A 106,143-nucleotide genomic window follows, 5' to 3' on the forward strand; every position below is an offset into this window, starting at 1 on the left:
GCATAGGAATCTTAATAACATGAAGTTGTCACACCTTTATCAAAGTCCAGCTACTTACCCTCTTTTCACTCCATATGGCTGTTAAAATTAAGAATAGTAGAGAGGTTACTGTACTGAAAACCATTCTGCCATCTTCTGCTTCTGTACCATCAATGACCTTTTAACATTCCTATGGACTTCCACAGTATTTATACTACAATTGTACTCTTTTTTGTTCAATTATAGCAGGAAAATTCTATTTTATGTTGTGTTTTTATAAAGATATTAATAAAATATTTAATAAGTATTAAAGCATTTTAAGATTATGATTGCATTCTGAACACAAATTTTTTGGTAGATACATCAGGCAGAGTTCTTGTACAGGATGCCAAGACAGGACCACATCCTAACAGTCACCATTCTGCTTAAAAAACATTCATGAAATAAGTAAAATAATGTAATAAATGATCATGCTTCTTGAAAGTGTAACAAGGGTCCTGTGCCAATGTTCATATTGCTTTTGTATAACAAAGAATTCTATTTGTGTGACTGAGGAATGTGTATGTTAAAACGTAGTGTGAAGGCGGTCCCCAGACCAGGTGTTCTTGAGAAGAATGTGAGACAGATTCAAAGGCAACAGCAACTGCATCAAAAAGCAAGATGAGAGCAGCCTGACAACTCTCAATAGAACAAAACAGCAGCACTGTAGCACTTTAAAGAGTAACAAAATGATTTATTTGGTGATGAGCTTTCGTGGGACAGACCCACTCCATCAGATCAATACCATTTCCAATACAGACTGACATCTGTAAGTACAGAGGTACAAAACACTTGCAATAAAGAGTGACAAATCAAGTACATAGGACTGAAGGAGGGGGGGTGAGGGTGGGGCGTGTCAAGTGTCTTACCTGAGCAAATTACAAGCATCAAAGGAAGGGAAGCAGTCCTTGCAATGCGTGAGGTAATTCTTGTCTTTGTTCATATTTGACTATGTGTCAAATATGACTATGAACTCCTTCACAGATTGCTCTGTGCAATCAGTTTTTAAAATCTCTTTGTTGTAAGACTCAAATTCTCAGGCCTTTAACTGAATGGCCCACTCCACTGAAGTGTTCACTGACCAGCTTGTGTGTATTGAGATTCCTAATGTCTGCTCTGTGTCCATTCATTCTTTGGTGAGGAGCTTGTCTGGTTTGTCCACTGTACATAGTGGCAGAGCATTGCTGGTGCATAATGGCATATATAACATTGGTCAAGGTATACGAGAATGAGACCTTGATCTCGTAACTAATATGGTTAGGTCCAGTGATGGTATCCCCAGAATACATATGTGGATAAAGTTGGCAGCGTGGTTTGTTGCAAGGAAAAGTTCCAGAATTAGTATTCCTGTGGTGTAGCCTGTGATTGCCAGTGAGAATCTCTCTTAGGTTCAGAGGCTGTCTATAGGAGAGGGCAGGCCTATCACCTAGGGCCTTCCAGAGTGTAGCATCATGCTCCAGAATAGACTGTAGGTTTTTAATGATGCATTGCAGGGGTTTGAGCTGGGGGCTACAGGTAATGACAAGTGGTGTTTTGTTATAGATCTTCTTGGGCCTGTCGTAAAGTAGCTGGTTTCTGGATATTCATCGGGCCCTGTCAACCTGTTTTTTTACTTCTCCCGTTGGGTAATTAAGTTTTATGAATGGTTGGTAGAGGTCTTGAAGTTTTCAGTCTCTGTCAGTAGGATCAGACCAGATGTAATTGTATCTAAGGGCTTGACTATAAACCAGTGTATCGTGTGGTGTGTGTGCTGAATGGAAGCTGAAAGCATGTAGTTAAGTGTAGCAGTCTGGGGGCTTCTGGTAGAGTGGTATTGATGTGGCCATCAGTGATTTGTACTGTGGCATCCAGGAAGTGGATCTCTCGTGTGGAATAGTCAAGACCGAGATTGAGGGTAGTGTGCAGGTTGTTAAAATCTCTGTGGAATTCTTCCAATCTCTTTACTGTGGGTCCAAATGATAAAGATATCATCGCTGTAACAAGTAAAGGAGGAGTACTAGGGGATGAGCACTCAGGAATCGTTCTAATTCAGCCATAAAAACGTTAGCACACTGTGGGGCCATGTGGATGGATGCCCATAGCAGTGCCACTAATCTGGGAGGTATAAATTGTGCCCAAATTGGAAAGAAATATATATGAGAACAAAGTTAGATAGGTCAGCCACAAGATTTACTGTAGTTACATCAGGGATAGTGTTCCTGATAGCTTGTAGTCCATCTTAAAATGGAATATTGGTGTAAAGTATCTCTACCTCCACGGTGGCAAGGATGGAAGTGTCAGGAAAGTTTCCAACATTTTGTAATTTCCTCAGGAAGTCACTGGTATCTTGGAGATAGCTAGTAATGCTGGGGAAGTAGGATTTGAGGAGGGAGTCCAGATAGCTAGATAGTCCAGTAGTAAAGGGGCCAGTACCTGAAATGATAGGGTGTCCTGGGTTTCCAAGTTTGTGGATTTTAGGCAGTAAATAGAATAATCCAGGTAGGGGCTCTGATGGTGTGTCTGAGTGAATTTGGTCCTGAGTAGAAGCAGGGAATTCCTTAAGTAGATGGTGTAGTTTATTTTAGAATGCTAACGTGGGATTTGAGGGAAGAGATCTGTAAAAATGTGGTGTTAGAGAGTTGTCTAGCTGCCTCCTGTTCATAGGCTGACTTATTCATGATGATGACAGCACTGTCTCAGCTGGCCTGATCATAACATCAGAGTTATTTTTGAGACTCTGGACAGCATAGCGTTCAGTACAGTTGGGATTGTGTTTCATTTGGTGTTGTTTGCATATAATTTCACTCTGCAGACGATTGTGGAGCATTGTATCTAGAAATCTAGACTATCACTACAACCGTCAGCAGGAGTCCACACAGAGTTGTTCTTTTGGTAGGAGTAGGGGGGATCGTGCATGAGACAAACCAGGCAAATTCTTCACCAAAAAAAGGAATGGACACAGAACAGACATCAGGAATCTCAATACACAAGTCAGGAAACACTTCAATGGAGTGGGCCATTCTATTAGAGACCTGAGAATTTGCATCTTACAACAAAGACGCTTTAAAAACAGATTGCAAAGAGCAATTTGTGAAGTGGAGTTCCTATTCAAATTCGACACTAACACTTGGCATGAACGAAGACAATTACTGTACTGCTTCCTTTCCTTTGATGCTCAATTATTTCAGGTAAAACACTTAACATATCCCACCCTCCACCCCTTCCTTCAGTTCTATGTACTTGATTTGTCAGTTATTACAATTTTTTTGGACCTCTGTACTTAAGGAGATGTCAGTCTGTACTGGTAATGCTATTGGTCTGATAAAGTGGGTCTGTCTCACAAAAGCTCATCTCCAAATAAATAATTTTGCTAGTCTTTAAAGTGCTACATTCCTGTTTTGTTTTGTTTTGTTAGAATACAGACTAACACAGGTACCTCTCTGTTACTATTCAACTCTGAATAGAGGCAGACAACTACGAACTGGGACAAGATAGCTATACTCAAACAATAAAGGATGAAAATAAGCCCTGGTGAAACAGCTATTGATTATATCACAATGGTGCAAAACTCACTACTCCCAGTGAAGGAAAACTGTTATAAAAAGAGCCTACTTTTCCAGATTTTGGCTTTGTTTTCCTACTGACTGGATCTTCAATTTGAATTGACAAAACCCAGTTTCTTCCCTTGTAGCCTGTTTGCCCACCAGGCTAAGGTGAGCAACAGAAAGGAGGTGTGTGGGTGTGGGCATGCGCATATGCTACAGGCTGAACCTCTCTCATGTGACACCCTTGGGACCTGACCAGTACCAGACAAGAAAATTTTCAGGATAAATGGGAGGTCAACATTTTCTAGCGCATTACCAACACTTCCACTGCTTACTGCACTCTTAGAAGACAGTTAGGAGTAAATTACAGGTAAACAACAGCACAGAATACTGAGAGCCAGGACTAGTGGCTGTAAACAAACTTTATGAGACCAAGGGAAATTGGCCACACCTATGATAAGTGGTCATCTGCCTAACTAAAATCATACCATTTATGGAGTTTGCCAGACAAGAGAGTTCCAGATTAGAAAGGTTCAATCTGTACTGCTTTTGAACTGTATTCTTCATAAAGGCAGCATATTTCTTTCAAACCACCCCCCACCTCCCGTAAAGATCCTGTGTGATTCTTTCAAGCTTCAGATAGTGGAAACTAAACTCAGCATCTGTCATCCACTTCCTTTCATCACATGACCCTTCACCGATTACTCAGTCTCACCCTCATCTAATTCTACACAGCTTCACCCACCCTCAGCAGAGCCTGACATGTCCTTCATTATCTGTCATGAAGTATTAGTTTTATTACAACTAAGTGGTGCCCAAACTTTACCTGTCACCTGCACACACCCAAACTATGTTAACTGCACAGTGGACTCAACCAGAGGCACTTGGAATAGATCTGGGGATCAGGGATGAGCTACGACTAGAACTGGTGGGATGCGTAGAATGCAATTGCTTCTTGGGGTAGAGCAGGGGTGTGGTACTCCCTCAGTGTGGGGGTGATCACACCCCACAGTACCCTACCCCCAAAAAAGGGAACTGCTGCTCTAAGTGATCTGTTGTTCCTCCCACTTCACTTAGGCTATGTCTGGATGGCAGGCTTCCGTTGGGAGCCCAGAGAGCTCCAGCCACAAGTCTGCTACTCTGGGAGCCTTCTGCCAACATCTCAGTCATCTTTGTTCCAAGAAGAAGGAGAAATGGGTCAGTAGAAGGAGTTTTCCTGACATTTGGCTCTGTGTAGAAATGAAACATGGAGATGGTGTGTGGGTGTGTGTGTGCGCGTGCACATTTTTGAACAAAACTTTGGCCAGGGCATAGGAGCTAACTGTTTGGTTTTTCATCAGCTCTGCTTTGCGATGGGGATAATGAACAGAAAATTGTCTTTGGTTGTCAAAAGAATTGCATGGAACTTAGCTTCTTTGAATAACAATCAAACTCTGGTTTACTATTTCCCTTTTAATACTTGCTTACGCCTGTTATCAAGTTTCATTTATAATTCTTTTCTAACAGTTGTCCTATGCCCGGTTACAAATGAAGCTCAGCAATAATACTGATGCCCACTTTGGTGGTTGAAAAGTGCCTGAGATGGTTGTCCAAGACATGTATTGAATTTTGATTCAAAGCTCAGAGCAATTTTCAAAAGTGGTAAAACTGGGTAGGCATGCATGAGTGGAATAATAGAAGAGATTGACAATATGCAATCAACAGCTATATTGGGCTCTTGGGCCTTGCTGTTACTTCACGCTTCTCAAGCAGTAGCTTGATTAATATTGAAGCTCTCAGTCCAGCTGGTGGATGGATACTACACCTAGCCAATGAAGCGCATAACGTGCTTTCCTGTATGTGTTCTACTTAATTTCTTGATCTCAGCTACTCCCCTTCTCTCCCCACGCCCTGGCCCTTTTTTTTTTTTTTACGGGGAGCAGGCTTTTTTACATTTCCCGGGGTAAGAATCCATTTCCTATCATGAAATAGCTTGGCCCTACTTTATATGAGAATAGCAGGGTACTTTGTAGTGAAAGTATTGCAATACAAACTCAGGCTTCACAAAAGGGGAAGCTAAAATCCTGTAAAATTGTTTGTTAACTTTATTACCTTTTCGGATCACAAAAAAGCAGAAGTGATTGAAGACCAAATGCATATTCACTACTAACACAAGTCAGTTTTAAAGCACAAGGCACAAATGGCTTAAATTTTGAAAACTTAAAGGCAACAATGGGTTCAAAGGAAGATGGGATACATTTTCTTTGAATTCTGGCAGAGTGCGCCAAGAGCTAGAACAAGGTGCAGAAATCAGGATTTCTGTGGATTTTTCAAAAAGCCTTCGGGCTGACTTTCACTGTGGGGGTTGGCACATTTATTTGATGTTCTATGTATGTATGTATGTATTTATAAATATGAGGTAATATTTAAGCGTAGTACATTAAGTCAGTAAAGAATATTTGTTCACAAGTAAATCCTTACTCCTTCTGAAAAGAATCCCTCTGACCTTAACCAGAATGCCCTCATTTTGTCCGAAGCTGATGACTATGTCTAGATTGTTCCATTTACCTCTCTCAAAGAGGAATTAAAAGGAAAATATGAAGACTAGCACATGAGCCAGCAAACAGCAGCACAGGAGCCAGAAAACATCGAGAAAACAGAAGGGTTTGAGAGGAGGCCTGTTCGAAAGGAGGGAGACAAGCCCTTGTTCCTTAAGGACAAACAGCAAGTTCTTGAGAGTCAGTTTGCATGGTGGTTTGCCTTCTGTTTTTCAGTTTGCAGAGGCTGGCAGGGTGCTGTGGCTGTGAGAAAAGCAGTACCTTTGATCACAGCAGAGCCCTGATTGGAAGCCTGTAAAAGCAGTCAAGCAGCCACCCAGCAGCAGAAGCCCCAGAGAGGCAATCAGAGCAGAAAACAGGTTTGGGAGAGAAAGTATGTGTTCTTCTGAGCTTGAGGGCTTTTCTTTCTCTGACAGCAGCTTAGTTTTCACACCTAAAACCAGCAGGCAACAGTGACAGTGATCCAAGGAACAGAAGAAACAGTGAAGATGACTAGACATGGAAGCTATGGGACTACATCATCCTGGAGCTGGCCCCGAGAAGAGCCCAAAAACATCACTTGTATGAAATGCCAAACTGCTAGACAAGATCAAAGGTTTGGATATGCACACGGAAACCAGAGTTGAGTTTCAAAAGGAGATTCAAGCAGATGATATAAGGAATAGGAACATGGTTTTTACAAGATCTGAGCTCTGCACGCTAACCCATTTTCTGTATAAAAGAAATGCACTAGGTCTAATCTATCTAAATTTCAGTAAGGCATCCCATACAGCTCCACATGGCAAATTTCAAGTTAAATTGGACAACACAGGGATTATGAGAGAACTAAAAAGGTGGACAATGAACTATCTTAAGAGGAAACTAAAATTGGTGATACTGAAAGGGAAACTTGCAGCATTCTTGAGAATCCATCTTAGAACCAATCCATTTAACATTTTAGTTCATGATCTTGGCACAGAAAGTGGGGAAAGCTACAATAATCTGTCCTCTGCCCAACTGGGTGGAGGGCCAGAGTCTCATACAAGCCACTCTGGACAACCCTGAAAACTGTAGTAATAAAAATGGGATGAGATTTAATAGTGCAAAGTTAGGGACCAACAACAAGAATTTCTGCTATAAATTGAGGATCTGCCAGTTGCAGATGAAAGAAGAAAGAGACCTGGTTGCATGAATTGATCACAGGGTAACTACGAACCACCAATGCAATTCAGCTATGGAAAAGACTAGTGCAATCCTAGGATGAGGCACTTCCCATAGAGACAGAGAAGGTATTTCCAGAAGAAACAGGAAGGTTTTCTTGTCATTAAAGGAGGCATTGGTGAAACCTCATCTGGAGTACGGCATGCCATTCTTGTCTTTCCTGTTTAAGATGAATTCAGAAGGTACACAGGAGGATTACCAGGATGATCAGAGGAAGGGAAACTCTCTTATAAGAAGCCATGTTTAGCCTAACCAAAAGCTGAGTGGAGACAGAATTGCTTTCTGTAAATACATAGATATAAACTAAGGATAAATTACTAGAGAGGGAGAGAGGTTACTTAGATGCCAGTGTGGACACAATATCTAATGGGTATAAACTGGCCATCGACAAGTTCAAGCTTAGAAACTATAATCTAATTTCAAGTCTCAGAGTAAGTGATATTCAAAAGTAGCCTTCCAAAGTGAGTAAAAAAGCTTAACAGAAAAACTGGCTTCAGGACTGATCTTAATACATTTATATAGGGGATTTTTGGATGGGACTACCAACAATGGCATATTGCCCATTTGCAACAGCAAGTAGCAAAAGTCACCAGTGTCCAGAGATGGGACACCAGACCGGGAGGGCTCTGAGTTTCTACAGAGAATTCTTTCCCAGGTGTCTGGCTGGTGGCTCTTATATACATGCTCAGGTCAAACTGATTGTTATATGTGGGATTGTGAAAGCATGTTCCCCGTGGATTAAATAGAGACCATTGTGGGGGATTGCCTTCTTTTGCAGCATTAGGCATGGTTTACTTGATTATTTAAACTACACTAAATGACAAATTTCCTGTAACTTGAAGTCTTTAAATCATTATTGGAGGACTTCAGTAACTCTGCCAGAGGTTGTGGGTCCATTACAGAAGTAGGTGGGTGAGGATCTGCAGCCTGCAAAGTGCAGGTCAGACTAAATGAGCATAATAATCTCTTTGGCCTTAAAGCATAGAAGTATGAGATTTTAGTGCATTTCTCCACCACAAAAGCAGCTCTATGAAGGGAAATTTGAGGGTTACATGTTATCTCATCCATTTCTCAATCAAGTGTGCTCAATTTACAGGTAAAAAGCTGTTGAACTAGCAGCACTGCAAACTCCACATGGAATGCAGGTGTCACACTCTTGTTACCTTCCATGACATTATCAGTAGCAAAAAAAATTTGCGGGCCAATTATCGACTTGCTCAGACATGTGCAACTTACACATGCAAACTCATGGCCTGGCGCATGTAGTTACTGCCAAATGAAACTTCCAGGGCTAGAAAGCATAATTAAAAAACAACAGTCTTTGCTCTCTGCATCCCACCCCCATCCTTCTAAAAAGAAAAATCTGCAACTCAGACATGGATCAAATGAACAAAGCACCTGCTGCCCTTAGGGACTGACTGGACAGAAAAAGCAATCACTAAACTACTTATGTAACAGGTGACTTTTTAAACTCTCCCTCCTGCAGCAGAGTGCAGGATCAGAATTATCCCACCAAAACATATTAGCATAAAAACTAGTCAAGCTCTTGCCCGTAAGGGAAAGCAGAACTTGCTGTCCCTGGGAAGTGTTGCCATCTTCTCATGAAACACCACAGAGCTCTTGGCAGACAGGTCCCTTGCACAGAGCAATGTTCTACTGAAATAATCTAGTTAATATTTGCTCATCATCTTCATAGTCAGAGACACACTAGTGAAGTGTTGCAGGAAGTTTTTATTAGGCCACTCAACACTTTGAAGGGATGGGTAACTCATTGTTCAGGCATCCATCACATTGCCGGCAATGAGATGGGCCACATCAACAAATGCTAACGTTATGCAACTGTTGTTCCTAGGTCAATGACATTTAAAGTAGAAAAATCTTTCCTACACAGTGTTAATAAAATTGCACTTGGTTTTGTTAAAAACATCAATATCATTGTAACTTTTTCAAATATTTCCTTTTTGGTATCTTAACTCATTTCCTAATTTCCTTCAATTATTGGGGCTTCTTGCTCAAAAATCTCCGCTCCTTCCAAGCTGGCTGTGCAGTGTTCATCTATTAGCCATAATTTCCAAGAAAATAGAAAGGATATTTCTAAAATTATGCATCACCATCATCTTCTACTCTCCACCAAACAGGCATTTTGACCTGTGGAAGTTAATTGTAACACTGAATTCACAGTCCCTCAGTTTTAGACCTTAGTTTGACAAATTAAATATCTGAAAGAAGTTACAGAAGGTGCTGAAACACATTGAAAATCACTTAAAAATTTAAACTTGCAGCAACATTGTAAATTCAAACATTTTCCAAAGGTTTACCAATGTCCTCATAGACCTCTTCCACAGTAAACTGTGTGAGGCCCTCATTCAAATACAGTGTCCAGTTCCAAAGATGAAGATCGAAAGAGATCAGCAGATGCACCTGATCCACTGGGCAGCCTATAAGAAATGAGTTCCAAGAATGTGCTTCTTCACTCCATTTTGGATCTTTCGAAGTGTGTGATCATTCTTTCCTGCAAGATTAAAAAAAAAAAAAAGAGATAACTGAATTTTTTTTCTGTGTTTACACCACTCAGAACTAAGAGTCCACTCTTCAGAAATTTACAAATACCCTTGCAGAACAGCGGATGATATAACAGAATAATCAAAATATAAAGCATGCTCAAATGCTGACAGGATATAAAATTTGTCCAGCCAGCGATCTAATTGCAAATCTGTGGAAAAAGATAAACAGAAATTGAACAGCAGTGTGTTTAAGGCAGACCTTGGCAACATGTTAATTCTGCATGTGTGAAAAGACATCATGTACCCATTAGAGAATTTTGCATGCTGATCAGAGAGAGAAGCGCATTGATATAATGACATGTGTTTCCCCAATTAACAGGAGGTTTGGGCTCTCAATCAAGCCTTAAAATCTGGAACTCCACTAATACAGTAACTCACCTTAATGTTACAGATATGTTTCTGAAAAGTGCTACTTAAAGCAAAACGAGTTTAAACAAATCCAAATGTCCCCAGAAGAATTATTGTAAACAGGGAGGAGTAGGTTCCAAGGAATTCTTTTTTCAGCAGACTGAATACAGTACAAGTTTTAAACAACTTAATACTGTACACACAGCACCAGAGATTATGAATTTTGGTTGAGGGCATGGAGTCAGAATCGGAATTATTTTCCAGGGAATACCTTGCTGCCAAATAATTAACTACCACTCAGCTGAGCCCTGTAGGGTTTGCATGTTAATGTAGCCTCAGGCTCTACAAGCCAGCACGGAGGAAATCTAATAGACCCAATTTGTGGAGATGAGGTTAGGAGGGAGAAAGAGAGAAGATCCCAACATCGGAACCCTTCCTTCCCTTCTCCCCTCACTTGCACAGCAAGCAGAGGGGTCCCCAGAGCAGCTCCAAGACAAAGAACAAGGGAGCAGGCTAGCAGCGGAGGGAGGAGCAGCAGAACTGCAGCTGGCCGCTTCCCAGCTGCATACAGTACTTTACAGGGAACTTAGTGAGCTGACGGGCGTTGGAGGGACCTACCAGTCCACCCTGGTTCCAAGCCCCCATGAGGGCAGTCTAATTTTCCAAAAAAATCCCGCAAGTAGCTGACAAAGCAGGAGACCAAATGAGGTTATAAAGGCGCATTGCACAAATTTAAATGAGCATGTGCTCTAACAGATAAGTAACACAAGAATGAAACAACATTAACCCAGGACACTGTTAAGTGAGGAGTCACTGTACAACAAAAAGCCGAAAAAAAATATGGGCAGAAAACAAGGGAAAAAAACTACCCATCAAATAAGTTGCAGCAATGCTACAGTAATACACACACCCCTCTGGTAAGCCCTCCTAAACACAAACACTTCTTACCTTGTCATTCCAGATAGAGGAGAAAGCACGTTTGTCAAGAATTTCATCAACCCATGAACATTCGCAGCATTATTTAGGGGACTGATTTTATTTTAATTCATTGAGGCACAGAATTCACATATTAACTTTCTAGTTCCCCAAAAGCAAACATGCAAGTGAAGGTACCAGCTAGAATAGCAGTGCACAAAACAGGTCCAGTCACATCCCCTACCTCTTAATGGAATCCATCTGAGCCCACCCTCCATTACTGCTCAGTCAAGGCTTGCTCAGCCCAGGAGCTTGGGGTGAAAATGGTGGAAGAGGTGGGACTAGAGGCACAGCTGGGCTTGGGGCAAAGAGGGAATCATAGCAGAGTGCAGCTGGAAGCATTGTGCTCCCTCCCCATGGGGGCTGGATGAAGCCCACTTCACATACCCCCCCAAAGTGTTTCTCCCACAATGTGGGGACTTCTGTTCTAGAAACAGCTAATTTATGAAATGGCATCTGCAGAGTTGGAAACTGAGCTGTTTTGCTACAACATACATTGCTAGATTTGCACATGTGGAAGGAGATGAGGAATGTGCAATTTTCCATTGAGCAAACATGCGTGGCACTACTGCATGATGGGAGTGCCTAGTGCAACAAATCATTTGTTTCATGATAAACTCCAATTCTTGGAAGTCTTTTGGCTGAACACTGGTTTACACTGTTCATATTCAAGGCAAATTATTGTGTTTCATCAAATTATAACATCAGAGCTTTCTCCTCTCTCCTTCCCTGTGTTTTATAGGAACAGAGAGCTCAGTTCTAATAGGCCAAGTCAACCTCTAATGAAAAAACATGACTCCCTTGGCATGTCATAAGACTTCAATTTGTGCCCAAGGCTTGTTTACTGACCTCATCTGAATCCAAAAGGGCTGGAAGAGCTCTGTAGCAAAACAAACAAAAATGGTTACAGGACCCTGTGCTCTAAATGACTGAAACACAGTCCATTTTAACATTTTTTTTTTTTTTTTTTTTGACAGAGACTGGGTTGACTGAAAAGAGGACCAATCTTCTGGTGAAATTAGAGAACTGTAAGAAGACAGAGAAAAAATTAGGAGAGGACAGAAAAGGGATGGGATAAGAGAGATAAGTATTATTATCAAATAATAAGATCAGTTTCATAGTCCAGCTCTGAAATTCCCATCATCACTTGAAATTAACCAGAAAAAAACAAGTTGCAAAAACTCTCACGTAAAATGCAGGTGTATTTTACTGCCTCTTATTTACTTCACATGGTATACTCTATCTTGACTTTTATCGCTTTTTAGGACTCTCCTTTGTTTTTTGGAATAAAAATCCTCATTCTATAGGCAAATAAGGACAAATTTTCACAGGATACACCTGTTTTCCTCAGTGTGCTACTCAGAAAAACTGCACTTAGTAACCTAACGTATATAAACTGAACCGTATTTTTGTTATAGAGTTGTGTATTTAAATCCAGGACCTGAGCCTCCCACCAATCACATAAGCTTTAACAATAAATTTAGGCATACAGCACAAGTTTTTAATATGTAAAAATCAGCATTAAGGCAGAAAGGATACTGGTTGTGTATAGTAGGCGACCACACTCCCACCATCACAAGTATCACTAAATTAACAGCTGCTAAACAGAAGACTAATAATATTCACAATTTGTTTTTTTCCCTGAAATATATAATCACTAGTACATTTAGAGTACGTGATCAAGAGAAACTGGTACGGTTAACTTTTCCATAATACACAAAAAAAAAAAAAATCACACAGACTGCTCACAATGACTTCAGCTCATTATTCATCATCAGGCGGTGATACAGGAACAAGTTTATATCACACAAATTTCACTACTCGTTGTCAGTATCACAGATTTTTTTTTCCATCTAAAGGGCCCGGTCCTGTATCTTTTAAAGGTCTTGGTCCTTTAGCTAAAAGGACTCAAAATTTATCTATGTGTAAGAATGCCAACAAAATAAGTACTGAATGCTTAAAACCAAATAAGTCACCAAAATACTGAACAAGAGACTTACTTATTCCATTAGCCTCACTTGTGTTACTGTTGATTTTCCACTCAATGTCAAATTCTCATAAAGGACTATTTGCACCTACCGCTATTCACCGCAGTAGATGTTTAAAGAGTTCCCAGTGTACATTTCAGCAGATTTATTTACATTTAAGGGTATCTTCACCTCAGCAGCAAGAAAAGAGCAAACACCAAAATTTAAAGGAGGTGCACTTGTGGATTTTATCAAATCTATTAAGAGCAACAAGTAATACACATGGCTAAAAATTTATGCCACGTATGCCATGTAGACATATCCTGAATGTCAGAGGCCAACTTCAGAATGGATTCATTACTTGCCCAGACCTAACCAGCAAAACAACTGCTGACTACAACTGTATTTCTGGTGCTTCGGATTCCAATGCCACTACTCTGACTTGTCACAGTACAGATACTCACACATCAGTCACTGAAGAAGGAACATTCTCTTCTACCCATTTCAGATCATCTTCCTGCTAGAAGCACAAGAAAAAAACATAAAAACCAAAAATGACGAGATTCTCTGACGTGGTTTGCAAATTAATACTTTTCCTTTAGCCTACCTGAAAAGGTCAATATTAACCACAACACATGTTCACACCAGACATTCAAAATTGCTATTTTTAGAATAAGGAACCAAGCTCAGAGGATAAGGAAAGTCCCAGCAGATTTTTTTAAACAGCTGTTTTTCAGCAATTATAAGCCAGTGCCTACTTGGCCAAGAACAAACTTAAAATGTTACAATAATTTATAAAACATTGTGTTAAAAAACACAAATATACTTCATAATGTTGCAGCTAAAAGACTGAAGAAGTACATACTACATTAGTGTAATCGTCCTAGTTTTTGTTGAGACTCTTAGCATTTTTATAGCACTAGCAGGATTGTTGATTTGCAATACATACTACCACTTAGTATGTCTAAGCAATGAACATATTTCTAACTTTATTTTTTTTTTTTTTAGCAAAAAATAGGCAGTATATATATTCAGGATTATCTGTGAATTAAAAACATCTTTGCCACTGACTCATGAATTTGTGGCGCTCTTTCCTATTGGCCAAAGCAGAACAGCGATCTCTGGGGACATCAGGGGGTTCAACTATTTATTGTATATTTAAAATATAAAATGAGCTCCACTTTAAAGGCCTTTGAGAAACAACTTCGGAATTCATTTTCTACCTACTCATGAATAAATCCTGAGTTTTACAGTACCACAGAGACACATGTAGAAAACGCAAGCCTCTTAAATGCACTCAAAAAATATGCATGCACCTTAGGTGGTCATGCGTCTTATGGAAAAGCATTCAGGATTTGAAGATGGAGGGCGAGTAGCACAAACTCCCTTACAATCCCTTCAGCTTCCATGTCTTGAAGTAATCTCAAAACCTGAGAGACTACTTGCACAAAAGCTGTAATAGCCAATTTCAGGGAACTTTGTAGAATACGAAATGGTTCTATCTCTAGTCCATTGTGTGCAAGTCCTGAAAGCACATACTAAAGTCTGATTGACCAGAAACCTACGACTCAAAATCTGTTCACAAGCAACATGAACAACATGTTTTAACCCAAATCACTCACTTCTTGGAAAGGCCAAGACATATGTAGAGTATACAGACAGACACTGTATACATATGTACAGTAATCTCTCAAAGTACGCGAGGGTTGTGTTCCATGCAACCCTTGCGTACCTTGAATTATGAGCAAGTAGGAAGGGGGATTACGAGGATAGGTTGTAGCCTTGGGAGGGGGCAGGGGGGTTAAGCCTGGGGTGGGTTAGGGCAGCAGGGGTGGTGAGAGGGTGCAGTTGAGATGGGAGCTGCAGGGGGTTGGGGTGGGGGTTGAGCCCAGCCAGGGGGTCAGAGCTGGGGCTGCGGGGGTGGTGGGTAAGGGGGTTGGAGCTGCAGCCCTGTGGGCCAGGGGTTGGGAGCCCCGGGCGCAGGTTGACGCCAGAGCACCACGTGCTGGGGAGTGTGAGCTGGGGGGCGTTGAGGGGGTTGAACGGGGTGAACTGGGGCAGGGAAGTTAGCTAGGGGTGGGGTGCGGGGTAGAGCCTCATGCACCTGCAGTAGCTGACAGCTAGAGCCTCAAGCGCAAGGGAGTGGTTGAGCCAGCTGGGAAGGATTGAACAGGGGGTGGGGGTGTGCATCGGGGCAGGGGTGGGTTGAGCTGGCAGGGCAGATAGAGCCCCTGCACACGCTGGCAGTAGCTGACAGCCAGAGCCCAAGTGTGGGGGAGGAAGGGGTGAGCTGGGACCATGAGAGGGAGGGATTGAGCCAGGTGGGGGGGGCTTGAACGGGGGGTGCACCAGGGCAGGGTGGTTGAGTGGAGGAGGGGGTTGGAGCCCCAAGCATGGGTTGAAGTTGGAACCCCATGCATGGGGGTAAGGGTGGGATGAGCTGGGGCTGCAGAGGCGTTGAGCCAGGACGGGGAGGGATTGAACAGGGGTGCACCTGAGCAGGATGCTTGAGCAGGGGGCAGGCTGGAGCCCCCACATGTGCTGAGCCAGCCACATGCGGGGGTGATCTGGGGCCACATGGGGGTTGGGGGGTTCAGTCTTGGTCCGTGGGGATTAGGGCCAGGGGGCTGGAGATCAAGGCCCAGGTGCGTGTGGGGGCGTTGGGGCACAGGGGTTGGAGCTGGGTCTGTGGGGAAGCCCCACACGTGCAGCTGGAGCCCCCTGCTGGGGAAAGTGAGCCAGGGTGCACAGGGGGATGAGCTGGGGGCGGGGATTAACGCAGGTGAACTGGCATGGCTGGGAAGCTGGGGGAAGGGGCTCTTAGCCTGCCTAGCTGCCTGCAGTTGTGGGAAGCTAGACAGGCTGAGAGCCCAGCAGCTTTGCATTGTGTGAACACGAAGCTGTGTAAAGCGAGGGTTACTGTATGAATTGGGGGGTCAGCTGTGTAACAGCAAGGTCGTGTACTTTGGGTTCGTATAATCTGAGACCTTACTGTATACATACAGATTTTTTCCTGTTACAGAGATCCTATTAAAGCAACAGCCAACTGCATGATCTAACATGACCTTTAATTAGCAACAGGGTTATGGTGCGAAGGGCATACTCACAGCTTTGTTTGCTTTCACATTTCCATTTGGTTCTTGTTTTGTACTTCTCATTTTCATTCCCTCTGCAAAGGAGGGAGAGGATGAAAAAACAGGAAAAATAACTATGTAAGCCATGGATGGCATATCTATAGGAACACTCCACTGCAGCCAAAGGTCATTATTTAGGATAAAGGGCACACTACCCATTTAAAAGGAGAGCACCTTTTCTGGTGCTGAAAGATACTGGTAACTTCTCAGGGGAAATGGGGAGATGATGTATTTTTAACAAATACTAAGGGTTGTTCGGCATGGTGTGACAATGCATATCACATTAGCACGCTCCCCAAATAATATGCATTGCTCCACTGTGTTGGCAAGCCCAAAGTGAAGTTCAGTCAACAGCTGTAACTCTTCAGAGGAAAACAGTCTTTCTTCCATCTACTTTATGCATGATCCAGGTCACCATTCCCATAGAGCCCAGCTTCCGCCACCTTTTTTCTGTGTCTGACATTACGGAATGAGGACTGGAGCATTCATGACCTGAATCATAATTTTAAACCCATCTCAACGTCCAACAGCAGCACCTGAAAATCCCCACCATCTGAAGCCTAATTGCCCACATGAACTCTGTTGTTACTCTCAGTTCAGTTCTTAGTGGACAAAATTACACAAGTGCCCCTATTGGCAGTTTCATCTGAGCAGTCAAAAATAGAATGGGATATGTAGAGATGGAACCTAGTGAACATCTAGAGGTGGTGTTCTTCTAAAGCTAAGGTTACGTCAAGTAGCAGCGTGAAAAAGTTTACACATCTGGTGACAGTGCTGCTGTAACTGTTCTTGATTTTATAGCCAACACAAGAAGATCTCAATCTCCAAAGCTGTTAATTCAGCACTAAATATTCCTTCTTTGCCGGCCCCCAGAACCAAGAAAGGAAGTTAAAAAAAAATCAGAAAGATTCTATCCTTACCTGTAGAGACAGTTACAAAATTAAAAATGCAAGTTAGCCTAAGTTTGGTGGAGAAAAGAATAGTATTTACTTTCTGGTCTGTGGCCAGTAAGGCAGGGGCTCCAATAAGCAAGTAAAGAAGGCCATAAGAATAATAAATAGCATGACCTGTATGGTTCAAAAAAGTAATAAATAAAATCAAGAGCTAAAGGAAAAACTGTCTCAAGAGAAACAAAACACAAGCCTTCCCATTGTTCTGCTGGGGAGTGAAGAGAGAGGTAAGGAGACAAAGGAAAGCCGTGAAGCACAGAAAACAGTAAGGAGAAACTGCCCCAAACTGAACTTTTCCTCAAGCTTTTAAGTTGGCTGAAGGGTATAAAGAAAGCTACCAATCTGAAGTTGCCTTGTCAGACCCCTATCTGATTGTGCTGGAGCACACTAGGATAAGACCATTTTCTTGGGTCTGGACTATTTGTAAGTATACTGATCTCATGCTTATGAATACTTGGTTACTGTGTTGGGTGTAGTGGCTGCTTATTTTTAGGCTGTTAAGTATGTTTAGAACAATATACCACTTGGCCTTTGGATGCTGAGAAATTTAGGGTTAAATTACAGTAGAACCCCGAGATATGCAAACTCAACTGAGTGGTCGGTAGCTTGTGTTAGGCTGCCCACCACTCAGGGGAGCCAGGAAACTGGCCAGCACAGGTCAGTTTCCTGACTCCTGCACATGGGGACAGCCCAGAGCCAGGTGCCAGTTCCCCACCACTCACAGGAGCAGGGAAACTGACCAGTGCTGCTGTACTGCTTAGTTTCCCGTCTTCTGTGAGTGCCAGGCAGCCCAGAGCCAGGCTCTCAGCTGCCTGCCACTCACAGAAGACAGGAAATTGACCAGCTCCCCTGAGTTACCCGAAATTTGACTTATGCAGGGTTGCACAAGAGCACAACCGCCACGTAAGTCATGGGTCTACCATTACGTCCAGTGGTCTCCCATAGTAATATTAATAATTCCAACATTACCAAAGCTTTCCTTTAACATTGGCTCTTTCTGTTCATCCTCATCTTCCTCTGACAATGGTGAAAAAGCAAACCTTTGGAGAAGAGGAAAGGAATGAAAGCACTATGAGACAGATGCACGAAGTCAAAATATCAGAGGTAAAGATGACCTAAGAGATTTATTATCTTGACATTTTTATCATGACTATTCTGGACAGCTCATTTTAATTGTAAGTTAGATTCTTGATCAACCACAGGCTGAGGTAATTCCAATACTCACCCCACTCCCCTGTTTTAAAAATAAATGTCCCCAAGAAGACCCTATAAGTCTACAAACGCTGCTTCCACTTTCTAAGGCCAGGAGATATACAAACTATATTTCTTTCTCAAATCACATGCATACATGCATGTGTGCCTGGATGGTTCACAGTGCCTGCAGAAAAGTCACACCAAGTAACCATGTGGTAACACCAGGACTGCTGGAAATGCTCCCATTGGATAAGCTTGATTTAAGAAGTCAAGATGACTAAGAAAGGTAGGATGCATTGAACCTTTGGTTGTTGGCAGACGGCCTCCACAGAACCATGATGACAAAAAGGATCATTGAGAACAACAGCCGCCAGATAGCATCATCTACCCACAGCTCCTGCCAGTCCTGTCAAAAAAAGTAATTTAAATAAAACATGCTAGAAACTGAGAGAATCCATGCACTTTTCTTTTAAGGGGAGGGGGCGTCTTATGAACTAAAAACTCCTGTGACAAGGAGCAATTCTGTAGTTCAGTACTAAATGACTTTCCTGAGGGTATACATTTTCCAAGTATTAAGATTTCACCGTATGCTCCTCTGCATGAAGGGAACACCATAGGAAGAATATTTTCCAGATTCCCCAGCCTTACTGCTTCTACCTCCAAATCCAGGTTTTAGCAAAGGAAGTGGTACTCATGGAAACCACTTTTATACAAGAGGCAAACTCACCAACTGACAATCCACCAGCCTGAATTTCATGGTGGTCCAGATGATAAATACAATAGATGCTGAGAGAAAAAAAATAAAAAGGAACACTTCGTGAAAACCAGTAACAGATATAGCCTTGTTAGTCTGTACCCTAACAGAAAAAAAAAAAAAAAAAAAAAAAGCATTCTTGTAGCATTTAAAAGACTAAGAAAATAATTTATTAGGTGATAAGCTTTCGTGGGGCAGACCCACTTTTTCAGATCTGGAGATAGTACAGTCTTAAATGCTACAAGAATGCTTTTTGGTTTCAGTAAAAACAGTAAGTTGGTGGGGGGCGAGAACACATGAAACCTAGTACCTTTTAGTTTTTTCTCTTACTAGACTAATTAAGATTTAAATAATCACTCCACTGGATCTTAAAAAGCAAAAGCCTTTTTAAACCACCACCACCACCACCACCAATTTTACTGTAGCTTTTCCTGACAGATTGCTTTCTTCCATTAGCAAAGGGATAATGGGATTTGTAGGAGTCATCTCACATCTGTTCTCAGCCACTGAAATTAAGAGCAGAATTTGACGTGTTGTTCTTCCCTCAAGGCATGCTTTCAACATGTGTCCAAGACATGGCAGTGAATTATTCGCCCAGGCCCAGCCCCCTACTTCCCTATGGGACTATATGTTGAAACTACTATAAGTAGTTTTCTTATAGCTGAATCTAGAAAATGTGACAATTTTACACTTTTGAACTCTAAAGCTCTCTGCAAGCAACAGTGAAGAGTGATCATCTCAAGCAGGCATACTTGCCATCACTTGGCACACAATACAATGCAGGACAGACTGGTGTCTTACACAACCACCACCCTTCCACCTTATGAAAAATTCCTCGGAAACAAATCATTCTACAGTATCAGCAGGACCTAGTTTATGAAGATTTCATTCCAGACTTTCAGAGTGAACTGCATGTAACTCAATTCATCAGCCTTCAGAAAAAGTTAAGTGAACCTGCTCAGAAACTGACCTTATGACAAGTCAAGACAGAGGCATAGAACACTATAGCTACATCTACACTAGAGAGTTTTCTCAACAAAACTCGTGGAGTATCCACACTAAAAATGCCTTCTTGTTGACAGAACTCGGCACTTCTGTTGACAGCCTTCTGCCTCTCCCCGACAAGGCAGAAGGCCTTTCTCAATAGAATCAGTTGACAAAAAAGCCATGTAGATGCTCCAGGGGGGCCTCTGTTGACAGACAGGGCTTTTGAGTCACTGGGCTGTTCTGCCAAGAGCACGGCTAGGCAGTCTGCCTGCTCTCTGTTGACAGAGAGATCTGCTTTTGTGTATGTGGCCATGCTCTGTCGACGGAAGTTTTGTTGGAAGTTCCAACAGTAACGTCTGTTGACGGATCACTGTATTGTAGACATAGCCTATATGAAAAAAATATATATACCTCTAGTTAAAGGTCTTAGCTAAATATCAATCCTCTACCTCCCATTCTCATGTTACTTTCCTTTATCCGGGGAACAGATTACAATACTGGCATTCAAAGACATTAGGCCTCCTTATGATCAGATTAGAAGTACAAATAACCAAACCTTGCACCCACAATTCCTGGAATTTAAATCTTATTATCCACCCCAAAGGCAAGTTTTCATGCAGAAGCTATACGTTCCCCCATAGTGGGCTTTAGACAATGGGTAATTTTTTTTCCACTTGTTTTATTTTAGACTGGCTTAGTTTCACATGCTGCCAAGAATAGCAAATAAACTTGTCTATTTAATAGGTACAATTTGTAAAACAAGTTTCAAAACACCTCTGTACCTTAAGGAAGTTGAGTCAAAAGCAACTTGCTCACTGCCTGGATAGGCTTTTTGGTCAAGGAAGTCAAAAATGGTGAGTCCGATACCATTATTAGTTATGTCCTTGATTTTTATTTAATGGCAACGGATAGAAACTTTACATTCAAGTTTCATATCCCCAAACAGCCTGCCCTCACCTTTCTAAAATAAGCAGACCTTTCCCTCCCCCAGGAGGAGGATGACAATGTTCAAGTGTCAAAGATTAAGCTCTCGGTATGGTGGAGCTATAAACACATTTTAATATCTCTGAACCAGTACAAAGTGGTACTGCAGTTTTGGAGCAAGTTATTACCTATCTCAGCAGCAGAGTTCAGCATAGGATGCAGCTGCTAGCAAAGCATGAAGATGTCTGGGGAAAGGAGGAAGGAGGAAAGGGGATCATAATGAAAGAAAATTCATAAAAACTATTAATTTTATGCAGAAAAAAAGCTAGTTTAAAGCTGCTGTGTTTTGGGCAGTCAGAAGCATTCAGCATAAGCCCACCACTATGCATGACTGACTGTTTAAGAGCAATCACTAATGCCAATCCCTCCTGGCTGTATTTACAGAAAGACCAATAAACCAATAAACCCAAAGAAGAGGCATAGCAAATTAAACCAGTCCTGTAATACCTAAAAAGTGCACTATTTGGTGAGGAACAGAATCCACAGCTCACCTGCTACTGCCAAGATAAGAGTGTTGGTGAAGTGTCGGTACAGAGAGAGTTTCACAATGTTCCTCCGAAGTTTTAGCAGCTTCATGGTTTGAGTCAGGCTGATAAATATGTATGGCAAGTCAAGGAAAGCACACTTAAGAATCAAGTTATTCATAACAAGTAGGATACAGCATCTGTACAAATCTCAATCAACACTGTCTCACGCCATACAAGCATAGCACCCTGCAATCCTGACCAACAGCTGCACAACCTAGGTTACTCAGCCCTCCCAACAGCAGTAGAAAGTCGTCTACCATGTTCCTGACCAGTGATTTATTATGACAGGTTTCCCCAACCCATCCTTTTGTATCCTCCAGCCTCACCCAGGCCTAATTCTTTCATATTTCCATATATGTATGCTATCATGAGGCAAAATTTCAGAATTACACTCCTGAAGCACGTAGCAGATCAGACTTGAAGGAAAACTTCACATGCTTTTTGACAAGAGGAGAACAGTTATAAACGCTTGTTCAGATTATACAGGTTGAACCTCTATAATCTGGCACCCTTGGGACCTGACTTGTGCCGAAGGAGAAAATTTGCCAGACCATAGGAGATCAATATTGTCTAGCAGTATGTCCAACACTGTCACTGCCTACTGGGTTCTTCGAAGACATTTAGGTGTTAATTACACCTAAACAACAACAGGACAGAACATTTTACAGCCAGGACCAGTGCTGTAAACAAACTTTACAGGACCTCAGGAGACTTGGCCACACCCATAATAAGTGGCCATCTGGCTAACTAAAATCATATCAGATTACAGATGTTACACGCTCAGCTTGTTCCAGATTAGACAGGTTCAACTGGTATATAAGTGGACAATTCTTTTCCTTCTTGCTTGCAATTTGAATTGTACAATAAACCAAATGTGTTTACACAAAAGATGAACATAATTTTAAGAGGAATAAGGGGGTTGGTCTGGCCCAGAAAGACAAGTGAACTTTTTGGCATGTCCTAATTTTTCCATGGTTGGCGATTTTGAGAGCTTATACTAAACCGAGCCAAGTCCTAAAACAAAAAGGTTGCTCAGCACAGCTAAGACAAAAATGGCAAACATGGGCGAGGAGGCAGCAAAGAGGTTTATGCAATTCAAAAAATTGCTTAAAAAGTTATTTTGATTTTTTTGTCTCCAAACTACTTCGAGATCTGCAAACTCCAAGAAGAAATTTTAGAAAACTTTATTTTGGCAACACCGTTTACAACAAAAACAACCAAAAGCATTCCCAAACACAGTACGGTCAGGAAAAAGCTGCTGTTCTAACTGCTGGTTCTCTAACCTCAGATTCACATCAATAATCAAAGCACATGACACAGAAGCTACAGTTTCCCTATGATAAGGGCTAGGACCTTCTCTAAAACCGGTTTGCACACCTCTATTGGGCAATTTACATTTTGTTACACAAAATACAGAAGAGAACGTACCTGAACCATTAAGGTCACATGGGCTATGGTAGCTGCTCAACAAAGACTCATTCAATACAGCAAACATGTTAGTTGCGGAAAAAGACTCCCTGAAGACCAAACTCCCCAGAAAAACCACAGCACCAAAAAAATACTGAAGAAGGATATCCACCAGCAGAGGGCAGTATCTAGGAAAGCCAGGGGTATAAAAGCCAAGGAGGCAAGATCATTCTGTGCCTAGAGATAAAGAGAAAGACACAGTGAGAACAAGATGGACGGAAAAGCAAAAGCACACACCAAAAAAAAAACCATCAAGTGTTCAGTCCCAGGTCAGCATTTTATCACCAGAGAACATAAATACAGAACTGGAAAGTATGAAGCCCCAAGCTTTGCTACTGAAGCAAAGGGTTTGAATTATTGTTCACCACATTGGACAGAGTATTTTGCAGCAGATTTAAAAGCAGACAATTGCACACAGTTCTGATCCCCACAATCAACTGATATGAGAAGAAATAAGCTTCGAGAGTCAGGTATGTAACTCTTGAAAAACGGCACCCTAATGAGCAGATTGTTTGTTGTTGCAGAGCAGCACCATCAAGGCTTTCTTCCAGAAAGCTGTTACAGAACTCTGCAGGTAGGCCCAGCTTAAGTACTAATTTAAACAATGGTATAAATTTTTGGGACTCACTAAGCGATAGCATACACAAAGTGATCAACGGTCCTCTTGCATATGCAGAAATTCATGCTAGATGCTGTTTTGTTAAGAAATTCACTTGTATTGGTATTTATACCAGACACTCAGCATTTCCTAGAAACAGTCATATTATGCAACTTCTGAAAGGATATCCACAAAATAATACAGGCATCAATTGCTGATAGGCCCAAGTTTGCCATCAGAGCCATAATGCCATTGAAAAACTGAAAGGGTACCAAATAAGAAACAAAAGTCAACATAAGCTGTTGCAAGAATTCACTCAAGTTTGGAACAAAACTAAACCAAAAAAAAGATGTCTTATAGGTAAATTTTGTAATGAAATTATCAGTCAGTCCCACAGGGGGCACTGCTGCTTTTGTCCTTCTGAAATTGAGTTCTAGTGACTTCAAAAATGAACACAGTAAAAGCTTTAAAAACTAAATAGTCTTCACTGGCCTATTAAAGTATGCATCTTCAAAAATATAACGGGAGCACCCATTTCTATTTGTCAGAATGTTCTCCCCCACCCCACCAACAAAAAGTCCTATGAAACCTCCCTTGACTAGGCACAAATTCAAGAATTTGTCAATTCAGAACCAAAGGAATAATTAAAAATTAACTGGGTTTATTTTAAAGACACCCAAATGATTATCCATTGCAGAGAATTAAGTTTTCGGGAGCAGAGATGTCAAGAAATTGGTAAAATAACCAGAAAAAATAAAGCCTGTTCAACTTCCTCTTCCTCCCTCACCCTCTGCCCCACCTCCATCCCACCCTTCCAAGTCACTGGGAATTTCATTCTTCAAGTTTCTCAATTATAGCACAGCCAAAGGAAGGATTCTTCACTTCATTACAGTATATATAATGACAGGTAAGACCAACAACTGCTACATCTGTGACACACATGAAAAGACAACTGAGTGTCTACTGACCCCTGTGACTCTAAGGACACCTTCCATGCCAGAAAATAATAAATAAAGTACTCCGGCAGTAACTACTTTGTGAAGAGTGACTCCAAGACGAGGCCTGCAGAAAAATACAACAAAGTAAGTGGGGGGGTAAGGGGGAAAAAGCTAGAAACTACAGTTCTACAGTTTAAGAGAAGGCAAAAGACACGTGATGCAAGATCTCTAGCCACAAGCTAGAAGATCTAGAAATGTATTTTGTTATTGTGCTCTAGGCTCAGGGTGTCATGTTAGGCGTAGTCCAAGCTTAGATTTACAGGTGTGATTTTAAAAGTATGAACACAATAAAAGATTCACACACTAGCCACATCTACACAGCATTCCCCTTCTAGAAGGGGAATGCAAATGAGCGAGATCGAAAATGCAGATGAAGTGTGGATTTACATATCTCATGCCTCATTTACATATTCTTGTGCAATCGTGCTTCCAGAAGCAAGAAAAGCCATGTAGACAAGGTTCCTTTGGGGGGGGGGGGGGGGAAAACCATTTTCCAAAGAACCCTTCTTCCTGAAGTGAATGCGGAAGAGGATTCTTTCAAAAACTCCCACCCGCTACCCACCCCGCTGAAGGAGCCCATCTACACAGCTGTTTTTGCTTCCAAAAAAAGTCTCTTATGGAAGCAGGATTGCACAATAATGTGCAAATGAGGCATGAGATGTGTAAATCCATGTTTCATCTGCATTCCCCTTCCATAAGGGGAGTGCTGTGTAGACACAGCCACTATGTTTAAAGGCAAAAACAACTTTAAGACCCATACTTAATTTCAGACATAGAAAAGGTTTGTCTTACACTTTCTGGGAATTTATAACATATAAAAGTTGTCTTCTCTAGCTGGAACATTGGAAAATAGTTTGAGAATCTCATGCAAGAGAATGGATTAATCTCAGAATAGTCTAAGAAACATCCCCAAAAATCTAGCTTCACGTTTCCCTTTTTGGCTTCCTTTATTCCTGGTTCTATCATTTTCTCAAATAGTTTTCTTCCTTTGTAGAGAATAACTCCATATCAAGCTTTGTCCCTCATGTTCTTTCCCCATTAACATTATATCTGTTAGTGCCTTTGGTCCTTCCTCATAAGACTTTTCCTTGAACCCTTTTGCATTTGTCGCACCTCTCTAGTTTTTCCCATATCTCTCTTAAAAGATCAGAACCAGAATTGAATACACCTGATGCAGCCACACCAGGATTCAAGCAGTACCCAGATTTCTGCATGCTTCATTGGACATTACACCCCAGCTAATGCAAACTAGTGTTAAGAATAGAATTAGCTTTTGCCCCCATGATAACTCATGCCGAGTCATTTTAATTAGTACTTCTACTTCCCAAGTCCCCTCTTTCTCCCCCTCATTCATCGCCATGCTCTTTCCATCTCAAGAATATTCAGGAAATGCACTACTTGTTTTAGTTTCATGACTATCCACATTTAAAGGGTTCAAATAGTCATACTTCTACCTTTCCCTTAACCCACTCACTTGCGGATATTCTCCCTCTCCTGGATATAGAGCACTTTGTACTCACTTATAATCATCGCATACTAGCACCTGATCATAGAATCACAGAAGAGTAGGACTGGAAGGGACCTCGAGAGGCCATCGAGTCCAGCCCCCTGCCCTCATGGCAGGACCAAGCACTTTCTAGACCATCCCTGAAAGCCACCTATCTAACCTCTTCTTAAATAGCTCCAGTGATGGAGATTCTACCACCTCCCTTGGCAATTCGTTCCAGTGTTTGATCACCCTGACAGTTAGGAACTTTTTCCTAATGTCCTACCTGAACCTCCCCTGCTGCAATTTAAGTCCATTGCCTCTTGTTCTAGCCTCTGAGGCAAGAAAGAACAAGTTCCCTCCCTCTGCCTTATGACAACCTTTTAGATACCTGAAAACTGCTATCATGTCCCCCCTCAATCTTCTCTTTTCCAAACTAAACAAGCCCAATTCTTTCAGCCTTAACATGCACCAGATTACATCACAGAAAGTGAAAATGGTAATGAAATCCATTAGTATTGTGATCAGCTGCTTTTTCCCCAGATCTGGTTAACTTTTTAACACTTTCAAGAAACGTTTATAGTAAAAGCCCTTTTATCCAGTACTTCAACTGAAAGGCTCAATAAAATCAGCATTTCTGACCCACACAGGAAGTCCAGTTTATAGTGCAGTTGGTGCAGGGCTGGCTGGGGCTACAGGGTGTACTCTAGGAAGGTACCTGCAAAGACCTTGGGGTACATAGATGGTGAATGGGGAGGCGCACACCTCCAGCAGCCCTCACATTGGCTCCCTGTGTCTGCTGTGGATGACAGAAGCATGGCCAGGAGGCTCTGCAGGCCTGCTACCTCTATCCCCATCCTTTCCACCCACCCAGCCACCCCGGCCCCAGCACCAATTCTGCTGGTCCCATCCATTGGCCAGAATCCATGGCTAACAGGAGCTGTGGAGGGCAGCACCTGCAAATGGAGGCAGCATGCCTGCTGCAAGCCTAAGCCTGGCTGTCACTCCCCAGGAGCATCAGGGACAGAGAGCTGTCAGAGGTGTGTGCCTGCCCTGCTTCTGGCACCCCATGCCCTCCCACACCCCAACTCCAGCCTGCTCCCAGAGCCTGTGCCCTGCAATCACCAACCACACCCTGCACCCACCAGACCTGCAGTCCAAACCCCTCCTTCTTAGTTAACCAGCATTTTTAAGTAACCGGCATCCTTCTCTCCTGTCCCTCCCTGCACCCTCCCTGCACCCGCCCCCCACCCCCACCCCCCACCCCCCGCCATACCGGATAAAAGCACTTTTAGTGTAATTATGCTCATATGCCTTTCAAAATTTTATCTTTAGATAGATTAGCAATTAGACATCCTGTCAGGAGGAAGCTAATCTATTTGAAAAGAGTGCTCAACTACAGAAGGAGATATTTGCTTTGTATCTCTTTAAACTTATCTTTCCATTCTCGCTTCTTTCCAAGTTTTTTTAGCTTAAAAGTTTTCCTTTTTTATTTAACATTTTACTTTGTGTTGTCTCACTGCTGCATCCATTTTCCAAGTCTGCTAATAACTTTCAAATATCATCGTACTACCTTAGAGAAACATGCTAACTCTGTATAGTACAAGATGAGATTGCTACTCACTTGACTATCCCGTACCCCAGGCTAACGATGATGACCAAAGTTCGAGCCAGGGAACGTTTCACTGCAGAAAGCAACTCGGCAAGTATCAAAGCACCTTGGACTGCCAAGAACAAAGTGCAAGAAACTTGGTTACTAAACATGTAGCTGGGTTCTGAGTAAGTAATGCAAGTAATAGCAACTCTACAGTGGTCAAGCTTTTCCAAGAAATGCAGGCAAATGAAAATTTTTCATCTTATCATCTACTGGAGAGCTGAGTATTTCATTCAGCACCAAAGGCATTAATGAGAAATGTTTTTTCTCAGAAAGTGTCTGTACGTATATGGTCTACATAAAAACAGATTAGACAAAAAAATCTACCTTTAAGTATCTCCTAGCAGAGAGATGAACTAAAGGCTGATATTCCAGCCTCATACTTTAGCACAGGGGACGGACAGACAGACGGCTAGATGGACGGACACACAAAATCTGGCTAATATTTAATGTTCTTCAGTCATGCCAAAATCACTATGGTAATGCCCTTCCCCATTTCTTCTTACAGCCACCTTGGATTAGGGATGTAAAATCCCATTTAATTAATTATGGATTAAAATGTTAAGTCTAACCAGTTAACCAATTGAACACTGAGGCCAGAGTCTTTCCCCACCCCAGCCAGGCTGGGGGGCTTGAGCAGTCCTGCAGGGGCACTCCACCAGTTAACCATAACTGATAAACCTCCTCCATTTACGGTGAGACTTAGCAGTTAACCATTAACATCCCTACGTTAGATATAGTCCTTAAGCATTTCCTGGCGATTAATAGCATCCCAAGCAGCCAACCAACCAGATTGTCTGTGTTGTGGATCAGGACAGCTGCACGTAAAATTCTTTAAGACCATGCTGTAGGTTCACTTAGTCAGATCCTTGTTTAATATTGTGTTGCGAAGCCCTGTGCTAGCGCATCCTGCTTACAGCCCAACACACTCCCATCAGCTTCAGCTGCAATTCAGTAGTGAGTGGGTACAGTAATTAAATTTTAATTGATGCCAGCCTGAGCCAGTTTGTAATTAGCTATCGAGAGAGGTAAATGGTCACACTTCTCAATGCAAGTCCTCGGGCAGGAAGAAGTATACTTTGACCATCCATGACACACGTTTGTCCAACGTGTTCTTAAAAACCTCCAATGAGAGGGATCACACAAACTCTCTAGGTAGCCAGCTCCAGTGCTTAGCCATCCTTACTGTTAGAAAGATTTACCTAAAGGCTACGTCTACACTTGCATTCCTTTTCCAAAAGAGGAATGCAAATGAGGGAAATCAAAAATGCAAATGAGACACTCATTTACTTATCTCTTTTCAGAAGAGATTCCTTCAAAAGAAAAGTAGTGTAGATAGGGATCTTTCGAAAATACACCCCATCTTAGAAAGAGCCCTTCTTATTTTGTTTCAGGAAGAAGAGTTCTTTCAAAGATCGGGTTTATTTTCGAAAGAGCCCTGTCTACAGTGCTTTTATTTTTTTCTTTGGAAGAATCTCTTCTGAAAACAGATTATGCAAATGAAGCATGAGATATATAAAAGTCTTTCAAAAGAGGAATGCAAGTGTAGACATAGCCAAACAGACGTAACACATACAACATTGAAAAAAAAAACACACACCAAGCAGTTCTGTAGCACCTTAAAAGACTGACAAGTTTATTTATTAAGTAATGAACTTTTCTTGGTAAGACCCACTTGTTAGTCTTTAAAATGTTAAAAGGACAGCTCTTTTTTGCTTCAGATTAACACATCTACCTCTCTGACACTACTTACATGTACTACATGGAATTTAAGTCTCAAAGAACATCAAAGCACTTTTTTCTAAATGGATTAAATTCTCCCCATGAAGTCATATATTCTTTATGGATGGGACAAAGATGACTTCAATTTACTAACTTTGCAGAGGTCAACAAGAAGGCCTATGGTGCAGCTAGGAGCAGAACCCAAGAATGCCAATTTATTCCTTGTTTGGTGGTGCCCACTAATCAAATAGTTCCTGCATACACATTGCCTAATTGAGTATCTGTTAGAATGAGTCGTTATCACCTTGCCCTGCCCATGACATTGGGTCTGACTATCCTGCAATCAGATGGGTGACTGCAGAACACACAGAGCTAGTTCAGACAGAAAGCACAGCAGCACACACAAGTCGATCAAATACATATTGAGGGTCCTGTAATAGCTTGTACATCCTTTAATGCCACAGATTTATGGCTAGGATTATTCAACTGGCTAAAATCAAAGCTACCTCAGGAGGTTGACATATGCCACAGTCTCAATTCTGACTGTATTTGCACTGCACTCATCATTCTAAGTGGTCTTTGTTACGTACCAGATTCCCCCTTGTAGCGGATGTTCTGAAATTCTGCATAGAAAACTGCTTTCTCCAGCATTCCCAGGAAGATCACTGCACCAATCCAGAACTGGATCCTCAGAAGGTCTCGCCAATAACAGGCTGACCACGCAAGCCATAGAACTCCAAAGAATACATACACGATACACATCACCATAAAAAACTATGATATCAGGAGGGAAACAATGAAGGGATTAATAGAATGGTTAGAGACAGTACAAGGATTTAATATAAATATACTGTATTGGTAAAGCACAGAAACTTTTGAAGTGTCTATACCCAACTACTGTGAAAAGTCTTAATAAAAAAAAGTTCATTTTACATTTCTTTCCTAGGTTCTGTAACAGTCTGGAAGCCTGGTACAAATTCCTCCCTGCCAACAGATGTGATTACTAGAAAACATCAACCCTCTCCCCGAGGTTAGGAAAGAGACTTGCTTTTCATTGCAAACCTGTTTGATCATTTCACGTTACACTTTTCTTGACCAAATCAGACGTCATTCAAAAGAAGTGAGTAAGACACAGGACTTAGAAAAAGATCCAGAAATCAATCACACAAGAATGTTCAGACTAAAACTGTCATAGTTTGTGTAAGAGACTTAAGGCATCACAGTCTTTCAAACATGAACTACATAGAAGCAAAGTTGACACGTGGGGGCGGGGAGGGGGAAAAAAAAAAGCCAACCCAAAAAACAAAACAGATTTTTGTAAATCATTCAGTGAATTGGAAACATCACAACCACACACCAGATCATGGTGATCTTCCAGTAAGTCACCAAAACTCAATATGCAAAAAAGATGAGGGCTTATAAAGAATATAAAACAAATGACCATTCAATACGAATCCACTGCGTGGCCAGAACAAGGAAATGGGACAGCATGGGAACCAACTGCAGTCTCTTCTTGCAATGAACTGGTTTTTAAATTAGGCCACTGTGAGGCTAATTGCAGAACCTCAATTCACTTCCTGATCTGAACAGGACTTTCTTCCTTATGTACCTCCACGTCCAAGTTACTCATACAATTCCAACAGCATGACCTAACCACACCAACTTCAGTCAAGGTCCTCCATCACAGGTCTCCTCTAGACTTAAAGGTCCTTTTCTAGGATCTCTCATATAAATGAGCCTTAGCAAAAATATGCTGGCTGCTTTCCACTTCTGCAGAAAGTGATATGTGCAAGATCTCAGTCACAACCAGAAACTACTGTTCCCCCGTCCCTCCGAGTAGCTAAGATCACTGCCATCAGACTAGAGATGTTCCTTTTTGTCAGTCTTTTCTCAAAGCCTCGATACATGGGATGAACATTTCGTGCAAGTCCCTCTATGTCTCTAGCCAGCAGGAAACCACGTCATCACCTCCTGAAAAGAAACGACTGAGAAAGGAGTTCTCTAAAAGCTCAGTTACTGTCACAGTCTGGTAGCAGTGACGAACTATAGGTGGTAGCTAGTACGTAAGAACAGAGAAAAGCAAGGACACACAAATGAGCATTATTGGGTAAAAATCAACAGTGAGTTCACCCAGAGGAGCATGTACTGAAAGCTGCAAGTCATGACTGTACTAATCATACTGTTGGCCTCCAGCATCACTAGTCTACAGTGGCTCTGTTAAATCACTCAGACAAGAAGAAAAATACTGGAGTATGCCAATTCCTGAACTTCACGTAGCAGGGAAAATGCATGTAAGATAATATTTATTCATTCTGAAACACTAAGTCACTGTGGTTTTCCATGTTACTCTGCGGGCAAACTAAAGACAGTTTTACTTACAATCATGAGAGGATAGTCTGCAAGAGAGAGGTACTCGTAAGGCCCCTTCAGTTCCACAGTCACTGTCAAAACACAATCCAGCTGGTTTGAATACAAACCAAAAGCAGGGAACTAGATTAACCACCTAATTCTGACATCAGCCCAAACAGAGATATTCTAAAACCTTATGTAGTGCCGTACCAATTTGTACCTCAAATCACAAAAAAGATTAAAATAAATTACATAGTTGCATTTGAATTGTTGTGCCCCATTAAACATAGTAGTCTTCATTAGTGAAAAGTAAATTATATTAAATCTGTGCTACAAAGAAACTGTGCAGACTAAAGTACGGTCAAGACTACATTTAAGTTGTAAATTTAAATTTAAATTTTTACTTTCCTTATTTTTTCCTAATTGCCTACGCATTTTAAAATAAATGTCATGCCAGCAACATTGTAGGTATACCAGAGAATTTAGCATTTCCTCAAGGCTGCGTCTACACTAGCCCAAAACTTCGAAATGACCATGTTGAAGATTACTAATGATGCGCTGAAATACATATTCAGCGCCTCATTAGCACGCGGGTGGCCGTGGCACTTGGAAATTGCCGCGGCTCATCCAGACAGGGGTCCATAGGAATAAGGGGATTTCGAAGTTCCAGGGGTCCTTTCAAAAAGGACCCCCGTCTGGATGAGCCGCGGCAATTTCCAAGTGCCGCGGCCGCCCACATGCTAATGAGGCATTGAATATGTATTTCAGCGCATCATTAGTAATCTTCGATATGGCCACTGAAGTTTTGGGCTAGTGCAGACGTAGCCCAAAGGTTTACGTATGGTTCCAAGTCTCTGCTAGAGGCAGCTGCACACTGTTAAATTTTAATCTTGCAATGCTCTACATCAGTGGTCACCAACCCATCAACCGGTAGATCCTAGAGCCTCTGCCAGTTGATCGAGACCCTCAGCTAGGCTGCCTCTGCTTGGCCCTCAGCTGCTCCCAGAAGCAACCAGCCTGCTGAGCGCTGGCAGTTTCTGCAGCCCCTGGTGAGGTGAGGGTAGTGAGGCAACTCTATGAAGCCCTGCCCCCCCAGTACTGTCCAAACAGCTTCCATTGTCTGAGAACCGGCCAGTGGGAGCAGCACTCGCCAGCACAAGGCAGCAGTGCTGTCCATGCAGACCTCCTCTTCTCCCCCACCGCCTGCCCCCCATCGTCATGGCCATATACACATACCTGCTGGTGGCTAACTGAGTGCATTTCCAGGAGTGGTGTGGGGCCAGAGAGGCAGCTTGCCTGAGTCCTGCTGTGTGCCACCTGTGGTAAGCACCTCCTTACTGCAACCTGTACCCGCTACACAGAGTTCCCTCTAACAGAGTGCCCACAGTTAGCAGCAGGTGTGTCTACTGGTGGTGTACATAGTATTTATTCTGCCCACAGATGGAAAAAGTTCAGCAGCTGGCAGGCACTCAAGTTTCTCCTGGGCAGCCACCCAAGCACTAGGGCTTACAGGAAACACCGTCCCTACAGCCCATGCTCGCCCTGAGTTGGCACCCAAACTCCCTTGCAGAGCCTCTGCCACAGCTCCCTGCTCCAGCCAGATGAAAGTGAGTGAGGATGGGGAAGCAAGGAGAGGGGTGGAGCGAACAGGGCTTTGGGGAAGGGACAATGTTGGGTTCCCTTTAAATTCAAAATTGATCTCAAGAGTAAAAAGGTTGGAGACCACTGCTCTATACCATTTGAGGCCTGGCTACTTAAGAGTCTTACTACAACAGAAATAAATTGGTCCGATGCTCCTGCAACATCCCTATGTGACATGACAATACTCATAACTGAATTATTGAGAGCTAGATAGATAGCTTCCTCCTGATACCATGCGTGGCTCATCTATTGCCTTAGGCTGAGGGGAGCTGTGGTGAAGAATGCAATTCTGTGTGAGAGAGAAGAATGACGTATTTAAACTGATACTGAACTGCACAGTTTATATTCCATAAAAGCACCTACAGAACATCTGATAAATCATTCAATAAGTCAAAAATAAGAGAACAGAAGACTATGTACAGCTTACTTGTAAACAGTGTCTTTTCTGGATCAGAGGAAGGTGCTGTTATCTCCCTCCTTTTCATGTTTGTACTAGACTCCTTTGAGGTTGAAGTTCCAATTTGCACAATAAAGATATATGGCCCATCTTTCTGGGTTCGGATCACAGCATTCCTTGCCTTTAAAAAAAAAAAAAAGGGTAAAAGCGTCCAGATGTACAGGAAAACTAGAGCGCAAAACCATATCAAGTGCCCCAAAACGAGCATCTTCCAGTAAGACACTTCTAAAGATTTTAAGCTGGCACAATGTTCAGAGGTGGATTATATCCACAATGTTATCCCCCAAAGCCCTTATGCTGGGAAATATATTAATAATTTTCATTTAATCTCTGACCTCATCTCATAGGTGTACAACAGGAAGACCAGGTTCCTAAAAATTGTGGTTTATCTGCAATGCACTAAAAATGAGCAGACAAACTATCACAAAGGCTGTATCCACATGAGAGAGTTGTCAACAGAAGGGGCCATCTCCCAACATAACTCAGGGTGCATGTGCACACAAAGCATTCTGTCAACAGTCTCGACGGAACTCTGCATTTGCCTCAACAGTGTTAGCCCTCAAAAATTTGAGGCATAACACGCTGTCCACAGAGCACTGTGACAGCAGAGCAGCACATACACTTCTGTCAACAGAGAAGGCTTCCGGTTGCCAGTCAGCCCTGTTTGCGGAACTGCCATTCCCCTTTCTGTCACCAGAGGGCGGTGCAGTCTGGCAGGGCTCCGTTGACAGAGTATGTTGTGTGTAGTCGTTATCTGTTGACAGAGGTTCTATCGAGATTTCTGCCTCAACAGATGCTTCTACTGTACACCTAGCCAAAGCGGTTAGAGAACTGGCCCTGTAAACCCAGGGTTGAGAGTTCAGTCCTTGAGGGGGCCTTTCAATGCTCTGGGGCAGGTCAGATTTTAAAAAAGCCTATCAGGGAAGGCAAGAGGTCCTGCTGTGAGTGTAGGGGACTGGACTTTATGACCGCTCGAAGTCCCTTTCAGTTCCAGGACATATCTATAGCTGCATGTTTAAAAGCTATAGTGGTATCAGGAAAGAAAGACTCTTTTCGGGGTTCAGCTCTCCTGATACTAATGCATTCACCCAAACTACTTTACTACTCACTTTCTGAAACCAACAGCAGAACTATACACAGTTCTGTGGCATGGACAGTAGAAATTCAAATTTTATAACATGAAACAAAGGTTATGAGGATGAAGAAAAACTGCCTTATTGATCATTTGCTACAGAAATCACTGTTGGCTGCAGGACATCCCTCATACTCACAATTCAGATCTGCCAATAAGTCAGACATTGGATAAGACAAAATCACGATGAAAAAAAAAAAAAACAGTTAAGGGTGATACAGCTTAAATACCAACATAAGTGCATTAAAAGTTTAAAACTTTTTTCTATTTAATTGTATTTCTGACAACAAAAGTCTGAGCGAAGTATGAAGACAATGTTTAGATGACAATATGAATTATATGAAGAATGTGGATCACCTACACCTATTCCCAAGTTATTGACTTCCCATGCAATAATTATACTATGACAAAGCTAAAACATATTCAGCATTCATAAAATTCAGTGTAGCAAAACAGTGCTACCATTTATAAACTAAGAGAATTTGTGCAAATATATATATGAGAGAGAGAGAGAGAGAACTACTATACTCCACACATCTTATACCCAAAATTCTCAGATACTTACAGTTTTCTCTGCTGCCATTGTGTTGTTTGTTGCATTCTCCTTTTCTTTTAAGTTCTTAAAGACACAAAAAGCAACAAATCAATCAAGATTCCAAAAGATTCCCTGGCATCACCATCAGACCCACTTAAAAAAATTATGCACAGCAAAGGAAAGTAATTACCTCTTGTTTTTCATCCGACAGGCGTTCAAGTGGAATATACTCTTTATAGAAAATCTTTGAGATTAAAAAAAAGTATGAGTGTGTTTACAATAAATTGTATCAGTTTGCTTCTGCTGTTAAACTGAATTACAAGAAAGCACATTATGAAATATAGCAGAGGGTTAACTTACTGGGAGAATCCCCATTCTCTTTTCCTTAACCCAAACTCTTTGCACAGCAGAGAGAAGGTCTTGTGCTCACACTAGATCTTTTAAGAAGACAGAGGTTTTAAATATAACAGATTCAATTTTTTTTAGTAATTGTCCCACAAGTTTAATTTGGAGTGTAAATAAGTTAACTTCCATAATATAGCATGCCTCACTCTAAGAGGCACTTCTCTGTTAGAGGTAACACAAACAAAAAACTTGGATATGAACAGTTTTGTTTCTTTATACAACAGAGCAGGGGTAGACAATAAAAATGTGGCAGCCCACCAAAGATAGTCCCTGATGGGTCACAGCTGCTATATTTACATGCACCTCTGCAGATGTGATCACAGCTCTTATTTGCTGCAAATGGTGATTTGCAGCCAATGGGAGAGTGACACGAAATGGCATAAACCAGGACACTGCTTCCTGCCATTCTCATCGTCTGTGAACAGTGAGCCACAGCTAATGACAGCTGCAAACCGCCTAATATCTGCAACTCCACATGGAAGTATAGAGGTGGGAGCCTGCCAGGGACCAATCCTGGTTGACCGTATCCAGCCTGCAAGCCAGTATTTGCTCACCCTTGTGTAAGAGTCCTGAAAGGGGGGATTTCTTTGGGTTGTTTTTGCAAATTTTTTTTCTGCTTGTTTTTCACATTAGAAATTAAAATCTTTACTACCCAGAAAGACAAATACAGTGACTGAAGAACTAATGAATCTACTACTTCGGAACACTCTGAAAACTAATATCTGGAGTAGAAAAGAATGTTTGCTAGACTGTTTACAATCACTTATTAGCCGAAAAACACTTGGAAAAAGGATGCCTTTGTTCAAGACTCTGCTTTGAATTTCAAATGTGCCCAAGGAAAAAAGTCACTTAGGATGTATGTCTACGCTGTATGGCTGGTCCTGTCAGCTGACTTATGTGTGGGGTGCTTGGCCTGTGGGGCTATAAAACTGCAATGGAAACATTCAAGCTCAGCCTCCAGACCAAGCTGAAGAGCAACACTGTAAGTTTATAGTCTGCATAGCCCTTATGCAGCCTGTGTTAGATGACTAAAGTGTTTTATGATGTCTCAGCCTTATGTTGGTCCTTCTATTAATATATACACACTATACAGCTGAAAAAAAACACAAGAGCTCTTTCAGTAAAAATAGAGAAAAAACAGCTGATGTTTCTGATACTTCTAAATGTAACAAGCAGACAGCAAGCCATTTCAAAATATATGAAAAACTTCTTCATACATCAAAGTAATTAAAAAGGAGCATAAGTGATTTTAAGAATCCTTTCCCAGTCTCCTTTAACTATGCCTCATTCATTTCTTAGTATGGCAGATTCAGTAGTTAAGAGAAGTTTCTTGGTATTCACTACTCAGTGCCCTTTGCTTTAACTGGGAACAGTCAAATACAAATGCCATGCTGCATGTTTCTCCTTGAATTCTCTGTATACACACGCTGTTTAAACGAACAGTACCTTTACTGACATTTGGGATTATGTTGTGCAGATTCCCATGGCAAGAAGCAACGGCTGGTTGGGTGTTTATTTGTCCACTCCCCTTGATTCCTTTCTGCAAAGCTCATACTTCCATGTGTCACTGCCCACCGGGAGCCTCCTTCTCCCTCACCCTCTTGTTTAGTCTTATGCTTCAGGTGCTCTTTTGCCCTTTCACTATGTGGACCTCAGTTTCTTGCAGATTATATTTGCTGACTGTGTTTTAAAGACTCATAGAATAGGTAGATTATTTTATATTCACTTAAATGTTAGTGTTGACCACTAGGCTGGCAAAAAAGCAGAGGGCATTATTCAGCGAGGCATGTAAAGGCTAATTTGCTGTGCCGTTCTCAGTCCCAACCATGTATGGGCACATCGGCAACCTCACCTCCATGCAGGAGGAGTACAGGGATGATTCAAAATAGTGCTTTATTTCACCATACTGTGCCATTTAGACAGCGCCACATGCTTAAATACCCTATTTCAAAATCTACTCAAAATAAGCTACACAAAATTCTAAGTTAGGCTGTCACGTAGATATAGTCGGAGATGCATCTTTTCCTCTTTAAGGAGTGGGATATGTACTAATCAGCTAAGGCAGCAGCTGTAATAGCAACAAGCCCAACTGTTCCAGAAGAAATCATCCCAATACTTTCTTCTGCATATGATGGAATTACAAAGTCATCATCAACATCATACCTGAGGTTTGAAGAGCTCAGAACAATTGGGAAAGAAGAGGGAAGACATGGCATAGGACCCTGTCCAACCCGTATGTGCTTCAGACGTGGCTCCAAAATAAGACATTGCTTGCTCATCCTGTTAGACACACAATATGGACTTATGCTTTGGCACTTAATATATCTAAGTATTTTTTTCATTAGATAGAAAAACTGGAAAGCAACATGAAGTGTTCACACAAACATTCATGAAGGCAATAACACAACGCATCTAAAAACAGAATTTCCCATCCCATCCTTTTCATACAAAATGAATCTATGCAGATTAATCACAGACATAGCCACAGTAAAAGTCTCCTTCCATGTATATTTATAACGGGGATCAAAACACTTCTTTTAATTGAAATCTCAGTGCTCTAAGTAGAGAGTGGCAGCCAGTTCTTCCATGATTTTTTTCTTTTTTAAACATTATCTTACGCAATTATGGACAAGAACTAAATGCCAGTCTGTTCACAATGCTGTTTTTTTACATGAAAACTGCATGGTAAGCTATAAACTCAGAGCTTACATTATACAATAGTAATAGCAAATGTGAAACTACACTCAGGGGCATCTTGTTGAGTAGCTAATTGTACCTGAGATAAGGCTGCACTTCTGGAAAAAAGTCAACATGGCTGTAAGGACTCAATCCTGCAAACATTTATACCTGTGGTTATTTTAAATACATGAGTCACCCAGGAAAAAAAAATAGGAGAATTACTCATATGCTTAAATTTAGGGGAGAAGCATAAAACTGCAATACAGAAGCCTAAATTATGGAAAATACATTAGACAGAAGAGAGTGTAATACATTATAGTCAGTGCATTTTTATGAACCTCAGAATGAAAATTAACTAGACAAGGGAAACGATCACAAGGTACTCTACAGAAGTATCTAAAGTTGTAGAGTTGCATGTTCTACTGTATTTGAAAAACAGCATACATTAAACAGTTCATACAACATACAGAATTATAACTAGCATAACACAATGGAGGTAAAACTTTGAATCCAACCTCAGTTGTATTTGCTGACCTCTAACTGCTAAATTTTCTAAATAGTTTTTTTTTTTTTAAATAGTATATTAAATTTTGTGATTTTCTTCAGTTGATGGGTTTGCTTGTTTGGTTTTTTCCTGTAGGGTTTTATTTGTTTTTGTTTGTTTTTAAATATTCTGCATCTAGAATATTTGTGGAAATGCTCTATAGGTTTTGGCCTGACCCAAAATCCACTGAAGTCAATAGAAAGACTGCCACTGACTCTGCATCTGTTACCACCCGAGCACAGAGGCCTTCTCCAGAAGAGTAGATCAACAGGAATGAGATATAAATGGAGTATCCAAGCTCAAATCCACTAAGCCACCATGTTTAAAAACGTCTCATGCAGCTCTGCATGATTCTTACCCCAAAGTTGGAGACTTCATTGTAACAATCAGAATGTCTAAAGTACCAGGTAATATTGTAACCCTGTGAGGATTCACAAGCCTTCTCATCTCCTTCAACTACAAGGAAAACAAAAAAAAAGTGTAACAAGTCCTCATATTCCAAAACAAAAAGCAGTCAAGTAGCACTTTAAAGACTAGCAAAATAGTTTATTAGGTGATCTTTCGTGGGACAGACCCACTTCTTCATATTCCAAGTTTTCCCCAAGCTGTTAAACTAGTAATATTATTCCCCTGCCCAAATACAACAAACAATCAAGAATAATTGTTTATTCAAACAAACAATGGACCAGCTGCAAAACAGAAGAAAGTGTGTTTTTCTGTATCAGTTACTTTTGTTCAAAGGAACACAAGCGACCCCTATGGAGACTAGAATTCAATTCATTCTGATGGTACAGGATTCCATTTAGGTGCTTGAAGATTGTTTGAAATTGTGCTTGAAACAGAATGCTGCGGAGTGTTAAAGCAAATGACATACAATTCTTGTAAAGCAGCAAACAAACTAAATGACAGCAATACTAACCCTTTCTAAAGAGCATCAACCGAAAAATATGCAAGAGAATTTAACCCTTAAAGATGGACAGCGTTGCTCAGCAAAAATATATAGAAAAAAGGATTGGTGAATTCCTCAAACAATGTAATACTGGGTACTTCAGAAGTGTCAACTCCATCCAATTAGGCTGACGCAAATGTCATTCTTCTGCCACCCACCCACCCTCCAAAAAGACAGTAAACTAATAGCTTGCAGCATCGGTGATCCCATAAGCACTTTTAAAGCCACTCTTCTGATCCAAAACACCTTTTGGTTTCTCAGCTCATTTTCTAGAACAGGGGTGAGCAAGCTTTTTATGTAGGGCCCCACTTTTCACTCATGCAATCAGCCGGGCCGCTTCCTCCAACCTTTCTAATGTAATCCAAACCAACAGACATTTTGGTTATGTTCATATAGAGAAGGAGAAGGAACTAAAAAAAAATTTCCACATATGTAAGAATATAAGTCTGCAAAATGTAATAACTTTTTTAAATTGGTATATAAAAGTGAATAAACATACATAAAAACTAACACATTTCAAAATATTAATGATGTGGATGAACCTGAGACCCAACAGCTGATCATGTCTAGTACCCCCTTATGAAATTTCACGTCCTCCCTCCCCCAAGGTGGTCTGTCCCCACTTTGTGCACTGCTGCTCTGGAAGACTTTGCCCAACAAAACATAACAGTTCAACACAGCTTTGAGCCTTCATTCCTACCATGCTGTAAGGAATTAAATGTGAGATTTAACGTCTTCCCTGGGTGATAAAAATACCACAAGCAGCTCTGTTTCATAGTTGGGAAATTAACTTCAGTACCCAGAAAAACAGTGGAGCAAACAATTCAGCAATTGGCAAATACCTAGATAGTGAGATGATAAGGAACTGCCAGCAGGGGCTTGTTAACAAGTCATGCCAAATGAAACTAATAGCTTTCTTTGACACGGTAACAAGCTTTGTGGATAGAGAGGAAGCAGAACACATGGTGTATCTTGACTTCAGTAAAGCTTTTGATACTGTCTCATGAGTCTCATTAAAACAAACCAAGGAAGGGGTCAGCAACCTGCGGCTCTTTAAGAAGTCATTTGCAGCACTGGACACTGATACTGCTGACTCCTCTGTGGCTTCCTGCCCTACCACCACTGAAAAAGTAAAACTAAATTCAGCTGGTTTCACAGCTGGATCCTTCCCGCTGCCCTGCCAGCTGTGAAACCAACTGAATTTAAGTTTAAGTTTAAGTTTCAGCAGGGGCAGGGCAGGGAGCTGCAGACCAGTCAGCAGTGGCAGCATCCAGAGCTTCAAATGACTCCATTTGGGCCCTGGGAGAGAGCAGTCTGGCCTTGGAAGGAGGCAGTAGAGGAGATGGTTTGGCATCCAGCACCACTCCCTGCACCTTCCATGTTGGCCGCCTCCCACCCTTCCTCCACCCAGCTGGCGCAGGACAGCAGCGGGCCGGTGTGCCAGGTAAGGTGGGCAGATCCAGGGACTGAGAAGAGAGGGCAAGGCGGAATGGGTGTGTGTGTCTGGGGGGTGGGAGGTAACTGGTGCTGCTGGGTCTCTCGCAGAGAACTCCCATGCAGCCGCTGGCGGCTCCTCTACCTGCCTCTGCCGCAGGTGACAAGTGACCCCTGCGCAAGGCCCAGCTGCAGAGCTTTCAGGAGCACATGGCAACCTGAGTATGGAGGGAGCATGTGCCCGAATCTGCTGCCTCCAGTTCCCATCTGCACTGAACATCTGGCCTCAATTTGCAGCACACAGCTAAATCTGGCAGCCCTTACAGCTGGGCAGCGTCCCTCCACCCTGCAAGGATGGCTCAGTGTAGCTCAGGCAAGCTCAACAGCTGTCATTTCTACTGGCCGGCTCTTTGGAGGATGGACCCAGCCTGCTGCAGCTAAGAGCACCCTGGTCCGTTGTCTCCCCACTTCTCCTCCAGCTCCCAGCCCCAGCACAGGGCGGAACATCTCGGGCAAGTTTTCAGGAAGCTTTCCTCCCTCCCTTTGAACCCCAAGGAGCCCCTATCTCCCCCAGGAACAGGAACTGAGCCCCTTTGCCCCCTGCCCTCACATGTAAAGTGTGAGGAAACAGAATATGTAAAAAGTTTGTGAACATCCTGCAGTAAACATGTCGCATTACAAATCATTGTGTGTGTGCTGCTCTTAGAACAGGGGTTACAAAAAATATGGTTAGAGATTTATTAATAAGTGTCTCATATTTACGTGTATTGCAGTTCTTGAAGTATTGTTTTTGTAACCGAACTTGAAAGAAAATGACTCTTCCCCCTATTTTGGTTGCAGACCCCTGAACTAAGGAAACAACCTCAACAGAGCTACTATACAGTGGATGAAAAACTGGTTAGAAAATCGTTCCCAGAGAATAGTTATGAGGGTTCACAGTCAAACTGGAAGTGTGTATCAAGTAGGGTCACTCAAGGATGAGCTTTCAATCCAGTTTTGTTAATACCTTCATCAAGGATTTTAGATGATGGCATAAAGAGTCCAATCAAAGTCTGAGAAAGACACCAAACCAGAAGAGGATGCAGGTACTTTGAAGAATGAGATTACAATTCAAAATGACCTGAGCAAAATGGAGAAATAGTCTGAAGTAAATAAGATGAAATTCAGACAAAACAAATGAAAAATACTCCACCTAGGAAGGCACAATCAGCTGCATGCACACAATATAGGAAATGACTGCATAGGAAGGAGTACTGTGGAATGGGATCTGGGGATCATACTGGAACACTTGGGAAAACCAAATAAAAAAAAAAAGGAATGTCATTCTGGGATTTATTAGCAGCAGTGTTGCAAACAAGGCCCAAGAATTAATTCTTCAACTTCACTTCAGGCTTATTAGTCCTGAAGCTGAAGTATTATTTCCAGTTCCGGGCATCACGTTTCAGGAAAGACATGGATAAACTGGAGAAAGTCAGAGAAGAGCAACAAAAATGATTAAAAGTCTAGAAACATGACCTATGAGAGAACATTTAAAAAATTGGGATTGTTTAGTCTGGACAAGAGACAACTGGCAAGGGACATGACAATTGTTTTCAAACACAGAAAATTTTACAAGGAGGAGGGAGAAAACTGTATTTATTAACCTCTCAGGCTAAGACATGAAGCAATGGGTTGAATTGCAGCAAGGGCGGTTTAGGTTGGACATTAAGAAAAGTTTTCCTATCTGCCAGGGTGGTTCACCACTGGAATAAATTGCCTAGGAAGGTTGTGGAATTGCTGTCATGGGAGATTTTTTAAGAGCAAGTTAGACAAATGCTTGTCTGGGATGGTCTACTCTAGATAATACTTAGTTTTGTTATAAATGCAGAGGATTGGACTAGACCTTTCAAGGTCCCTTCCAGTCCTATCATTCTACAGCCTATTCTCACAATAAAACCTGGTAAACAGAATCTGACATTAAGAACATAAAATTCACATTAACAAGAATGCACATATTACTAGGTACAAGTACTTGATACATTGAAATTACTACCTCTGTCTTTGTCAAAGAACAAAAAGGATCACAGAAGAAAGAGAAACTATGATAACACACTGCCATCCCATAGCTCCAGGCCTCAGGGGAAGGGACAGTTCAGTGGTTTGAGCATTGGCCTACTAAACCCAGGGTTGTGAGTTCAATCCTTCAGGAGGCCATTTAGAGATCTGGAGCAAATATGCTTTTAAAAAAAGGGGTGGTGCTGGTCCTGCCAAGAGTGCAGGGGACTGGACTTGATGACATAAGAACATAAGAATGGCCATACTGGGTCAGACCAAAGGTCCATCAAGCCCAGCATCCCATCTGCCGACGGTGGCCAATGCCAGGTGCCCCAGAGAAGGAGAACAGAAGACAATGATCAAGTGATTCATCTCCTGCCCTTGTTATGAAGGCTAGGGCACCATACTTTATCCCTGGCTAATAGCCATTTATGGACCTAACCTGCAAAAATTTATCAAGCTCTTTTTTAAACCCTAATAGAGTCCTGGCCTTCACAGCCTCCTCGGGCAAGGAGTTCCACAGGTTGACTGTGCGCTGTGTGAAGAAAAATTTCCTTTTATTAGTTTTGAACCTACTACCCATCAATTTCATTTGGTGTCCCCTAGTTCTTGTATTATGGGAAAAGGTAAATAATTTTTCTATATTCACTTTCTCCACACCATTCATGATTTTATATACCTCTATCATATCGCCCCTCAATCGCCTTTTTTCCAAACTGAAAAGTCCCAGTCTCTCTAGCCTCTCCCCATATGGGACCCTTTCCAAGCCCCTAATCATCTTAGTCGCCCTTTTCTGAACCTTTTCTAATGCCAATATATCTTTTTTGAGGTGAGGAGACCACATCTGCACGCAGTACTCGAGATGTGGGAGTACCATAGTTTTATATAGGGGAAGTATGATATCTTTTGTCTTATTATCGATCCCTTTTTTAATAATTCCTAACATCCTATTTGCCTTACTAACTGCCGCTGCACACTGCGTGGATGTCTTCAGAGAACTATCCACTATAACTCCAAGATCCCTTTCCTGATCTGTCGTAGCTAAATTTGACCCCATCATGTAGTACGTGTAATTTGGGTTATTTTTACCAACATGCATTACCTTACACTTACCCACATTAAATTTCATTTGCCATTTTGCTGCCCAATCACTCAGTTTGCTGAGATCTTTTTGTAGTTCTTCACAATCCCTTTTGCTTTTGACTGTCCTGAACAACTTGGTGTCATCTGCAAACTTTGCCACCTCACTGCTTACCTCATTTTCTAGATCATTGATGAACAAGTTGAACAGGATCGGTCCCAGGACTGAGCCCTGGGGAACACCACTAGTTACCCCCCTCCATTGTGAAAATTTACCATTTATTCCCACCCTTTGTTTTCTGTCTTTTAACCAATTCCCGATCCATGAAAGGACCTTTCCTCCTATCCCATGACCACCTAATTTACATAAAAGCCTTTGGTGTGGGACCGTGTCCTCCCAAGGTCCCTTCCAATGACCTCCCAAGGTCCCTTCCAGTTCTATGAAATGTGTATCCCCTTTTTTTTTTTTTGTTGGGGGGGGGGTGGCGGTGAGAGAAGGAAAGACAAAAGCAAAAACAGGACAGATTTGGAGCTGACAATCAGAGTGGGAGCAGCTGAGGAGCTGGCTGTCCAAAATCAGTTAGGGCCAGCTGATCCCACTCAGGGCTACCTTTATAAACCCTTCCCCATGCAGGGCAAGTGGGGATTGTGAGAGGTGATTGAGGAGAGGAAAGGAGACTCAGAGGAACAACAGAGCCCGTAGAGGAGAAGAGCCTCAGTAACCCAGTGCTGGGCTGCCCCCAGTCCAGGGGACCCTGAGGCTCAACCAGGGACTGTGGGAAACTGGTCAGTGGGTTGAGCCAATCAGGGAAGGGGGTTGCTACCATGTCTGCCACGACCTGAAGGAGGTACCTCGGGGGATTGTCTGGGGAAGTGGCCCAGGGAGAAGAGCTGCAGGGGCAAGGGTGAAGGGAGTCAGCCCTTGCCAGTAGCAGCCATTCAGGATCCCTGGGCCAGAACCTGGAACAAGTGGGTGAGGACCGGGTTCTCCCCAGACCACCCCTCTGCCCCAGTGAGGGTGATGCGGGTTGCCATAGCAGGGCCAGTGGACTGAACAGAGGGCTTGGGGCTCAGGAATGAGACTGACCCTGCCACAACCTGTTCTAAGGCGGCTGGCTGTCCTCAGAGATGTTCCTCTCAGATTAGAAGAGGGCAGGCTAATCCGTGCCAACGCCCATTTGAAAATATAAATAGCTGCATTTTGCCCATTTCAGTTCAACACAAATGATGACTGAAGTGGTCAGTTTAGGAATCAAGTCCGGAGCCCTTGAAGGAGTAGTCCCACTGACTACAGCCACACATGCATGTGCTCACCAAGACTTAAAGGCTCCATGACTGGCCCCTGAAGTATGAAAGTGAGAAAAGGGTGAAAAGCCAGCCACTCACTCAAGAGCTGTAGTGCAATTCTATCAGACCATAACCAGATGCAGGCAAAACAGTCTAGTGATTAGAAACTGAGATTTAGGGCATGTTTACCTGTACAATGCTGTAGTGAGGTTATTCACTAACCAGAAAGCCCAATCCTCAAGAAAGGAGGCTTACCAATTATGGTTAGCCATTAGGGGCTGGAGGCACCACCCGCCCCCATTCACTGAGAGCAGGAGTAGCTTCAGCCCTGTATGGCTGCCACAGACATGGTTAGAAGGGAGACGACAAATGTCTGAGGAGGCTGTTCCAGTACGGCTGGCCTGGAGCAGCCTCCCCAGCCATCCCACCCCCCCCAATTGGTCAATCAGACAAACCTTCCAGTTAACCAAGTAAGTGGGATTTTTACTTCCCTACAATGCTGCATCATGTGTGGTAAAGACCCTCTTCTGCAGATGGGAGAGCTCTCACGTAGGCACCATAAAACCACCTTCATAGTGGCAGAAGCCAAGTGAGTGAGAGAAGCACTCCCTCCCACACAGCACTATCCACACCGGCACTTATGTTGATATAATTTGTGTCACTCGGTGGCTGGTTTATTCATACCTCAAGCAACAAATTCCTCTGACATACACTGTAGCATAGACATACCCTATGAGTCAAGTCTCCTGGGTTTTGTTTTTAGGTCTGCCAATCATAAACTCCCTAATCTTATGCAAATCCACTATACCTTGCCTCAGTTTACCCATCTGAGAAACAAAAGTCCTCACCAGGAAATTATGGGGCTTTAATTTGTGTTTCAAAAGACCCACCATAGTCCAGTGGATGGGATGTTGGATTTGGAGTCAGTAGATGGATATTGGAATCTATTCACTGCTCTGCCACTGACCTGTTGCATAACCATCAGGGGGCGCGGGGGTTAGCATGGTCTGGGAGGGGGCATTGAGGGGCAGCTGCCCCAGCTCTGTCCCTTCCAGCCTAGGCTCTACCTCTTCCAGGAGCACAGACACCTCTCCCTCCCTCCCTCTCCCTTGCCCAAACTCCTGGCAAGGCTGTCAGCTCATTGGTGAGCATGGATGAACATCTCCTCTGGTTTCCCTTCTGCCCTTTGTCTGCTCACTTATTTCAAATGCAAATGCTTCACAATCTGTCTCACAACCCTTACCTACAGACCAGATTTTTTTAAACACATTTCTGTAATGCAAATAAGTACATAAAAATAAAGAAGATCGAGTACTAAGGCTCCAGATGGCCATGACATAATTTTTAAACACCTGAACGATCCCTCTCCCCAACACCTCTGACTTCTTTCAAGGCTTGACTTCAGCATCCTGAATAAACAGCCAACATGCAGGGTGCTAAAAAGTTCAATGGAGTTAGGCTATTTTGGACTAGTGTAAAAAACCTATCCCTGAGCTTATGGCCTCTCACAAAGGACACTATCATCAGCTATCTTGTTTAAGCAAAGATGGAAGCAAATCACAGCATAAATATTTAATAAGGAGAATAATTAATAACTAGAACAATTTACCAAGAGTCATGGTAAATTCCCAATCAATAATCCTTTCTAAATCAAGACTGGGTGATTTTCTAAGATGTGCTCTATGAATTATTTTGGACAAGTTCTAGGGCCTGTTAAACAAGAGGTCAGATGAGAGGATAATCATGGCTCCTTTCAGATTTAGGATCGACAAATCAATTGCTTCCATTGACTGCAAATGGAGCAATATGACACACAGAGAGGTGGCCCCCTCACGTAGTGGAATATCAAGTCCCATTTAAGACTTGATATATCAAACCAGCATCTTCCATCTGGAAGCCAGTGCACATCACAAAGCACTAACAGCATGTCCTGCCACCAAGTACCATGATTTAACAGGCAGGTTGATGTATTCTGCACAGTCGTATATTTCCATATTGACCACAATTATATCCCCCATACAGTATTCAAAACTGCTCTACTGCTGTTAAGTAACCAAGACTAGGATCACTGCAGGAAGGACTGCATTTGGGGATAAAAAAGTAAACAAACGTTCTCCCAGCCACAGAGAGCAAAAGGTTTCCTGGACACTGCCACAATACAATCACGTAACAGCTGCTGGAGACTCTATACAACCACCAATGATGCTGGGTGAACAAGCGGTAGGAACACACCCTCAGTCAAAAGGAGAAAGATTACCTTCACCAAATTGTCCAACTGCTCCCCCAATTCACCAGTTGTACTTATATCCAGATAGAGCATTAGCCAGCTGCTTCCACTGTTGGTCCAGTCTCCCTCTGATACTGGCCTAGACTTGCAACAGCATAAGCAGATCAGAAGACCATGACAGTGCTAAATCCCCTCAGCATGCTGAAAAAACAGCAGCCTGTATCTTCTCACTAACCCTACCAGCAGTGGGAGGGAAGACAAGATGGATCCCTGAAGAAATCCACATTATGGTACCCAAGGGAAATAGAAGCATTTTCCCATTCACTTTCTGGGAGTATTTAGCCGAGAAATAACAGAGCCACCTAAGAGCAGCACCATCCACTCCTACTGCCATCAGCAAGTTAACACTCTCTCTCAATCAATGGTGTCAAAGGCTGCTAAAATGTATCAGCATGGACCCATGATCCTCATTCACTACCAGCAAGGCTCCCTCTTCACTGCTATTTGTCGACACCAGCAGCTCATCTACTAATCTAACAAATTTAATATACCATATTAACTGGATATGTCACAGTTTTACGAGTACTATCATCCAAGCACCACTCAATTAAGAGGGACTCATCCACCAAAAGCACTTACATTTCAGGAAAATTGTGGTATTGCTGAAGAGAACCTTTCCAAAATGAAAAAATTTCTTTCCCTGTAAAGACAAAAAACGAGATGAGAAAAAAAAAAAGATCATTTAAACCAGTAAACATGGCTTTCTTTCACCAGAATTTCAAGCATAACAGCCAAGAGAACCCAAACTCTTTAGCAGAAACAAGCCTGACTGATACAGTATTTACGACTCATCAACTCCCAATTCCAACTTATCCAGACAGACCTACAAAGGAAAGCTTGCAAAGGTATTTTATTTAAAGCAGAATGTGTTTCTTTATGATGCATATAGAGGCTTTATTTTTGTTTTTTTGAGAAAATGACTTTTACCCCTAAAATTAACAGGAAGTATGATCCTCTAATTCCACAGGAAGACTTCAAGGATGTTTCAGAAGATGTGAACCGTTAGTTTGCACAACCTGGCTAACAGGAGACTAACTGATTCTTGAATGGAGATGTCCGTTCACTAAGGAGACTTTAATCACCAAGGTTAAACAAGATTAATAGTCTGACAAGAAAACCTTCCTCTTCTCAACTACAGCAAGCAGCAAAGCCATCCGAGTTTCTTCTGGGCAGTACAAATGCAAAATATGAGGAATAAAGAAGAAAAAAAAAGTTTTCGGCTCTTCTACAAAAAAAAAAATCAAAAGAAAAATGAGCACAAGCCTAACTCCGTGCCCTTTTAAAGGTTTCCTTAAACTCGAAAGCGATGTTAACCAGCAGACAAGAGTAAGCTCTCCTGAGCCCGGACAAAACCCACCCGTGCTGCAAGCGGAGAGTCGCAGTGCAGCGCTGGCCTGGACACGCTGCTCTCAGACCCTACCGCCTTCCTCTGCCCGCGACTCACTCTCAGTCAGCCCACGTGTCACCTGCGGATCGGGCAGGGAAGCGCAATCCCGGCCGGCCGTGGGGTAGCCGATGGGCAGCGGCAGGGCGACAAGAGGCGGGGGGGGAGGGGACCAGGCCGTAGCCGCGTCCCGGGGAGACCTGGCGGGGCGGGAGACGGAGAGCGCAGAGCCGCAGACAGCTCCGAGCACACGCTGCCCCGCACCGGCACCGGCCTGGCTGCGCCTGCTCGGGGCGCTCCGCCGCCCTCGGGCTGATGCCAACGCCCGCGCCGAGCTCCGCGTCCCGGATCTGCCGCCGCCTGCGTCCCGCCCTCAAGATCCGGGTTGAAGCGGTGCCCGGTTCCCCGGCCCCTCTCACCATGGGCACGGGCAGCCGCCACTTGGAGAGCTGGGCGGCGCCGGCCAGGCCCGGGAGCAGCACCAGCAGTAAGGCCGCTACCGGCACCACGCGGAGTGCCCGTCGCCAGCAGCGCCTCGGCGCAGCCATCCTGCAGCAGCTAGAGCGGCGCTGAGCTGAGCTGGCCTCGCCCCTTCCGGGTCTGGGCTGGGCGCCGGGCTGGGTCGCTGACTGGAGCGGCGCAGGAGCCGCTTCCGCAGGTCGCGCTAGCGCGTCACCGTCACACTAGGAGGCGGAGAGAAGCGCGGGCTGCGCTCCCCCTCTCGGCTTGTCTTTCTGTGGGGCGGGGGATATGCTGTCGTGTGACATCCCCACGTCGCATCACCCACGGGGGGAGGGGGCATGCGGCTTTGCCTGCCTGGCTTGTGACATGAGGCGGTCCCCGCCTGGCACCAAAACGTCGTCAGTTTACGCTGCCCCTGGCCTGCCCTCATAGCGTCATGGGGGTCACGTTGTGCCTCTGCTATAGGCCTCCGGGCTGACAGGTGTTTTGAAATCAGTTGTCCAGGTACGTTCGTGTGCCAAAGCGTGCAGAGGTGCGCGGTGTTCCGGCCCAGCATTCCCTCAGGAGTCGGACTCCTACAGTCAAAGTTGAGAGTAACGCAGTGCACACTGCAAATGGTCAGCTGGGAGCGGGCCACTGTACGCTAATGGGTCTGAAGCAGCACCCACAGCCGCTGGACAGTGTTACCACAGCAAACCCAGGCTCCAGCCTGGGGGATCAGGCCACGCACAGCACAGTCTGCCAGCACCGAGGTCCCCCCCAACACTTGTCTTGGCTCATGCCCTTCTGCCCTACCCTCTGCACCCCACACCCTCCACCACGCTTCCCCGAGCTCCCACATATGCACCCCAAACTGCTGCCCCACACACACGCGCCTTTGCCATCAACTATCTCCAAAGGTACTGCAACAGACAGTACCTATAAAGAAACTTTAATTACTTTCAACTCTGTTTGCAATTATACTTACAGTATTTATATACCTATCAACACAGTAATGCTTAGCCTGTTGTAAATTTTCAAATGATACCTCCTAAGGTGTGACTTGTACAAAGTTTATCATTGTTTTGTAAAAATGCAGAATGCAGTGGTATGGACCAGGAGTCATCAACCTTTCTGAGGCAGAGTGCTAAAATTTGACCTTTTGGCCTCTCTGTATGGTCCAAGTGCCAGTGATACTTTCTAAAGTCACTAATAGCCCTTCTTACAGCAGCTTCATTAATAAATTAAGATGCAGAGCTTTACCATTTAGGTGGCAGTTGGTAGCATTAGCTCATCTTTTGTAGTCCACAGGTGGCATGGCTTTGAGAAAGCTTCCAGCTGCACAGGGGAGATGGGGCAAAGCTGAGCTCCTGCCTTGCGTGCTGATGAAAATCAGCTTGCATGTGACTCTTGGCACACATGCTGAGGGTTGCTGACCCCTAGTATAGACTATCACCATCATATAATTGTCATATGATGAGGCAATGCAAAAATGAATCCAACTATATGAACTAAAAATAGCTGAGTGTGGTGCTATCAGGAAGGGGAGAGATTTTATCATGCTTTTCCAGCCTTTGAGGCCTTTTATCAGATTGTATTGGAGAACAGCATTGACACACCTTTTGTGGCATATTTTTTTTTAATTAGACTTCACTAAACACTGGTTCCCTATTTTACAAAGAAGAACAAATCTTAATAAGTTAAAATATGAAATCTCCATATGCAGGTCCATTTACAGAAAAGGGTCCCCAGAAGAGTAAGGATTTCAGTTTTAGTTGTCTTCAACCCAGGAGATGAAGTCTAACTTTAGCTCTCATAATTAGGCTTTTGACTTCATCAGAAACTGTTACTGAAGTCAGTCAAACTACTAAAAAGTGGATGTAGTTTGGTGGAAGAAATTTGCCAATCACCACAGAATTTTCTTTTTTAAAGAAATAATGTAATACCAAGAAATGAGTCCAACCCAGGTCAGTGATGACCAAACTTGTTACAACCTGAAAGAAGATTGGTGGTATAAATGCAGTTAGTTGCTGGTGGGGACACAGTCCATTTCCTAATGGACGAGTGACCATAGCATAAGAACTACCATCGATGGAACTCATTGGGAACCACAGCAGAGAAAGTAACTTGCTGATCATGTGAACTGAATTCCCATCTGACTGTAAAGGAAAGGCCTGTAGGAAGAGCAAGAAAAGCTTCCCTCTAGTGTAATTGCTCTACAAACAAATTGTGAGTTTGTAGAGCTGTCAGCTGTCAGTCTGATGATGCTGCCAATACTCAAATAAAAATGCAGAAGTGTAGATGTTTGCCCGGTATTTGTTTTCTAAATACCTTCTCCATCCCTGCCCTGATAGGGATTCTCTGGGCACCACATTAATAAACATGTCAAGCCATGTTGTCATTTAGTTGATCTTTACAAGCAAATTGGCATGCAGACATCGGGTGACTAAAGAAGTACTCCATTTCCCAGAATCCTGCCAGAGAAGGTGGAGTCAAAGGCTGTCATTGGTTGAAGACTTCCGTCTGTGATTGGTCCCGCACAATCCCTAGTGAAGGTGAAAAGACATTTACAGACAGACACGGATCAAGTCAGAGCACTAAACTTCAAAAAAAAAAACTTCGTGAATTTAATGGAACCAGCTAAGGAAAAAGAAAGCAGGTAAAAAACAAATAATTGTGCAATTGCCACCTACGTTCTGAACTGACAGGATGTTGCTTGGCTGGAAGGGAAAGAGGGAGGGGAGAGGATGACCCTTTCTTCCTGTACATTGTTTTCTTCATTTTCAGTTTTACTCTACAGACATAACAGCTGTTATCACTTGAAAACTTTGTGCCTTTAACATACAATAAGAAAGGTTATGAGTCATTTACAGTATAATATTGAGAAGACACTGCAAACAGCAGGCAAACACTGATATTACCAAACAACATAATGACAAAGACCTTGACAGATTAGTAAAAGCGTGCCTTTTTCCATGTTGATGTCTAAATATATTGAACACGCATAAACATGCTTGTTTTGTAATCAAATAGGTTCGATTTCATGGAACTCACACATGGAATGATTCAGCTCTTGCCCCAGTAGTTTACAATCTAATTTTATATGTAGTGTGAGAAAATGGGGTCTCAAAGAATGAGAAGTGGAAGGTGTGAAGAAGGTCAAGGGGGACAGCAGCAAGATTATGCTATCACCCAGTTTAGGCATGTGCCCGGCTAGACGATTCATTTTAAAGGTTGGGTTGTTAGCCAAACGTTTGAGTGCTTGTCTTTGTGACCTAAATAGCATTTTCTACATAGGTGTTTTGTATGTAATTTGCGGGGGTGGAGGGTTAGGGGCGAGTTATAATGAAGAAGGTAAAAACAGGTTTTGTTGTTATGCACAGCTGTGTAGTGAGGCAGACTGTGTTCCCTCTAGTCCCAAAATATTCTCCCTAGTTGGCACTCATAGTCCCATCCCGGCAAGTCAGGAAGTATAAGAGTAGGGCCCTGCTCATGTGCAAATTCAAAACTATACAATTAGGCCTCGGAAAGCATCTAAATTGGTTAACACTCTGCAGCAGCAACTTCCCCTCCATGGATATCCACATCTTTGCATCAGCTGCACTGAATGGCCACAATCACCCTGATTTATTGCCCTAATTTACACGGGATAGTAACTTATGTCTTTTACAGTAATATTCTTACACATCTGCCTGCCTTTGTATTTCCATTCCAGTCCATTTGATGAAGTGGGTTTTACCTATGAAAACTTATCACCTAATAAATCCATTAGTCTCTAAGGTGCTACAGGACTCCATGTCATTTTTACATGAGCTAGAATGCCGAGTATCTCTGCTGTGCAGTTCTGTGTATGCCCACTAGCTGAAATTTAGACTCCTACAAATTTAGGTGGCAGCTGCTTGGCGGTCAGTGGTGCCTAAATTTTGGCCTTAGGACTAGATTCACGAAAGGATTTAGGCATTTAACTGCCCCTTTGGGTGCCTAATTACAACAGCTGGCAGCAGAAGACAATTTCTTGGCAGGAAGGAGACAAGCTGCTTGAACCATCCACAAGGCCTGGGAGTTTGGAAGTCGAGCAGCTAGTTTTTCTGCCATGTCCCAGATCCAGCGATGGCAAAGCTCTTTCCCCATTTGGTGCTCCTAGAGGGGGAACATGGATGGTTGGGGCCATGTGCTGGGTCTGCTGGGTGTGAATGGAGAGGTACAAATTATGCATAAGCAGCTCAAGATTTGTGCTGCCACAGCTGCTTTGAAGGTGTCATGAGCCTGTCACTTTAGAATATTTGTTATTTTGATATCCTGCTAGAATTTTGCTGAGGAATGAGGATTTGCTAAAGTTTATATCTCAGCAAAGCCAGGATATTTCATGGGGCATCAGACCACAGGAGATGGAGTTGGGGAGACAGAAGGGGGACTTTCCTCCTCTCAGAGACTGTGGCCCTTCACGTTCTGGGCTGTGATGCTTTGTGTCCAAAGGCAATTGTCTGGGACTGCAGCACTGTGTCAGGGTAATTGCAACCTGTATTCACTGTATCTGGCAATAGTGCTTAATTCCTTAGGCAGTCTTCACAACTCATAGTTAGTGCTGGAAGTAGTAGGGGGACTCAGGCCGACCCTACTCTGCCAAGTCCTGACCCAGGGCCCTGTAGAACCAGTAGGATTCTATAAATTTCAGATTCAGGTTCCTATCTCAATAAACATATTCCCTGGGCCACTCCCTACCCTTGATTCCAGCTCCATTTCATTTGTTTGTTTATTGCAACCAGCAGTTAGAGCCTGATTCAGGAATCACTTGTAATTCTCTGGGCCTGCATTATGTATCAGACCAGACGTGATCATCATGGTCCTCTGATTTACAATATATGAGTCTATGAATTGATGATAATACGGTTTGAAATCAGGTCACAGCTGCATATATTAAATCTATCCACAATTTTATACGTTGCATGTATAAACACAGCCATCCTGAGTCAGACCAATGGTCCATTTAGCCATTATCCTCTCTCTAGCAATGGCTAGTACTTGAGCTTCTGGGGAGTGTACAGAACAGGACAATTGAAGTGATTCATTTCTGTTTCCCCCTCCTAGCCTCTGGCCGTCAGAGGTTTAGGTTCACTTTGAGTGTGTGTCTGCATCCCTGATCACCTTGGTTAATCAGCCATTGATAGACCAAGCCTCCTGGAGCTAAACTAATTCGTTTTGAACCCATTTATACTTGTAGCCATGCTATTCGCAGACTTCTGTCATATTTCTCCTGAATTGTCACCTTTTAAAACTTAATAACTTTGATCTTCTAATTTGGTCTGGTATACAAGCCATCCCATACTTGTGATCATCTTGTTGTCCTCTGAATCTTCTCCTTTTCTGCTATATCCCTTTAGAGATGCAGCAACCACACTGGATATAGTATTCAAAGTGTGGGTGTACCATGTATTTAATGTGTTGGTGTTATAATATTTTCTGTCTTTTTTCTATCCCTTTCCTAATAATTCCTAGGATTCTGTTAGTCTTTTTGATCACCGCTAAGCCTTGAGCTGATGTTTTTCAAAAAGCATTTTAATTTGTTGGTGCATATTTTTAAATGGCATTTATCAGATATTGACAACTAATGAGATCAAATCCATTGGAAGATGTAAGGAATTGTCAGACCTCCTGGCCTTATTTCTCCCTTGATGCCTGAGGTATTTAGTTATTTATTTGCCATTAATTAAAGCATAGAACGTAATGACTAGCATCTATTTTCCTGAATTCTTTGGGCTCAACTATGATACTTCAGAATCTGAGTCATGCAGCTCAGGTTTTACTGTCTGGAAACCTCTGGCCTGTTCTTGGAAAGGCTTGATCATCTGTGCGTGAAAGTCATATGCATTCAGTACCCACTGTGCCTCTGAGGAATAATTACTTCCGGAGCAATTGGGAAGCACACAATGGGTGCCCAGCAGAATTTATTACATCTCTCTTACAGGCAAGGCCAGCAATCTGCTCACTTAAGCCCTGCCATCATTTCTGAATTTGCCCCTCTCCATTTCCATCTCTAGAAGTGGACCATAAACTAAGTTACTGAGAATGCCAAAGGACAACTCACCTCAAACTGTAGGCCCCCCAGGGTGTGTCTACACAGAGGGAGCGTCTACATGGGCCATGCACTCTCCCAATTGGAAAGCGGAGGAACACGACCCAGCCGTCGAAAGCTGGACCCCAATCCTGTAGTGGTAAGAGCACCCCCTGTTGACAAACCACATCGAAAGAAGGCACGTGTAGACACTCGATGGCCTGCTCTTCCAAAAGAGGACTCCTCCATTGCAGTGCCCAGCTGGAGCATGGAGACACCCTGCACTGCAGAGCACGGCTCCATGATCTGTGCGCCCAGCCACTCTTAAAGCCACACGGACCCAGAAACCCCGTGGCAGAAAGCTGAGAGCAGGTGAGCTGCAACAGCACGAGCTGCCACTAGCACACCTGCTCAGCCACCCCCGACGACTCCAGAGGCCACACGGCCAGCGCCCAGCAGCCTCACGAGCCCCAAGCTCCCTCCCCCAGAGCTCTCACAGGATTCCCAAGAGCCTGCCCCAGAGAAGAAAAAAAGCCTCCTCCCGCCCCCCAGCCAGAGCCTGATCTCCAAATCCTCCTAGGTCTCTGGAAAGAAGAAGAGATCCTCCAGGAGATGGGGGTCAAGTGGAGGAATGCTGCAGCCTTTGCCTGCCTGGCCTGGGGACTGACCAGCTGTGGCCAGCCAGAGCGGACCCTGGACCAAGTCCAGAGCAAAGTAAAAGAGCTCCAGCAGGGCTACACCCAGGTCTGGGACAAGGCTGGGTGCTCAGGGGCAAGTCCCACCCCCAGTGGTCCTGGACATCTCTGCAGACCAGCCTGATCCAGAGGGGCTTGAGGAGCCAGGAGCAGCCAGCCTGGGACTGGTCCAGTTTGGAGGGTGACCTCATCTTCATTGTCCTCTCACAGTCATCCGGCCAGGCCATGGGGAGCCGGGCATCACCGGAGGTCATCGAGGGATCCCCGGTAAGTGCATGGTGGGGCAAATGCCTCGGCTGGCAGAGTGGGGGGTGGCACAGCTCCCAGTGGGCCGGGGCCAGACACCCCGGCCGGTGTGGCCCACGGCATGCCCCTGGCGCCCACCCAAACCACCCAGCACCTGGACCTGTGGACAGCTCCCAGCACCCAGATGCACAGTGGGATGTACATGGGCCAGCCCACACCCAGGGATGGTTCCACTCAGGGGGGAACCCCTGTGCGCACCTGACACCAGATGGATGGCATTCCCCACCAAACCTGGGCCCTGGGGAACGGGCTCCTGGGGGGGATGCAGTCCCAGGGGGATGGGATCCAAGGGGGGGTGAAGGAATGGGGTCCCGGGGGCATGGGGTCCCAGTTGGGACTGACACACCATCTGTCTCCCCTTCCAGGTGCAGCAATCGAGCGCTTACACAGCCCATCAGCCTTGGTGCTCCCGAGAACCCCCCAGAGGTGGCGGACAGGGTCCAAGTGCCTCCAGCAGCACCGATGCGCCGTGCCCACAGCTGGAGACCGCAGCGGCGCATGGGGGACGACACCACCAGCCTCCGCCAGGCCAAGCTGGCTGAGCGGTGCCTCCAGTTGGAGGAGGCCAACCTTGCAAGGGGGAGGGAGGCATGGAACCGGCTGATGTCCCGCCTGGAGGGCATCCACAGGACCCTGCAGGAGCCTGTGGGCAATGTAGCCTGGCTCCTGGGCCTCTGTGCAGCCCCCCACCACAGGCCACTCCCTCCCCAGAAAGGTGCCCCCTGCAGGACCCCCCCAATGATGACACCCCTGCTGATATTCCCCAACACCCCTACCTTCCAGTGCTCCCTGCAGCATCCCACTCCCGCCGTGGAGCTCACACCTGGCAGGGGAGGGGATCCTGGTGCTGACGGGGCTCTTGGCCTGTAACCCCTGTCCCCAAGTGACCCTCCCAGTTCAGGCCCCTACCCTCACCTCTTTCAGTTCAGGCCCCTCCCTGCCCCACAACGTACATGGCTGGCCCCGCACCCCTCATTGTAAATAGTTGCACATTTGCACAGGCTCCGGGTTGTGGTTCGTGGTTATAAAGACTTACTGCACACCAATGCCTGTGTCCCATGGTCTCACGGTGGGAAGGCGTGGGTGCAGTGGTGGTAAGAGTGGTGGTGCATGTGGTGTGGAGTGGATGCGAGGGAGGATAGTGCGGGGTGGGCATCAGGGGGGTCAGTGCGGCCGAGGAGTGAGGACCACCTGGAGGGCCTCCCGGATCTGGACCCCATCACAGTTCGCAAGGCGACAGCGGCCGGCTGCTCGAACCCTGCGGTGCACTCTGCCACCCACTCCTGGATGTAGGCGACCCCTTGCCCTCCACGATGTTGAGGAGGGTGCAGCAGGCGCCCACCACCTGCGGGACGTTGTGCACCCCAACCTCGAGGCAGGCAAGGAGGCATCACCATTGCCCCTTGATTTGCCCAAAGGCCCACTCGACCACGTGCCAGGCCTGGTTGAGGTGGGTGTTGAAGGCCTCCCAGCTGGGGTCGAGGTGGCCAGTGTAGGGCCACATCAGCCATGGCAATAGGGGATATGCCGCATCCGTGATCATGCACAGTAGCATGGCGATGTCCCCAACCACCAGCTGCCACTGGGGGATGAAGGTGCTGACCTACATATGCCAGCGCAGGCTGGAATTGCAGAAGACCCTGGTGTTGTGGGTTCACCCTGCCCAGCTCACACAGATGTCCATGAACCAGCCTTTTCGATCCGACAGGGCCTGGAGGACTACCAAGTGGTAGCCGCTCCGGTTGGTATAGTGGCCAGTGCTGTGTGACGGGGCACAGATGGGGATGTGCATCCCATCCGGGACACCAAAGCAGTCTGGGAATCCCAGTGAGGAGAAACCCCCGATGATGGCATCCAGGTCCCCAACACAGATGACCCGGTGCAGGAGCATCACGTTTATGGCACAGACAACCTGCATGGGAGGGAGGCCATGCGCTCTCGTGTGGGTGCGGCAGGGTGTTCCCAGCCAGCTTCCCCCCCACACCCCTCCAAGCCTGTATCCCCCAGGGGTCCCCATGTCCCCTCCTGGCCAGCAGCCCCCAGGGGTCCCTGTGCCGAGGAGCCCTGTCCCTGTGCCGGGGGTGTGCCCTGGGCCCAGCTTACCTCCATGAGGACCGCTCCAACAGTGGCCTTGCGCACCCCAAACGTGCCTCACTAAGCAGTAGGAATCCAGGGTGTCCAGTTTCCATTTTGCGATCGCGACCCACTTCTCAAGGGGAAATGTGAGCCACATGGTGGTGTCCTGATGCCTCAGTGCGGGTGCCACACATTGGCATAGCTTGTGGAAGGTATCCCGGCTCATGCAGAAGTTCCGCAGGCATGTGGCATCCTCCCATTGCTTCAGCACCAGTGGCTTCCACCAGTCTGAACTGCTGGGGTGGCTCCATGAGCACTGGGGTTCCTCGGGAGGTGGGATGCAGGCTGTGGAGGGTCCATGTCCCTGGGGGGGCACTCTATTTCCCAAGGAGGATGGGGGGTGGCTGTGGCAACCATGCAGATGAGGCGGGCAACGGTGTCCATGATGTCTGTGTTCAGTGCTAGGAGCAGGGTGTCATCCGCCATGGTGCTGCTGTGCTGGGGTCTGCGTTGATGCTGGCAGCTTGGCAGGCCTCAGCTCGTGCAGGGAGGGGGAGTAGGAGGGGTCCTTTAAGGAAGCATCTGGCTGCAGGCCCTGGAAGGGCTTGGCAGCCACGCGAGCCCATCTGCGGCGTCTCCACCTCCCTTCTTTCGAATGAGCGCTGGTACCCGTGTGGGCGCTCACTTTCGAAACAATGGGACAGATTGTCGAAAGAGGGGGTCGGACCCGTGATTCGCCTTTGTCATATGATCACCCGCCTTCCAATGCCGGGACTTCGATTCCTGGCTTTCAGTTTTGCCCTTTTGATGGTGGGCTTCCGTGAAGTCACAGCCCAAGTGTGCTCTGTCCGCTCTTTTAGCTATCAATTCAGTAATGTTTGTCTAAACATTGAGGTCTATTAAACTGAAATTTTGTGCTCAAAATCAAAAGAATAATTCATTTATTTCAATACAAAGGCTCAAAATGGTTCTGATCCCATATTCCTTGCACTTCAATGCTGTATAAACTGTCAGCATGTTCTTGAATCCCCCCTGCTCTTGTGCAGGGTCTGTCATTATTTGGTAATTCAACAGGGGTTTAGAAAACAGGCTTCCTAAATATTCTGTTTTCTTTAGTGTCCAAGATGAGGCTGTGGGCAGAAGCAACTTTAAGAACTGCAACCACATTGCTTTCTACAGGTAAGGATGTGGACTCCAACCCAAGACTATTTCTCACATATGGCAGGATAGATTCTAATTAAGAGAGTATCTTTCTTAAAAAAACACAATACTGATATTAAAAAATAAATTACAATTCCTAATCATATCTTAATTTAGAGCAACCAAAGAATACACAAAGATTGCCATGGCTTGAGAATGAATACTGCTTACCAGGAGAACTTTCCACTCAACACTAATACCATTTTTGGAAATAATTAGTATATTCTAAACAGTGATGGGGTCAAACTGAAATCTGATATGCAGGATTATTTCATTCTCTGCAAAAATTCCAGAAAAGTCCAAATTTGAATCTGTATCTTAACAAGCACCTATACTATTTACCTTTAGAACAGATTGGAGGGGCTTGTTTTAGGGGTGAAGCTAAATGCCCTGTTACACGCAACAGGATAACTTTTCTTGATCCGTAGTTTTTATATGTTTGTTTCCATCTTGATCATACTTTTATAGATAGCATTTTTAAATGAGCCTGTATTTCTCTACTGTTTTGTAATCTATACAAAATACATATAAATCATACATACACAAGGGAATTGCTTTACCCACCAATGAAATGCAGTGACTCTTTACCAGGGCATATCAAGCCAGAAATATGACAGGAAGTGAATTTCACCCATTAGAAACTGCAGGGGGAACTTAATGAGGCAGAATATCATTGTCTAGCTTGAAATTTGGTCAGGGTACTTGGGGTTAACCCCTTTATTGCAAAAACAATTGTAGTAATATTTTTTAGTGATTATGAACTCAAAAAACTCTTTTGTAACTCATACACATGATATTTTTATAAACTTTTCAGGAGACGAATCATTTCATTCTCTATCAGCCCCTGACACAGCAAGAACCTAGTCCTGGTCAAGGCTTCCAGGTGTTACAAATAGTTTATAGTAATGTCTATAACAATGAAAAAATGGAAGATAATGAATGCAACATTGTTTCTGAAGGATGCTCCCCAAGCTCTGGTCTACGCTAGAGGCATTATTTCAAAATCACCACAGTTGTTTCAAAATAAGGGGTTGTCCATGCGCTCTGGACAATTAGTTATTTTGAAACAACTGGGAGTTATTTTGAAATAATGTGGTTCTGATTTTGAGATGAGTAAGTGCCTATTTCAAAATAGTTGTTTCAAAATTGTGCTAATGTGCATGGGCAGGGGGTGTTATTTCAAAATAATTGGCCTCCAAGGACCTGACACAGCCACAGACCTGATCACTCTAGGCACATCTTTACTAACTCTACTGTTTCCCCACCCGTCCATGCAAAGTCTTAAATTAAAGAAACTGGCCACAGAAGAAGGTTTGAAAAATACAGTTAGAAGTAATAGTATTCCTTGAATTCCATCATCTCAGAGAACTGCTTCACAAATGTGAAAAATGCAATAAAGTTATCCTACTCAGTAAACAATTCCTATTTAATGTGGTTTTCCCTAACATCATACAAACCATGACATACATAGAAGCCAAAACAATTCTCTCTTTTTGCAGGCGTCAGAAACGTCTGCATCCTGGGAAGTCCTTGTATCGAGCACTATTGGATTCGGCTACATTAAGCAATGATGGTGTCAAACTCCAAATAATTAATGAGAAGAATAAGGTGAGAGATGCAGTAGTAAATTAGAGACTGTCAATTGGGAAACTAGGGCTTTTCTCTACTGGCACTGTTTAAAACGAGGCTGATAATATTTGTCCACATTTGTAAAGTCATTTGAGATCGTCGGATGCATGTAGTTCTGTGTTAAAATGCAAAATGTTAGTATCATAAAGACGTCCTTGATAAAGAGAGGCTCCTTTAAAGAAATTAAATATTAAATTTTAAATTAAATATTTTTAATATGTTGATATATTTTTATTTCTGACACAATACAAAAAACCTAAAAAGACGTCTTTTTACCTGAGAAAGCCTTAAAACTAAAAGCTGTTCTCCCTCATTCCCTCATTCCAAAGTAACAAATTTAAGTCTGCCTTAATCCAGTGAGAATAAGGTAATTTGTGTGCTGTAGTGCATGTAAACTGAAAACTTTAGCTAGTGCATAACGATAACTTCTATAGTTTTCAAAAAAGAATTTTATGTTCTGTAACTTTTTGTCTGGAAAGTTTTTCTTTTAAAAATTTCACAGATAAGGAAGTTAGAGGAGCAAAGGTGTTAGCATTTTAAGCTTTTGGGGTTAGGAAGAGCTGTATAGCAGTCCCTACAGCCTGATAGAAGGAATGACAATGACTTTCTTCCTCACCTACAAGGGATTGATGGCCAAAATTGCAGGTGTTATGGTAGAAAAAAAAAGTAGGGGTGGGGGTCAGACCATTGCAAACAGTGCAAAGATTCCAAGATTTCTGTATGCAGCAAACACTACACAATGATAGAGTTATATGATTCCACTTTGTATGCCTGTGAATTACAAAGACCAGTTAGAGACCTAGTGGGTAGGTAAATAGCACGCTTTTTTTTTTTTAATTTCCCACTGTGCAGCTCCATCAGTTTAAGCACGATTGGGAATACTGCTGTAGTTAGGGCATTCACATAGTTAACACATTGCGCCCTAATCCTTCTCACAGCAGTTCTCAGTGAAACAGCAGTAAAAATGCTTGAGCCTCAAGTCTTATCTGCACTAGTGCTCCTGCCATTGGTGGTATTAGTGGAGTTGCACTGATAGAGTGGTGGAAATTTCCTGAGAAATGCTAAACAAAACTTCAGGGTATTTTTTGTTTTGTTTTGGTTTGGTTTGGTTTTTGTAAAAAATTCAGTTTCACTTACAAACTAAGAATATTTGTTTCTTAAAAACATTGAAGTAGACTGATCTGCAAATTCAAAGGCATAGTGACTGTTAGTATGTGGCTTTGGGCCTACTAAACTATGCTGGATCAGAAGGAAGAGACAGATATTTTTCAGAAAATAAATGTCTGGTGATATGAAGCCAAAATTTCTGAATTATAATTGATGCCTTTATCACAGTGTAGCGCTAGTTGCTAGTGTACCTGTTTGTTTATTCTAAGGTTCCTCTCCAAGTGGAAATTTATGCAATAGAAGGCAACATTTTCAGGATTAAAATTAATGAGCTTTCTCCTCTCAAATCAAGATATGAAGTCCAGGATGTTCTCATAAAAGAACCTGCCACTCAGAGGTAAGCTCTGTGAGGTGATAAAAATATCTTAATTGCTTATATCTCCTCCTGCAACAGTGTATTGTCATCCATCTCATTTGGGTACAATTGTATTTACCCGCATGAATATCAGGAACATGTTGGGATAGACAAAAAAAAATTGGCTTATAAATGTAAATTTGTGTCTGAGAATAAATTTTGCCCATTGAGAAAGATGAAAAAGGCTTGCATGTTAAACATGTAATTATATAAATAGTAACAAAGAGGTAGCCATTTTAGTCTGTACGCTAGGTGACAGGCCTGTCCTTTTGTATAGACAACCTCCTAACCTGAGAAGATTCTCACCAGCAATCCCAGGCTATACACCACAGTAGTACTAATCCTGGAACTTCTCCTTGCAACAAACCCTGCTGCTTGTATTGAAAAAACAACTATTGAAAATATTTAAAGAAACTTTGTAGCTAACTATTCAACTGTTCAGTCTGTGGGCCAGACCCAGAAATCCTTAATGTTTACTCAGAAACCACAATTAAGAGAATGTAGTTGTGCTTCAATAGCAGTTTAATAAATTAGCCTTATGTTATACAATTATTCTTAAATTACTTTTTGTCTAATTTCTTGTTTATCTATAATAACCTAAAACCCATGGAAGGGTATTATCTCTCTCTCTCTTTTTTTTTTTTTTTAATTTGTCAGACTCTCAATAGCCCAGAAGGAGGCGGGTATTCTGGTGTTAACGTGTGATGCTGAGGACCGGAAGCTTCACATCACAGCAAATCCATTCCTGATAGAATTAGAGTCCCAGGGTGAGACTGTACTCAGTGTGAACACCAATGGTCTGTTGAACTTTGAGCATCTACAACCACCACCCCAAAACAGGTGTGATGTCTCCATATCCCACAATCATGTGCAGGGTTTGTCATCCTGGTGGGGAAAAAAAGCCAACAAAAATTCAGATCGGCAAAAACACTGCAGTGCCAAAATTTGTAATGCTGCTCTGTCTACATGCAGTGTTTGGGCACTGATATTCAGGAAATACCAACACAACAAATAAGGACTGACTCTGCTCTGACTTTCTCGCTTTTACCATATAATTATAAAATAAATCAGTTGCACTGACATTAGAGATGCAACTCTGCTCTGACTTACTCCCTGTATCAGCCCACTGAAGTCGGGACAGAATTTGATCTTATGAAACCACATGCATCCTGTCTCTGACAACAGGCACCCCCGACACTGAAGCTTAGATTCTCCCTTTGCTCATTCAGCTAGGGCAGTGGTTCCCAACTAGGGATAGAAGTCCCACTATGGGTATGTAGTGGTCCTGCTCATATGCTGATCTAGATATTGGCCTAGTTTTTCCTACAGACTACATGAAAAGCACTAGCGAAGGCAGGACAAACTAACATTTCATACAGACCATGACTTGTTGATACTATACTGTATACTATACTCTGAAATATAAGTATACCATTTATATTCCAATTGATTGATTTTATAACAATATGGTAAATGTGAGAGTCAGCCATTTCTCAGTAAAAGTATGCTGTGACATTTTCTTATTGTTATGTCTGGTTTAATAAGCAAGTATTTTTTAAGTGAGGAAAAACTTGGGGGTCCTGCAAGGCAGATAAGACTCTTGAAAGGGGAACAGTATTCTGGAAAGATTGAAAGCCACTGAGTTAGAGCATTTGTCAATGGAGCTTTCTTTTCCTTGAATCTGATGAAGGGATACCGGACCAGTATAACTTAAAACTGTTTGAACCTATTCATTCTGCTTCTTTATCCTATTTATGGGCCAATTCTGTACACTCTTGAGTACCCTTAATTCCCCTTGACTTTACTTGGGAGTGGAGGAAGCCAAGTATCTTCTTTGATCAGGTCCTTAATTTTCTACACCCAGCCTCATTATAGCTGAACCTGCTCTTTCTGGTAGCACCATTCACCATGTAGTTTCAATAGTTAGCCCTCCAGCCCTGATAGCAAAATAATGGAAGAATGAAGGGCCATAAATCAGGGGAACAAAGAATGGTGGGAGGGCATTCTGTAGAGCTAGGAAAGCAACATGGTAAATAACTACCATAGGGAAACAAATTAATTAAAAAATAAAAAAAAATTCGTTATTGACAAAGAGCCCTCTGCTTGGCAGAACACACAAAATATCTAGTCTGAATGTCTTCCACGCTGGGATAAAGAGAGGAAAATGTTGACATTATTAGAAGTAACTGTAGAAATCACAGGGACTAAGCGGAGTGGAGTAACCCAAACCTAGCTCTGGTTTGGAATGAAGATCAGTGTAAGAAATTAAGTACAGTACTAAAATCACTTGATACTTACAGATCTCAATACACATGATTACCATTCAGAAAAGTCCAACGGTAAAAGTTCCAGATATTGTAGGAGGTGTTGCAGTTTTAAAAGTTCTCTATCTGAAACCCTCTCAATTAACTGGTTATTTCTGCTCATGTTTAGCAAAAGGACAGCACAAATCAAAGAGGACATATCAGCTGACTCCTTTCAGGTAACCCAAGCTTGGTTTATGACTCAGGCATCAGTATCCTGTGGGAAGGATGGATTAGTTATAATTAAAAACTATGTGTTTATATGGCATGGGCTGGTGTCATGGCAGGGGTTCCCAACCAAACTGAGGCCACGCTGGCAAATTTCCAGGAGCCTGAGGCTCAAGTTTCACCTGTATAAAATTGTGTTAAATAGGTCAGAGGCATACTCTCAACCCAATATATCCTGGTACTGTTGCAGGATTCTCTTTGAAGAGATACCTGGTCCTGACAGTGGATTAAAAACACACATCTGTCTCTGAGTAAGCTATGTTAATACAATGGTATAACAACAGTCTTCCTAAGTGCAGATGGCTGTTTACTCCACCATATTGTTCTAACTGACAAGAAGAGAGACTAGACATGGTTCCACCTGTGTCATGCCTAGGGATCCACCCCAGATCAACCTTACATGTGGACTAATGAGTTCTCTTAGGCTGCATCTACACTAAGAGATAAAATCGATATCTAATAAATTCAAATTCTTAATCGCGATATTATGAATTAGAATAAAGCATCCACAAAGCTACTTGAAATTCAACCCACCTTTTCTCTGTGTCGAATCTCCGCTTCCCTGTTGCCCCGTGCAAATTCAACAGCACGAGCACTATATTGTGGGTACCAATCCCACAGTGCTTTAGCCCCGGTTGCTAGTAGGTGTTTCATGTTGGAATTCCAAGCACTATCCCAGAATTCAGTGCATCACTAACCACACAAGAAAAAGAACTGGAGATTGCACCATTTCCTGCTGCAGCATTCCAGCACAAGCATGGATCCACGAACGCTTCAACTAATAGCACAGGTTGTTTTGGCAACCACAGCATCTGTCATGTAGTTTGTCCTTCAGTTCCAAAGCTCAGTGATGCTCCACTTGTGTATCCTATTGGTGCTGCTGATGATGATGATGATGATGATGACGACGAGGATTGTGTTTTGGAACAGCAATTGTGCCAACTGCAGGTCAGGAACGCACCACTGATGGCTGCCATGAATGCATTGCTGATAGTGGAGCGGCTGTTTTGGACTTGAGAGACCAGCACACACTGGTGGGATCACATCATTTTGTAGTCCTGGGACAACCAGCAGTGGGTGCAGAACTTTTGCATGTGCTAGTCCGTCTTTATGAAACTTCGTGATGTGCTGATCCACACCCTGAAGCACAGCAACACCACAGTGAGGCAGGATTAACGGTACAGAAGCAAGTGGCAATTGTACTGTGGAAGTTTGCAACCCCCAACAGTTGCTGCTCAGTGGCAAATCAATTCAGGATGGGCAGATCTACAGTGGGGTTCATGGTGATGGAGGTGGCCCATGAAATCTGCTGGCGTCTCCTCCTGAAGACTGTGACCCTGGGAGAGATACAGGCCATAATGGATGGCTTTGCTGCCCAGTGGTTTCCTAACTGCAGTGGGGCAATAGATGGCACACACATCCCCATCATGGCCCCATCCCATATGGCCTCGGAGTATATTAATCAAAAAGGGTTTTTCTCCATGGTCATGCTGGGGTTGGTAGATCACAAAGGTTGTTTTACCCACATCAGTGATGGCTGGCCAGGGAGAGTTCATGCCACACACGTATTCTGAAATTCAGGACTGTACTAAAAGCTCCTGGATGGGACTTTTTTCCCTGATCAGAAAATCAAGATTGGCGTGGAGATGCCATTATTATATTGTGTGACCCTGCTTACCCTCTGCTTCCCTGCATGATGAAACTCTACACAGGAGCCCTGACTGCGGCAAGGAAAACTTCAATTACAGATTAAGGAAGTGCAGATTAAGGAATGCATCTTTGGATGTTTGAAAGCGAAGCTCGGATGTGTATATTCTTGCCACACATTTACCAGCCAATAATCAGCAAAGGATTTGTTTTCAAATGGTGCTTTCAAAGTATGCTTTGCACAAAATTTATCACAGTTTTGTAAAAGGGGGTGAATTTAGGGATACACACTGTCATAGAGGGCAAGATCATTGTGCTGAAATCAGTATAAAAAAAAAAACCAGAAAGAATAGTGCAAAAATTAGTTGGGCACCCATAAAAGGGAGGAGTAAAAACACCAGAAAACCCAAACTGATGTGGCACCTGACTGAGACACCTCATGCTCCAGTACCACAGGCAGGGGAGTAAAGAAGAGGGAACTGAGGTTCAGGGCTCCCCCTGGGCCAGATTAATTTATCTGGGGGCCTGGGATGGGACCAAAACTAGGGGTTCAGGGTTCACTATGTGGGAAGGGGGTCTGCTGGGGAGCAGCTGTGGGGTCTGGGTGGGAGGGGAGTTCAGGTGTGAGCTGGAGGTGGGTATTTGTGGGCCTGGTGGGAGGGAGGCTGCAAGAACCACGTGGGCGTGGGGATTCTGGGTGATAGAGTGGGGCAGCAGTGGCGGGGGGGGGGTGTCCAGAAGTGGTCTGGAGGTGAGCAGGGTGTGAGCAGGAGGGAGGGTTTAGGAGCAGGCTGGCAGGGGGCTGGGCAGGAGTGGGGCTCAAGAGTAAGGTGGGGGGTCTAGGCCAGGGGAGGCACTAGCCACCACTACCACCGCCACCCTCTTCCCTGGCTGAGGGAATGGCAGCGTGGAGAAATGCTTGTGGGAGAGGCTTTTCTCCCACCACTCCCAGGCATTTCCCCCTACACACTGCTCTGACTGTCCAGAATTCTGGCCAGAGTGGAGGAGGAGCGTCTCCAGACAGTGTGGTGCTGCATGCTACATAAGAGACATCCCCTTGCGTCACCACCCCGCCTCTCCCATTGGCTCAATTTGGCCAATGGAAGCAATGGAAGGGCAGTGCCTGCATGGTGCACTTCCCTCTAGCACTCAGAGGAGCTCCCCCCACCTGGCAGAGCCTGCAGGCTGGCTCCGGCACTGTCTTCTCTGGATTGGGCCTATGAGGCTCGTGAATCTCTCCCCGACCCTGCAGTGGTGCAAGCTGGTTGGTGCTAGCACTACAGCTATGGCACCTCCCTCCCTTCGCATGGGTGGAGCACCAGTGCCAGCTCGTGCTGCCGCCAGGAGGGTGGGTAGAGCTACAAGAACTTTATTCAGGCTAACGATGGGTCGGAGAAGTTCCCCAACCCTGCGCTAGATGATTACAATTGCCCCTTCTAGCCTTGGAATCTATCCTTCTCTTTTATGCTGCAGCACAGCACAGTCGTGTTCCATCAGCGCATCAATGCTTCATGGTTCACATGCTTGGCCAGCACCTGAAGTGGCTTTTGACCCACATTCTGCCTGTGTTCAACAATACACCAAGTAAATAATGCACCGCAAGAGAATGTGTGTGTATCATATCACTTAGAAATGTGCTAGAACAATTGCATTTAGCTCATTTATACTTATTTCTATACATGTAGGAAAATCAAGAGGATCTCGGTCTCTGGGAGGAGAAATTTGGCAGTTTTTTAGACATCAAAGCTAATGGTAAGATGACATACTGTGAAATTGAAATCACCTTTACCAGTTTGCATAAATATGTGCTGATCCATATTTCTACATGGCTTTTTGTTTAACTACTTAATGGTATCCATCTTACATTTTTTCTCCTATCAGAAGGCTCAGAGGAAAAATGAATAATACAATTAATGAGCTATAGACCTCTCTAGTTCTGTAGTTCAATTCTAACTTAAATTAATAATGAACAAATTCATAACTTATTTTACATAAAATGAGTTGGCTACCTCAGTCCGTTTCCTAACAGTTTTATTGTGCCATAAAGAATCATTGGAGAAGAATAGAATAACCTGCAACTTTTGGCCTTTTTACTACAATTTCATAATTTTTGCCCTTTGTGATAGGGTTGTTTATAAATGCTGATCTGACAAACCAGGACCCCTAAAAAACTTTTCCATGTAGTAAGTATATATGAATGGAAGTGAATCTGAAATCAAGTTTGAAGCAATTGGTAAACAGGCTATTTTCATAATTAGTATGTTCTGATTTTTTATCTTGTTCTTATATTTCCTAAAGTTAGTCCATGTGAAAGCATGCCTCAGGGCTGTTATGTTTTAATGCTTTTCTTATAGGTCCCAGTTCCATAGGCTTGGATTTTTCTTTGCATGGATTTGAACATGTTTATGGAATACCAGAGCATGCCGAAACATTTCTCCTCAAAAACACCAGGTAAAAAAGAAGCAAATTTGCTTCTAAAGAGGGCTATAATTCTGACTTTGGGGATAATTAAGAGGAGAAGAACATCTGGAACTTGAAATTCCAGTGGGAACAATTGCAGGTGATCTTTGTCCTGGTGTCACCTTTGAACATTTAGATTGTACAGCAGTTTAACTGAGCACACCAGATTGTTGTTTGGATGGCCCTTGTAAGTCATAGCACACAATCATGCAATGTGAGGAAATCCAAGAGTGAATGAGCACAAGGAGTGGGATCCCTTTTTCCCAAATTAGAAGGGTTACTTAGCTGTTAGGTGGATTGATGAACAACTAAGGAAACATTGTAAGTCCTGTAATGGAGAAGCCATAACGTTTTCCAGGTTTGAGCTGTGTACGCCATATACAAGTACCATATACAACACATTTTGTATTTTGTTCTAATGGCAGCAACACATCCAATTATGACATTTGTCCCCAAGGAGTAGGTTGCTCTGTTTCCAACTCCACAGTGCTGCCACTGACTACTTGTGCCCTCCATCATGAGTCTATTTAGCCAAGTCTGCATATTTCTCGGGTTTAAACATCATATACTTTACTGAAATGCTAAAAAGAGCAACTCCACATGGCTGCATGGGCTTTAAGCAGAAAAGTGGGGAAGATGAGTGTTAATAGTGCAATGATAAGACCACATCAGAATCAGCGTCATCGACAGCAACAGATATAATTTGATATACCACATCTTGTGTCTTGCTGGTCAAAGACTAACCGTAACAAAGAACATATTAATCCCTGCACTGCAGAGTTACTGTAGAGTAGAAGTTAGCCCAGTGGAAAATGATTACTAGTAGAATGTTTGTTTCTTCATTCCAGTGACAATGATGCTTACCGGCTTTTTAACTTGGATGTCTATGGGCACAAAATCCATGACAAAATGGGCATTTATGGTTCGGTGCCCTTTCTGCTAGCACATAAACCAAACAGAACTTCTGGTATCTTCTGGCTGAATTCCTCAGAAACTCTAGTGGAGATTAATACAAAAGCTGTAATGGAGGTGAGAGACACATGGCATCATGCCAAGCAGATCAATAAGAAATTAAAATACTCCCACATAGGGCAATCTGATAGTGTAACTTTTCACATTTTCCTTGGTGAATCAGGATTGTAACTCTCCTTTTTCTACCTCCCCATTTATTTGAGTGAGATTTATACGTGATCACGAGGATGCATTTTTCAGAAGACAAGATTTAGGAATCCCATAATAAATTTCATATAGAAAATGAAAATTTTGAAGTATTTCAAGTCCTGAAAGAGAAATCCACAAAAATAAATATCCAGCGCAAACAAGTGCAAAAAACCTACTGAGCATTTGTAGCTAATATTTATTAAAACATGGAATTTAGAAATTCTTGGTATTTTCCCCTCCCTAATACTTCATGTTACCATCTTGTTGGTATTCAGAGAAGAAGAATATAGTTGTGATTTCACATCTCTTCACATACAACTATAGTTTTGGTTATTAAAATGAGACAGTGAAAAGATATTGCATTATCATGGTCAAAAATATGCTATATAAAAATCAGAGAAATACTGAGGTTTTGGTAATCAGTGGAGAAATTGTAAAATTAACATTTGGTAGGGAGAGGGCTTCAAATGCTACTTTTTTGTTCCTTTCAAAGCATGTCCCATCCAAAGCTCCTCCAGATATAACTAAGCAGAGAGTGATACCTCAAACTGATGTGCGCTGGATGTCAGAAAGTGGAATAATTGATGTTTTCTTGCTACTGGGACCTACCCCTTTTGACATCTTCAAGCAGTATTCACAACTGACAGGTATTGTCTTGTATTAGTGAAGAAATAGCAGTATGCGTTTATCAGTAAGGTTCCCTGTCATCACTTAAATAATGTGGAACACTTACCTGCTAGATGTGTTGTATTAAAAAGTGGACTAATGTTTACTTATTGAACATAGTAGGATAATCCAGTTCACAGAGCATTTATTGGTGTTCTGAGGAGAGACTACTTTCACCCTTGCTTTCAGTAGCATCTACAAGTGTCCAGGGTTGGCCTCTAAAAGTAGTTGGAAATAGGAAGTTTTTCTATTTGAGGCTGTTCCCAACAGGAAAGGGAGGAATCAGGAGAAAATCAAAGGGAGTGGAATGCTAAGAAGCAGTAGTGGGAGAAAGACATAATGTCCTGTTGCTTCATTCCTAAGGGAGCAGGAGAAGTAGACAGTAACTAATCAGCACGTCCATAAGAGAAGGAAGCAAAGTGACAGGAAAGCAAGTGCAGGGAAATAGGAGAAGAAAGGGGGCAGATGCCAAAGGGTCATTGGGAAGGGGAGAGAGGAGAGCAAAAGTGGAGAAATTGTGACTAATTTCCTTTTTTTAATAAAGGAAAAGTCACTCCACTATAGCTGTTGTTGTAGCCATTTTAGTCCTGGATAACGAAAATACAAGGGGAGTGAGGTAATAGGTTTTATTGGACCAGGGAGGTCAAAAACTTGGTGAAAGAAACAACAGAAGATGGACCAATAAAAGGTATCACTTCACCCACCTTGTCTTATTATATTAAGAGAGTTAAGAGTATACAAACTTTCTGAATATTATTTTCCCATGTAAGCAATTGCCACAAGGGTATCATCTGATCATAAAGAGGAGAAGAGGCCCCTTTGGTCATGAATGAGAGGGTAAATAGATCACATGACTCCCTATGAAAACTGAGGCCCACACTATGAAAATGTTTCAGACTACTGGTCTTGTTGGTCTATCACACACACATACGTACGTTCTTACATAATATTGGAGGTTAAATCCATCCACTTCTGCCACTTTGGTCTCTTTGGCCATGTCTACACTAGCCAAAAACTTTGAAATGGCCATTTCGAAGTTTACTAATGAAGCGCTGAAATACATATTCAGCGCTACATTAGCATGCGGGCGGCCGCAGTACTTCGAAATTGACGCGGCTCACTGCCGCACGGCTCATTCAGACAGGGCTCCTTTTCGAAAGGACCCCGGCTACTTCGACGTCTCCTTATTCCCATCTGCTCATAGGAATAAGGGGACTTCGAAGTAGCCGGGGTCCTTTCAAAAAGGAGCCCCGTCTGAACGAGCTGCGCGGCGGCGAGCCGCATCAATTCCGAAGTGCTGCGGCTGCCCGCATGCTAATGAAGCGCTGAATATGTATTTCAGTGCTTCATTAGTAAACTTTGAAATGGCCATTTGCATGGCCATTTTGAAGTTTTTGCCTAGTGTAGACGCAGCCTTTTTATTATTGCACCTAAGGAACTAGTTTTATTTTCTACTACTAAATAAATATTAGTTTCTGCTCAAGATGAAGTGCCAGAGTAAGGGCAATTAAGATCTTTTATGAGGTATACAGTTAGGAAGATTATAATGGTCTTCTCCACTAAGCTTCACCTTGTCAGTTATTCATGTCAATAAGAATTAAATTCACCCACAATAATTTTAAAACTTCAACAAAAAATTTAATATGGTGAATAAGACTGGTCACTAGAATAACATTATACCACCCTATAGCAGCATGTTTTCTCACATCTATGATACAGTCATTATAGTAGATTCTGCTGCAATTAAGCTTGCCATAAAAATTGTTCTGATCTTAGTTTCTGGTATTAGGAACTCAAAGTATGACACCTGTGCTCTGGATTGAACCTTGGGTAAGCATTCTTCAGTTTCAAACAGTTGCATATGATTTCAGCCATGTCACTCCCAATGACTTTTCCAAAGATTCAGGATAACCCTGAAATGCAACACCAATATTTTGCTTATTGGCTTAGTTTCTAATTTCATATATGTTCCTAGGCACTCAAGCCTTGCCTCCACTCTTTTCCTTGGGTTACCACCAGTGCCGCTGGAACTATGAGGATGAGCAGGACGTAAAGGCAGTAGACGCCGGATTTGATGAAAACAATATCCCATATGATGTTATATGGCTGGACATAGAGCACACAGAGGGCAAGAAATACTTCACCTGGGACAAAAAAAAATTCCAGAGCCCCAAAAGGATGCAGGAACTGCTCAAGAGGAAAAAACGCAAGGTACATTATATGGAGTGGGAAGGCAAATGTAATAGTACAGCATAACCTAGGTCTTACATACTTGAGCAAACATATTTCACTCCATGTCCCCACCAACAGTTACAATTGGCTGTGGTGGGTCAGTTCTTACTCATGTTTTGTTCAGTTAACAGAAGGCGGAGGACAAGCTTTCTTAGTCTAGGCTCCACCTATATGAAACTCCACCTTACGGGATGTTTTACTCCAGTCTTTGTTGGCTGCACTTAGGTCATAAAGAAAGGGCTGTTTAACAACAAGGTGACCTTTGACTTTTCTTTTTATACTGACAACACTTTTTCTCCCTTACTTATGTTAATTGGAATGTCCTGGTATGAAATTGCCTCCCTTAATTCTGTGCTTCTTCTGAGCAAGGTGCTGCCATCAGAGCTGGGCACCTGGCCAATAGCTGCCCTCTCCATCTGCCCAGGTCTGAAGGCAGCACAGAAATGGATGACAGGAGAGGGATCACTCACTGATTACCTATTCTGCTTGCTCCCTCTGAGGCATCTGGCATTGGCCACTGTCAAAAGACGGGATACGGAACTAGATGGACCATTTCTTATGTAAAATAAGGATGGTAATATTGAGACCCCTGAGATATAACATGTGACCGTCCTGCAACTCCCTTTTGGGTTAGGACTTCCAATCTGAGAAACCCTGGTTTCCCCATGAAATCAGTGTAGTATAGTTTAAAAGCACACAAAAGAGCGGATTTCTTGCTGGGTGGAAGATCAGATTTCATGATCCACGACACCTTGTTCATGGCCATGAATTTGATAGAGCCCTACGTAGATCTCTAATCCCAGCCCAGAAATGTGTATCTTACACTGCTGAAGGCCCCCATCAGCGCCACAAGATGATAAGTTTATCTTTTTGTCCAAGGAAATGAACATGCATCTGCCCTTGTTAATTTGCACAGATTCCTCAAACTCTTCAGAAAAAAAAAACCTCATTGGTATAGCTAAAACATTAATGTAACCCCTTTTCTTTCCTCCGTGGGTTACACGGGAGCAGGCAGCACTCATTTGTGTGCCTGTGTGCCTGATGGATTTAATGTTAAAGGGGATCCTGAGTTTCCAAGTGGTGATGTTGGGTAGTTGGGAATTTCCTTTCCACCCTTGATTTCTAAAGGGCTGTAAAATAGGGTGCCTCCACCTAGCTGGCCCCCTGCACACAATTAATGGTGTACCATGGGGACTTTTAGAAAACCTCTTTCAGTTATAATCTGGGTTTAACTCTCAAACAGCAGTTATAAACAATATATATCTAATAGACCAAGTTAGAATTAACACACACTTTTACGTAACAATGTAATGAAACAAGGGTACAAACTAAACATGAATAAAATCAATTAACAATATACACAGAAGTAAATGAAACATATAACTAGCATGTACACTCCCATCAGTTATCCCACCTCAAAGTGTATACCCTAAAGTTTTCAAAGTTCAAGTTACTTGATTGCATTGGCATGCAGCTGTTGTTCCACTAGATCACAGACAGCTTGGTGAGGGTTTTATGTGTCAGTCCAGGCAAGGCAACAAGCTGACTAGCCCCTCTGACACTGGAACTGGCCTCTGCCGCACTTCAACAGACACAAATAAAGTTCCTTCCCTGCAGGGTCTCTCATTAGCAGGTTGTAGCTCCCCAAAGCAATTTCTGACTGGGAGAAAACTTCACACCTGTTCTATCAGCCTGAACTCTCCAAGGACAGGAGAACACCATCTTCTTTTTTCAGCCTAGCCAAAAAGCCGCCTTTCCATCTCAAAGCTTCATGGGAGTTGTAGTCTGTAGAGCCAGATGCCGCACACATGATCTTCCCAGTAACAGTCATAAGCTCCTTTATACACAGGGGCCTACATTAAAATAAATGTATTAACTACAGGCAGATTGTAAATGATTACTAGTGGTATAGGCACAGAAGGTCAAAAACGGTTACAAAAAGAAATAAAAGCTGCAAGCTGTTTCCTAAACATTATCAAAGCTAAATTTGAAGCAAACAAGCAGGTCAGTTTTGAATGCAAAGGCCAGTGTTCCTTCCCAACATAGCAACAATCTTCCCCAGTTCCATATCCTTCAAGTAATCTTGTTTTAGTAAAGATGGAAGAAAAGGGAGGTGACCAGGGCCTTAGTCCTTCCTTTTTTATTTTTTTTATTTTTATTGTTATTAACTATTTATTATTATTATTATTATTATTATGATAAGCTATTTTGCTAGTCTTTAAAGTGCTACTTGACTGCTTTTTGTTTTGATAGTGTACAGACTAGCACGGCTTCCTCTCTGTTACTTTTTTTTATTGTGACTGCGTACCTGGAAAGGCCACACTGAGAATGTTATACTTGGGGCAGCTTGCAAGAAACAGAACAGACAATTTCCCAAATTGGTGGTTTGTTCTAGAATTAGATTCATCAAGCCATAAACAAAACAGCTTCTGCAATATCACACAAATTACCAAGAAGCCACCAGCAATCACAGACTACACCACAGTAATACTAATCCTGAAACTTTTCATTGCAGCAAACCCCACTGCCAACTTTGTCCACATATTTATTCTGGGGATACCATCACTGGACCTAATCATGTTAGTTAGTTACAAGATCAAAGGCACATTCTTGTGCTCTTCTAGCAACATTATATATGCCATTATGTGCCAACAATGCCCTGCCACTATGTACATTGGACAGACTGGGCAAAATCTTCGCCAAAGAATAAATGGACGCAGAGTAGACATCAAGAAACTCAGTGCACATAAGCCAGTCAGTGAACACTTCAGAAGAGTGGGCCACTCTGTTAAAGACCTGAGAATTTGTGTCCTAGAGCAAAAAAGAATTTAAAAACAGGCTAGAGCGAGAAATTTGTGAATTGGAATTCATATTCAAATTCGACACATTAACATGTGGTATGAACAGAGACATCAATTACCTCACGCATTACAAGGACTGGTTCCCTTCCTTTGATGCTCATAATTATCTCAGGCAGGACAATTAACATCTCCCTCCCCCTCATCCCCCTCCTTCAGCCCTATGTATTTGATTTGTCAGTTTTTATTGCAGTTTTTTTTTTGTCCTCTGTACTTATAAATGTCAGTCTGTATTGGAAATAAGATTGCTCTGAAGAAGTGGATCTGGCCCACAAAAGCTCATGACCAAATAAATCATTTTGTTAGTCTTTAAAGTGCTACATTTCTGCTGATTTGTTTTGCAAGAAGCCTGAGGGAGCCTGGCTGGGAGTCAGCAGTGACCCACTCCCAGCTTGGGCTCAGCTTCCAGGGAAGGAGCCAAGCAAACTGGAAACATGCTGGAAGATGGGAAAAGGAGGCATCAGATTGCTCAATCCTGTCCCTGGCAGCTGGGTCTGCAGCAGGCTATCCCCTGCCCAGGCCTTGCTGCCAAGAACAGGGGCTAATTGAGCTAGACCACCTGATTCCCCAGCATACTTGGTCTCTGTCCCCAGGACCTGAGCCCAGGTAGAGAGTGGGCTGCCATTCCTTCCCTGCCAGGCTCTCTCAGACAGAAGTGACTCCATCTCACTCTCTTCCGAGCTGCCAGGGAGAGCTGCTGAACATGCGGAGGGGAGACACAGGGAGAGGACAGAGCCACTTTCAGCCCCCACATCTTTCCCAGGCCCAAGGCATAGTCCTCCACAAAACAAAAGAGACAAATTCATCACACTGAATATAAGAGGAGTACATTTTCCTACTCTCTCTGGAAGGAGGTGATGTTGCCTTGCTATTGACCCACAGGGTACCCGTCCTTCTCCTAAATAGGCCCTCAGTTTGGTGGTTTCCCATGGATGGAGAAGAACAACCTCTCACCCTAGCCTACAGAGACCTTTTTTCCTATTGCCACTACTCCTGCACCAGTTTCTCTCTCCTCCCTCTCTCCAACTGGGAGAGTGGTTCTTAAATGTCCCAGGCAGGTCCCATGTGTCCTTAGTTGACCTCAGATAACCTTCTTTCAGCTTGTAAGGGAAAAGGACTTTGTTATTGTAGGGCTAATATCCCTGTGTGTCATCACCTGCACCTGCCCATTTTCCAGAACCCAGTATGACCAATATGATTGCTCTGATTACAGCTGTCCAGCCTGACTTTGTCACAGTACTGTAGTTACATTTTATGGCTAGGGAAGAAACTAGTCACCACAACAGTCAGAGAAAAAGTGATTTTTCCAGGCACACTTCACCAATTGTCTCATGATGTATTATATAGTTTTTAGGGGTGTGGAGGTCCTTTAAATATAGATGATAGTACTGATCCTTAGCTGACCCTTATTTCAGGTAGGCAAGCATGCAGTGCCACTTGTCTTGTGCTATGTGTAACAAGTAAGCCCAGGGGCTAGTAGCTCCTTTTTAGAAAATGTGACTATACATGCCTTCACCTGAATCAGGACTGAGATCTTTCTGTAATACACTGAACATTTGATGCTAATATTGTCTTCTCATATCTTGTGCTCTTAGCTTGTCGTCATTATAGACCCTCATATTAAGGTTGATCCCACATATACCCTATACTCTCAGGCCAAAAAGAGGGGGTATTTTGTGAAGGATAGGAAAGGCCAAGACTTTGAGGGCATCTGCTGGCCAGGTAAGAAAATCCATTGATTATACATTTCAACTTGTTTATTTTGTAATGTTTAGCAGACTAGTGTAAGTCAAAAGCAGATGGTCATGTGGATAGAACTAAAATTTCAAAAGGAAAAATGGTATGTGTAATTCTTGGATATTCATTATTCCAATTAATTAATAGCTCTTTTTACATTTCTAATACATCTCCCAGGCTTCTTACCACTAATTCCTCCTCTGCAAACATAGGTCTGATTCCATGGGAGCTCCAAAAATAGTGGACCCTCAGTATTCACTGGCTCCCTCACCAATCAGCTCCTCCCCCTTCTTCCAGCATTTCCTGCCCACTGGGGGCTCCACCAATCAGCTCTTCCCTCTCCCTCCCACCGTTTCCTGCCCACTGCAGATCAGCTGTTGAGCAATGAAGTGATGCAGAAGGTTTTGGGGGAGGAGGCAGACTGAGGCAGGGCAGGAGCAGGAAGAGGTGAAGCAGAGTGGAGGCTTGGGGGAATGGGTGGAGTCAGGCAGGGCCTGGCAGAGCAGGAGGTGAGCATCCTCCCACCAACTAGAAAGACAGTGCCTTTGTCTGCATATAATCGAGATGCATGGCACCACAAAGTTACTGAACTTGTGCAAAGAGCAGTTCTCTAAGTTGCCAATGTAACATAAATTCTAGGCAGGATGTTACTTAAAATTGTTTATAAAAGTAAGCAAAAGTTGAGTCAAATAGACTGCTAGAAATTGGATTCTGAAAAAAAGAACTGTAAGACAAGGCCTTCAAGGCGTGCTGCTAAAAAGTCAGTGGTTGGCATAACAACAAGCTGAAAGATTCTAGAAATAGAAGGAGTTGTTTATAGTTGAAATCCCTGAAATGTATTAATTTTAATCAGATGAGATTGCCATTTCTTCTTAGATTTTGATGATGGTTGTTACAATGGGAGTAAGCCAATAACAACATCAGATCCCAATCCCCAGTTTACTATTTAAATGTTGGAACAGGGAACGAGGGTTTCATTCACAATTTCTCCTTCATGGGGCCTGAGACACTCCTTTGAAAAGGACTTCAGACTTCATGGATGTAGCCAGACAGAATCCCCCTGCTTTACTCCATCTTGCCCCTCTTAGGTGCCTCAAAGCACGAAGGACAAAGAAGAAAACAGCACGGTCTTAGAATGCTTGAAAGCACAGATGTGCTTATTTCACGCACAGTCTTTGATGCTTTAAGAACACAGGATGTGCTGCCCCAATCATGACCCTGGATAATGGAAGAACACAGATAAGAGGGTTAACAAGCCAGCCGATGACCACAGGGCCTTAAATTGCCCTTGGCTGGTATCGCTAATTGACACGCCTACACAATTGTCCCAGGGGAGGAACCTCGCACCCCTATGAAAGAATGTCCTGCCTTAATGATTTAGTTACCTTTATGTTACAAGTGTAAATTAAGTTGCAACTCTCTTGTAAGAACTGGTGTCACAAAGGCGAACCAGCATAATTGGCATCTAACAAATAAGGAAGAGTGTGCGTGACCCAAGGGGTATAAAGAAGGGTCCGGCAGACCGCTCTAACTGAGCTCCAATTACCTATACCTGCCAGTTGGGTACGGTCTTTGCCTCCTGAGGTCCCAGGGGACGCCAGCCTCGCACACCTTCTTCCCAAGGGATTGAGTGATAGACACTAGCCACACCGGAGTCGAAAGACACAGGGGTGAGAATTATACCTGTAATGTACTTTGTGCACATTTAATAGTAAGAGCTCTGTAAACTGAGGCGCTTTGTCCTCAAATGTGTAACTTTAATTTGTAATATAATTGGTATACCATATGTATCATCCTACTAGTAGTTAAGAAAATAGAACAATAACCTTGTAACCACTAAGATTCTTATTTCTGCCTTTTAATAAATAGTAACCATTTAAGCTTTCAGCCTGACTCCTTCCAGTTACTATGACTCGGCCAAACACAAAACAAAGAACCTTAGCCGTTTGGTTATATCAGCCTGGTCAGTGGTAAGGTGCAGTAAAAGCTGAGTGCTGAGTCGTGTCGCCTCCACGGGACAGACTCCAGGGGCATCCGTCAGCCTCCCTGGCTGCCCTCTGCAAAGGGACAGTTTGTCCTAGGAGTTAAAAACTCGGGTGAAATAAGCTCTCTGCACCAACATTTGGGGCACCCGTCAGCCACACTGGCTGCCCGCTGCGAAGGGACTGTCGGTCCTAGCAGTCAAAGACTCGGATGTAACTAGGCTCACAGACCGCTCATTTACCTGGCCATCGGCTAACAATGGACCAGTGCTTGCTGCCTTCTTTGTGTGGTGTATAGGTAGAGGAAACCTTTTCACTTGAAGATTATGGGGCCATGCAGGGAGAAAAAAACAGTGACCTTGGTGCTGTCAAAATGAAACAGTGCCACAGAAACTCTTTTCAGCAAATGTGAGAACAGCAACATTGGAAAAGGTTTAGATCAGATGGAGGCGGAGAGTCTAAGGCAGGAAAAGGTAAGGCGAGGTAAGAGTTAATAGGATTTGGACACTATTAAGGTCGGTAAGCCCCGATTTTATATTTTAAATTATCCATTTAATTTCAGAAAAAATGACTTTTGAAGGTGTTACCAGGCTTAAAATCCTAGCTTCAAGCAACTGTAGCAACAAATAAACCAGGCAGTCATGGCGTGGCTGAAGCTTTGAAATAAGTATATACAGTAAATACATTTTGTTTCATTCGTGACCATACTTTGAAGTGCTGCACTTCCAAAACTACCAATACACTATTGGTGAATACTGCATTACTGGTGCCTGGTAAAGACATCTAAAAAAGGACATACGAAAGGATCATTGGGGTTCCAGCAGCAAATTAGCTGTGTGCAAGGTTTAATCACTCTGGTTCTATACTTACTGTATGTAAAGAACTCGGTACAACCATTGCAAGCCACTAGTGTACTTCAGAACTCAATTACCCACCTGATGCTAGCCTGTAGCCTCGAGGCTTTGATTTCTTCACTGGCTTCCAGTTGGCTTTTGAATGCCATTCAAAGTGCTGATTGTCATGTTTAAATGGTGTGGAACTTAGCCCACCAGAGTCCAACCACAGTGGTTTTCAGAGCACACTGTAGGGTGTACGTGCTTAGTTTAACACTTTCCTACACTTTGCTTAGGTTTCTGTTTGTGGCATTCTGGGTTATATATTAAGGTTACTGCAATGGCAGAAGTCTTAGTGTTATCCATTGTAGAGATCATTATATTGGCATATCCCAGTGCTTGGGCACCAAGGCAATAGAAGCTGTAAAAGTTAACATAATAAATTTGATGTTCCAAACCTGCAGGTTCCTCTTCTTACCTGGATTTCACCAATCCTGAAGTCCGCCAATGGTATGCAGAACAGTTTGCCTTCAAGTCATATGAGGTTTGTATTTCCTCTCTTTGGGTCCTAAGGAGCACATCAAAAACCTGGAAATGGGGAAGAGGTAGTCAGAGGAGATAAACTACTAGACAGAGGAGAAAGTAAGGCAACGTGCCCCACCACGTCACTTTAGTAAGAGTCAGCTGGCGCGCCCTGCAAAGGCTGGGGTGTGCTGCTGAAAGCCAGTTGGTGGGCGGTGCAACTTGTGGAATGCTCTCCCAGCCAGGTTCCTACTGCAGGCTGGCACACACAGCCACATTAGACAGGCAGGTTAAAGGGGCCAGCTGGGGGCATACTGTAAGGCAGATGTGTGCACTCCCAGGCAGGTTACTGACATGTCCCCTCAGTGGATGCTGAGAAACACATGTGCCAGCCATGACATGCACTGTTGCTAGTGGCCCCTGGGAAGAAGCCTGGGGAAGGGAGAAATACCCAGAGGGTCTCTGGCACCATTGCCAGTTTCCTGGCATCAGTGCCCCCACCCAAACAGTCAACAGCTCCCTTGTTGCAGCAGCAGCGAACACCACCTAGGTAAGGTAACCTGGCCCCAGGGCCCCTCCCCACAACCCCCCCCAGTTCTCAGCCCCTTGCCCTGACTCCTTCACCCCCAGCCCTGACTCCTGCACCTCCCCTCCACATCCAGAGCCTCCTACCCTGACTCCTTCACCCCTAGCCCTGCCCCACCTCCCCAGGTCCCTGCCCTGACTCCTGCACCTCTCACACCCTCCCATCTCTCTGTTTTGAGCTCCCCACACTCCACGCACACATTTCTTACAGATACTGTGATATTGCAAACCCCCCTGCCAAGAGGCCCGCCCCAGGTACCCGTAAGAAATTTAAAGTTACTTTCACCTCTGCTACTAGATAAATAAACTAGTGAGGCTTTGTATTTGTAGATGGTCATAAGCCGTAAAGGCAAATCTCCTGCATATAGTGACAAACATAGGCTGCGGAATGAGCCTTACCAAGCCCTTCTCAGCACTAAGGAAACTCAGAGCCTAATTCACCACTAATGCAATTCCCCCGGTGGTAGCCACAGTGTGGAGAGAGAACAGGCACTGTGTCATCTGATGCAGCTGCCTCATTCCCAACATCTCTCCGTAGGAGTCCACATAGGGGATGATGGGCGAGTACTGCCTTTGAGGAGCACACACTTGCTCTCATGTCATCTTCTCTCACAATGAGTTTGTTTAAGTGAAGAATAGTGTGGGAGTATAGATTGTTCATAGCCTACAGTCACACCTCTCCTAGCCCCTTCCAGGCTGTATTCAGTATTAGATATGTGGTTCTCACTGAGACTGCTCAGTATCCAGTGGTTTGTGTTTTTAAATCTTGTAGCCCCACTTTGCAAGGGACTGGTAATTCCTGCTACTTCAGACCCCTCACATCAAGTCCCAAGATGGCTTTTTCTTCCCATTTTTATTTTCCTGTCCTTTTCTGGTTTCCCTCTTCTGGGCTTTTCAATATTTTTAAGTTCACATAGGAACTTTTATGCTGCCCCTGCCTCCTTCCCATCCTCACCCATGAGAGGGCAGCATTCTGCTTGCTGTGAGATTTGCAAAATCTCTTGGTTGCACATGTGAACTGGGCCCACAGAACCAAGCCCAAAAAGCCATCTCAGCTGAGTGCTGCGAGAGCTGAAAAGGTCAAATCACCTTGTAGACTGCGTAAGCTGCGCCTGTGGCTGGATGAGTTGGGGGTTGTCAGGAGAGAAGAGTGGGAAGACAGGCAGCTTTCAGGAGGTCACTCTGACTTTTACCTGGAGCCACAAGGGCACATTTGGAATGCCACTGGTCTGTTGCTTCTCTTCCTGTGCAGCCCCTATATTGGGACCTCCCTCTACTACAGTGTGTGTAACACTGACTTACCATGATGACCGAAATGTGTCGTAAATGCTCCTTTGTCTCACAGGGCTCTACTGAGATCCTGTTTGTATGGAATGATATGAATGAGCCTTCAGTCTTCAAAGGGGCAGAACTAACCATGCAAAGAGATGCCGTCCACCATGGCAACTGGGAGCACCGAGAGGTTCACAATCTCTATGGTTTTTACCAGGTAGGGCATCTGAAGACAAAAATCAACTGCAATAGATAACTTGTCCTTGGAGATTATGTTTATTATTTGTGTTGTGTGACACCAAGACTGGGCCCCTGTTGTATTAGAGGTCAGTATGTTGGAATCAGTTTCTCTCTGATAAATCAGACCTGTAATGGTGCACTCATGCATATCTTTCTACTGTGACAATGTAATGACATCAATTTATTACATAAGCAATGTCAGCATTTCTATGTTTGCCTCTGTTCTAATATCCTCCAACAAACTGTTGCTGCTTAATAAATAATAATTACTATTATTTCTAGACATGTTTCTTAGCGTGCCTGCCTTTAATTGGCTAAAAATGGAGTATGGTATATACAGTCTGTAATTAGTTTATATCCTTGTCAGTTATTCTCATGTTTTGCAGCAAATGGCAACTGCAGAGGGACTCATTAAACGGTCAGAGGGACAGACGAGGCCATTTGTTCTCACACGCTCTTTCTTTGCAGGATCACAGAAGTATGGTAAGCATGAACAAGCTTTATGAAATCACAAACAGTGCTGATGTTCTCTAATGCTTTTGAATGTAATTGTGCGTTTATGTTAGGTCTGGTACTTGGTACTAGGGCTGTCAAATCATTAAGAAATAATTGCAGTTAATCATAGTTTGACAATAAGGCCATGTCTACACTACAGTGATCTTCCAAAAGATCTCATCCCCACACAAAAAAGCTGATCAAAAGAGTGATCTGCCCTTTCAAAAGAGAGCATCCACACAGCCCCACTCTTTCGAAAGAACGAGCCAGGGATTGAAAACTCTGGCGCCACGCGGACTGCTCTTGAGAGAAGGGCCCCCAGAGCATGTGTACACACTTTTTTCCGAAAGAATCTTTCAGAAAAAGGCAACAACTATCAGAAGCGGGTCTTTGCCCATGAAAGCTTATGCTCCCAAATATCTGTTAGTCTATAAGGTGCCACAGGACTTCTTGTTATTCTCTCAGAAAAAGGTGCTCTTCCTCATCTGAGAGAAAACCAGGGCCTCCAAAAGAAGTGCCACATTCTTTCAAATTCCTTTCAAAAGAACGTGTTGTGTGTGTAGAGGCTCCATGGGATCTTTCAAAAGAGCCCCGGCTAATCCAGAAGATATCACTAGCATAGACGTGGCCTAAAACAATTCCAAATTAAATTCAGCATGAAAGCATATCTTCTGGAGGATGATTGAAGCATGAAGGGACTATATGAATGTTTAGCATTTCTCGTGCATCTGTGCAACATTTTCAGAGGACACTGTAAATAAGACAAAAGCAAAATTACGTCCTATAAATCTAAACAAACTTGTTTGTCTTAGCAATTGGTTGAACAAGAGAAGGACTGAGTGGACTTGTAGACTGTAAAAAAAGTTATAAAATGCAAGTATGTAAAAATTCCACATTTGTAAGTTGCATTTACATAAAGACATTGCATTATGGTATTATGGTGAATTGAAACACACATTTTTTTTACAGTCCAAATATTTGTAATTAAAATAATATGGTTAGCACTGTACAATTTGTATTCTCTGTTTTAATTGAAATCAATATCTTTGAAAATGTAGAAAAACATCCAGAATAGTTATAATAAATTTAAGTTAGCATTCTATTATTGTCTAACAGTGTAATTAAAACTGACTAATCATGAGTCTGTATTAATATAGTTAATTTGTTTTTCATCAATAGCTCATGTTAGCTATGATTAACTGACTGCCCTGCTTGGTACTTCAGCACTAATAACCATAGAAATATTTTGTTAACACTAGGATGGCAGTTTTGATGTATAGTTGTTCAGTAATGTGAGTGAGTTTAAAAGCTGTTTCATTTCAGGACCATAGACAAATCAAGCAGTGCACTTGAAGTGAATGTATTACTTATAAATTAACTTAGGAGACTCAATTCAGTGTATATACTTGAAACAGTGCTACTGGTATTTTCAGGGGCAGTGTGGACAGGAGACAATGTAGCAGAGTGGAGTTACTTAAAAATCTCCATCCCGATGTTGCTCACAATCAGCATTGCGGGAATTTCATTCTGTGGAGGTAAGGAGTTCAACTGGAATTTTTCCCAACATGTACGCCACAAGTGTTACTGAGCTTGTGTCTCAAGATAGATTTGAATCAATCACCAGCAGAACTGCCCACTTTTTTCCTACACTCCAGTGTCGTTCAAAACAGTTTCCTATATTTAGTCCAGTTACCACTCCCGGTAGTATTCTCTCCTTCACAGGCATAGTCATCTTTGGTAGCATGAGAGTCCTTTGCACTGACAGTTTAGAGGTGTCTTCCAGTAGCATGAGTCTAATGTTCTCCTGTGAGAAGAAAAACCACTCACTGTGTGTCTAAAAGCTGTCAACCCATAACAGATAGTAGTCTGATAATTTTTTTCATTCTGCATGTCCAAGAGTGCCTTTCAGCAGGGTAGAAGGTACCATTTTACATCAATATATTTATAGATTTGGAATGTTTATAATGAGAGAAATTCATGTTTTCCAGAACACTTTCCAAAAACAGTTTGCATGTCTCTTTCAGCTGATGTGGGTGGGTTTATTGGGGACCCAGAACCAGAGCTACTTGTTCGCTGGTATCAGGCTGGCGCATACCAGCCCTTCTTCAGAGGCCATTCCAATATTGAGAGCAAACGGCGTGAACCATGGCTGTTTGGGGATGAGAACACACGGATCATCAGGGAAGCGATTAGAGAGCGCTACACCCTTCTGCCCTATTTGTATTCATTGTTCTACCAGGCACACACAACAGCTGAACCTGTCATGAGGTAATAGAAAGAGCTAAATTAAAACTACTTGTATTACATAAAAAGCCTTCTTATGAGCCAGGAATTTTAATGATAATGTCAAGAAGGATGCTTGAGAGGGGGTGGTTAAATTACTGTCCCTTGCATTTGTGCCTTTCAATTAGGATTGCAGAAAATGAATGTATATATTTGCTTTTAAGAAAGAACAATTGAGCCCATCAGGTAAATAAACCATTCCCAGATACAGTCTTAGAGAACATACGGTAGACCCTAAGAAAGATGTTATCAATTATTCTTATTCATATTTACAGACCTGTACACAGCCGGGGGGGGTGGGATATGACTCCACCATGGGCTGCCCTGCCCCTTCCCCATTCTGCCTCCACCCTGACCAGCCTGGCTGGCGATTACCTGTGGCAGGGGCTGGACAGTCAATGGCAGTGGCAGCTGCTAAGGATCTCCTCCCGGTGGCCTCCCTCCCCCCTGCACTCACCACACAATGTTCTACCATGTCCTCTGGGCTTGCTGAGCCCTACTTCTTCACAGGCAGCTGGAGGCCTCCTGGCTGCCCATGGAGAAGTGGGACTCACCAGGCCAGGAGGATGAGGTGTAGTCCCACATGCTGGGGATGTGGGAAGGCAATCCCCTGTGGCCGCTGCTGCCCCTGCCTTCCACCGCCACCTGCCCCAGGTAATCCCCCTGGGCTGTTGGTGGGGGGGTGTTTGGGCCAGACAGGGGTGGAGTGAGCTGGTCCCTGGGATCAGCAGGGGGTGGGGTGTTAGGGTCAAGCATCTTAAAACTAAGCTATGTGTGGATAATATGCATTTTGGTGTGCTCACTAGCTTGAGGAAGGATAACAGCAAAGGTACTCCAAGAGCAGAGTTCATTTTCTTTTTATTTGCTTTCACATTAAATAACCATCGTAAGCATCACTCCTGGTTCATTATCCTGAATTTTAATGTATTTTCTTCCACGCCTAACTTTGCAATAAATATTTACATCAAGTGTTTTTTTGTTTGTAACGGTGTGCACAGCCACACACTCATTTAGTATGGGGGTTGCACATAAGAAATTTTTATCCTCCCAAAAGAAAATTCAACCGATCCAAGGATGGAAAAATCTTAGAGAGAACACTGCTCCCCTGCCCTACATGCCATCAGGAGCGCCCTGGTGCATGCGCAGGGCTGGGGCAGCGAGGAGAGCCCCAGGTGCACAGCAGCGAGGACCTCAGCAGGCAGGGTAGGAAGGAAGGGGGAGAGGGGTAGGGCGGGAGGGGCCTTGGTGCATATGGGCATGGCCACCATCAGCAGGGATGCGGGGGCAGAATGGCGGGGCCAGGTTGGCTGAAAGGAGACCAGTGGTGGGAAGAGCCAGCTGGAGAGGTGGGAGTGGAGGGAGAATGGCGGGGCCTGCTGAGGGGTGAGGGGTAGTCCACATTTACAGACCCAGCACACACCCCTGCCACCTGAAATTCCCATGTATGCTCCTGATCTAAATACTACCAGTGGATCTCTAAGCTAAACTGAGAACTACAACACCTGCCTTTTCTATTTGTGCTCTGGTAAATGCTTTTTTGCTCAGAAACTGAGCCAACTGGGTTACCTTTCCCAGAGATCATTTAATATAGAAAATTCAAAGATAAAGTATATGCCAGACCACATTTCCTAAAGCCAGTTTTCCTTTAGTAATGTAATATAGACATTAAATTACTAAACTAGCTTCCACTGTGCTCCTTTCCATCCATAATGAGAGGTCGCAGTGGAGCTGGGTGCAACAGTGATATCAGTACAAGATAAATATTACTAATCACTCTTCTGTTTTTGGCGATTGCAGATGACACTAGAATCAGTGTCTTTTTTCACATTTCTCTTCACTAGTTGTAATGCAAAAAAGGCCTGACTTCTAACTGGGGAAAAGTTCTGGGGTGCACTCTGTTGCGAGCCTGATTTGTGCATGCAGGCATCACAAGAGCTAGTGAGGGCATATGTCTGGACCTTTACATACACAAGCATCCCCTATCTGTACACTCTTACAGCACTTCTCCATGCCCTGGGCATGTTCCTTTTTCAATTTAGGGCCATGTTGATTATATTGACATATACAATAATAAATACTGCCATGGTTATAGCCAGCTATTGCGGGAGGTTCAGAAACCAAAAAGGAAGTGTAATATTTTCTTCACTGGTTTAGGAGGTCAAGCAGAGTATGAATCTGTCTCTTTAGCAAGCCAATAAACAGTCAAGTTGCAGCATTCAACAGGCTGCCTATTAGTAAGCACAGAAGTGTTTGCTCTTGTTCTTGTCTCTCAAAAGAAACAACTATTGTTAGCATAACATTTTGAAATTATGAATAAGCAAGGGAAGGCCTGTGCAGTGAGCCCATGATTAGTGTACCATATTACTATGCAATTCAACTTCTGAGTCAGGTTTCTCAATCCCTGACTAACAGGACCCAGGATTGCTGTAGAACCAGCACAGTCAGCTGCAGAGCAGAAATCCTCTCTTCCAATAATTAGTCAGTTTGGGAGCAAAGTCCTATCCCTCTCTCCTCTGCTAGAATCAAAATTGATGCTTTATGGGTTCATAAGGAAAGGGGCGATTCCCAGGGTTGCAAGGAGAAAAATGGAACCACATGCCAAAAACAGTAAAAAAAAAAAATACTCATTAAACAATAATTAGACTGAGCACACACATTGAGAACCCCAAATACTGTGATCTTCCCTGCAAGAGCCTGTGGAGGAGATTGGGTTAGATCAGCTCTTTCCTTGCAAGTAGGCAGCACTGGGAAGTGCCTTAGTTTTTGCTCAGCTGGGAATCATAATGATTGTACAAGAAATGGCATTTAAAGGCAGAGATGAGAAATTTGTCCAGTCTTCCTTGGGTGGATCATGGTAGTTACAAAAATGGGCCTTGTGGGAGAACAGGAATGTCAAAATGGTGTGGGGGCCTGCAGACTCCAGCTGAGTCAGAGGAGTCCAGTGGGAAAGAAAAAAATGACAAGAATCTACCTTGCTTTCTACAGGCCTCTTTGGGTAGAGTTCCCCAAGGAACAAGAAACTTTTGGAGTAGAAGATGAATACATGCTGGGTAAGTCAATCATTTCCTAAATCTAGACATCAGCTGCTGTTTAAATTTCAAATTTAAGCACTTTTGCACATTATAGTAGCAAAAAGTGTGAAAACCCCAGGCAAGATTTTTAAAAGTGAGTGATAGTGGGTGCCCAACTTCAGGCACTGTAAAAAAAAAAAAAAGCCTGATTTCCAAAGGGTGAATGACCAAAACTTCTGAAAATCTGACTCTTTTACAGTAGGGCTGTCACTTAATAAACTCATGAAAAAAATTGTGATTAAATTTGCAATTAATCTCAGTTTTAATCTCACTGTTAAACAGTAGAATACCAATTGATCACACATATTTGCACTGTAACAATGATAAACAGTAGAAATAGTATTTTTAGTTCACCTCATACAAGTACATTAATGCAATCACGAAAATGTAACTTACAAATGTAGCTATTTTTGTTATATAGCTGCACTCAAAAACAAAACATAAAACTTTAGAGCCTGCAAGTCCACTCAGTCCTACTTCTTGTTCAGCCAATTGCTAAGACAAACAAGTCCGTTTGCATTTACAGGAGATAATGCTGCCCCATTTATTTATTTTACAATGTCCAAAGAAAGTGAGAACACGTGTTTGCACGACACTTTTGTAGCTCCCATGACAGGTGCGTTAGATATGCTAAATATTCGTATGTCCCTTCATGCTTTGGCCACTGTTCCAGAAGACATGCTCCCAGACATAATTAAATAAATGATATTCCATTATTATTTAACAGCTTGATTAATTTCTCAATTAATCATAATTAATTTTAATTTCATGACTTAATAGTGATTCACTTTTTAAATCACTTGACAGCCCTACTTTGAAAGTGCCTCATGTTGTGGTTAAAAAAAAAAGAGACACTCATTGCCACTTGAAAATCTTGTTCCTCATTTCCACATGACAGAAATGAACTTAATTCAAGCATCTAAAATCACAACCTACATCAGGAATTCAACATCAAATAACTAATTATACAGAGCTGAGGGAAGGGTTGGAGTTATTTCAGTGCTTCTGATGTAATCGACCTTTTCTGTGGACACTAATAAATCATCCTTCTCAGAGCTGAGTTACCTTTGAGGCTAGAAATTACATCTTCACGTGCAAATTTTTAGCCTTTTGAATGTTCCAAGTGTTAGAAATTCGAAACTTTTCTTCCACATGCCCTGTCAGTTACACGTTGAACACGGCACTCTTAACCAACCTATTCAATAAATTTTTCAGAACAAGGTGTGAACATTTCCCAAGAAGTGCATAAAGGGAGTTTCTTTGCCAAATGGGGTTGGCTTCTTCCTTAATTTTGGTTATAAGAAAAAGTGTTTTTGTTTAAATACAAAAAATATATTAACAGATTTCCTGGACCCTCCCACTTATGTGTGCAAACACGTTAATCCCTAGAACCCTGGATTTTATCCCCTGTGAAGCCGGGGCACGAGGAGGGATGGGGGGCATTTATGTGGGAGTACATTGGTAACATACTGGTAACACACTGCATTTTTTTTTCAGTGCTGGAGTGTAGCATTGCTTGGTCGTAACTCTTACAAAAAAGTAGTGCTACTTTCAAAAGCTCCTAAAACAAATAACGCCCCGCAGAGCCACCCCATCCATAGGATGAGGCGAAGCAGCTACCCCAGTCCCAGATTTTGGGGGCCCCATTGTGCCTAGCTTCTGCAGCAGGCTAGGAGGGCATTAGAGCAGAGTAGGCTGCCGTTCCTGCCACCTGCCTGGTGAGTGGAGCAGAGGGGGTGACTCCCTGCTGTTGCTGCAGCCAAAAGGTTCAAACCCCAGCCCTGTTGGTAGGGATGGAGCAGGAGAGGGGCAGGGCCTGGGACACGGGGTGGGTGGCCCCAGGTCTTGTACCTGGGACACGGGGTGGGGGTGTCTTTGGACCCCACCCGTCACCTCAGGACACACCTGCCTAATTCCCACTGCCTTTCAAAGAGATTTGAGCATCTCATTCCATTAGATGCTTTTGAACATCTCAGCCAATGAGTCTGCAATCTTCAAATTTAAATATTAGCAGCACAATGGAATCTTTAGCTAAAGGTGAAACAGCTACACAAGAGCTAGTTTATTAGTATCTTATGCAGCACTTTCATTAGTAGATCTCAAAGGCGATTAGTATCATTACCCCCTTTTTAAAGATGTGGTAACTGAGGCACAAAGAGGTGAAGAGACTTGCCTGAGATTACCCAGCAGTCCAGCAGCTGAGCCAAGCACAGAGTCCATGCCAGCTTGAGTCTCACTCCAATACACTGTCCATAGGCTGCGCTGCATGTTCTTATTTCCTTTTGTATTTCTTATTCCAGGAAATGCTTTACTGGTCCATCCAGTCACTGAACAAGAGGCCACTACCGTGAACATTTTATTGCCAGGGTCAGATGAGGTAAAAGTAACTCAGAACCAGCTCTGATGTTTGAATCAAAGAAAGTGTATTAACTCCTGTCTCATAAGTCCTCATCTATCTCAGCATAACCAATAAGCAAGAGAGCTGTTAGCAGCAACCCCAGTCCTCTTTTCATGGTCTCCGATCCCCCTGTGTCTGTCTTTTGCACAGCAATCTCTGTACTCTTTACACACAGACTGTGCTCTCAGGGCTGGTACACAGAACTATTAATTTCAATCCCTCTTCAAGCCCCACCCTGCTCTGACACCTCGTTAGAATTATTATTATGGGAAACCACCAGACACTAATTCAAGGGTGGGCGAAATATGGCCTGCAGGCAGGATCCAGTTTAACAAACCTTCAGATCCAGCCTGACACCGCCCTGCAGCCCAGCGGGACCCTCAGATTGCCACACCCCTGTAACGTTGCTCAGAGCGGCCATCTGTCAGGACTTTGTGTGCTTGCCCCCTGCCCTCAGCACAATCTCACGTCTCTCATCGCATGGGGCAGGCCAATGGGAGCTGGATGGGCTGTGCTTGTAGCATAGGCAGCATGTGGAGAGCCCCTCCCAGAGGGATGCACAATGTGCAAACACACCCGCCCCTCTGCATGTCGCCTGGGGGCAGAGCAGTCAGAAATCTTGCCTAAGGATGCTACTGGGCTGCTGGCTGAGAGCTGCCTAGGTTAAGCACCTCCCAGCCAAAGCCTGCACAAGGCACCCACCCCCTAACTCCCTGCCCTAGGTCATAACCCATACCCTCTGCACCTGTTCATGTACCCCTGCTGCATGCCACAATCCCCTTTTAGACCCTACACCCCAATGCCTTGCCCCAGGTCACAACCTCCTCCTTCGTCCAAACTCCCTCCCGCACTCCACACTCCTTCCTGCACAACAAGCCGCTAGCCAGAATTTCCTTGTGTACCCAAACACCAGCTCAGACCCTGCACCTTCTTCATTAATATCATAGAGGAGTGCAGCCCTTGACCACCTACCAATTTCTTGGTGTGCCCCCCCCGATTCAAAATAATTGCCCATCATTGCACTAATGTAATCATAAATTGTTTTATTAAATTCCAAGGCCAAGTGATACTGATCCAATTGGTCTAATCCTGCCTACAAAGCCTAAATAGAAGCAATTTAATATATCCAAGCAGTAACAAAACATTTATAGGTATTTGATCAAGATACTTACAACTGAACTAAACCCAGGGCTGTTAAGATCTGTATTGAATGGTTCCAATGTGGTCAGGTAGGTATTATCAGTGCACCCTTTAAGAGTTTACTTTTTATGCCCTTTTAACAAACAAGTTGCCAATTGTTGTGACTTCAGGTAGAATCCAGTTTGAGACAGTTTACCTCTATTTCCAGTCTTAAGACAGATAAAATGTACTGCTTCTTTTCTTCCCAAGGCCTTTCCTTCCCCTTTAGCTAGCCAACACTTTCCCCTTAGTGTCTAGGTTCATGCAGGCTTTAATACTGATGTATGAGTGGGGAAGAGCCATCGTGGCTCATTTAAAACAAATTATCTTTGTTTCATTTAAAACCATCTGCAGTCATTCTGTCACAAGCTTTGTTTTTAGAAACTTTCCCTTATCTCACTAGTTATTCTTTGGAACAAATGTCCTCTCTACTTCATTCCTGCTGACCTTATTATTTACTATTTTCAAGGCCTTCCTTCTACTTGCTAGTCTGAGCCTTTCTTTACACCACACATATTTCCTTAACCAAACTTAAGCTAAATGTAATTATTTATTTTTATACTTATCCTACACCTCTGCAGCACGCTAGGGCTATGTCTACACTAGTGAGTGTTTTTGAGAAAGCCAGGGCTCTTTTGAAAAATCCTGCAGCATGGCTACACACAATGCGGTCTTTCAACATTAAGTCAGAAGAACCCAGCACTTTTTCAGGCAGCGTTCTTCCGCTCCCAGATGAGGAAGAGCGCCTTTTTCCGAAAGATTCTTTCAGGAAAAAAATGTGTGTGTACACCCCGGGGGGGCCTTACTAATTGAATTTCCTTTTCTTAGGGTTAATTACTCATTTATGTGCCAGGAAGGGGTCAAATTTTGGAACACAGGATAGGGAAAACATTTGAGTTGAGCCTGAGGGACAAGACATGGGAGGTGGATGTCAGAGGAAAGATACAAGGAGAGGAACTTAAATAATTTTTTTCTTACAATTTTGCTGTGTGCCTGACTCCTTGATTACTTTGCTTGAATATTATATTGTTTTCACCTACCAGTTTTCTAGACTGCGTGCTCTTCAGAATTGGTATTGCCATTTCAGCATCTAACACATGTTGGACACTACCTCACTCAAAATAATAATCAGGCAAGCACTGCAGCACACACTGTTTGTTGTTCCATGATTAGGTGTCCTGGGTAAGCACAGCAAGCTCTCTGATAACACTTATAAAAAGTCAGTACCTCTCTGAAAAGCAAATAGTTCATCCACATGAGGGCAGTGCAATGTGCTTCTGTGCAGAAGACGTGGTTTCAGAATCAGAAGTTGATGAGATGGTCCTTTAAGAGATTACTTCAAATTCCACAACTGATTATTGACTCAATTTTTCTCAGCATCATAAGTCATTAGATTTGCCAGATGCCCCAAGAATCAGCTTTGATGAATGCAACTTGTTGCACTGAGTAGAAGCTTGAGATCTAATTTTGGAGGCAGATGAAAGGAAAGATGAGACGAAAAGGAGAGGCGGGAATAGCCTTCAGTATGAAAGGTCAAGTAAAAGCCTGTGGGCTTCCCTAGTATGTCTCAGGAACTAGGAGTTCTTGGATCGCTGTGCTTAAGATAAGGCAGAATATATAACTATGGGAGAGATTGCTTAGGGTATCTCTCAGGAAGCTTTGATAAACACTACTTTAGTTAAAATTTGAATACGAATTCACTGCCTACCATGGCTGTAACCGCTAATCCTGTCAGAGACAGAGGCATGTGGGGCTTTGTACGGTAATTTTCAATTACCTATTATAGCAGCCTGATTTGGAACATCCCTATAAATTCAGTTTAATATGACGTCTAGGTTGGAGTTATTTTGTTTGGCTCACTTTAGTTCCCAGCTAATAGATAAAAGTCCACATTGACTTGCTTTGTACAGTGTTTACTCAACAGGTAACATCAGGAACTGAATAACCTTACACTGGGGGCATGATCTCTTAAGGACAATGTGAAAATACATGCTGTTGTGGGAGCCTGAAAATGCATTTGACTTTTGGTGCACTAGAAGATTTCAGTTGTCGAACCAGCCTCACAAGTACTAAACACTGAACTGAAAAGCCCTTTCAATCAATATAAAAAGAATTTTGGTTGTGATCAAATTCACAAGAAATAGACTATCCATTCCTGTTGTCTCTTAGACTCATTCCAAAGTCCTTGAAGCCAAATAAAGCTGGCACTGTGGACTAAAGTGAGCTGGCCATTAGCCCCTACCTCAGAACACAAGTTGGAGGTCTATGGAAAAATATTTAGATTTTATGGTACAAATGTGCTTGCACTGAATTTGTTTCTCACAGTATTTTTTAAAAGTTTCATTATTTTGTAAATGACTCTGCTGCAGAGCACCTCCAGCAGCTCTGAAACCTATTAGAGTAAATGCAAGTTCTAGAAATGTCATTCTCCATTTCATGTATCTGTGTAGTACCCATTTGCTAAGTCTCATGGAAGGATCATTGGACTCAGCAGACTAAATGCTATTGCTTGCATCACAGGAATACAGTAAAAGATGGTGACGGCCAGAAATGAAATCACAAAGCAAATGCCCCAACAGAAGTATTAGATCTTTCCATAATATGTATCTTATGTTTTTTCCTTCTGCTTTTTCCCTGGTGTAGGTTTGGTATGACTTCAGAAGCTTTAGACGACTCGACTGTCCAGGCACTCTGAAGATGCCAGTAACAATAGAGAATGTACACTTCTGATTTGTAATATTGCTTTCACTGGGTTGAGAGATTAAAATAGATTCTCTCTCAAACACTCTCAAATCAATGTAGTAACATTAGACTATGGCACTGCAAGGAGAATTAAAATAGCTTCTGTGGAGAGGAAAAAAAAATAGACCCTGTCTGAATGCTAGGCAACATAGTGCAAGCTAAGAAACAGGAGTGTGATGCTGTGAGCACTGTAGCCTCAAGTAGATCTAAAAGAAGCTAATAATTCCACCTCCAAATCACCACCTACTTAGAAGGTGTATTTAGTACAAATGCTGAAAGTGCAAAGAGCATTTCAACTGTGTTTATAGCTAAGGAGGGGTTCAGTTGGACAGCCTCACATTTCTAGGTGGGACTTCCAACTGTTCTACCACTATGTGAACGTTAGCACTGGACTCTCAGTGCCCATTATCCATGTAAATTATAGCAACTCTTGTTATACAGAAGAGCGATGGCCCCTCTGTCAGTATCCCCTGTCCTTCATTCAGATGGATCCTGTTACACCATGGCCCTGACATATTCGTTTTTTTGAGAAGCCAGCACCGTACTGGGTAGTATACACTCTCAACAAATGTCCCTGGGATGATTTTGCAACAGGAATAGCTCAGGGGAAGATGTCTTGTAAGCAGAATTGAGTTTCCTGTGGGTGATAAGAAGCAGATGCTAATTTCAAATATACTGAAATAAAATTATTAGAGAGTAGCACTATGATTTCCACACTTAAATTTTTCTACTCTGGTTTTGCCATTGGCAGATTCCAGTGTTCCAGCGAGGAGGGAGTGTGGTGTCCCTTAAAACCGCAGTGGGAAGATCCACTGAATGGATGGCAGATACTTCTTATGAACTCCATGTTGCTCTGGACTCCAAGGTACTCTGCGATTACATTTAGTTTACACTTGTCTTTTTCTCCATTACTCTTGTCACGTCTGGTTTCATCACGTTTGTCCCTGCTCCTCCTGGTTCTCTGCAGCCTCTTCCTTTAGCATCCTGGCCTGCATTATAGGGCACAGGATGGTTCCTTCTGCCTGTTCAACCAGCACAGCGTGGTCCTTGACTATACGCCAGCAAGACGAGTCAGTCTCCTTCAGATTGCTGTGGAGAAACTTGTCTCTCTCCTCACTTGCCTGAGCTGTTCTCCTTGTACTAGGGTTCATGCCAGAGCACAGGCAAACAGGCTGTTCATTTCAGCATGAGACTATAGGATTTCTGCACAAGTAGAGAATTTCTTGACCTTCCCTTTGCCCTTCTTCTCCTTGTCAGCCACCCTCCAGAAGTTTACAGAAAGAAGAAGGGTGGCGGATTGCCTCAGGCCACAAACTTCCTCTTCAGTCCCAGAGAGAATGAATTCAGCAGCTGTCCTGTAAACACAACCCAATAATGGAAAGTATTGCACGGACCCCCAGAATGAATTTATAAAACCATAACATCCAGAATACATCTTAAATAATACTGGATTGCTCTTCAAAAGTTGTGTTTTAGCCTAACAGAGATTATAAGGTTTCTAGCAGCTTCTGACTACTAATCTCAGCAAATAATGATGCTTATTTTCAGCTTCATTGTCCAATGCTCAGACTTCTATTAATTTGTTCTACATCTGATGTATTTCATAGGGCTCTGCAGTAGGTGAGTTCTATCTAGATGATGGGCATTCATTTCAGTACCTTCATAAGAAGCAGTTCCTGCACAGGAAATTCACTTTCCACAAGAATGTTTTTTCTTCCAGGTAATAATAACTGTTGCAAGTAAAAATCCCCATAAAAGGAAGTATGTTTTATAATTCATTTTACTTAGCAGTAAATGCATAAGAGTTACTCTTGTCCACTGCTCAAGAACAGAGAGTTTGCATGCAAAAGTGGAGAGATAAGTGTGCAGTCCAGTTATGGCTGTATTTGGAATACTGGTTTCAGGTCTGGTTCACACTGTTCAGGAATGATACAGATTTACTAAATTAATATAACAAAGGGCAGCAGCGAGGATCCAAGGATTAAAGAGTAAGGTGTATAGGGAGACTGAGGAAGTTAAATAGACAGATTTGCAAAGAGAGAACACTTAGGGGATATGCTCATTTTATGAATAGCTTTAGGAGAACCATATCAATGAAAACTATGCTCTGAGATTACAAATAATGGTACAATGAATAGCAATACTTATTAGCAATGAAGCCAAGGAAGGAAGTGCTGAAATATATTGAGAAAATTTATGTCAATAGAAGAGTAGCATAGAATAATGAAGAGGTAAGCCAGGCATGTTAAATACCAAAAATACCCACAGCTGCTTGTAAGTAAGTAGATGTCCAAATATGTCACTCCCAGACTTACACCAACTTCTGTACCAACATTTGTTGTTCAAATGGACATGATACACCGTCATTAATCTACAGTTTTTCTTCTTATTCCTTCTAACCTCAAGTATGAGTTATAGATCTATGCCACAAAACTTACTGTACAGCAGGACTAGGGCGACAATATCTCCCTGTCCCAAATACAGGACAGGGAGCTATGGCGGGGAGGGGTGGCTCCTCCCGGCTCCATCAAGCCCCAGGGAGCTGGGAAGGAGGCAGCAGCTGCTGAGCCCCTTGGTGGCCTTGGGAAAGCAGCAGCCGCTGGCCCTTCCCAGGAGACCCGGAGAAGTGGCAGGGATGCAGCAGCCGCCCACATTCCCCCACTTCCCTGAGGCTTGGGGAAGTCACTTCCACCAGCAGGTGGGGGGGGCGGGGAGGACCCACGTATGGGACAATTAATCCCTTTTAAAAAGTAAGTCGGGACACCGTTTTGACGTCCCAAATACAGAACTGTCCCACCGAATACGGGACGGATGGTCAGCCTTTGCAAGACCATAGAGTGGCATGGGTAGCTAAACACAGATCAGTCTCCTCAATACAAGTATGAGTGAATCACATAGATTGGCCCTCCATGGTTTGTATCCATTTAAGTCATTTTCAGATGCCATTCAGTAACCAGGGTCTTGTGAAACCCACTTCTGCACCCATTAGGCAGTTGGTAATCAAGTGTGTGTGTGGGGGGGGCGGGGGAATGACACCTGCTTCAAGAAAAAGAACGTCAGGGAAAATAAACTGTGTTGGGACCCTGCCGTAAGAGACTGTAGTAATGGTTTGTCCCTCCAAGTTTCATACCTGGGTTGGCTCTCCAACCACAGGCAGAAACTACTGGGTCTGAGAATGTTTCGTTCTCTTTTTCAGCTGTGCTGATGAAATTGGGCAATACCACACAAAATGTGTAGTTGAACAGGTACTCATTCTGGGAGTTGAAAAGAAGCCCACGTCTGTGACAGCCAGGCTTCACGGTAAGAGAGGAAAGTCAGACCTGAGTGGTCCCGGACCAGGGATTTTGCCAGACCTGGGGAGGCCAATGCCCCCCTGCTAACCTGCGCCTGGGCTCCCCTCCCAGCTGTCGCCCTTGGCTCCCCCAGCCCTACTGCAGGCTCCCCAGCCATGGCTCGGCTGCCAGCTGCCATTTCCTGGACCCAGCCATGACTTCTCAGCTGCCTGTTGCTGGCTGCCGGCTCCCAGCCCCAGCCACAGCTTCCCTGGGCCTCAGTCATGAGCTGCCATGAGCCACCGGCCTGGGCTGCTGGCTTTCCAGCCTTGGCCACTGCTCCTGGGATGAGGCTGTGTCATTGCTGCTCCTGGGCCTGGGCTCCCTGGCTGCTCCTGGCCCCCTCTTGCTGCCAGCCCAGCTGTGGCTGCCCGGCCCTGGGCTCCAGCTGCTGATCTAGCTAGCCCCTCCTCTTCCCAGCCCCAGGACTCTCTGGTCCTGGAACATCCATGGTCCAATGTTGCCAGACAAGAAAATCCTGGATTTCAGAGTTTCAACCTATACTATTTCCCATACTTACTGTTCTCTTTTTAATGTCATGATCAGCCATCTTTAATTAGTGCTACTATTTTAATAACATTAAAAAAAACCAGAAGTAAAGTATAGACACAGCTAGAGACAGTTACATTAATATAGTCATACCTGAGGGTTAAATTCAGATAACCTCATATCAAAGAGCATGCAGCTGGAGATACAGTTTAAAACTAAAAGAACAATTAGACCTTCAAATAGGATGGGCCAGATTGGTCCAAGAAAGAAAATGTGCTGGCGAGAACAAAACTTGCTTACCCAGGGGGGTTCACAGACTCTGACAGCGTACAGCCCACTGATCTATACAAGGGAAAGCGAGTGGAATTTGCACAGAGGACCTGTCCTTCCAGGCACCTCCCTTTACCATTTGGGAATCATACTATGCTTGGTTCTGCCTGCACTTGTCTCTACCCCGTGCAGGCACAAAAAGCAACAGTTAATTCAGAAACAAGCCTTCACTTTTGCTGTAATTTCTGTGGGAAAATGCTTGGGTATGTCAGAGGATTCAGAATGGCAGCGTCCCTCCCAAAAAATCCATGGAGCCCCAAACATGTTTGTAGAGCTAGAGTGATTAGGGTTATTTTGAAATAACTACCCTTGCGCCTACACGACACAACCACTATTTCAAAACTGGTAACCCTCATTGGCTGTGGCTACGCTGCCCCACCCTTTCAAAAGGGGCATGCAAATATGGCTGATCAGAAATGCAAATGAGGCCTGGATTTAAATATCTCATGCCTCATTTGCATACTCACGCAGAATCTCATTTCCGAAAGAGCTGATTTCAAAAGCCAAAACAGAGGTAGATGGGGCTCATTCGAAAGGCAACCCCGCTTTCAAAAGCCCCCTCTTCTTAATCTTTTTCAGGAAGGAAGAGACAGTGCAGCCACAGCCTATATGTGCAGAAAATATAGTTCAAAATATTGCATTTTTGTGTGTAGCAGTATTATTTCAAAATAGTTATTCTGGAATAGCTTATTTCAGAGTAAGGCTGCTGTGTAGACAGACCCTTAGACTTTGATGCACCCTTAACATGTAAGCCGCGTCTACACGTGCACGCTACTTCGAAGTAGCGGCACCAACTTCGAAATAGCTCCCGTCACGGCTACACGTGTTGGGCACTATTTCGAAGTTAACTTCGACGTTAGGCAGCGAGACGTCGAAGTCGCTAACCCCATGAGGGGATGGGAATAGCGCCCTACTTCGACGCTCAACGTCGAAGTAGGGACCCTGTAGACGATCCGCATCCCGCAACATCGAAATAGTGGGGTCCTCCATGGCGGCCATCAGCTGAGGGGTTGAGAGACGCTCTCTCTCCAGCCCCTGCGGGGCTCTGTGGTCACCGTGTGCAGCAGCCCTTAGCCCAGGGCTTCTGGCTGCTGCTGCGGCAGCTGGGGATCCATGCTGCATGCACAGGGTCTGCAACTAGTTGTCAGCTCTGTGTATCTTGTGTTGTTTAGTGCAAGTGTGTCTGGGAGGGGCCCTTTAAGGGAGCGGCTTGCTGTTGAGTCCGCCCTGTGACCCTGTCTGCAGCTGTTCCTGGCACCCTTATTTCGATGTGTGCTACTTTGGCGTGTAGACGTTCCCTCGCAGTGCCTATTTCGATGTGGTGCTGCCCAACGTCGACATTGCCAGCCCTGGGGGACGTGTAGACGCTATTCATCGAAATAGCTTATTTCGAAATAATAAGCTATTTCGATGTAGCATGCACGTGTAGACGTAGACGTAGAGTCCAGCTGTCACCAGTTATTGCTCACCTTTTATCATGTTCATGCCTAACAGAGAGTAAGAGACATGACAGTCATATATAACTTTGTTCAAAAGGGGTTTTCTTAGAGTAAATCATAGACTCTCTCTCTTGTCCTATTGCAATGCAGATGGGAGAGACAAAGAAGTGATTTTTACATATGATACCAAGACCTCCATGTTGATGCTGGAACAACTATTATTGAATATTGGTGCTGACTGGGAAATTCACATCAAGTGAGAGGAAAAACTGCATCTTCTGGGAACGGGATGAAAAGTTGAAAGGAAAGGGTTTTGATGGACTTGAATTGTTCTCTTGAATATGAATAGTTTAAAATAATTTAAGCAGGATTATCACAGCCCCAAGCTAATCTTTCTTAACACTTTCTTTTAAAAGATTCTTTTGATTTAGATTTGACAAGCCCTTCCCAGATCACTGCTTGGCAAAAGCGGCAGAAATGAGGCTATGTCACTGGAGAAGCTTCATCGCTGGCTTCATTTTAGCAAACAGGATTTTGCAGGCCGTGGACTAAATTCTGCCCTGACTTGCATCCATGATTGGGCCTGGTTTTCAAGATCTGAAGCCCAAGAGTTTTTAATCTTAAGGCAATTTTGTAAGTGTCCGCAAATCACTGCTATCTTGGCTGGTCCACAAACAGGGAATTTTGGAGAAGGTGGAAAGAAAGAATCCTGCATCAGCTCAATCAAACAGCACCAATAAATCTATGCCAAATGCAAAGGATTAAAATTTATGTGAAAGACACTGCGTACAAATCTATTTTGGACAGAACCAATGTGAATGAACATGTTTACTTCTGTTACAAGCATTCCCCTTCTGTCCCTACAACACCTAGTCCAAAAGCTGAGGAATAACCATATCACCTGCTTACAGGAAAGCAAATAACAGAGCTGAGTGAACAGTTCAACAGTTGAATGTGAACTCAGGCCAAAGTTAAGGTTTGGGAGGAAAGGATGTGCCAGGTGATGTGCGTGAATGAGAGATAATGTGGGAATGGGGAAATCATATAAAATATTTATTTCTAGACTCTCTCTAAAATTTAGATTTTTTAAATGGTGCCTAATTTTTATATTTATATAGGATAATATTGGGTATGGATATTAGCTGGATTCCCATAAACACTTTCCATCCTAATGCATCCCATAAACACTTTCCTCTTCTTTGTGTGATTGCTGATATTGATACCAGTTAGGTGGGCATGTACCACAAATAAGTTCATTAGAAAGTTTTTCTTTAGCAGCAACACCAGGTCAGCTGTCTAGCCCCATGGAGTGGTGCCTCCTAGGCACTCCATATATGACCCTGCCAACCCAGCACCTCCTCAGTTCTTCTTACCACTTTTGACAGTCATTGGAACTGTGGTGACTGGTCTTGCTAGTTCTCTGCATTTCCCTAGTTTCACTTTAGAGCCGGATCTCCAGTCCCTCCATCTCAAATCTTGGAAGCTTCCTGGTTAAACCCCGTAGAACGCCCGTGTGCAGAACCAATAACAGAGGCATAACTCTGACCCGACTGCCAAGGTGAGACTTACGAATCACCTAACTGGAATTGAGATGAGCAATCACTGGAAGAAGAAAAACAATTACTCACCTTCTCATAACTCTCATTCTTCGGGATGTGTTGCTTATGTCCATTCCAAACCCACCACCTTACCCTCTGTCAGGATAAACAGCAAGAAGGAACTGGGGAAGTGCCAGACCAGCAGGGTCATACACTGAGCACCACGGAGACATCATTCCAAGCGTCTCCACGGCCAATACAAAGGGTGCTGCTAAGAGAGAAACGTTCCAATGACAGGCACACAGTACGCACATATGAACCCAACTGAAATGGGTATGAGCAGCGCATCTCGAAGAACAGCAGGTACGAAGTGAGTATTTGTTCTCCCCACCCCACCCCCATCAACCTCATCCACTCCTCAGTGTGTTTTGTTTAGAGGCAGGAGGATTGCTGCGGTTTTATTTGAATGAGTACCAGTTGTTTAAATCAGGTGGGTATAAAAGGCCTTCACAAGTGAAGCTCTGCTTTTACTGATCTTATGAGGCCTATTAAAACAGGGCTCCCTTCCTGCTGATTTTAGCGAGTCCTTGGGAGCCGGGGTGGGGTTGTGTTCATGTAGGTATGAATGCATGCAGGAAAGACAAAGTGCTTTTACCTTAGTGAGATGAGACTGGAGAATGGGACTGGTGGAGACTGTTCCACCCTGAAAACTTGAAAATGCTTACAATTTTCAGTTTTACCATATAAAAATGTTAAGCATTTTAAAGTTTTAACATATTTCAAAGACCTTGCTTTTACCTTGTCTTCTGCTCCCACCCCTCTGCACGCACTCCTCCTGCCTTCCAGAGTCCCCTCTTTCACGACCATGCTACATAGCCATGCAACTGTACCCCTCCACCCCCAGTCTATGCCTCTCCCACACCCCCATCAGTGCTCAGTAGTTAAACTGTTTCCCTAGCCCTTTTGTTGCAAGTCAAACGTTATTTAAGAACAAGTTCTGATACAAACCTGTGAGTGAAGACAGTGGGTTTATGGATATAAGAGAGCAGAATTCACTCCATTCTTTTAGCAAAAGGGAAAGACTAGGAAACAGTTGAAAATATCTGAAGAGATAAGGCTAGTATGCGCCATAGCGTGGGGGTGTATGGGAGTCGAGAGATGATCGTTAACTCCACCTTTACCAGCAAATACCAACAATTTTGTACATCTGCCAGCTCTTCCCACTAGGCATACACAGTGCTTAGTCAATCAGTTCCACCTGCTGCAGTTTATTTTCTGTAGGGGATTTCTGGGCGTGCCAAGTTTCAACACGCAACAAACTGTTACCATTATATTTTAAACAACTGACTGCAAGTGATTCAAGCAAGCCTGTTCCACATGGGACCCTGAAGATCTACCTGCTCTTTATTCTAAGGAACCATCATTACTCTCCGGCCTCTTCAAAATTATATGCCCCCTTCAAATAGCTATGATCAGAGAAACTTTGACTCAAACACTAAATGTGGGGATCCAGAAGATTTCTGTGTAAATCACAGTTGAGCCAATCTTTGTCTGGTGACTCATGGTCAATCCTCTGCCTCCATGAGTTGCAAACAGTCCTATTTGAAACCAAGAGGATTTCACTGAGCTGAGCTTCCCAGTGGACATAAGTGACAAAAGGAGGGTCAAATTCCAGTCTTCGTTAGGCCAATGTAAACTCTTTACTGAGGGCAAAATTTGGTTAACTCTAAAACAATTATCTCCCTACCTCAAAACTTAGGTTTAAAAAAAAAAACAAAACTGGCCTTCTTTCAAGACATAAGGGGCCTGACTCTCCTCTTTCTCACTGATCTTATATGGGATAACTCAACTGAGTTCAGCAAAGTCACTCCCGATTTACACCAGGATAAGTGACAGGTGAATCAGGCCCTAGCTTGCTAACAGTTTATGAGTTTTACGTAAAACCTATTTCTTAATAGAGTTCCTTGTTGCTTCCTGCTTCTGAAGCTGATGTGCCTGCTGTTGCTGGTGTGTGTTTTACATTCCATTAGACTGCTACAGGCATTTTACCTTGATCTATGAAGTGTGAAGGAAGAGATAATAAATTAACAAAGGTTATGTTCATCGTGAAATGAATCATATGCCTTATTTCCTCCATCCTTCCTCCCATCGTGGAGATCCACACATAAGCTCCATTTTAGTACAAAGTGGAGGCTGTATAACTGTCTACTGATAGGAAGGCTATGCCAGTGGTGGATTAACATAAGGGCAAAAGGGGTAGTTGCCCCAGGGCCCCCTGGCTAAAGGGGTCCCAAGGCTCCATAACTCCCATTTTCTTTAAACAATTCACTTTAATGGAACAAAAGGAATGTGTCATGTCATTATTTTAAAATTGTAATTAAGTGTAATTTTATTATGCATCACAAGTAATAATAT

At 43.4% G+C, this 106,143-nt stretch overlaps 2 protein-coding genes across 4 annotated transcripts; one reads left to right on the plus strand and one right to left on the minus strand.

The window, feature by feature from the left end:
* Nucleotides 1-5,593: 5,593 nt before the first annotated feature.
* TMEM87A (transmembrane protein 87A) lies at nucleotides 5,594-50,452 on the minus strand. 2 transcript variants are annotated; one of them, XM_074997063.1, is made up of 20 exons: nucleotides 50,205-50,452; nucleotides 48,981-49,041; nucleotides 39,689-39,786; nucleotides 38,271-38,387; nucleotides 35,893-35,946; nucleotides 35,733-35,786; nucleotides 34,006-34,156; nucleotides 31,968-32,029; nucleotides 30,179-30,362; nucleotides 27,837-27,936; nucleotides 24,697-24,790; nucleotides 23,235-23,307; nucleotides 21,628-21,732; nucleotides 19,139-19,197; nucleotides 18,714-18,817; nucleotides 18,187-18,257; nucleotides 16,241-16,302; nucleotides 13,598-13,650; nucleotides 12,016-12,046; nucleotides 5,594-9,791 (listed from the first exon to the last, which is right to left on the minus strand). In XM_074997063.1, the coding sequence occupies exons 1-20, from the start codon at nucleotides 50,331-50,333 to the stop codon at nucleotides 9,750-9,752; spliced, it is 1,704 nt and encodes a 567-aa protein (XP_074853164.1). In that variant the 5' UTR covers nucleotides 50,334-50,452; the 3' UTR covers nucleotides 5,594-9,749. The 2 variants fall into 2 exon arrangements, with proteins under 2 accessions (XP_074853164.1, XP_074853162.1); XM_074997061.1 differs by having other exon boundaries at nucleotides 13,598-13,653.
* Nucleotides 50,453-52,781: 2,329 nt separating this feature from the next.
* GANC (glucosidase alpha, neutral C) lies at nucleotides 52,782-105,832 on the plus strand. Of its 2 annotated transcripts, XM_074997064.1 has the most exons (24): nucleotides 52,782-52,885; nucleotides 60,472-60,534; nucleotides 62,055-62,163; nucleotides 63,561-63,688; nucleotides 64,364-64,546; nucleotides 66,140-66,188; nucleotides 69,570-69,636; nucleotides 70,239-70,335; nucleotides 71,193-71,373; nucleotides 71,999-72,152; nucleotides 74,147-74,382; nucleotides 78,857-78,983; nucleotides 82,278-82,357; nucleotides 84,266-84,409; nucleotides 84,819-84,915; nucleotides 86,361-86,462; nucleotides 86,952-87,195; nucleotides 90,196-90,260; nucleotides 92,582-92,658; nucleotides 96,502-96,576; nucleotides 97,352-97,465; nucleotides 98,208-98,320; nucleotides 99,797-99,900; nucleotides 102,341-105,832. In XM_074997064.1, the coding sequence occupies exons 1-24, from the start codon at nucleotides 52,857-52,859 to the stop codon at nucleotides 102,448-102,450; spliced, it is 2,748 nt and encodes a 915-aa protein (XP_074853165.1). In that variant the 5' UTR covers nucleotides 52,782-52,856; the 3' UTR covers nucleotides 102,451-105,832. The 2 variants fall into 2 exon arrangements, with proteins under 2 accessions (XP_074853165.1, XP_074853166.1); XM_074997065.1 differs by lacking the exons at nucleotides 98,208-98,320; nucleotides 99,797-99,900; nucleotides 102,341-105,832 and adding an exon at nucleotides 97,858-97,992.
* Nucleotides 105,833-106,143: the final 311 nt, after the last annotated feature.

Source organism: Carettochelys insculpta, chromosome 6 (genome assembly GCF_033958435.1).
Source record: "Carettochelys insculpta isolate YL-2023 chromosome 6, ASM3395843v1, whole genome shotgun sequence".
NCBI lineage: Eukaryota > Metazoa > Chordata > Testudines > Carettochelyidae > Carettochelys > Carettochelys insculpta.

Bases quoted from the DNA above. Each gene is read 5' to 3' on its own strand.
- TMEM87A (XM_074997061.1), bottom strand. From the start codon at position 50,333: ATGGCTGCGCCGAGGCGCTGCTGGCGACGGGCACTCCGCGTGGTGCCG. The intron at 32,030-34,005 runs GTAAGCTGTACA...GTGTTTTGACAG, and splicing joins AGAAAAGACACTGTTTACAA to TGACTGTGGAACTGAAGGGG. The intron at 24,791-27,836 runs GTGAGTAGCAAT...ATTTTTCTGCAG, and splicing joins CTGGGGTACGGGATAGTCAA to GCCTCGTCTTGGAGTCACTC.
- GANC (XM_074997064.1), top strand. From the start codon at position 52,857: ATGGAACCAGCTAAGGAAAAAGAAAGCAG. The intron at 63,689-64,363 runs GTAAGCTCTGTG...TTAATTTGTCAG, and splicing joins AAAGAACCTGCCACTCAGAG to ACTCTCAATAGCCCAGAAGG. The intron at 69,637-70,238 runs GTAAGATGACAT...CTTTTCTTATAG, and splicing joins TTTAGACATCAAAGCTAATG to GTCCCAGTTCCATAGGCTTG.